Source organism: Melospiza georgiana, chromosome 1 (genome assembly GCF_028018845.1).
Source record: "Melospiza georgiana isolate bMelGeo1 chromosome 1, bMelGeo1.pri, whole genome shotgun sequence".
In the NCBI taxonomy this organism is placed as follows: Eukaryota; Metazoa; Chordata; class Aves; order Passeriformes; family Passerellidae; genus Melospiza; species Melospiza georgiana.
The window spans coordinates 152,794,408-152,938,293 of NC_080430.1; the positions used below are offsets into that span (position 1 = coordinate 152,794,408).

The window sequence follows — 143,886 nt, forward strand, 5'->3', positions numbered from 1 at the left end:
AATTTTTCCCTGTGAGGGTGGTGAGGCCCTGGCACAGGTTGTCCAGAGAAACTGTGGCTGCCCCTGGATCCCTGGAAGTGTCCAAGGCCAGGCTGGATGTGGTTTTCAGCAGCCTGGACTAGTGGAAGATGCCCCATGGCAGAAAGGTTGGAGCAAGATGGTCTCCAAGGTCCCTTCCAGCTCTGTGATTCCATGAAAACCTCTGGAACTTCCAGGCAGTAGCACAGCAAATGGGTGGGTGGCCCCTTCCCTTCCCAGGCATGGGATGTATCACTGGCCTGGGGTCTATGTACAAATCACAAACGGGATGGGACTGCAGTGGAACGTGCCTTGAGCTGTTTTATTTTCCAGCATCAGTCTCATTACATGGTTATGACAATGGGAATATGCCATTAGCTCACATCCCAGGCAGCAGACAAAGAACTTAATGTTACAACTTACTTTATAAGTTTTTTGACAAATCACATGAAGCAAAAGCACATTGACAGTAATTCTATCCAACCACTATAAGTGCACGTACCTTTGGTTAAAACAATGCTTGCCTATTTCAAATACAATACCTGTTTGTAAACTTTAAAACACAGTGCACAGAGCTCCATTATTAAGCTTCAAACTTCCTAATATCTTGCTAGATAAACTTTTCTGTAGCTTAGGGATTTATTCTAGACAAGCATTAATACACAGACCATTGTTCTATTTGTTCTTGCTTTTCTACTTTTGAAATAATTTTTCTGCTGACCTATCTCATGGCTGCTGCTTAGCTCCATTCACAGTTCTGCTGTCTCTGAGGCCTGCCTTTTGCAGCTTTCCCAAAACCCTCTGATTTTGTGGATTCCCACAGGATGAGCCACAGGGAAATCTTCACAGCTGGGGACAGGTTGTGTGTGGTATTTAAGGACCAAGGAGCAGCAGGATTCAGAGCTGACACCATTCCCAGTTCCTCCTGCAGGGACATTTATTAAACCCCTACCCCAGGTGTGGCAGCAGCTCCTGTTAGTTTTTGGCAGGGATTTAATGACTCTGTGAGGAGCAGGGCCAAGATCCTCGTGGTTTGTCACCTCCACTGTCACTGCGTGGTCTTCACAGCCACGTCATGGTGCTTTTCATATCCACCCAGCCTGTGAAGTCTGGCCCTTGACCCTTCACTCTGTCCCCTCTTGGCACCCCCCAGTTCTGCCCTCCACATATTCACTGCATGGGAGCTTTTTAATTTGAAGATCTCTCTCTGATCTTCCAACCGTGTGCCCAGCCAAGCTCCATTTCAAACCCCAGGCTCCTCCATGGCAGGCACAGAACAACTCCTGAACTTTTCTTCAGCGGTGAACTCACCCCTTCAGCTCCTCAGATGTTGAATAACTCAACAATTTCTCTTTTTTGCCTCACTCAAGAGCTGGAAACTGAGCAACAAAAGAGAAAGGGAAACCACCCACCCACGGAGCAGCTCTGAGGGCTTTGTTTCCTGGCTTGGCTTCTGGCAAGAAAAGGAACTGTGAGCAGGATGCTCATCTGGGATGCTCAGGATGAGATGCTGGAGGAAGAGATCAGCTGCCTAACAGGGAAATTTGGGGCTGTGTTTTCAAGAAGTCAGGGCTGAATGAAGTCAGGATCTGATGCTCTTTGAATTGAAAAACTCCTTTTTCATGTTCTCCCACAGAGTTGCAGTGGGGTCCCTGTCTACTCCCCAAAAAACCCCTCTGCTTGCACCTCCCTGTTCAAATCCATGAGGCTGCAATTCCCAATTAGATCCTGATATCCTCTGTGGAACGGATTCATTGGATTGGATTCATTTTTCACCTACATTAGTAATTTAATTTTTTCTAATGTGGCAGAAATAACTAAATAAGTTAAACCAAAGGATTTATTGACTGAGGCTGGCAGGGGGAGAAGGAGAGAGAACAATGTCAGAATCTGCAGTCCAAGGAAGACAAAACCTTTTTTATCTTTTCCAGAACTACAGTGGCAATAAAATCTCCAGCAAATGTAAACTGTGAGAATGGGAATCTATGCAGAAAACCTTTCCATAGGCACCGTCACCTCCTTCTGGTTTCCATAGAGATTTGGGTTCCTGCTTCCAGCAGAGAAAATCCTGATTGACACCTTGTACTTTCTGAGAGGTAAAGCCTCAGCAGCACAGGAACAAGCTCTGAATGTTTATTAAAGTCCTTTACGGCAGGGTCTGAGCATTTCAGGGCTTCCTTATTTTATTTATTTTGAAAATTATTCGTTATTGCTTTTTATTTTTTCCCCCAAGCTTTTCTCACGCCATGGCAAAGGTGCTGGATTGGCAGCTTTGGACTCTGTGATCACACCCAGATTTCAGCAAACAAAAAGTAAAGCTGCAGACAAATGGCTAAGCAGGGAAGGAAAACAAAATTCCTTGATTTCTCCTGATAGTCAGAATTGCAAGGAAATCCACATTAAGCGATGACTTCATGAGCTGTAGGGAGAATCTTTCATAAAAGCAGAAAAAAGTGGATGCCTAAATCCACATCAGTGTAAAAAGGGGCAGAAAATTTGATTTTTCTACTGTTCCCTGAACGCATTTGAAAGTTTGGGATGACTTGGGTCCAATGAGTGGCAAACAGAGCTGATGTCCAGGTTTGTGACAGCCCTGGGATGCTGATTTTGGAAAACAGGCACTAAATATGTCCAGTTCCTGGAGAGGCAGCTCTGCCTGAATTCACTGGGTCAAAGGAATTAAAAATAACCTCACCAGGCAGACATCCCCCTGTTTGCTTTCCTTTCTCCCATCTCTTCTGTGTCACTCTGCAGATTTTGGCCAGCACAGCTCCATTCTTTTGCTAGAGGGGATGCCAGGCAGTGATTTCTGTGGACACAGGTGACAAATATCCCAGATTTCCTGAGGTGGTTCCATGAGAAATCAGCTGATATTCCCCTGTTTGTCATCCTCTTGGTGCCTCAGTCTAGGAGGCAACATCAGGGATGTTGAAAGGGTTCAGCCTTTTTATCTAACCTGATTTAAGGTAAAATAAATTTAAAAATCCTGTGAAAATTGTGAAGAAATATGTAGATTTTGCATGATCTTGCTTGATTCTGTGTGACATAAAAAAAAGAAAAAAAAAGAAAAAAAAAAAGACATTTAGCAGCTGTTCCAAACTCATGTAGGGAAGGTGTAGAGGAAGAAACATTCCCTGGATTTTCATGGCATTTCTCTGCCATTCCAGTTGCTGAGGTTGTTCAGTCATTGTGCAAAGCTGCATCAGTCTGTGCTGAAGTGAGGTTTAACTTGAATTTCATTTGGAATGACTGTGATGGAGGCAATATCCTGGTGCTCAGCAAAATCTGGGAATATTTGAGAGGTCTTGTCCTGGAAAGGCACTCAAGGATCAGAGTGCCTGATCAGAGTGGGAAAAAGAAAGACAAGATGCCTGCTCTCTCAAGATCACAGAATCATGGAATAATTTGGGTTGGGAGGGACCTTCAAAATGATCTCATTCCAAACCCTGCCATGGTCAGGGACGCCTCCACTATCCTAGATCTCTCCACGCCACATCCAACCGTCCTGTGGTTCCCAGGAAAGTGTCCATGGTGGCACAGAGCAGAATTTGCTGGTGACAGATTTTACCAAAAAATATTATCCCAGCCTGGATGTTCTTCCAGCAGTTTCTGTGAAGATTTCCAACCTTTCCTCATCCCTCAGAACTGACTTTTAGGGTGGAAGAACTTAGGCTGGCCTAAACGCCTGGGTGTCCAAATTTAATGAGGATCAAAGGTGGCATTAATTCAGCCAAGCTTAATTCATTCCCAGACACACCTTTCTGATCAAGCCACAGGGAAGTGAACCATGCTGGATTCAGGTCACCTTAATTCTGAAATAAATTGAAGACACAGGTCTGAAATTCTTCCAAGTAATTTCCGACATGGCTGTGCCTTGGTTCGGTTTGGATTTGTTTTTCTGGAACTCTCTGTGTAGGGGAGTCCTCAGGGACAAAGATCTTTGGGAAATACTGAATTGGAGTCTCCTTTACTTGATTGCAAGGAGATTTGGGAACCTTAACTGAACATGAAGGGAAAAAAAAGGTGATTTTTGAGGAAACTGAGTAGGGGAAGCACAGAGCAGTGATGGGGCTGCTGTCTGGGAAAGGCTACCCTGTCCTCTGCTTCCAGCTCAGCCTTGTCCCTCGTTTTGCACCCCAGGAAATGGGGATGCTCTGCATGGTGGGTGTGAGCTCTGAAAACAAGATATTGTTGGGGGTCCTACACAGAACAGAGGGGTCTGCATTCACTTTTCCCTCCTGCCTTTACCTTTGGATATTTAGTAAATCCCTCTGTCCAACCTCTGCCTCCTATGGAAAACCAGGGAACACCACCTGGAATGTCCCCAGTGACTCTGGGACTGCAGGGAATGCAGGTTGCACTAAAAAGCTGATGGTTTTTCCATGATTGGAGAATCATGGAACTGTTTAGGTAGGAAAAGACCTCTAGGGTGATTGAATCCAACCTTTAACCCAGAACTGCTGAGGCCACCACCAAGAACACCTCACTGTGGCCTTCCAGGACCTGAAGGGACTCCAAGAGAGATGGAAAGGGACTTTAGGCAAGGGATGGAGGGACAGGACAAGGGGAATGGCTTTAAATTTCCAGAGAATGGATTTAGAAGTGATGTTGGAAAGGAATTCTTCCCTGGGAGGATGGTGAGGCCCTGGCACAGGCTGTCCAGAGAAGCTGTGGCTGCTTCATCCCTGGAAGTGTTCCAGGACAGGTTGGATGGGGTTTGGAGCAACCTGGGATAGTGGAAAGAGTCCATGGCAGAGGGTGGAGTGAGGTGATCTTGGAGATTCTTTCCAACTCAAACCATTCTGGATCTCTGTGATCAGCATAGACTTCCTCAAGCACTGCCCTGACATCACTGCCCAAAGCCAGGATGGATTTTAAGGCTGTTATTTAAGGTAAAAACCTGAATTCTGGCTTTTTCCCTGCTGTCAAAATTGTCAGTGAATTTGGGCCCTCCACTGGATTTGTAATTTTTCAAGTGTGTAACACAGGTTTTGTAATCCTGGTCACAAAGAGGGATTATCCCTTCACCCTGTTGGGAAAATGCGTTCTGGGTGAGGAAGGGTTTCACACCATTCCAGTGACACTCAGAATATTCTAAATCCCTGAAATTCCTACAGCAGAAGAGCACAGAGAGTGGAAATCCTGCAACAAGGGAAATATCTGAGTTTATTTAGTTGAATAATCAAATCAGGTAAGGGCAAAAAAGGGCAAAGTCAGGTCAGATGAGAAATTCTCCTGATATTTCAGTCAATTAAAATGAAGCTGGAAAAAGACATTTCTTCTTGCACCGACTCAGCACAAGCCTCGGAGTCCCAAAACAGTAAATTAAAGTTCTTTTTCCAGCTTTCTAACCTTTTTCTTACTTTTTTCTTTCTTTTGTTTTGTTTTGGTTTTTTTTTTGGTTTTTTTTTTTGAAGCTGAAGTCAGTTTTTAAGTGGCATTTTTCAGAAGGAAGAAGTCAAAAAGCTCATTTTGAAGATGTCAAGATTCTATTCCTTCAGAAAAATACAAAGCACTTTATGCCACTAAGTGGTTCTGTCAGATTCATAAAATCTGATTTTCTGCATTATTTCAGTTTTTTGAACGCAGCAGCATTGTCTGAGCAGATGTAGGAGGGACAGAAAAACTCCTCAACTCCATATAAGAAACATGAAGGTTTTTAGTGAGATTGGGAATCCCTGGTTTTGCAGGATATAAATTCATAGGATCAGAAAATGGTTTGGCTTGGAAGTGACCTGAAAGATCATCTCATTCCAGCCTTTCCCATGGGCAGGGACACCTTCCACTGGACCAGGGTGCTCCAAGCCCTGTCCAAATGGCCTTGGACACTTCCAGGGATGGGGCAGCCACAGCTTCTCTGGGAATTCCATTCCAGGGCCTCTCCACCTTCACATGGAAGAATTTCTTCCCAGTGCCCCATCTAAATCTAAATTCCTTCATCTTAAGGCCATTCCCCTTGTCCTGTTATGCCATGCCCTTATAACATTCCCACTCCAAGCATATGGTCCCTTCCAGGCATATGAATTCAGGAGCTGAAAGTTGATAAACATCCAAGATGAGATGACTGAAGACCACACTGACACCCCACCAGGCTCACTTTAATATAACAGGATCCTAAAAATCCCTAAATAGATCCTAAAAAGTAATGAAAATGGCTGTGTCCTTCATAAAAATCACCACAAACTGTGTCAAGAATCGAGCTGGATGTACACAGCAACCCTCCTTTCAATTCCTAATGATTAAAAATCAGCTGTAAAAGCACAAAAAACTGTCTGCAGCTCATCCTTGGTACAAATGAGTGTTGCAGGAAGAGTTCTGGGACAACCTCCTGCTCCATGATGGGAGCACCCAGCACTCACTGGAGCAGTTTGGATGTGATAATTGGAGCCATTAGAGCCCGTTGTGTCAATAATGGAAATTTCACAGCCTTCCTTAATTACGTGGAAAAAGGAGATCCAAGGGAGCAGTTGGGCTGTGCACATACACAAGGCCTGCCTGGAAAGTCAATAAATATGATTTACGTCACTGAGTGGGGTAAATGCTTTGATTAAAAAAGGAAATAAAAGACAAAAAAAAGGCTAAAAAATGGGAAAAAAAGAAATAAAGCAACGTGGTCTAGTGGAAGGTGGCCCTGCCCATTGCAGGGGGGTGGAACTGGATAATCTTTAAGATCCCTTCCAACCCAAATAATTATATAATTCTATAAAATAATTTGTATGTGCAATAGGCACATCTTGGCTCCTTCTTTAATTTGTCCTGAAAAAGCAAATTAAGGAACCCATCAATCTAGTCACAATAAAGAAAGGAGAAAATAAAAATTATCAAGTAAAAATGATCACGAATTGATGATGCTTTTCTCAGTTCTGTAAGTGCTTGGCCTCATGTGCCTTCTCCACCGTTTATGGTACAATGGAATTATTACAGCTGGAAAAGACCTCTGAGATCATCCAGTCCAACCATCAGCATGGCCAGATCCACCACCAATCCCTGTCCCCAAGTGCCACATCCACGAAGCTTTGGAGCACTTCTAGGGATGGTGATTCCAGAGTGTTCCAATGCCTGACCCCCCTTCCAGTGAGGAATTTTTTCCTTAATATCTACACCTGGTGCAACCTGAGGCTGTTTCCTCTGCAAATACTCCTGCATTTTGGGTCTTGGATAGTTCCCACTCTGATTTTGAAGGGGATTTCAGTAGTTTGAGGCAGTTAATCCATCACTGGGCTGCGTCTATTCCAGGTGACTCCCTACTCTGAGAGCCAGGAGCAGTAATAAGGCATTTTTCTATTAATAATGAGTGTAGGTCCAGTGACTCTCTAGGGATTTTTATCTGGAACTGTCAGAAAGTAAGGGAATAATAATGATTACAGTCAAACCTGGAAGACTCTGGGACAAAATTGGAAACCTTATGAGTTTACCTGGCACAAGCAGGCATCTTCCAGCCTCAGGTTCATTTCCCACCTCCCATCCCCATCCTGTCCATGTTCCTCCAGTGTAGTTTTGGCCATCACTCCTGATCCCTTCTCCACATGACCTCTCTTTTCCCATTCTCTTAGATCTCCCTCACTGAAGCCACCCGTGATGTTGTGTCCTGTGGGAATGGGCCGTGTGGGGATGGATGATGACAAGGACAGATTTTTCCCTCTTTAGTGCTTTTCCTGGTTTTAATTCCCACAGCATACAGTGGAGTTCTGCCCCCCTCTGCTGGAAGAGCTCAGCACCTCCAGCTGAGCTCAGAACCCTCAAAATTCCTGAACTGGAAGGGACCCACAAGGATCAGTGAATCCAGCTCCTGGCCCTGCACAGAACACCCCAAAAATCCCGTCAGGGGCCTGAGAGTGTTGTCCAAATGCTTCTTGAACTCTGGCAGGGCTGGTGCAGCTCTTGCTGGTTTGTTCTGCAAGGATCAGGTTGTTCAGAGCACTTTTGGCCATGTCCATAGACAATGAAAAGTCAAAACCTGCTCGCCTGTAGCTTCTCTACACTGTCACAGGTTGGCATGTAGCATTCCAGCATAGCAACTGGAAGCACTTTTGTCACTGGTTTCTCCCCTCAGTGCTTTTTTCCTCACTTTTTTACTCATTCTGGCAACAAAGGCAGAGTTCAGTTGTGGAACCTTATCTCAAAAATTTCCTTCTCATTCTCGCTAAGAGTTTGTGGTTAAATGAGTTCCAAAGAGCTGGAGGGTCAGCAGCTCTCCTTGAGGGATCTTTGGCCTTCAGATCATCTCTGCCTCTCCAACCTGAGGTCAAAAGGGATCTCTGGGAGGTCCACTGGGCATTTATTCCCTGCTGTAAACAGAATTACTCCTTTTGTTTCTCCAGCTGACCCACCCAAGTGCACTTTACCAGTTGCATCCCGCCCTGGACTATTTTCCTTCATTGGAGAAAGACCAGGGATGGAGCAGGGAATGGGGCTAAATCCATCTGAGTACAAAGATTTTCTGGAAAAGGATCTGCAGAGGCAAAGTCCTTTAGCTGAACATCTTTGTGGCCAATCAATCTATTGCTAAAAATAAACATTTTAGTTTAAAACACTCTGAGCTCCTTTCCCTGCTGTGTTCCCTGACTCCAGCCTGGATAACCCCTGGATGTTTTAGAGGTAATGAACCCAAGGAATTGAGGATGCATCAGATAACAAAGCCCCAGCTCCTGGATCTCTGCTGGGTGCAGGTGCTTATCACTCCCAAAGGCTCTTTGGTTGTCAAATGGAGCTGATTGAAGTTTAATTTCTTTACTTAGTCCTATCTTGCCTCAGTTCTGCTGTGAATTTCTCAAACACAAGTAGGAATGTGATTGTCCTAATTTCAAAGATTCTTCTCTCAGCTGTACCCAACCAGAGCCCTGCAGGATCCACAGTCCCACAAAGGGCAGCTTCCCCCAACCTCATGGGCTACATCTGACTCAGTTTTAAGGTCTGAACAACTCAGGGCATTTCATTTTTTATGTCAACCACATGCTTTTGCTGAGAAAAAATATTCCATAAGCCAGGTAACCCAAATAACGCCAAATTTTCAGAGGGCAGTAGGTACTTGAGTCACCCATGAACCAAGGAAGAAAGAGCAGAAAATGAGGCAGGAAGCAATTGAAGCAGATATTTCAAAGTTTTATTGTATAAATCTACAAAAGGCTTTGCTACAATAGCAAATTGAGTGTAGCACTATTCTACTGGCAGGCTCTAGTGGCTTGGTGTGATCTTGTAACTCCAACATGACACATGAGGAATAAACTGCCTGATCCAGTCAGATCCAGGGCAGGTGATGTCGGCTTACAAAGACCTTTTGGCTTCAACCCCTACAACCTGCAGCAATTCGACGCATTTGCCTTTTGCACAAGGTTGCTTGAATTAATAATATCTCTAGTAAAAATAAAACCTCTAAAGTAGTTTCATCAGTAAATGCAAAAATCGCCTAGGGAGGAAAAAAAAATGCAGTGGTTGAAATCTGCTAAAGTTCCAGAGGTACAACACATCCACACACTTCTCATTCACGTGACTCTGCCCCAGGAAAATAAACTACCAGTCCTTCCTGGAGAGGCTGGTAATAAAAACCAGGGTGCTACAAGTAAAGCTCCGGTTTGCTGGGAGCGACAACTGAAATCAAATCAGTCCAGGAAATTCAGTTCTGCACGCTCCAAAAAGCCAGCTGAAAATGTAAAATAACTCAGGACCAAATGACCAAGTAGCACAGACAGGCTAATTCCCTAAAAAAAGCAGGAAAAATAAAATGCCTATTGAGGCAGTCTAGTCCCTTGGAAGAGACTGTGAAAATAAGCACCTCAAAATCAAATATAATTTAGACCTTAAGATGATGCCCGGGAATCTGCCTTTACATGGTTTTATGGAATTTTCCAGTCCTGGACATTTTTGCTGAGCCTTGTTGGAATGTGCCTTAGGTCCCTCTGGCTTGATTCAAATGCAACAAAACACCACAGAATTTAAGTAATGTGGATTTTTTGCTCAAAACACACACACACACACACACACATCCCCCACACACCCACACCCACACACAGGACAGTTGGCTCTGGAAGAGAGAGGAACCAACTGGACCTCTTCGGCTGAGAGATGAACCAAAACTGTCTTGTCCAGCTCAACTCGAGCTCTTTTTGGGCTCCCTGGGTCTGGATGGAAACAGTCACTCCAAAGCCAGCACAAGAACCCCAGTTCTTGCAGTAACTCTGGCCCATGCAGACCCAGAGAGCGCCTGCTGTCTCACAAGGCTCCTTGCTGGCAAGACAGCTGGCCCAGATGTGCAGGCTCCAACAGTTCAGACAAGCATCTGGACCGAGGGATGCTTCTCCAAACTCCGGGAGCCCTTTGAGGTTTGGAACTGATACCCGCATGAAAGGACTCAGGAGAGGTGAGTTACAGCATGGCCAGCGCGGAGGGTTCGTAGCCAAGGCAGGATCAGCCCCCTGGCAAAGTTAATCAGGAAAGTTTTTGGTTTTTTTTTTTCAGTGAGGATCATTTTCTAGTGAAGATTTCTTTAGGTGAGTCCCAGCGGCCCCAGACTGCAGAGATGTGCATAATCCTCTCTTCACAGACAGTCAGCATCCCTGCTGTCCCCAAAGCCTGGACTTGGTTCTTCTGTTCTGGCCTCTTTTCATTCTCAGCACTTTGAGTACCTGGACCAGCTCACGCTTTTCTTTGTCCAGCTACAAGCAGCTTCCCAGTTTCATTCTGGCTCTCAGCACCTTGAATGTTTGCATTGCACTGCATGGGAGGCTCTTTGGTGCATGGTTTGCCCTCTGTCTGCTTGCAGCACTTTCTTCTCCCCTGGGAGAGCTATTGGACACAGAGAAGGAATCTCAGCAACAGCAGCAGGGATTGCTGGAAAAGAAAAAAAAATAAAATGCAACAACTCCTATTAGATTTTTGAAGTGGGGAGAAAGGGGAAATTCTCAGGAGCTGGGATTAAATTTTGCTGTGCCTGCAGCCTGGAGGACCCACCAGGTGTTGGGGTTTAAGGATCTGCCCATGGTCCAGCCAAGGGAAAGCCACAATGTGCAGTGGCTGGAGCATCAATTACTGGGGCTGGCGCTTGGGTTCTGACACCAAGGAGCTGAAATCCCACCTCTCACGTGGTGCCAGGCTTGCCAGGCTGCTGCAGCCCCTGGGACTGAGTTTCAAGACCAGCACAGCTGTTTGCACTTGGGCTGTTCAATATATTGGGGCACTGGGGGGATTAAGGCAGACCCACAAGGCAATATGAGATGCAATTACCTGTGCCAGTCTTTCCTCCAGGTGGTGGATCTGGCTGTTGGTGGCTGAGGGTCCTGAGAGCAGGTCTGATGTTGAGGCCTTTGTTTTGCAGCTTTTTCTGTGGCTTTCCTCCCAAATGCTGCATGCTGCGAAGTGATTCCTTCTCAGAGGAGGATCTGAGTGAGTCACTGGAAGCAAGAGCAGACAAAGCTTGTAATACACGGCCAGCTCATCCTCAGCAGTGACTCCCACTCCCCCCATCACTCAGCCTGGGTCATTAGTGAGAAATGCTCCTTTTCTCTGCACACTGAGCTGTTGACAAACTGGGAAAGAGTGAGAGGAGAGCTCCCACCATTCCTGAGAAACAGCTCCCAGCAAGGATGCAGAGCAGACCTGCAGCTTCTCTGGGCTGTGCATGGACCTGGGATGTGCTGCCTCAGGTTGGGACTCGGGCCCAGAGGTTCTCCATGAAGGACAAGGCAGATTCTGGGGCCGGGCTAATTAAGGAGCTTCCCATTCTTTTCCCATATTAATTAGAAAATGCAGGATACTGCCCTCTTTGGAAACTTTTCCCATTCCTGTATTTCCCTTTGGCTGGCTCTCCCTTCCCCTTTCTCCCAACCCCAATGCTTCATATCCTTTTTCTGCTGAGTTTTTATCCCAGTTTCTAGTGGACATTAGCTCTGAGGAGAGAATGCCAGAGAGCTTCCTTACCTTCAGCCTCTTGGAAGAAGTCACAGCAAAGGCCTTCTGAGCCACCAGTGCCACGTGCCACCGCTGTGGCAGTGCCAGAACCATCCCAGGGTCACTCCTGCTGCTGCATCCCCGCTGTTTATTTGGTCTGGAGGTGGATGCAGATGATGCCCAAGATGTGTCCAGCCTCGGGAAGCTTTGGAGAGCCAAACTTCAGGAATGCCTTGCTTCTCTCAGTCCTGTCATCAAGCACTGGCCAAAGGTGAGTGCTGAGCGTTTCCTGTCTCAACATGGAAGAAGTCACAAAGTCCAAGTCCGTCTCCATCTGTTGCGAGATGTTGCAGGAATTCCTCTGTGAGCAGACAACACTGTGTCCTCAGGTGCTCCAGGGGTGCCCGGCGTTTCCAGGAGCATTTGGAGTCTCTGTGTGAGCAGAAACTCCCTGCAGCAATGCACAGGCTAAAACTGTGCTGGGGCACACAGATCCTCTCTCTTCACTTCTTTTGGCTTTTACATGGCAAAAGCTCCTGTTGTCTCCACACATCAGCATGGAGTCAATTTGCTGCTCTGGGGATATTTTGCTCTGAATTTAGGTTGTGTTTGTTTGTTTCATTCAAAGAATAAGGGGATTTTTTCCTTTCCCTCCCCCCCAGTCTCTCTCAAAAGAGCTCTGGTGTCTCTTCTCTCTACCTTAAACACCTTCTTTTCGCTGAAAGGAAGGAGACTGCTCCTTCAATAAATGAGCTCAGAATTTAATTAGAAAATCTGTTTCCTGCTGAATGCACAGGATAATGTGCAGAGAAAGGATGAAATCTGCCTCTGCACTGCAGTGGCCTTGAACTAGAGTGAGCAGAAACTAAGACAAGAAGTAAACCAGTAAGAGCCTCTTGAGAGGAAACACATTAAAGCAGGTATTAGGTGCAGTGAAATGAAAACCACAGAAAATAATCCAGATTCTTAAAGCTTTCCATTCCTGAAATAATAGGATTTTTTTTCTCTTCTTGAGCCAAAAAATAATCAAAAAAATTACTTTAATCCTTTGGAGCAAGTAAGAGCAGGAGATTGCCAAGTGAACAGAAACCCAGAGGTTAATTAAAAACAGGCAAGGGTCAAAAAGAAAGCTGTCTCCTTAGGACAGGAGGGAGGAGAGAAGGAAGAAGAGAGATCCAGATGGGTAGGAACCCTCCACCAACTGCTGCACTCCTGTGAAGTCCTTGAGAGCTGCCAGCGCCGAGCGGCCGCTTCACAAGTTGGGGATTGTCTCTAGTTTTCTTGTCAGGGAATTCTCATAAAATTGGCTGTTCCCCGCAGTGGTGCCAGCAGGGTCCCCAGCACCACAGCATGGCACGGCCTGGGTGAGGGGGGCAGCTCCATCCTGGGGTGCCTCTCCCCCACCACCTCCCTCCCCCCAGGAGCAAAGCCAATCCCTCTGCTCTGGGCTGTTGGACTGAGCACTCCTCAGGTCTCAGCCAGAACTTCCCTCCAAGGAGAAGCTTCCTAAATAAGCCCCCTTTCTCCCTTCCACTGGACCCAGACCCCCCTGAGGGGAGCTCATATGACAGTGGCTGGGGGGCTGGGGGGCTCTGGTTGAGTCCCGTTGCTCGGCACGGGACTGGCGGTGGTTGAGGGGGGCACGGTCTCCACGGAGTCTCCTGGCTGAACCTCAGGGGTCCTCTGTGGGCTGGGCTCCTCAGAGTGCTCCATGTTGCCTTGGACCTCCTTCCCCCTCTGGATCAGCTGCTCTAAGGTCTTGGGCAGGGGGTAGCTCAGGAAACGCTTCAGTTTGGGCTGGAGGGTGCCTACCACGTACTGGATGATCTCCTCCTCATCTGCATCCACGTAGAGGGTCTGGTACAGGTCTCTCTTGCGCCAGAGGAACTGATCCAGGGGCTCCCCCTCTTTCTGGGGCAAATCCAGCTCCCTTTTGATGGCATCCCTAGTCAGAGTTCCCTCGCTGTACTGCAGGAACTCCTTCTTGAACTCAACCCAGTTTTTGACGGAGTCCTGCTTGTACTCCCACCACTTTTTAGCTGGGCCGTTCATGTGGTTTTGGATCTGAGACAGCCAATACTCCTCCGTTCCACCCACCTGCTTTAAGTATTCCTCCAAGTGGCTCAAGAACTCCCGGGGATCCTCAAACACCTGGGTCTCCACCGGGGAGGCTGGAGCATCCTCGGACACGGAGACCCACTGGTAGGAATCGTGGCCCTGGGGGATGCTGGGCACCTCTCCAGGAGGAGGGGTCAGGGCATACATCTGGCTCATGTCCAGGGCATAATCATAAATCTCCCCCTCACTCGGCCTTATCTCCGGGCCTCCCACCCCGACGGACACCGTCTGCTTGCCCTGCTCCCCAGGGCAGTATTTGCCTCCCATGGACTCCAGGCGGTCAGCCCACTTTTCCAGGCGGAAAAAGACCTCCTTCCAAACATTCATCTCCCTCTTGACCCACCTCTCCAGGTGGGCAATGGTCTCCTGGCATCTAATCAGGCAGGCCTTGATGGACTTCTTCCATCTCTGGTTTTCAGTTGGGACATGGTCCTCTAAGTTGTTCTCCAACTTCCCCACGGATTTCTGCAACCCCTTCAGTTCTCGCTCCACCTGCTTGGAGACCTCTGTCAGGAGGTGCCGGTGGGTCCTCCGGACATGCTCCAGCATTTCTGCCCTGCACTTCCCTATCTGCAGGATCACATTGGGCTTGTTGGCAACTCCACGGTGCCCCTGGAAGGAGTGGACGCCCGCGCTGGTGACATTGTCCAGCTGCATGGCTCCGACCGTGCGAGTGGCAAACACAGAAAAACTGGCTAATAAGCCCCTGGCACTAAAGCTGGATTCCAAAAAACCCCACCACAACACTTCCTGAGAGACACACAGAGACTTCTAAACCCCCCTCCAAGGACTTTTGGACACAAACACAACCCAATCAGATATCACCGCAGAGCGAGCTGGTCGGTCCACGTGGATCCCAGAGAGAGTTGTAGGCAAATTTCTCCCGGTGCCAAGCTGGAAACGCCGGTCTCACGTGTTCAGGGGAGTCCCAGAGAGAACCAGGATCCTCCAGGAACAGAGAGAGAGAGGAGTTGGATAGGATGTCCAATCCCGCTGGGAATCTGGAACGCCGCAAAGTCCCCGCCGGAGGAAAAATCACAAGAGATGCACAAGCTGGAAGCTGCAGCAAAAAATCCGGGTGATTTCTCCTCGGGCAAACTAGGTGAGTCGAAAACCGCTTTCACTGGAGATGCTAAGAGCTGCTTCTCCTCCCTGTCTGAACTGCCACTAGTCCAGGCTCCTCCATCTACTTATACTCCACGCAGCTCAACATGTGGGTGGTGCCCAGCCTCCTCCGGCACTCTCAGCGCAGCGTTCATTGGAGGAAAAGCGAGGCCGGTGTCTGTGGCAACCCAGATTTTGGCAGCCTCCCCTCGCTTGCCACCCCCTCGCTCACGCCCCCAGACTCGACGCGAGAGAAGCGCTTGAAAGGTGCTGGAGAGACAGTTGGAGAGATGGATGAGTAATCGCACCTTCCGCCTCTAGGAGCGCAGGAAAAACACTTATTCCTTCCACAACTCTTTACTCAGCAAGGTCATCATTAACATGCGTCCCCTGGCAGGGCTCGGGGAGGGCGGGACGAGGAGGAATGCGGTGTGTCAGACGCCCCCGCACACCCCCTGAGCTCACCACACACACACAGGGTGAGCTCACTCCTCATGCAAATGCCTGGGAATGGTGGGAAATCAGCAGCAGGAAAAAAATAAAAAAAAATAAAAAAAAAGGGGAGAGAAGAGAAAGGAAAAGCAAAGGGGGGGGGGGGGGATGCAGAGGGGGAAACATTCAAAGGAGCCACTTCAGCACAAATTGGAGCACTCTGGACTTTCTCAGGCTTTGGTGGGTGGGAGTCATCCCCGCGGCTTAATTGCACCAGACCAACCACTATCTTGGGAATTTTGGGTGAGGGAGGGGGACGACATCCTGGACTTTTTTACACCGAATTAAATCCGCCCATCAAAAGCCTGTTCTGTACTTAGCTTTGAATCAGATGCTTAATCAGTGAGCCAGCCCACCAGCGCAGATGAAGCTACATTTGTTCTTCGCTTCTTGACAAGGCAGGAAAAGCCAACCATAAAAGGAATCTCCGGGTCTTACATAAGGCAGAGATAAAGGATTCCCTAATCCGAGAGAGTTTCCCCGCTGCCGGAACACCCTCGGGGAGGTGCTGAGGACATCTGGGGCCTTCTCGTCCTTTCCCAGTGCCAGTGGCCGGAGGCAGTGGGATGCTGATCCATCGGGATAATCCCAAAAGGGGGTTTGAGCCTGTTGGCAGCTGGGGGGTGCCCTGCCTATCCTCAGGATGGTGGGCAGTGTGCCAAGGAGGCTTAAGGTGGGTCCTCACTCCCAAAGCTCCTGGCTCGGTGGTTCCTGGTGGGAATTCAGCCATCCCAGAGGAGCAAAAAGAGGAGGAGGAGGCAGAGGGTGTTTCAGTGAAGTCCTGCTGAAAGGAGGTCCCGGTGAGTTCAGGTTAAAGCAGAATCACAAACTGGTGGTGGTTAATTTGAAGGGTGTGAGGGGCAAGGGTCAGGATTTCCTTTCTTGCCCTCAAATCTGTGTGGTGCAGGAGGGTCCATGTCTGTCCCCTAGCAGGTGATGGCTCTCAGGGGACAAGGGGGTTACTTAGGGCAGCAGCAGCTGACCTAGGAGGGCTGCATGGTTTGGTTGAAGGGAGGGGAGGGAAAGAATAGCACAGTGAGTGGGGAAGGGGACGAAACCCTGAGGGTGTAACACAGAATTCCTAATCCAGCAGCCCCTCCCAGTGCCACTTCTTCTGACTGCCCTCTGCCTCGCTTACTTCTTCAATTTCACCCAGTTTTCTTCAGCACAAGATTTTAGGGCAGCTGTGGTTGTGTTCAGGGAAAGTCAAACATCAATCACTCGAGGGGTTGGGAGAGATCTGGAGCCTTTTATGCTGCGGTCTCAGTGCCCCAGAATCTGCCTCAAACCTGCTCTGGCAGGAAGAGATTACACGAACTGGGAGAGACTCTGCAACCTTTGTACCTCTGGATTGGTGCAAAGATATTCCCTGGAGAGCTTTTCACCCAGGAACCCCAGAAATGATCCCTAGGATCAGTACAATATAAAGTGGCATTAACTCTGTGAAATGACCTGGATTCAGCCTCTCCTTGTCCCATCAAATGCCAGAGTCTGGGATGGAATGGCTCCTAAACCTGCTCCAATAAATGTGACCCTTTCCAGGCCCTGCTGCCTCTCTTTGCCCCTCCTTTGCTTTTCAGCTGGGGAGGAATCCTGGATCTGACTGGCCTTGTTTGACACTCAGTGCAGGATCTCAGGATTATTAAGGATGAAGGGGACTCAGGAGGTTTCTACCTCAACCTCCTACTCTGAGCTGAGTCAGCTGCTGGGTCAGCTGAGATGGTTTCACACACTGAAAACTTCAGGGATGGCGATTGCTCGGAGGGAAAACATTTCTCCTTGTACCCAAACTGAGTGTCCTGTTGGAATTTGGAGCTGCTGCCCCTTGTCCTCTCACCAGCCACCAAAAAGATCCTGATTTTATCTCCTTAATAACCTCCCCCCAGGGACAGGGCACTGCTGTTAGGTCCCCCAAATCCATCACTTCTCCAGTGTCTAATCCCACATCAGGCACCAGCTCTGACCATCCCAATGGCCTGAACTCATTCCCTGTGATCAGTGTCATGTGTTAAGCGGCCCAAACCTGATTGCAGCAGCTAAATATGATCCAAAATTCTCTGACTGGAGGGGGATAATCACTTCCATGATCTCCTGGCTGTATTTATTTTCCCATCATCCAGGATCATTATTTTGCTACCAGGACACACTGCTGTATCATTCTCAGCCTGCTGAGCACTCCCAGGTCCAGTTTTCCCAGTCTGCTGCTGCCCAGGGACTCTTTTTTTCCCCCCAGAAATCCCAGAATTAGCCCTTGCTGAACATCACCACATTTCTCTTGGCTCTTCCCTCCAGCTTTTCCAGGTCTCTGGGTTAATCTCATTCAGCCTGCTTTCACAGAGCTCTCCCCCTAATCACTCTCCTCCTAATTCTGTGGAGGTGGTGGGGGAGGTGGGAGAAGCGAGGACGAATGGGGGTTTTCCTTCTGGACCTGCTGGGGAACGGAGTTGCTGATTAAGACGTGTGTGATAAGCATTTTCTTTGTATTTTCTAATTAAAGCGAGGTGCGTGGGAAGAGGAGGAGGAGAGAGGGGAGCCGGAAGCCAAGGGAGGAGGGAGATGTGGAGCGAGGTGATGGAGAGAGGCAATTTGAGGCAGACAGGCAGATTCCAGGCACAGAGAGGCAGACAGGCATGGAAGGACAGGATCCACATAATGGGACAGGATAGGGAGGAGGCAGAATTCTTCTGGGTGGCCACAGGGTGTCCAAGGTAAAGAGAGGGGCAAGAAGAGCAGGAAGGAAAGTGGGAAGTGAGGATGAGGGCGAGCAGTTTGCTCCAAAAGAGCTCTGCTGAAGCAAGGGAAGGAGAGAAAATAGCAAAAAAGCCACATCTCAGAGCTCAGCAGGGATGGTGTCAACGTGGGTTGTCTCCCTAGAGCTTCCTGGAGAGTTTTAAAGCACCGGAGGTTAGGATCAGATCCAAAAAAAAAAAAAAATGAGGAGAGAGAAAGGGGAAAGCCAACAGACCAAATAAAGGCAGCAAAAAGGAGCATGTGGCAGTGAGCAGCTACTGAGTCTTCCCCTGAGGGGAGTGGGACCAGAATAAAGGGACACTGAGTCACTGGCACCTTCCCTGGTGCTGTCACTGTCTGCTGAGGACACCAGAGCCTGGTGGCACTCACCCCTTGGCATCACTTCAGGCTGTGGGCTCTCTCTGCCTTAGAACAAATGTGTTTGGTTTAGGGTTTTTTTGGGGGGGGCTTGACAGGCCTTTGCCACCTCATCTGGATGAGTGTTCTGCTCAGAGGCTCCTTATGGCAGGAGATGTCACTCCTTGGAGAGCTGTGAGCCAGATGAACCTGGTGGGTGGGCGAGAAGGGAGAGATCCCGAGGGAAACTTGGGGAAGTTTCTGGTGCAGCTGATTTTGTGCTGCACACGCTCTGAGGAGCTCTGGTGGATGCTGAAGTGCCCTCCTGTGCTGCCAGGGTCCCTCCCCGGTTGTGCACTGAGATGTTCATTGTGTTCCTCCTCGGAATCGCTGTCTGGAGGAGCCTTTCTTTCACCCAGGACTCTTTGAAGCACCTGAAATTGGAAGCATAAAGCCATGTGGGCAATTCATCCCATATTCTTGCAGGAACTAATATCTTCTAGTGGTGAACAAGGGATTTGCTGCATTATCCTATATTCCCCGTGCTAGAATTTTCCCTTTCCCTTCCATAATTGCTTCCTCTTTCTAGAAGAAAAAAAGAAGAAAATAAGAAACCACATTTTACCCCCATCTGCCTCCGCATCCTTTCAATCCCTAATAATTCTCCTGCAGCTCACCAGACAATGCTGCCCAGTCATTTGTTTGGTAGCAAAACCCTCGGAAGGAAATAAAATTAAGAAGAAACCAAGGTGTTGGGCTTTTAAATTCGTGAGGAAACGAAAGAGGGAAAAGAATAGCACATTTAATTTGCACCATACGTTTCTATTCATCCATGCCCAACCCTGGAACACTTTATTGCACTGGAGCTGGCACTCACAACGCAGAGTTTTGCTTTTAAAACATGGCTCACACGTCAGTAGGTCCTTTGTTCTCGGCCACCCATTGTCCCCCAGGCCCACGTCACTTACTGGGAGGCTGTGGAAGCAATTGGGAATCTGAGGGCATCCTGCTATCAATATTACCCCATAATGGTGATTGTTATTAGTGCCACTCCTTCTGGTGCAGAATTCTCTCTGCAATTCCTTTTCATCTGGAAAGCCCTACTTTGAGAGGACGATAAAGTGCTTTGTTTTCCAACTAAAAATATCTCCCGCGTTTTGTAATTCTCCCCTCTTCTTATTTAATGAGGTGTTTGTTATTTTGGTTTCCTTGCTGGGCAGAGGAAATCTTAATGAGTCTCTTCTTGTGCTGCTTTTTTGCCTCCTCAAGCCTGCCTGAGGCTAAAAGCAAGGAAGTCAAAGGAGGTATCAGCATTTTTCACACTCTGGCATTAGCTGTTATGACCCTCCCGAGGTCAACACAAATAGAAAGACATCTCCAAATGAACTTCATTTTCCTCCCCTGCACAGCCCTGATGAGCTGGAAAAACACATTTGTCGCCCTGTCAGGAGGGCCTGGTTCACAACTGGTTTGTGACATTTCTTCTGCCACGTTTTACAGCTGAGTTTGGCCCACTTTGGGCCTCACACTTGACTCCTCGCCCACCTGCCCCCTTTCAGGGTGTCCCTCTAAGTGCTCCAGTAAAAGTTTCTGATTTTAATGCTTTTTTTTTTTACTCCTCCTCAGCAGCAAACACTGCAAATCACAGGTCTGCTAAAAAAAGGGAGAGCACTGGGGTGGCTGTGAGGAGCAGACCTGGTTGCTCTGCTGGTGTGGCCTTGCTGACAGAGTCCCACCAGGCCAGGAGAGCTCTGCTCCCTCTGCTCCTCATCCTCTGCCATCATCCCATGGAGATCTACAGATAATTTGTGGCCCATGGAGCCATTCCCCTCCTCTCCTACATCCCATTTCAATCTGGGCTTCACACTGACACCCCCAAGGCCCTGTGAGAGGAGTGGTGGTGGTGGTGGTGGTGGTGGTGGAGCACTGGGATTTCACAGCCATACAAGGAAAATGGGTCATGGTCCTTGCTGGTGGCATCAAATCCTACCCTTGATGATGATGATTCCTGTGGTGACCAAGGGAAGCTGTGCAGACAGAGATTTTGGCTGTACCAGCTGCTCAGGTGATGAGGAGTGAGGGGCTCAGGCTGCTCCAGACCTTTCCTCTGCTGGTGTGGCCTTGCTGACAGAGTCCCACCAAGCCAGGAGAGCTCTGCTCCTCATCCTCTGCCATCATCCCAAGGAGATTTACAGATAATTTGTGGCCCAGGGAGCCATTTCCCTCCTCCCCTGCACCTCATTTCATTCTGGGCTTCACATTGACACCCCCAAGGCCCTGTGAGAGGAGGGGTGGTAGTGATGGTGGAGCACTGGGATATATATCACAGCCACATGGGGAAAATGGGTCATGGTCCTTGCTGGTGGCATCAAATCCTACCCTTGATGATGATGATGATTCTTGTGGTGGCCAAGGGAAGCTGTTCAGCCACAGGATTTTGGATGTACCAGCTGCTCAGGTGATGAGGAGTGAGGGGCTCAGGCTGCTCCAGACCTTTCCTGCTCCTGCTCATCCTGCTGCTCCCATGTTAAGCATCTCTTTCACTTTTCTCAGCACTTATATGGATTCTTTTCTCCTGCCCTAGAGCACATGGGAAGGACTTTAGGGGTGCTGGGGGCCTCGTTTACCATCACTGAAGCTGGCTCATGGAAAGATTTCCATCTTCAGACTCGCTGCTATGGGCTGTGGGGAGGATGGAGAAATGGGATTGTCCTGTGGCCGTAAGAGAAAATCCTGCCTTGTGGTGGTGAGCAGCCAGAGCTGATTCCATGGAGAATCCACCACAGCCCCTCTTCCACATCCAAATTACAGATTCCTGCCTCTTCTGTGAGTGGCAGCACCTCTGTTTCCGAGGAAATACACCTGGGGAAGCTAAGGAATGCTCAGGAAAGAACACCTCAGGTACTGCAGGTGTTCTCCAAGGTATCATCCAGACATTTTCCTCCCTGCCTGAACCACTGATCAGTTACTGCCTTGCTCAATGGATGGATGGTTTTTCTCTCTCCAGGAACACCTAAGTCCTCACCGTCTAAATGTTTTATTTTCCCTCATTCAGGCTGAAATCCCAGAGCATTTCCAAACCTGTCCAGGATGTGGCCACAGAGGTGTCTTTGGACAACACCTCAGACAGGTTTAAAGCCACATTCTGCCAAATTTTGCACCAGGGTTTCAACCCAAGTGTCCTCAGTGATGGGACATTCCTTAAAATGAAGGGAAAACCTCAATGGTTTATTACAACTCACTTTGTGGCCATGGTTTGTACCTATCTCTGAACAGGGATGTGTGTCTGTCTGTCTGTCTGCATTTGACTCCATCGGGACATTCCAAGGGACACTAGGGGGACATGGAGCCTTTCCACGATCACATCAGGACACCAGGCTAATGTTCCCAACCTAACCTGTGTCCCCAGGGCTCTGTCAGCTCCCTGCTCTCACAGCCATCACCACCACGAAGACACAAACTAGGCCACTGCTCTCCTCTTTTTAGCAGTTCTGTCACCAAGTTGTGACTCAATTTACCTTTTTTTCCACCTTTCCATCTTGCTTCTCCTTCTTCTAAGCTGTTTCCCCTATTTTTGTCCCCACCAAGCATCTCTGTTAACAAAAGATTTCCTCTAAGCATCCTCGCTAATCTTGCTTAGCCACAGGGAGCCACAGCTGGAGTCAGTGCAGAAATTGTCCCCTTGTCCCAAGGAAACAACAGAGCACCTGCAAAGAGGCTCCTGCATCGCTGGGAACAGCAGGGGTGATGCCAGGACATTTCTGGAATAAAGGGAGCCTCATTCAGCACATCCTCATCCCAGCCCAATTCTACCAGCGTTCCCATTTCCTTTATTTAAGTACCTGTAAATGAGAGATGGGTAATTAGGGCCAGCAGGGAAGCTTGAGGGAAACAGAATAACGTGAGAAGCAAGCAGCAGACTGTGCTAATTTCTTCCTTCCAAATCTAGGAGGCCCCAGACGTCACTAAAAGCTTTATTAAAACAGGGGTGGGAGGAGCTGGGGAGTGAGTTGCTGTGGAAAGTTTTTTCAGGAGTTCCTTGCTCCAAAAACCCCTCACGACTCCTCAGCACATCACTTCCCCAACTCTGAACACAACTCCTTGGTGATCTCAGGCTGGAGGTCACAGAATCCTAGAAAAGTTTGAGTTGGAAGGGAATTTTGAAGGGCATCAAGCTCCCACCCCTTTTCCATGGGCACATTCCATTAGTCCAGGTTGCTCCAAGCCCCATCCAGCCTGGCCTTGAACACTTCCAGGGATGGGATATCCACAGGATTAGAAGCATAAACTTGGGACAGGGGTGATCTTGACACCAATCGGTTCCTCGTCCTCACAAAATCATTGGAATATTATTCCATCTCCCTTCTCCTCAGGTTGTCTTTCAAGAGGGCTGGTCATATCTAGAAAAAAAAAAAAAAAAGCTGCTGATGGAAATTTTTGTCCACATAGATCTGTTGGATCTTAGCAAGACCAAAAAGGGGAAAGAATAATAATGAAAACAAGGGGGGAAGGGAGGAAAGAAAATGAAGAGAGAGAGAGAAAAAAGGGGAATAAAAAAAAAGAAAGAAAATAGGGGAAAAAAGGAAAAAAAAATCTAACAGTATAGTGACAGTCAGAGTTACTTGAGCCTGATTTTAGTGACAGATCTCTAAGGATTGCAGAATTTTTTGTTCGTGTCCCTCAGACAGGAACAAAAATGGGATGATCCCGCTGTAGGACAGTCGGGATGGGATGGGATGGGATGGGATGGGATGGGATGGGATGGGATGGGATGGGATGGGATGGGATGGGATGGGATGGGATGGGCAGCACTCCCCTGTGCTGTGCTCCTGCTCCCAGCCTGGCGGATGCTGGGGAGGCGCTGGCAGCTCGCTCCCAGCACAATGGGATCGAGCTCTCCATGGATCCCCGCAGGAATGCTGCGACAGAGAAAGGGAATTTGGGGGGGGGGATTCAGGGTAATTCCTCCAGCCCTGCCAACCCTGCCCTGCCCTCTCTCCCCTCTCACACAGAGCGCTGACCTTCCCCGAGGAACCTCAGCCCCCGCTGCGGGGGGAGGATGCGCTATCCTGGATTTCCCACCCTGCTCCCCCCTTTTTCCTTTTTTTGTTTTCTTTTTTTTTTGTTTTCGAGCAGGGGAGGGAGGGGAGGGCGAGGCGAAGCGGCAGCTCGGCGGCGTTAATGGGTTCCTTGAGGAGAAGCCGAGGGTAGAGCATCCATCCATCCATCCCTGCAGGTACCTGGAGAGCCATGAGCCATTCCCGGGATGAGGCATCGGCGGTGGGTGGGAATGCGGGGGGAAACGGGGGAGTGGGAGAGGGGCAGACAAAAGGGAGGGATGAGTAGTGTGTGTATGTGTGTTTGTGTGCAGGGGGATCTGCCGCACGCTCCTGCCTTTCTTCCACCTGCCTGCCAACACCCAGATGCCGGGTGAGCTTTCCAGGGGGGTGAAAATGAGCCACGGCAGCAGCCCCAAGGCGTTGCTAAAATAAGGATGCTGTGGGCACGGTTCCCCCCCAGGTGTGGTGCCTACTCTGGGGTGGGTTAGAGCCAGGTTTTCTCCTCTTTTAGAGATGCATCAGGGAGGGGGAGAGAGCCCCTGCAGTGCTGCTTTGCTCAGAGCTAGGAAGGCTCTCTGAAGGGATCATACAATCCTAGAATCCTAGGTGCAATCCTAGGATTGGGGTTGGATTGGGATGTAAAAATAAATAATAATAAATAATATAAAAATAATCCCATTCCAACCCCCTGCCATGGGCAGCGATACCTTTCTCTAGACCAGGCTGGTCAGAACAATGTTTTGGGAATTTGTGAGAGAAGGGGAAACCCTGAGATTTGGTGTTTTGTGGCCTCCACAATACACACAGGAAGATCCTTCCTTCCCATCCACTGCTGGTTCTCCAAAATCCTTCAACTCCCTCCCCAAGTTCTGTGAGGGTGACACAATCTTGCCTTGCCAGGGTACTCCCAGGTTTCTGTCAGTGGTCGTGCAGGAATTGTAGTGAACATGAAATCTCTACCCAAAGCTTGAGTTTAAGTGGGAATGAGGAGGTGGAGGTTGTATTAAAATCATGTTTGTCACTTACATAGAATCATGGAATTGTTACTGTTGGAAAATCCCTGTATCACTGGCACAGGTTGCCCAGAGAAGCAGTGGTTGCTCTATCCCTGGAAGTGTCCAAGGCCAGGTTGGATGGGGCTTGGAGCAACCTGGGATAGTGGAAGGTCCATGGCAGGGAGTGGAAGTGGATGATCTTTGAGGTCCCTTCCAATCCAAACCATCCCATGATCATCAGTGATCAAATTCAACGATCAACAAGTCCAGCTATGAACCCAGCACCACCACTGTGTTCACCACTAAAATATGTCCTCAAATCATTAAAAATTAGTCTGGTTTTGTCCAAAACAGACATAGGATAGGGTTCCCTTCCCAGGAATTTTGGGAAACCATATTCAGAGCACGTCTATGTTAACTGGGACACGAATTGTGGTTTCTTCACAGCTGAAGAGTTCTGACCCCCACATCAGCAACTACCCAACCTCTGCAAGAGCTTTGCCTTTTGGATAACAATAAACATCCATCAGGCCAGACCAAGGTATCAACCTGACTGTCTTAAATCTCAGAATACACACCCCAGGCAATGCATCCCAGCAGGAAAGCCAACACCAGAGAATTGTTTACGTGGGACAACACCTCTAAGATCATGAAGCCCAACCAATAAACCAGCCCTGCCAATGTCCCCAAGTGCCACATCTGCACATCTGTTAAATCTCTCCAGGGGGTGGGGACTCCATGACTGCCACATCCATCTCCCTGACTGTGCACATTTGGTCACACAGAACACACAGAGATGCCACCAGGAGTGACCAAGCCTTGCTCTGACCCATAAGTGTTCACCTAAGGCACAGAAGTCCAGACCAAGAAAGGACCTGAACTGACCACACCCAGGCTGAGCACCCCTAAGAGCACCTTATTTCCTTTCTCAGCCCCAAAAACAGAGGGTTTCCCCTCAGGCTGTTGGGTCTGGATGAATTTGTGGTTTGCACTGAAGTCTTGTGGGTTTAGGGGAGACCCCTGAGGCTCAAAAAGCAATTACCCCAGAGCTTCCAGGTACAGTCCTGCCTGATTTCTGAAAGGACACCCCCCTCTCCTTAATTTGGGCCCTGAATGACCAGAACTTTCTTGCTCCTCTTCTCTCCCTAAGTACTTGTACAAGATTGCCTGTGACATTTAGAGGAGCTAAAATTATTTCAATTAAATATCTCCACTGGTTTCCCTTTGTTCTCTTTTCCTTTCTAGTTCTTTCCTTCCAGACAGCTGGAACATATTCTTTAGACAATCTTTAAAGACAAAAGGGAAAAAATAAAAACCCTCCCTACCTCAAAAACCCAACAACTAAATCTCATGTACCTTGAGCCCAGCTTTATTTAGAAACACAGTTGAAATAAGTGTTGAGAATATTTTATGTTGCTCCAGGATTCATCCATTACAGACTAGAGAGTGCCCAATAAAGTAATTCCTTTGTGGATTGCAGGTCTGGTGGAGGTGTGGGAGAAAGGGATAAAGTGTTGTGCACTGATTTTTGGGGGATACTTAGTACCATGAGACAAAACACGGCCTTGTTGGCCTCTGTGATGTTCCCCCTCTTGCCCACATGTTCATCTTGGCAACACCTGGTCCTGTTGACTGACCTTTAATCTTCACAAATTCCCTGCCAATCTGTTCTGGGAGTGAAAATTCCTTCCCAGCATGAAATTTGGCAGCTGCCTCATCCCTGTGCCTGAAGCATGAATCACCAGAGTTAAGTAACAAACCCGTTTATACATCAAGACACAATCACTGTCCAAGCAATCATTCTGTGCTTTTCAATGTGAAGCCCATTATTTGTACATTCTGTTTATATTAATCTTCCCCCCCCCCTCCCCTTTTCTTCCACTATTTTTTTTGTCCTGTACCTTCTGGATGTTTTGCAAAACAATGAAAAAACTTCAGAAGGAGGCTGGGTTGTTAACCAGAGGCAGAAAATATCTCCTAGCCCCCAAGAATGGTTGTTTACTATTAATTTTAGGAGTTTCTGGGAAATCTCTCAGGGAACCTCACCAAAGAATGTTTGGCAAGAACAATTGGTTCCCTAATGAGGTTCAGGGCCACCTGGTTTGTGTATTAATATCTTATAAATATATTAACACACCCCTACACACTTTAAAACACCTGTTATTTTTTACAAATATTTCCTTGGTGCTGCTCTTCTGTCTTTTTAGCACCTTATTCATTCCTCTGGTCTATTAGTCATTAAATAAGTGATTCCCAAATGTGTTTGGTTTATTCTGCTGAAAATGAAGTTTTGCTGGGTTGACATGGCAGTGGGTGATCCATATTGGAAGGAAGATGTGGGGAAGGCAGAGGCACTGAGAGTTTGTGGGGGCAGAGCAGGATCTGCCAGTGTTATTAAGGCTGGGGAAAGCAGCAGGGCTTGTGCTGAACTGCAGCATTGCAATATTCAGGAGCTGGCACAAAACAAATTTAGGACAAGGCTTGTGTCTCCCAGTGCTTGCTCCAAGATTTTCAGACAAGGTTTCTCCTGCTGCCTGGTCAGCTGTGTCCATGCAGGACACAACCATGGACATGGACATTGCCCTCTCTTTTCCACACAGAGCTCAGGTACCCTCATCCAGCTCAGAAAGTTCTGCCTTAAATGTGTTCCTTTGTCTGAAACTATGATTTGGTGAGCACAGACCTCTGCTTTCCCAAATTTTCTCTTCCAGTCCGAGTGAAATGCATCCAAGATGCTGCCCAGAGAAGCTGTGGCTGCCCATCCCTGGAAGTGTTCAAGGCCAGGTTGGGCAGGGCTTGAAGCAAGCTGGGATAGTGGAAGATCCATGGCAGGGAGATGGGAATGAGATGATTTTTAAGGTCCCTTGCAACCCAAACCATTGGAGGGTTCTAAGAGCTCTCAGGTCTCTTGTCGCAGACAACTTTTATGAAAAATCCTTTCCTTAGGATTTTTCCTCCTGAGAAGCTGGGAGGCCTCAGGAACAAAATGTAAACAATGATTATCTGCTGCTGTGGAATGCAATAGGTGGATCTGTGATTGGTCTCATGTGGTTGTTTGCAATTAATGGCCAATCACAGCCCAGCTGGCTTGGACACAGAGCCTGAGCCACAAACTTTTGTTATCATTCCTTTCTTTTCTATTCTTAGCTAGCCTTCTGATGAAACCTTTTCTTCTATTCTTTTAGTATAGTTTAATGTAATATATATATCATAAAATAATAAATCAAGCCTTCTGAAGCATAGAGTCAGATGCTCGTCTCTTCCCTCATCCAAGAACCCCTGTGAACACCTTCACAGTCTCTCACTTTGAGAACTACAAAACACTAAAACATGGTTTTTCTCAGAAAAAAAAGGGGGTTAAATTTGGTGGCAACTTAAATTCCAGGTCTGGGTTTTGTTCTCACTGGGCCTCCCTAGCAGTGAGTTTGTGGTTATTTCACGACAGGGCAGATTGCAAATACTTACCCAGGCCCAGATTATTTCTGCATTCCTCCATCCAAGCTCTGTGTTTACAGCACAGGGATACTGCACCTCAGGAGATCAGAGCTGTTATTCATAGCCTGAATTCCTAACTTAAAAAAAAATAAAAATTAAAGAACCCCTAATGCTACTCCCCCTGAATGATGGACTGACAATCTCAGCATCTTTTAGACATCAGACTTCAGGAGGGAGAGGAAATGGCTGTGTGACAGGCAGAGTTTGGCAGCTGGGCTTCATTAACTCTGTTTTTCAAAGCTGCATTTGTGTCTCCAGCATAACAATGATGTTATCACAGGCCTCATCTTCCATCCCCTCACAGCCATTGTGGTGGGAAGCACCCCAGTGCCCTTTGGGCCATTATCTCTTTCTTTCCCTAACATATTAAACTGCCATCAAAGAAGAGTTTTGCAAATATGGTTTGTTGCTTATCACAGCCTTACATTTCAGAGGTGCTGCTGCTGTTGCGTGTTTTGTACAGTTTTATTTTCAAGCAGTCCATTTTTCCCCTAATGGGCTCACTTGGGGGTCTGTTCAACCAGAGGAGAAAATGGAGCTGAGCAAACTTCCTGCTGAGAGACCTTTACAAACCTCAAGAAACCTTTCTCAGAAACAGGAGTTCCATGTTTCCTAATGAGATCATTTTCATAAAAGTCTGGGGAGAGAGAGAGCAGAAAGAGAAAATAGTGACAGCAAAATAGAGATAATCACTAAAAATGATTTTCAAGTAAACCAAGAGCCCTCTTGGTGTAATGAGACAGAAAAATTTCAAGAAGCCTGAAGGAAGAACATGTGTTTTTTATGACACATCAGAGCCAAGTCAGGGAGTGAAAAGCAATCACATCCCAACCCTGCAGCTGGATGTCACTCCCCTGGTACAGAGTTGAGGAAAGAGCGAGGAAATGCAACAAAAATCCATCGAGGCAGAACTTGGTGCCAGGATGTCTGCAGGAAAAACTAACATGGGTGACAAATTTGATGTGCTGGGTTGGGTGAAAAAGGTCACCTCTCTGTGCCTCCTTCTGGGTGATGCCCTTGCCCAAGCTAAAAAAGAGTGAATTGCACAAGAGGTGGTGAATCCAGACTGGAACACAAAGGCCAGCATGGCTCTGGACAGGGAGGGATAGGAAGGTTGGGATAATTTGGTGGTAACTCTCAGCAAATCATGGAATCACAGAATGGCTCGGAAATGAGTTGGAAAGGACTTAAGGATCATCTACTTCCATTCTCCTGCCTGGGCAGGGACACCTTCCACTATCCCAGGTTGCTCCAAGCCCCATCCAACCTGGCCTGGAACACTTCCAGGGATGGAGCAGCCACAGCTTCTCTGAGCAAACTGTGCCAGGGCCTCACCACCCTCACAGGAAGAATTTCTTCCTAATCTCTAATCTAAATTTACTCTTCCTCATCTTAGTCCCATTCTCTATTTTCCTGCCACTCCATCCCTTGTAAATTGTCTCTCTCCATCTTTTTTTTGGGCTCCTGTCAGGTACTGGAAGGCCACAATCAGGTCACCCCAAAGTCTCCTCTTCTCCAGGCTGAACATTCCCAATTCTGTCATTTTTCTCCTCACAGCAGAGCTGCTCCATCCCTCTCATCACCTTGGTGCCTCTTCTGGACTCCTCCAACATCTCCATGTCCTTTATGTGCTGGATGCAACATTCCAGGTGGGTTCTCTCCAGGCTGGAACAGAGGGACAAAATCCTCTTCCTCACTTGCTGCCTGCAGTTCTTTGGATGCAGCCCAGGACATTTGGCTTTCCCACTGGAAATGTAATTATGGATGTAATTCCACAACCTTTGAAAGCTTCTTCTGCCTGATGGCAGATGGATATTTGAGAAAGCACAGGCAGATCAGACTGGAGTGGTAGGAAAACTGGGAAAAAAGGGAGGAGGGGAAGCAGGGGCAGAGGGATGGCCTGTCATCTGTTTGTCATGGCCAGAGCCTGAGCCACCCGCGTGGGAGCGGTGATTAAACACTTGGCTGGTGGCATGAAATGACACCTCCAGCACGGCTCTGCACAAGGTGCCAGCAGGGTTTCACAGGCTGACACCATCCTGGTGCCTCCAGAAGCCGGAGCATGAGGACAAGGAGGTGCCAGAGGAGATGTACAGAAGAACATCCAGCTCCAAACCCAGCCTGCAACATTTTCCATGAGTTAGTGCCTAAAAAAGGAAAACCAGCAGGGTGTTATATCACCAGATGCTCTGCTGATCTCCAGAGATTTGTGGCTCAGGCCCTGCATGAACCAAAGTGGGAAGTTCCATATTTTTATGCTCTTTGCAGAGGTTTTTTTTTCCCCTCCATAAATCTTCCTGGTCATCTTTTAAATATTTTTACAGTTTGGGGATCTATAATAGCAGGGATTTGCACAGATAACCAGACACTGTGTGAGGAAATGTCTTCTTTTTCTTTGTTGCAAGCTTGGAACTTGCTCTTTTCCAATGATAACCTTCAGTTCCTGCATCAGAAGAATCAATAAGCCACCAACCCATAATGATTTCTCTCTAGATTCTAAAATGCCATTTCTTTCTTTAGGTCCTGTAATATCCTTCCCTTTACTCTTTTTTTTTTTTTGTTGTTGTTGATTGGATAAATAGGGTTTACACAGCAATTCCCTGTGCAGAAGGTACTTTATTAAGGGCTTTTTTTCACATTTTTCATGGGATGAAGGCACCAATATAACACACCAAAGAGTAATCAAGAAGTGAATGACACAAAAGTTTGCTTTTTTTTTTCAGGGGGAATGGCACAGTGGAGAGAGGACAACAGGAGATATCCCAGTATTTCACTCCTTCCACTTCATTCTCTCCCTACAGAGCTCCAGCCCTGAGGTCTGAATTGAGCTGGAACAACAGCTTTAATTTCTTCCTCTTCAATACAGAAAAGTGTGATCTTCCATGTGACTTGTCAAACTGGCTCCACAAGTCTGACTTCTGATGACTTTGCCCACAGACTTCCAGTTCTGGTGTTCCACCAGCTGAAAAACCCAAGTTCCCAGTGAGTCAGCTCCTCAAACTTCTAATTTAACTGCAATGTAGCACTTCTATCAAGGCCTGTTCTTTATCAGATCCTTCACTTCTTCCTTTCCACCAACACTGCTGAGCATTTGCAAAGTGGCAGCGCAGCTCAGCTTTCCGCAGGAATTCTGTGCCCAGCTGAAGCTTCTGTATTTCCAGTGAGGAAGAGTGGGCTGTCAAATACCACACAGTTTCCATGTTGGGATCGTTTCTTCCTGTCTGAGGAAAGCTGGTGGGAAGCCACTTTCCTTGACAAGGAAAAAGCTGCTGAAGCAAAAGTGGGACAGCTGGAAAGGCCAAGTGCAAGTGAGACAGGCATCCACATCTTCCCTTTCCTAGGGAGAACCTGCAGATGGATCCTTGTCACCCACTGGGAGCCATCAGGACAGGGATGATGGCAGCTCTGTGGAGTGAGAGATTAGCTCAGCCTCTGAGAAAACTCTGGAGCCTCCAACTTCAAAAGGATGTGGAGTGAATTCAAAGGAGGCCATTGAGTTCCAAATGCTGGAGCTCCTCTGCTCTGGAGCCAGGCTGGGAGAGCTGGAAAAGTCCAGCCTGGAGAAAGGAAGGCTCCAGGGAGACCTCAGGGCCCCTTCCAGTGCCTAAAGTGGCTCCAGGAGAGCTGGAGAGGGACTTGGGACGGAGGGATGGAGGGACAGGAAAAGGGAGAATTGTCACTGTGATATTTTATGAAAAATCCCTTCGCTGGGTTTTCTTTTCTTGGGAGGCTGGGAGGCTTCAGCTTCTTCCTTGTTGCTTTGGAATGTGATTTGGAGAATTGTTTATTCAGCATGTGAATTGTTTTAATTAAATGACCAATCCCAATCCAGCTGTGTCAGGACTCTGGTCAGTCACAGGTTTTTATTATTCATTCTTGTTTTAGCCTTCTGATGCATACTTTCTACTTTCTCTTTCTTTAGTATAGTTTAGTATATAATTTTCTTTTAATATAATATCATAAAATATTAAATCAGCCTTCTGAGAACTTGGAGTAAAATTCTCATCTCTCACCTCATCCTGGGGTTCAAAACACCACAACAAGGAATGGCTTTAAATTGACACAGGGTAGGGTTGGACTGAATATTAGGAAGAAATTCTTCCCTGTGAGGGTGGTGAGGCCCTGGCACGGGTTTCCCAGAGAAGCTGTGGCTGCCCCATCCCTGGAAGTGTCCAAGGCCAGGCTGGATGGGGTTTGGAGCACCCTGGAATAGTGGAAGGTATCCAATCCTGTGGCAGGAGGTAGAACTGGTCCTTTCAAATCCTCTCTATCCCAAACCATTCCATGTGTCCATGAAAATCGGTTTGGGTGCTTTATGCAGATATGGCTGTAAGAATAATTCCAGTCTTGGGTGTTTATCCAATCCAGCCATTCTGATTTGAAGACCTTTGATAATTGTTGATCTTTCTGGGGTCTGAAAGTTGATGTTTAGGCCAGGTGTTTATATATCAAAAATAGTCAAGTGTCCACTGAGCCAGCTTGAGTGGTAGAAGTCTGAAATCCCATCATGTTCAAATAAGTTTTGGGACACTTTGACCCCCTAGCAGGGCTGAAGTAGCTCAGCTGGGAGAGCGTTAGACTGAAGATCTAATGGTCCCTGGTTCAATCCCGGGCTTCAGCAGACTTTTCCTGCACTTTTGGGTGCCCAGGCCTGGGCTCTGCACTGCAGGAGACACCTGCACACCCAGGACAGAGCCCAGCCCAGGGCCAGCAGCACTGGGAGCCACTGGAGGGCACAGGAGCATCTCAGCTGTGGGGAAAGGAGGAGAAACTGGGCCCAGCGGCCTTGAGAGAGTGTGGAGCTCCCCTTCTCTGGCATATTCCCAAGTGGGAATATGGGGACCTGGAAATGGTCCTGGGCAAGGGGCTGCTGTAGGTTCTGCTTGAGCAGGGCTTTGGAGCAGGTATCTCATGGAGGAATTTTGGGAATATTTTGGATCAGGAATTCCGGGATTTGGGGAATTTTTGGGATATTTTGGATGGGAAATTCTGGGATTTGGTGATTCCCAGGAATATTTGGGATCGTAATTTCTGGGATTGGGGAATTTTGAGAATATTTGGGATGTGGAATTCTGGGATTTAGGAATTCTGGGAATTTTTGGGCTGGGGAATTCTGGGATTGGGGAATTTTGGGAATCAGAAATTCTGGGATTGGGGAATTTTGGGATTTTGGGGAATTTTGGGACTATTTAGGATGGAAAGTTCTGGGATTTGAGAATTCTGGGAATATTTTGGGAATTTTGGGATTGAGGAATTCCAGGTTTGAGAATTTTGGGATTGGAATATTCTGGGATGTGGGAATTCTGGGATTTGGGAATATTTGGACCTCAACCAGTCTGAGCCTGTGGAAGAGGGACAGGGTTTTACAATTCAAGTATTTTACCAAAAATTGTGGTGTAAAGGGATTTTTGTTCCTTCCACTGCCTGTTCCCAGTCCTGTGGCATGGACTGCCCTGAGAAGAAGCAGAAAGGTTGACCCACCTTTGGTGTATGGCCAAGCAGGAAATCAAAACTGGGTTTGGGGAAATAGGAAAAACCCCTTATCCTTGAAAGTGACTTTTAGCATCAATCACAACTGACTTTGAAGCAACCCCTCTCCCTAAAATTTGTATTTTCTGAGCGGAAGGTCTCCAGTGTGTTTACCTGTTGTTTACAGGGAAAAATATTGTTGTTATCAGGGCTGAAGTAGCTCAGCTGGGAGAGCGTTAGACTGAAGATCTAAAGGTCCCTGGTTCAATCCCGGGCTTCAGCAGACTTTTCCTGCCCTTTTGGGTGCCCAGGCCTGGGCTCTGCACTGCAGGAGAGACCTGGACCCCCAGGACAGAGCCCAGCCCAGGGCCAGCAGCACTGGGAGCCACTGGAGGGCACAGGAGCATCTCAGCTGTGGGGAAAGGAGGAGAAACTGGGCCCAGCGGCCTTGAGAGAGTGTGGAGCTCCCCTTCTCTGACATATTCCCATCTGGAGGTGGTGCTGGGCAAGGGGCTGCTGTAGGTCCTGCTTGAGCAGGGCTTTGGAGCAGGGACTTCATGGAGGAAGTTTGAGAATATTTTGGATCAGGACTTCCAGAATTGGGGAATTCTTGGTTTGGGGAATTTTGGGAATATTTTGGATGGGACATTCTGTGATTTTGGAATTACTGGGAATATTTGAGATCAGGAATTCTGGGATTGGGGAATTTTGGGGAATTCTGGGATTGGGGAATTCCAGGATTTGGGAATTTTAGGAATATTTGGGATGGGGAATTCTGGGCTTTGGGGAATTTTGGAATTCAGAAATTCTGAGATTTGGGAACTTTGGGAATATTTGGGATCAGGAATTCCAGAATTTGGGAATTCCAGGATTTGGGAATATTTGGACCTCAACCAGTCTGAGCCTGTGAAAGAGGGACAGGGTTTTACAATTCAAGTATTTTACCAAAAAATTGTGATGTAAAGGGATTTTTGTTCCTTCCACTGCCTGTTCCCAGTCCTGTGGCATGGACTGCCCTGAGAAGAAGCAGAAAGGTTGACCCACCTTTGGTGTATGGCCAAGCAGGAAATCAAAACTGGGTTTGGGGAAATAAGAAAAACCCCTTATCCTTGAAAGTGCTTTTTAGCATCAATCACAACTGACTTTGAAGCAACCCCTCTCCCTAAAATTTGTATTTTCTGAGCGGAAGGTCTCCAGTGTGTTTACCTGTTGTTTACAGGGAAAAATATTGTTGTTATCAGGGCTGAAGTAGCTCAGCTGGGAGAGCGTTAGACTGAAGATCTAAAGGTCCCTGGTTCAATCCCGGGCTTCAGCAGACTTTTCCTGCCCTTTTGGGTGCCCAGGCCTGGGCTCTGCACTGCAGGAGAGACCTGGACCCCCAGGACAGAGCCCAGCCCAGGGCCAGCAGCACTGGGAGCCACTGGAGGGCACAGGAGCATCTCAGCTGTGGGGAAAGGAGGAGAAACTGGGCCCAGCGGCCTTGAGAGAGTGTGGAGCTCCCCTTCTCTGACATATTCCCATCTGGAGGTGGTGCTGGGCAAGGGGCTGCTGTAGGTCCTGCTTGAGCAGGGCTTTGGAGCAGGGACTTCATGGAGGAAGTTTGAGAATATTTTGGATCAGGACTTCCAGAATTTGGGAATTCTTGGTTTGGGGAATTTTGGGAATATTTTGGATGGGACATTCTGTGATTTTGGAATTCCTGGGAATATTTGAGATCAGGAATTCTGGGATTGGGGAATTTGGGGGAATTCTGGGATTGGGGAATTCCAGGATTTGGGAATTTTTGGGAATATTTGGGATGGGGAATTCTGGGATTTGGGGAATTTTGGAATTCAGAAATTCTGAGATTTGGGAACTTTGGGAATATTTGGGATCAGGAATTTCCAGAATTTGGGAATTCCAGGATTTGGGAATATTTGGACCTCAACCAGTCTGAGCCCATGAAAGAGGGACAGGGTTTTACAATTCAAGTATTTTACCAAAAATTGTGGTGTAAAGGGATTTTTGTTCCTTCCACTGCCTGTTCCCAGTCCTGTGGCATGGACTGCCCTGAGAAGAAGCAGAAAGGTTGACCCACCTTTGGTGTATGGCCAAGCAGGAAATCAAAACTGGGTTTGGGGAAATAAGAAAAACCCCTTATCCTTGAAAGTGCTTTTTAGCATCAGTCACAACTGACTTTGAAGCAACCCCTCTCCCTAAAATTTGTATTTTCTGAGCGGAAGGGCTCCAGTGTGTTTACCTGTTGTTTATAGGGAAAAATATTGTTGTTATCAGGGCTGAAGTAGCTCAGCTGGGAGAGTGTTAGACTGAAGATCTAAAGGTCCCTGGTTCAATCCTGGGCTTCAGCAGGGTTTTAGCAGTTGGAATCAATGGTCCTGGACAATGACTGGACATGGCAATCAGGCATCTTGCTTAGTTGATGAGTCCAAGCTTGGACTCTATCTTGGAAATCTTCTGCAATCTTAATGGTTCTCTGGTTTTATCCTTGTGGGTCGTTCCAGCACAGGGTACTGTATGATTCTCTGATTAAGTTTTCTACTTTTTCCTGACCATTTCATGTTTTTATCCTGACTCTTGTCAAATGATGGTGTTCAATGTGCAGACACCCCACCAAACTGAGTAACTCTGCTTTGTGTTTGCTCCTTTTGTCCCTTTCTTATTCCTGTTCCGTGGGAGAATGGACCAGAGACCAACACCAGAGACAGGACATGAAATGCCAGTTGTTCAAAAAGACAAGTGAGAAGCAGCAAACCCTTGATCTTCTCAAGATCAACCCCAATGCTCATCCAATCCCTTCTTCATAGACATAGGCAAAAGACAGGAACTTTTCTCCCCCCTTTTCCTTCTGGTGGTGCTCTAAAAGTCAGGGACATCAGGCTGCCTGTTATTCCAAAAATACCTCCATAAATTCCAAAAATACTTCCCTGACCAGGATGTGTTTAAAATAACTTTGGTGTATAACCCAAAAACATCATCACTTGCTTAAGCCTTGAAGAGATACCAGGGGTTCTGCTGGGCAAATATCTCTGCCGAGAGCCACCACTCAAATACACCTTAAATGCAACACCACAAATACAACACCACAAATGCAACACCCCAAACACAACACACCACAAATGCAAGACCACAAACACACCACCTCAAACGCAACACCACAAACACAAAACCACAAATGCTACAGCACAAACGCAACACCACAAATGCAACATCACAAACACAACACCACAAACGCAACACCACAAACGCAACACCACAAATGCAACATCACAAACACAACACCAGAAATGCAACACCACAAATGCAACATCACAAACACAACAACACAAACGCAACACCACAAATGCAACATCACAAACGCAACACCACAAATGCAACACCACAAATGCAGCAGCTGCTCACCCAGGCCGGACCTTTTCAGACCTGATGCCCTCAGGCAGGATCATCTGGCTCAGAGATGCACCAGCTGGAAATTAGCCTTTACTCCACCTGTCTTTGCCTGGATCTAAATTAGGCCAGGAGCCTCCCGGTCCCCAAATTGGATCAAAGTGGGTCAGAACTCCCTGCAAGGTCCACGTGTAGGATTAAATTATATCAAATTTTGTGTGTGTCTTGGGCTTCGTTTTGTTATGAAAGCAGAGCTCAGGTGTTATGAACATCCCAAATGTTGCCCTGAGGTTTAAGAACAGTTCACACACCATGGTTGTGCTGAGGGGCTCCGACCTCATTAACCCCCTGGAGAAAGGCAGCCCTGAGCCCCAAGGAGAGAGGCAAATCCCTTAAGGAGAGAGGCAAATCCCATACCAGAGACACCAACCTGATGGTGACCAGAATGGCTTAAATGTGACAATCTGTGTGCTCCCAGACTATGCCCAGACACAGTTCCCTGCATAGCAGGAGTCAGGAACAATTCCCAGGAAGTGGTTTGGATTTAATAGGTCTCTTTTTGAAGAAATGCTGCGAGATGAGAGAGATAATAATAAGAGATTATTCAGACTGGAGAATAAAAGGTTTGGAGATCTTAGAGGCCCTTCCAGAGCCTAAAGGGGCTCCAGGAGAGATGGAGAGAGACTTGGGATAAGGGATGGAGGGACAGGACACAGGAAATGGCTTCCCACTGCCAGCAGGGAGGGTTAGATGGGATATTGGGAAGAAATTTTTCCATGTGGTGGTGGTGGTGGTAAAATTCTGGGACCTATTTCCCAGAGAATCTATGGCTGCCCCATCCCTGGAAATAATTGGCCAAGCTGGATGAGCAACTTGAACAACTTGATCTAGGGGAAGGTGTTGATGGAGATGGTTGGAACCACAGGATTTTAAGGTCCCTCCCAACCCAAACCATTCCATGAATCTGGGATTCTCTGACTTCTGCTGGGGCAGAGAGAGGAAGAGGTTTTAGCCCTGCCAGATGGGTTTAGTCTCAACAAACAGGGCAGAGCAGTTCCATTTCCTTTGGCCACTCTAACACCCAGTGCAGGGGACCTGTTCCCCCTCCTGACCTGGTCTCTGCTCCCAGCCAGCACCAGGGGATGCCCAGCCAGAGCTGGCACCTTTGTGCCTGTGGAAATGACAGTGATATCTGGGCTTGTTGGCCTCAAACACGAGTGTCGCAGACATCTTTTTCTGAAAATCTTTTCATTAGGATTTTTTCCTGCTGAGAAGCTGAGAGGCTTCAGCAACAAAATATAAACAATGGTTATCTGCTGCTGTGGAATGCAACAGGTGCATCTGTGATTGGCCCATCTTGGATGTTTACAATTAATGGCCAACCACAGCCCAGTTAGCTTGGACTCTGTCTGAGACACAAACCTTTATTATTCATTCCTTTCTATTCTTAGCTTAGCTAGCCTTCTGAGATGAAACTTTTCCTTCTATTCTTTTTAGTATAGTTTCAATGTAATATATATATCATAAAATAATAAATCAAGCCTTCTGAATATGGAGTCAACATTCTTGTCTCTTCCCTCACCTGAAAACCCCTGTGAACACTGTCACACACGAGCTCAACCGAGCTCAACACACATGGGTAACTCCAATGAAATCGGTTTCAAGCCTGACCCACAGCTGTGGGAAGGCAAAGGAAAGATCCCCACTGGTGTGTCAGCGTTCAGAAAATCCAGAAATCCCAGAGACCACAATGTAGCTCTGAGAGGAGATGAGAGAAGTTTTATTTCCCCTCCTCCTTCTCCTGACAACTCAGTCCCCTCCTGGATGAAACAGCTTTGACTCAAACCTGAGCACCAGAAGTTGCCAAGTTTCCCTGGATTTGGCTGAGAGAAGGGTTAAAACCTGCCCGTGCTCCCGGGGATGCTGCGAGGGAAGGAGCAGGATGAATAACCGCGGTGGGCGGCAGGAGCGGGGGCGGCTGCCCTGCCAGCACCTCCTGCAGCCCCCTCGCACTCAGCTCCCTCCTCTCACCCCCGCTCAGACCCCTCCAGGGCCCCCACACCGATCAATCAGAGCGCGGCAGATCCCAACATCCATCTTTCCCCGGGTACCTGCTGCAACCCGCAGCTCTCTCCCCCACAAACAGCTCTGCCCTTCAGCTCTGATTCTCTGCCTCTTATTCTGGTGATTTCTGCTTCTTTCTCTCAATGCTTTCAGTCCCGGTTTGCTTTCCCCCAGTCCTCGGGAACTTCCCTCTCCAGCTTTGCTGCCAAGAGCTCGGGCAGGGATCGATCCTCACAAACCCACCCCGACCTCACGGTTCCAGAGCTGATGAGGAGCGTGAATAGAAAGACCAGGGAGATAAATACATAGGAAACACTCAGCAGGGGGTTAAAATCTTTTACTGCAGAAAGGAAGAAAAAGAGAGAGAGAGAAAGAGAGAGAGAGAAAGAGAGAAAGAAAGAGAGAAAGAGAGAGAGAAAGAGAGAGAGAGAGAGAGAGAGAGAGAGAAAGAGAGAAAGAAAGAAAGAAAGAAAGAAAGAAAGAAAGAAAGAAAGAAAGAAAGAAAGAAAGAAAGAAAGAAAGAAAGATAGATAGAAAGAAAGAAAGAAAGAAAGAAAGAAAGAAAGAAAGAAAGAAAGAAAGAAAGAAAGAAAGAAAGAAAGAAAGAAAGAAAGAAAGAAAGAAAGAAAGAAAGAAAGAAAGCCAAATAAAACCCAGGAAATTTGGATTTTTCTGATTGTTTTTGTGACAGTTCTCATTCCCACAGAGGGATTTTGCTTTTGCTTTCTTTTTCATTGAATCATAGAATGGTTTGGGTTGGAAGGGACTGGAAATGTCACATAATTCCACAGTCAGGAGCACCTTCCACTCGACCAGGCTGCTCAGAGCTACTTTAATATATGGGTTAATTGCATGTCTGCTTTGTCTCTTGTTCTGCCAATGGCTGGCACGAGGAAAAGGCAATTCCCTTCCCCATGTCTCAGTTTCACCCTTGGATTTGGCAATTCCCTTCCCCATGTCTCAGTTTCACCCCTCAGAAAACTGGGCAAAGTTCTCCAGAATCCTTGGGAAAGCACTCTGGGATGTGCCAGAGGGATCTCACCGTGGCAGAGACAGCACATGCAGACAAAAAAAGGCACTGCAGATTAATTTCCTAAATTACACGGCAGCTACAAGGTGAAGGAAAAGAGAGGATTATTATTTGCATGCCTTGGGAGCAGTAATCCTGAGATTACTGCTGCAGGCACAAAGATATTAAGGGAGCTCTTGGAGCTGTGCTGGTAACACGGAAGAAAATTCCCACTTTTGTGGGATGCAGCCCACCCCTGCTCACATCAGGAGAAGGATCCAGCAGTGGGAGGCAAGAGCTGCCATCCTGACCCTCTGACAGCAGCTTAATCTCGGATTTGCCCTCTCTCATGCCCTCTGAGCAGCTCAGGTTGGTCCCCAACATTTTGGTGGCTGAAGGTCGAGTCGAGGTCTGAGGCACCAAATATTCTGAATTACTCCATAAGGATCCTGGGAATACCAAGGGTTTTACTGCTAAGGAGAAGTTTTACCTCAGAGAGCCTCAAGAAGAATTCCATGGCCTAGGAGCTGACCCTGTACATCCAGAGGGGAGTCCAGCTGCTCCTAAGGGCTCAGCTTTTCCAAAATCTGAGCTTAGAGCTGGAAATCCATCCCTGCCTGCTTTTAGCAGTGGGAGTTGCCAGGATTTCTGGGAAAGCACAGGGTCTGAATTCAGCTGTGAAGATGATGTTGAAGGTGACTTATACAGAGTGAATGTGACCTCGAGCCAGGCTGGGAGAGCTGGGAATGTCCAGCCTGGAGACGAGAAGGCTCCAGGGAGAGCTCAGAGCCTTTTCCAGTGCCTGAAGGGGATTCAGGAGAGCTGGAGAGGGACTTGGGACAAGGGATGGAGGGACAGGACAAGGGGGAATGGCTTTAAATTGACAGAGGGCCAGGCTGGATTGGATATTGGGAAGAAATTCTTCTCTGTGGTGGTGGTGAGGCCCTGGCACAGGATTCCCAGAGAAGCTGTGGCTGCTCCATCCCTGGAAATTCCAAGGCCAGATTGGATGGAGCTTGGAGCAACCTGGGATAGTGGAAGGTGTCCCTGCCCATGGCAGGGAGGTGGAACTGGATGATCTTTGAGGTCCCTTCCGACCCAAACGTTCCCAGGATTCTGTGATTTATTCCATGTGGGCATCAGAATGGTTCTTTCACTCAGCTCATCCAACAAAACCCCAGAAAAAATTGAGTTAAGATTTCTGTCACTGTCTAAACTCTCTCTTAAATGGGGTGTGGACATGTGCCATGCAAAAAAACCCACCCCCAAAATTAAAAACAAAACCAAAAACAAACAAACAAACAAAAGACCAAAAAACCAACCAAACAAAAAACCCCAACCAAACAAAAAAATAGAAAAAAAAACCATAAAAGATGAATATTCAAACGCAGCAACTGTCCAGGACTTGTTCTGAACATCAAACACTAAAACTGGAGAATAAAACAATACTTTTTGGACCCAGCTCAATTCCCCACAGGTACTAATGTAAACAGTCAAAATACCTTTGAAGGGCCTTGGCTTTACTATGTGTGGCTGATTAATTAAATACAACTGAGGTCATTAATGGGGCTGTCAGCTTTTGGGGTTTTGGATTCTCCTTTCTCTTAGTTTTGAATACAAACCCTAATTTTATTTGTGACTGTAGGCTGCAAGTGGAGGAAAAGGAGAGAACGTGAAGCACTGTTCATTCCAAGGGGAAGTAGCCTATTTAAATATGCAAATTGTGCTCAGAAAAGCAGAGAGAAACAGGATTGTTGAGCTTCCTGCTGTCATTTATTAGATATCGAGATTTTTTAAAATTGTCCTGCCCAGGGTAGGATTCAGGCTGGGACAGGAGTAAAAACTCTTCTGGCAGCTTCTGGGAGCATCCAGGAGGTGACAGCTTGGGGAGAGTTTGAAATTCCATACAGAAAGGTGGGTGGATTTCAGTTTGGTTCCTAGCAAGTATCTACAGCACTGAAAACATCCTTGGCAAAACTCGACAAATTTGGGAAAAGTATTTAATGTAAAAAAGATGAGGATCCAGTAGAGAAGTGATTTTAATTACTCTACAGCATGTAAGGCTTTAAACTACACTTAGATCAGATTTTTAACCTCCTTGAGTTGTCCACATGAGTTGAAAACTTCTCTTTTGCTTTGGAAATTCAATTTTGCCTCCTCATCCCTCATTCCAAGCAATTGGAAATGTTAGGAGAAAGCTTGACCTGCTGCATTGGTTGGGGTTTTTTCTTCATGGGGAAAAAAAAATAGATTTGGGTACAGTTCAAGTCCCAGACAAGCAGCAAAAGGATAAAATTATGAATTAAAAGACAGCAGGAGTAAATTAAAAAATGAGATATATCCCTGTCCATGGTCAGAATATGCTGGGCAGATGTCCCATCACCCAGGAATTTTGGTGGAGTTGATTCCATTTTCCCATTTCTTTCACCCTGGCACGGGGAAACTCCTCAAGTCATTTCTCATCAGAGCCTCTGCCTCCGGTATTTTCATGCCAGCCTGGTTCCGTGGGTGATGCTCTGCTCCAGTTTTCAAGCAGAAGTTCTCACAAATTGATGGAGGAGGCTTTGGCACCTCAGAGAAGGAGAATTTTAAGGAGGAGGAGGAGGAGAAGTGAAACGGGCTTTGGGAAACCATCAAATCTGCATAGAAAACGGCAGCAGCTTTTTTTGTTCCTGGGACTGATCTTCACCAGCTGCTGGTTTTGAAGTCATCAAAGATCCTGAAGGGTGGCCATGGATGTGCTGAGGGGAGCTGGGTTTGCAGCCACCTGAAAGCTTCCAAAAGTGGAGTTCACACTTTGCCTCAGCTCCAGATTTAACCTGCAAGCTCCATATTCTTGCAGCCAATCCTTTAAATAAAAACCAAGAGCAGATGTACGTAAAATCAGGAGTAGAAAGCTTGAAAAATCCACTGAGGGCACTTTTTTTTTTCGGCTCAAGGTCTCAGATCATCACCTCTAACTTGAAACTTAGAACTGAAGTTTCTAAGTTGAGCTGCTTTTCTTTTTCTTTTTTTTTTTTCCCTTTTTTTCCTTTCCAGCCTCTCAATATAGACAGTAGATGAAAAACTCAGTACCTTTGCAATTTTAGTTCTCCACTGGGAAAAAAAACAAACTGTTGCTCAGGGTTTGGAATGTGGGGTCAGAATTCCATGAAAAATAGCATTACACCTCTCAGCTGCCTGATAATTTTGGGGTAAAGGTGAGGGGCCTGCACAGAACCTCAGCCCAAGTTTATGGATGGCCTGTGGTCATCCATCAAAATGTGTGGATAGCTCTGGATATTTCACAAAATCACAGAATATTTTGAGTTGGAAGGGACTCACAACGATCAAGTCCTACCCTTCAGTGAACGGCCTGTACAGGGATTGTTGTCTCAAGTCTTCTTAGTGTCTGGCTTAGAAAGGAGCAATATAAAAAATAGAAATAATGTAGAAAATAGAAATAATACAGAAAATATTTTTCCTGTAAATGTTCCTACTTTGGAAACACAGTGACACAATAAGATGATTTTTCAGAGGAGCAGAACCTGACAGCAAGAGAAAATATGTCCAGAAATATGATTTATCAGCCTGTGCACATGCTGATGGAGAATCCAAGTGACTTGATGGGGCTCTGAGTGACCTGGTCAAGTGGAAGTTGCCCCTGCCCATGGAGTGTTGGAACTGGATGATCTTTAAGGTGTTTTCTAGCCCAAACTCTGATTCTGTGATTGTATGAATCAGGGGCCAGAGTGACCTTTGAGAGCCTCAGCTCAGCTGAGGGAAGTGAGCCATGACTTCCCACATGGGTCAAAGGAGGAGGAGATGGAACATAAACTATTAAAAAAAAAACTATAAAAAAAAAAAAAGAGAAATTAGATAGAAGATGTCAGGAGAAGGAGCCAAATCCCCACAAACACCTGCAAATGTGCCTACAGCCATCTGCAGCACAGATAAATCTGCATCAATCCTCCAGCAGCGCTGAGGAATTTGTCCCATTCCAGGGCTGGCAGCTGTCAAGATAAATTGTTAAAAGTCAGTCTCACACACTGCAGCAAATTAAACAGTGTTTGAAAATGTGAGAGAGAGACTTCCAGAGGAGTATGCAAGAGATTCCTTAATCCAAACAAGCCAGACTTTGTGGACTGAATTGATAAAAATGTTAGGACACCTCTTTGAGCCCTTTGTCCCTCTCACCTGCCCACCTTTCATGCCCCTAGATCAGGTTCAACCCAGAAAGCACCTGAGAATGAAACTGTGGCATTTCACAGGATCCTCCTCTCTCACCTCCTCCAGGAGCTGCTTGTTTTCCCTTCCAGGTGAACTTTTCCCTCCCCACTCCCCCTGGCAGGTGGGCGGGAGGCACAGACAGAGCACGGCAGGGCTCTGGAATGTGTTACGAGTTATTCCCACTCCTTGTTTGAAGGGTTTTGCTGGCTTTGAAGGGTTCTGCTGGCTTTGAAGGGTTCTGCTGTCACTCCCAGGAAACATCAGATCCCTCCTATGCCAGTCTTTCCTGGAATTTTATTGCTGTAAGGAATAGCAGAACAGCTGAGATAGGCTGAAAATGAGATTAATGATCTTTTTCCCTCTATGCCATGGCTTTTTATAAAATTGGGTGCTTTGAATCGTGGAGTTATTTAGGTTGGAAAAGCCCTCTAGGATCACTGAGTCCAACCATCACTGCAGCACTGCCAAGGTCACCACTAAACCATGTCTCCAAGTGCCACATCCTCATGACTTTTAACTAATTTCAAGGATGGGGACTCCACCACTGTCCTGGGCAGCCTGTGCCAGCACTTGACAACCCTTACAGAGAAATTTTTCCTAATATCCAACCTAATTCTTCCCCTGATGCAACTTGAGGCTGTTGTCCCTTATCCCATTCCTCCTTTCTTAGGAGAAGAGACCAATCCCCACCTGCCTCCATCCTCCTATCACAGGGATTGTGGAGAGAAGGTCCCTCCTGAGCCTCCTTTTCTCCAGGATGAGCCCCTTTCCCAGCTCCCTCAGCTGCTCCTGGTGCTCCACACCCTTCCCCAGCTTCATTCCCACCTCTGGACACTTTCCAGCCCCTCAATGTCCTTCTTATCATGCGGGACCCAGAACTGAACCCAGGATTTGAGGTGCTGGGTACAGGGGGGTGATCACTGCCCTTGTCCTGCTGGCCACACTATTCCTGATATAATGATTTAATATGATATAAGCTTTCTAATGATGAAACTTTCCAGTGAGCCCGATTATAACTGGGATTTGAGGGAATGGGGGTCTCCATGTGAATACAGGAATGGAATAAAGAGGGCTTTAAATCAATTCAAATTGCTGGACATTGATTTAGGAGTATTTTTTTCTTCTCCTTGCTTCTGTGTGATGGCCGCTTCTCTTGCCAAAATGTGCCACAACCAGAAGCAGAGTCCATTAAACAAAAGTTATCAAAATGATCAAGAAAGTGTTTTAACACTTTTAGACTAAATCTTCACAACCAGGATTACTGATTTAATAACCAGGGATATTAAACATGGCAGCACCAAGGCAGCAGATGTCTGCTTGTTGCCAAAACCTCTTGTTTTGGCAGCTGGGAGAACCAAAATAAACATTGAACCATGGCTGCCCATGTCAGAGTTTGGGGCTACCACCTCAAAATCAAAGGGTAATACAATTTCAAAAGTAGGTTAAACCCCTGAATTTTGTGGCTCAGCTTTTGACTAAAAAAAAAAAAAAGAAGAAAATAAACCAAAAAATTAACACTTAAAAACTAATAGTGGAAGGAGAATGCGGAAAAGAAGGATTTGATTCATCACACCTTCTTCATCCACTTTGTTGTGTCTTATGAGACCTGAGCATCCTCAGAGGGATCAGCCACAGTGGCAACAAAGGGGGTTGTGCAGCAAAACGAACATTAGGGATGGGAAGGGAGTTCCCAGCAACCACATGGCAAAACTCTTTTCCTAGAAGTCCCTACAAGCCTCTTCTGGCATTTGTAGGTCTTTCTGGAGGACAGGAAAGAGCTCATTGGGAGCTGCCCTGTATTGACTGATATGAGCCTTGGAATTTTCACTTCCTTAACCAGTTTAAACCCCTTTCTTACAGTGCTGACCTCTGGCTTGACCACAAATTCCTCATCCTTACAACCTCCAGATCCACATCAAGATCAACACTCAACCTGGTTAACCTTTGCCATGATAGGCAAAATATTCCAAGTTTTTCTCATCTCCAGTACCCTCTCCCTTTCCAGAAAAATCCCAAAGTCTTTCCTGGCTATTTGAAAAGTTGTGTATCAAAAGTGACCCAGGATTTGAATCATCTGTTTTCCCACATGGTTTCCTAATTATTTACCTCATCTTGCAGTGTTCTGAGACAATTTGTCCTCTCCTCTCTAATCACTCCCTCCTCCCCATTTCCGCCCCACTTGGAGGTGAATCCACCTGAAAGTCCCAGGAGTTTCTCAGGAACAGCCTGCCAAGCACAGCTCTGTGACGCCGGTGCTGGCATTGTGAGGGCTGTGTTTTCCTGGATAGCATGACTGTTCCTAATTCTTGCAAATAAAAGGAATTAGAGAGGCAGAGGACTCGAGAGGTGTATGAGTAATCCAGCATCATCCCTGGGGACACGTGCTGGGATAACACAAGAAAACAAGCTGGGAACACAGAGTACTTTCACCTGCAAGCTGGCTCTTCCCAGGAGAAAGGAAGGGAAGTGTCAGTGCTGCAGAGAGGGAAACTGAGGCACGGGATTGGCAGAGATTCAGCTGGTTTGGTGGGGAGCCTAAGGCAAGGCTCTTCATGATACGTTTGGGTTGCATCTGCCTGAATTACGCATTAAAGTTCAATTTATTTGCATAAGAGGAAGACAAAATTGTGAACTCCATCCTGGGGAAGCTGTGTGAGGAGCAGCTGAGGGCACTTGCTTTGTTCAGCTGGAGAAGAGGAGAATGAGGGGAGACCCCACCACAGTCTAAAACTTCCTCCTGAGAGGAAGAGGAGGGGTGGACACTGATCTCTGCTCTGTGGTGACAGTGACAGGACCCGAGGGAATGGCCTGAAGTTGTGTCTGTGGAGGTTTAAGTTGGATTTCAGGGAAAAGTTCTTCCCCCAGAGGGTGGTTGGGTATTGGAACAGCTCCCCTGGTTTCTTGTGGTCACAGAACTAGCCTGACAGAGCTCTGGGACTGCTTGGACAAGACTCTTGGGCACATGGTGGGATTGTTGGGGTGTCCTTTGCAGGGCCAGGAGTTGGATTGGATGATCCTTAGGGGTCCAACTCAGGTTATTCTCTAGTTCTGTAGTTCTGTGATTCTGTGGTTCTGTGACTCTGTGACCCAGAGCAGTTCCATGTTCCAGTGCATTTGGACCCCTCCACGATTATCCCCAACTTGGCTCTTCCTCACCTCACCACTCCCACCCTCATCAACACCCAACACCCCCGTAAAGCCTCTCCCATTTCCTGCAACCAGATGACCAAATGTTATCTTCACCTCTTCTTTGGGTTGCCCTGGAGCCTGGTTTGAGGCCATCTGACCAAGGACAAGCACCAAAATCATCCCAGCACCCAAGGACAGCCAGCGCAGCGCGCGGAGCTGGGATCCGTTCCACCCGCCGACTTCCCCACCTCCGAAGTCTGCAGCTCAGGCAAGGGGAAAGGAACATTCCATAGAAGGCAAGCAATCTCTGCCAGGCACTGCAGAAATGGGACACAGATGGTGCCTGAAATGAGAGCGGAAGTTTATTTGGGGGCTCTGGGTGTGACGTCACACTGCAGATCCTGCAGCAGATGACAGGCACCGGGATTTCAGAGCGGGTGAGGAGTTCAATTTGAAGGAGTCTCTTTGTGCTTTTAGAGTTATTATTTTGACTCAAAAAAAAAAAAAAAAAAAAAAGGGAAAAAAATAAAAAGAGGAGAACTTTACCTTGATAATATTTTAAGGATAGGAGTGTTTAAATTTGGTTTTATTCATTTGTAGGTCTGTTTTTCTGACACCCTAATCTTGGTCCCAGCTCTTTGTTGGCTGGTTGGTCAGCCAGGATGATGGTGCAGATTGGCCAGGTGGACACTGCTGATGGGAAAACCTGAGGATGACATTGGCCTGGCTTTTTCCTGCCCTACACATAAAATTTTGTCTTTGTCCTCTACTTGCTGAAGAGTTGGAGGAGATTTCTGGACATCTTCTAGTGCAACTCTCTGCTCCAGCAGGGCCACACAGAGCCAGTAACCCAGGGAAATGCCACAGCTAGGTGGCATTTTAAAATTTCTCAGAATGGAAACTCCACAACTTCTCAGGGCAACCAATCCCTCTGATCCTCTACTGATAAGAAAGAGGCTCCAGTCTTTTCATTATGTTCAGCTGGGGCTGTTCAGCCTTGAGAGGAGACACAGCTGAGAGGGGACCTCATCCCTATCTGTCCCTGTCCACAGGAAGGTGGTCACAGAATCATGGAACAGGCTCTGCTCTGGGGGGCCCAGCAATGGCACAAGAGGAACAGGCAGGAACTGATCCCAGGAACTGATCCCACCTGGACATGAGGCAGAACTTATTCCCTGTGCAATGACCAAGCCTTGAACAGAGATCAGAGGAGGTGGGAGTCTCCCTCTTTGGAGATATTCCAGAACTTCTGGACACAATCCTGTGTCCGTGCTCTGGGATGACACTGTTTGAGCAAGGAGGTGGCACCAGATGATTCAGCTGTGGTCCCTTCCAGCCTGACCCATTCCATGATTCTGTGACCACCTTCCTGGCCCTGGGCTGGATCTCTCCTGGATGTGCAGGCCTCTCCTGTAGTGCAGAGCCCAGGCCTGGGCACAGAAAAGTGCAGGAAAAGTTTGCTGAAGCCTGTGATTGAACCAGGGACCTTTAGATCTTCAGTCTAACACTCTCTCAGCTGAGCTACTTCAGCTCTGCCAGAGCTCAGATTTTCCCAAAACCTGTTGGAATATGATAACTTTTCAAGCTTTTCAGGCAGCCTTTGGTTGACTTTTTCTTGAGAATCCAATAATTGCTTCAGGGAACAGGATAGAGACAGACTGAGATCAGAATTAATGGCTCAAGACACATGGAAGTTTTCAAGGCCAGGTTGGATGGGGCTTGGAGAAATCTGGGACAGTGAAAAGTGTCCCTGCCCATGCCAAGGGATTGGAAAGACATGATTTTTAAGGCCCTTCCCAACCTGAAACATTCTGGCATTCTGTGATAAAACATGGCTAAATCTGGAATTAAACAGCAGCCCTGATTTGGGAACCAGCCAGGAGCAGTAGCATTGAACAGAATTTCCTGACACCTTTTCACAGATCCCACGGAAGGATCTGGAATTATCCATGGAGCCTGGCTAATCTTTTCACATCAATCTGTCTCTCTCCACTTAAGGAATGGGAGCCAGGCATCTTCATGCAGTGATATGGGAGATGTTTGCCCATCCCACCGGCTTATCCTGCAAATTATTTGCTCCCAGGACAATCTCCCATCTTTCACCAGCTTCAAATTCACATATGTATTCCCAAAATACATATGTGGAACGCACAGCAAGCTTTCCATGTCTGTTAAAAATCTGGTAGTGAAAGGTGTCAGAAATATATTTAATCTGGGTTTGAATGTTCAGCTTGACAGCAGCTGATATTTCCTCACTGACATTTATTAGATAACAGTTCCTGATATCTCGGGCTCCTAAACTAGGCTACAGAATCTTTTGAAATATCCAGGCAGCAGGATCATTCCCAAAGTGGGTTTTCTTTCTCCAAAAACCCTTCCAGCACTGGATCCCAGTGGTGATCCCCACCCGTGGTCACTGAGGAGCTGGTCATGGATGGCTGAGGGTCTCAGCATCTTTGTGCTTGACAAGTGGACAATTTTTGGAGACATGAGCTACAGAATTTCTGCTTCTTGACTTACACATTGTCTCCTCTATGTGACCTAAAACATTCCAGATCCAGCTTTTGAAAGCTCTGTAGTGCTGGGAAAAAAAAAAAAAAAACCAGTGCAAAAATAACATAACAAATCCAGGACCAACAAAGACCACAGCCAACAGACAACATAACCCCAGAAAAATTCCCAAAACCAATTCCATTTTGTGTCTGGTAGAGCTGCTGACATGAGAGGGATCTACAGTGTTGTCCAGGAATTAATTGGAGCCACAGGAGGGTAATTGGGCCTCAGCCCTGAAGTGGGAATGAGCCATCCTTGTTGTGTCTCTCTCATCTCCATCAGGACTCCAGAATCCATAAGAAGAAGGAAGCTCAGCATTGACCCCAGTAAGTTTTTCCTATTGTCCATGCAACAGGATGAGGATAAAGTCTTGCGCTGCATCCTCTGCAAGGTCATCCCCAAACTGTGTGCTCAGAGCAGGTTATTTTTATCTGCAGAAGGTTTTTAAAGGAGCAATTTCTTGAGCTCGGTGACTGTAGATCTTACAAGTACATCTTGGACCAGATTTGAGGAACACAACACTCTTCTTGGTATTTTTTTCCACACTTGGATGATGAAGGAAAGTGAGAATTGCGCAGCCAGATGATTTCTTAGCTGATTATTTTGGAGTCTATCCTAAGTGTTTACTCACATGTAAAGGTTTGCTTTGAAGAGTTTTTAATGTCTGGAGTGTGGACTTGCTCCAGGCTTAATTTTTCTTCAAAGATTCTGTCTTTGAAAGCAAATCAAAACAGACCAATGCCTATTTTGAAACATCAGAGCCTCTAATTCTCTGAAATAGTTATGTTTTGTTCTTCCCTGAGCAGCTGTGAGCTGTTTGGCATTACCAGCAGTGATGATTTCCAAATTCCTGGAAGGCCAGGTGGGCACATCCCTGTGACAGGGAGTGAAGACCACAAGAGAAGATGTGGCATGACATTTTTTTCTGTAAAACACAGCAATTTTGAAAAGGTTCCTGGGGTGGGATTCATCTCACCTACACTTCTCTGAGTCCAAAAAGGCAAATGTCTACAATTGACCCAGTCACGGAATTTTTGGGGGGTTGGAAAGGACCTTCAGGATCATTTAATTAATGCCAAGAGCAGCCAGATTTTGTCTCTCTATGGTGTTTTCCAGAATCTCTATTAAAGATAGGCTGGGCCCTATGAAAAGTTTTTCTCCAAATCAATTACAACAAATAACCCACAGCACTTTTAGCTCTTCACAAATCAGATCCATCTTCAGCTGTTTCTGAATTTTTGGGAAGGAGAGATCAATGCATTTGGATCTCCAGCACTTTTAGGTCTTCACAAATCTGTTCCATTTTCATCTGTTTCTGAATTTTTGGGAGGGAGAGATCAGTACATTTGGATCTAGGTGTATCTGGCTGGATGGAGGCAGAGCAGATGAAAGCCTTCCCAAGGCCAGTGGTGCCACCTAATGGGAAAATTCCCAGGGAATCCATGTCTCGGAAGTTCAGTCCTTAACTGGACTGTTGCTAGGTGACGTAGAAATGGAAATGAGGAGCTCTGACGTCAGTCCCTCTTTTCTGCTGCCTTACGACCATTCCTCCGTCAATCCATTCCCTCTTCCCAGGCATCCGGGCCACAAGCAGGAGATTGCCCTGGGAAATTTGTTCTATTTCCTGCTTAAATCCAATCTCAGCAATCCCTGGAGCTCCTGAAGCGTTTTTGTCCTTCTTGGCGCTCAGTCTGTCTGGAGAGGAAATGATCCCAGATTTTGGGGTGATGGAGAGCCAAGCAGGAAATGAGATGGAATGAGGGGCTGCCACAGGAGGGACCAGGACTCTGGGGGTTTTTCTAGCTGCAGATTTTGCAAATGAAGGACGAGACAAGTTCTCTGCATTGCAGCACCCACACTCAGATCCATCTGGATCCACACTGTGGCTCTGCAAAAGAAGGGATAATACTTCAAGTATCTCACAAGTTCCCACCTGGCAGCCCCCTGCAGCCACTCCAAATCATGGATAACCGTGAGAGTGGGCAGGAATGAGCTGCCAAGCCTCTCCTGGTCTCCAGGGATTGCTGTATTCCCTGACTGTGTTGTCTGCCCAGCACTCACACCTATTTTTCCGTGGCTGTATCACTCACCACTGCATCCCTGCCACCTTTATTTTTCAGAGATGTGTTACAGGGTGTAGAGCAGGTCTTTCTCAGGTCTCATCTCAGCTCTACCCTTGATGAATCATGTGTTTTAAGCTGTCTCAGCCAGGCTTTCTCCTTTTCCTTTTCTCTGAAGTTCAAATGTTATTTCTTTAATTATTTTTTTTTCTGCGATAAAGGTGTTTCCAAGGGCTCGTAAGAAGAAAATTATGTAGTGTGATATCAAAGCATTCTTTCTGCTTTTCTGGGGAGAGGGCAACACTGAAGGGAGGAGGATCCAGTCCCTCTTTCAGTGTTCAGTGCCTCACTGACCCAAAATACAAAGAAATGAGCTCACAGAGCCCCAGTGCAATTCCATGGCTGGAGAAGGGATTAACATTTAGGGCAAAGGGGAGAAACCTTTAATTAAGCAGACTCAAATCATTAATTCCAGCAAGGATTTGAGCTCTGCTGGCAATGATGACTCTGCAGCTGTGTCTGGTGTTGCTCAAAGTCTGGAAAGGTGCCTGGCACAGGTGGTTGGGCACCAGTGATTGTCCTCAAAGGATCATAAAATCATGGAATGGTTTGGGTTGGAAGGGGCCTTCAAGATCATTGAGTTCCAACACTCCTACCATGGGGCAGGGACACCTTCCAATATCACAGGGTGCTCCAAGCCCTGTCCAACCCGGCCTTGGAAACTTTTAAGGATGGAGCAGCCACAGCTTCTCTGGGAAACCTGTACCAGGGCCTCCCCAGCTTCACAGGGAAGAATTTCTTCCCAATATCCCATCTAATGCTGCCCTCTGTCAGTTTTGAGCCACTCTCCCTTGTCCTGTCCCTCCATCCCTTCTCCCAAATCCCTCTCCAGCTCTCCTGGAGCCCCTTTAGGCGCTGGGAGGGGCTCTGAGGTCTCCCTGGAGCCTTCTCTTCTCCAGGCTGAACAAACGCAGCCTTTCCTCATAAGAGAGGAGCTCTATCTCTCTAATAATCTTTGTGGTTTCCTCTGGACTCACTCCAGACTAAGCAGCCTCCCACATCGGTGGCTCAACATTACCCCCAGTTTCCAGGGCAGTCCATGCCACAGGACTGGGAACAGGCAGTGGAAGGAACAAAAATCTCTTTACATCACAATTTTTGGTAAAATACTTGAATTGTAAAACCCTGTCCCTCTTCCACAGGCTCAGACTGGTTGAGGTCCAAATATTCCCAAATCCCAGAATTCCCAAATCCCAGAATTCCCAAATCCCAGAAATCCGTATCCCAAAGATTCACGGGAATTCCCAAATCCCAAAATTTTCCAATCCCAAAATTCCCAAATAGAATTTCCCATCCCAAATATTCCCCAAAATTCCAAAATCCTGGAATTCCCAAATTCTGGAATTGCTGATCCCAAATATTCCCAAAATTCCCCAATCCTGGAATTTCTGAATCCCAAAATTCCCCAATCCCGGAATTCCCCAGCCCAAAAATTCCCAAAATTCCCAAATCCTGGAATTCCCCAATCCCAAAAAATTAGGATCCCAAATATTCCCAGGAGTCCCCAAATCCCAGAATTCCCCATCCAAAATATCCCAAAAATTCCCAAATTCTGGAAGTCCTGATCCGAAATATTCCCAAAATTCCTCCATGAGGTCCCTGCTCCAAAGCCCTGCTCAAGCAGGACCTACAGCAGCCCCTTGTCCAGCACCACCTCCAGATGGGATCATGCCAGAGAAGGGCAGCTCCACACTCTCTCAAGGCCGCAGGGCCCAGTTTCTCCTCCTTTCCCCACAGCTAAGATGCTCCTGTGCCCTCCAGTGGCTCCCAGTGCTGCTGGCCCTGGGCTGGGCTCTGTCCTGGGTGTGCAGGTCTCTCCTGCAGTGCAGAGCCCAGGCCTGGGCACCCAAAAGCGCAGGAAAAGTCTGCTGAAGCCCGGGATTGAACCAGGGACCTTTAGATCTTCAGTCTAACGCTCTCCCAGCTGAGCTACTTCAGCCCTGCTAGGGCTCAGATATTCCAAGACCTGTTGGAACACAATCAGATTTCAAACTTTTACCCTTCAAACCAGTTTGCCCAACACTTGTTAGGACTCAGGACACCCCTCTGGCTGTCCTGAGCAGCCAAGACCCCTGCCAGGGGTCTTAGAGACCCTGACACAGAGCCCAAAAATGCCTGTGTTTTGATTATGACCCATGGAGCAAGTTACCCACCTCAGATGATCTGCAAGCCATGACATATTAAGCAGAATGATAGTGAATTTATCACAAGTTGAAAAAGTAGATTTTGGGGTTTTTAGAATAAAGATTCAGGAGGGCACGATGGAGGGATCTGGGCATGTCCAGCCTTTCTCCTTCTTCTTCTTGGCCTTCATCTTCTGCTGTGGTGTTGGCACTTTTAGATTGGTTTAGAGTAGAAGCTCACTGTCTAACATAGGTGATAGGTATTGGAAAGTAATTGTAAACATTGTGTATGTAGTTTTTGGTATAAAGACATAACACCACCCCAGGGGCAGGCAGAATGCTTCTGACTGTCTTGCTGAGCGGACCTCGGCAGGACAGGAGAAAGAATTTTATAGATAAGATACAATAAACAACCTTGAGACTGAGAAATGAAGAGCCCTGACTCCTTTTTCAAGCGCCGAGCTGACAAAAGAGAATTTCTAACATTTCTCAGGGTCACTCTCACAAGCTAAAGATCCCGACAAACACTCCTTCAAGAAGAGCCCTGGAATGGTTTGGGTTGGAAGGGACCTTAAAGATCACCTCATTTCACTCCCTCAGTCAGGGGCACTGTCCCAGGTTGATCCAAACCCCATCCAACCTGGCCTTGGACATTTCCAGGGATGGGGCAGCCACAGCTTCTCTGGGCAGCACATTCCAGTGTTGGAATGGTGTGACTCAGCACACAACAAAGCAAGAGAGAACAAATCTCAGGAAAACGTGGCCAGGAGCAGCATCTCCCCACAAATAAGAATTTTCCCTGTGGAGCATCTGCTGGGAAGCTGACATGGAAAACAGACTTGAAAACCTTTCAGGTCTCCTGGACTATTATGTCAGACATTGCACCAAAATGTGCAATTGTTTAACTACACTTAAATCACTCTAAACTACATAAATTACCTCAAATCATCCCTCTTCTTTCCAAATGCTGGCACTTTTTTGTTTCGGAACACTGCAATTCTGCTATCTTCTATATAATTATGTAACATATGCAGTTCATTGCTGCCTCTCCAATAAATAAGGCTTGTGCTCCCCAGTATGCATCCAATAACACCTAATTTTCCCTGTCTTAAATTGCCTTAAAAAGAAATCCATTTAGAAATGATTGGTGGGTAAATTCGTGCTTAAATGTAAATTATTTGAGATCAAAAAATAAGAGAAATTTTCCCATCTAAATGTTCTGAATGTTGTTGTTTAACAACTTGACTTATAATCCAAGTCCCCAAAACTGCAAAGAACAAAGAGTGTGGTTTTTGGTTGTGCTGCCTCTTGAGAATCCAGCTCCATTTCTTGAGCATTCCCAAGCATTCCTTGTGCCAGTGGTTTCAGAGGGAACCTGGTGAGGGTCCTCATCCAAAGCACTCCAAAATCTGTGTGCAGAGTCAGGATAAATCTGGCAATGTAGGCAAAGGACACCTACAAGAGGTGGCACCCCCTGGTTTCCCTCAGCTCAGAAGGAAAGCAGAGAAACCACAAAGTTTTTCTAAGTTTACGCCAGGATCCTGCAAGGCTCCAGAGCATGTGGAGATGGAGGAAAAATCTGGAGCATCTTTAGCTCCCTCCAGAGCAACCTCCTGCAGTTGAAGGTCATCAGTTCACCCACATGCTTCATTCCAATGCAAGAAGCATCAAACATCAGAAACAAACATGGAATGGTTTGGGTTGGAAAGGACCTTAATGATCATCTCGTTCCCAGCCCCCTGCCTGGGCAGGGACACCTTCCACTATCCCAGGTTGATCCAAGCCCTGTCCAACCTGGCCCTGGACACTTCCAGGGATGGAGCAGCCACAGCTTCCCTGGGCAATCTGTGCCAGGGCCTCTCCACCCTTACAGGGAAGAATTTCTTCCTAATATCCAATCCAACCCTACTCTCAGTTGGAAGCCTTGCCAGCTTCTTCAGGTACTGGAAGGCCACAATTAAGTCACCCTAAGCCTTTTTTTCCAGGCCAAACAATCACAATTCCCCCAGCCTTCCCTCACAGCAGAGCTGCTCCATCCCTCTGATCATCCTGGTGCCTCTTCTGGACTTCCTCCAGCAGCTCCACATCCTTCCTGTGCTGGAACCCAGAGCTGGATGCAGCACTCAAGAATCTCTTCTCCCATTAGATGTGGCTGCTTCAAGAATGGGATCCAAATCTTTACACAGTCTTAAGCCTGGGTGAATGATTCAGCTTCATTAATTGTCTGTAAAAAAACAGGTTTTCTCTAACAGGGAGAAAAACCTGGGTGTGAGAGATGGAAAAGGATTATGGCAGTGAAATATGTGGAGGATGGGAGGTTCTGTTTTCATGGAAATCACAGCTCTGACCCAATCCTGGTGTGCAGCTCTGTCTCAGCACTGGGAATTGCTTTTCCAACCTCGGGGAACTCCTCCAGGTACTCAACCCTTTCAGATATAGGGTTTGTGCTGCAGCTTCCCATGGTTTCTCCTCCAAAATTCCACTACTGCACTATGGCTAAGCATGAATTGTGAATTTGGCTGCTCCAGCTGTGAATTTGGCAGCTCCAGCCATGCACAATGAGCTTTCCTGGGTAGACAGACATTCCCTGCCAAGATCTGAGACTGTGAGTGCCAGCTGGAGGTGCTCCATAGGACTCGTTGGGAAAGGGGAAGCATGAGCCTCCAAATCTCTTTGGAAGTCAGGCAGGTCACACCAGGCTGTTGGGAGGTCTCCATTTAGGATGCAGGCCTGATAATCTCTCTTGGCTAGTTTAGAAGTCAGGCAGGTCACACCAGGCTGTTGGGAGGTCTCCATTTGGGATCCAGGCCTGAAAATCTCTCCTGGCTAAGCCAACCTACTCCTATAAAATTTGCTGCTGGAGACATGTGAGGATATAAATTGGATCTTGCTCTTGGAATTAGACAAGAGATGAGGTTCAAGTCCTCAGCCTGTCTGAGAAGAACATTCAGAATTTGCTGACCAGATATCCTGAAGACTCTACTGCGGCCTTCCAGTCCTTAAAAGGGGATACAGGAAAGCTGGAAAGGGAGTCAGGCAGGTCACACCAGGCTGTTGGGAGGTCTCCATTTAGGATCGAGGCCTGATAATCTCTCTTGGCTAGTTTGGAAGTCAGGCAGGTCACACCAGGCTGTTGGGAGGTCTCCATTTAGGATCGAGGCCTGAAAATCTCTCTTGGCTAGTTTGGAAGTCAGGCAGGTCACACCAGGCCGTTGGGAGTCAGGCAGGTCACACCAGGCTGTTGGGAGGTCTCCATTTAGGATCGAGGCCTGAAAATCTCTCCTGGCTAAGCCAATCTACTCCTATACAATTTGCTGCTGGAGACATGTGAGGATATAAATTGGATCTTGCTCTTGAAATTAGACAAGAGATGAGGTTCAAGTCCTCAGCCTGTCTGAGAAGACCTTTCAGAATTTGCTCACCAGTTATCCTGGAGACTCTACTGTGGCCTTCCAGTGCCTAAAAGGGGATACAGGAAAGCTGGAAAGGAGCTTTTTCCAATGGCAAACAATGACAGGACAAGGTGGGGGGGGGCTTTAAGATGCGAGAGAGTAGATTTAGATGGGATTTTACAAAGAAATTCTTGCCTATGAAGGTGGTGATGCCGTGGCACAGGCTGCTGCTGTGGCTGCTCCATCCCTGGAAGTGTCCAAGGCCAGGTTGGACAGAGCTTGGAGCAACCTGGGATAGTGGAAGGTGTCCCTGCCCATGGCAGGAGAGTTAAAACAGGCTAATCATTAAGGTCCCTTCCAAGCAAAACCATTTTATACCATTCTCAGAGAGCACAGAACAGGATCAACCCCTGTAAACAACACAAGCCTGGTGGGGCAAAAACCCTGAGTGGATCCATCTCCATATTGAATCTGAAATATGGGAATAATTGGACTTTTCTTTGATTTGGGTGTTAGAAGGGCACTGCTTTAAATCCAGAAACATCCACAAGCCATAAACAAGATAATGGCATCAATAACCCAGCCCCAAGCCGTGCAATTGATTCTCCACGGATAATGCATCCAGCGGAAAATGGACCCGAGTGACACCGAGATTGATGGGAAGATTGACAGCTCTGAGGCATAGAAATATTGACCTAAAGGGACTTTTGGTAGCTTATCTGGGTCCTGTGTGGCAGGAATGACATTGGAACAAAAATCCAGCCAGGATTTGGGGGTAGGGAAGGCTCATTTTCCCCCTTCCCCACATATTTCTCAAGTTAACAGGCACCAATAAACCCTCTGATAGTCTGGTTGTAAAATAACAGTGATATCCCCTCCCTGCCCAAAATGAGATTTTCCTTCCACTTCTCCATTTTCCAGGTTCTCCCTCCAGCACCAAACTTTCACCCTCCATCGTGAGAAGAGAAAAAAAATATAATGTTCCAGCCACAAAATGCTGCACTCTGGGCTTTCAAACTCATTGTCCCCAGGTGGGAAATGACAGCCAGCAGAAGCGGTAAACAGAAAATAGCAGAGCAACTCCCACTCTGCGGAGCTGCTGCCTCTCCCTCCCTCCAAAGGCAGCCCAGGGATGAGTCAGAGCTAAAAGCATCTCTCTCCCCGTGGGGCTGGGGCTCTGCCTGGCCCACCTGCCTGCCCCCGCCGAGGAGGGGGCTGATGCAGCCCCCCGGGCACTGCCTGTGAGTCAGGAGACCCTGCCGAGTCACAGATGTCCCCAGGGAGGGAGGTAAAGCCACCTGCCAGCTCCTGCTCATCTGACATTTAAAGGGTATTTCACCCCAGCATGGTTTTGGAGGGGTGAAGCCTCCATCGGTCTCCTTGCTCTGGGAATTCTGTGATGCCGAATCTTTTTTGGGGAACTGAGATTTTTGGGAGGGTGGTCAGACCTCCTCCTGCCATATCAGCAGCTTTTCCCTGTGAAAAAACTCCTTCAGGATCAATGAACAACCCAAGAGCTGTGTGATTCCAGGGATTTAGCCACAGACCTGTGTCCCTGAGAATGATTAAATGATTATGCAAATGGGAATAATTAAATCTTTGAATAATCTTTGTCCAGGTAAAGCTCCTGCTCATCTGACATTTAAAGGGTATTTTATCCCAGCACGGTTTAGGAGGGGTGAAATTGGGAGTGAAGCCTCCATCAGTCTCCTTGCGGCTCTGGGAATTCTGTGGTGCCGAATCTTTTTTGGGGATGGGTGAAAATCGGAGCTGAGTTTTTTGGGAGGGTGGTCAGACCTCCTCCTGCCACATCAGCAGCTTTTCCCTGTGAAAAAATTCCTTCAGGATCAATGAACAACGCAAGAGCTGCGTGATTCCAGGGATTTAGCCACAGACCTGTGTCCCTGAGGATGATTATGCAAATGGGAATAATTAAATCTGGAATAATTAAATCTGTGAATAATGTTTGTCCATCACAATTGCTGCCTGGATTGTTTTATGCTTTCTTTAATCCCTCTGTCTCTGGCTGAGAGCTACTCCCATTGAAATGTCCTACAGCTGATGGAAAAGGGTGGGGTTCTGTATTTCTTAGCATTTCAAAGCTTCAGCCCTTCCCTAAAAAAATGGAAAATTATTGAACTGAGAGTTCCCACTTAAAGGAAGAAAAATCTAAATACAAAGTTATGAAGCAAAGGGCTTCTTTTTTAGTTAATATATGGGAAATTGTGGTGGAAAAAATGTTTGACCTTCAGTGAATTTTTAAATTATTTCAGCACCAAATCCTATATTTCTCTTAGTAAAGGACTTTAATGTAATTGGATAATCATCAAATGGTTTAGTTTGGAAGGGATCTAGAAGATCATCCAGTTCCAACACCTCTGGCATGGGCAGAGGCCTTCCACTATCCCAGGTTGCTCCAAGCTCCATCCAGCCTGGCCTGGAACACTCCCAGGGGATGGGGCAGCCACAGCTTCTCTGGGAATTCCATACCAGGGCCTCCCTAATATTTAATCCAATCTAATTTACCCTCCTTTAGCATTTTTTTTGCCCCAAATTAAGGGTGAAGTTCAGTGATAATCCAAATAAAGCTTCTCCTGATGGTTGACAAGGGAAAAACTCCCAACAGCTGATAAACTGTGCATTTACCAGGCTTTAGATTTATTCCAAACATATAACTATGATCATCAAGCAACAGCCAGAGGGAAAAGGGGAAAAAAAAGGAAAAAAAAGATGTTTTTGGAAAGTTTTGAAGACAACAAACTCTGTGTTTGCTGAGTCTTCCCCCATCTGCTGCATTTCACTCTGTTCTCACAGCCTTGAGTAACAGACCCCAACTAATTGCAGAGTTCTGCCTGTAAATCTACAGCATGACTATTTTTAACCAACCTTTCTTCTTTTTTTCCCGGAATCTCTCCAGGATGCAGAAAGGCCATAATTTTCCCACCTTCCTAATGCAAGCAGAAGTGGGTGGCAGGGAGTTGTGTCTATTAGGACAAGGAATGTGGACTGTTGGCATCTCCCATGGATGGTGAAGCCTAAAAGTGAAACCTGAACCATTTTTTGGGGGGAGGTCCAGGCCGCACCCTGACCATGGTGGTGTTTCTGGAGTTCTGGGTATGACCCACCACACCTAGGGAGGATATTGTGGATTCTGGGATATTGTTCTTTCCTTCTGGGTCATGTGGGCAGTGAGAATCCGCTCACTTGGTTCCAGCAAAACAAAAAAACAGCAAAGGGCTCAGAATGGTTTGGAAGGGAAAAGACTTGAAAGATCCTCTCATTCCAATCCTCTTTCCAAGGGCAGGGACATCTTCCACCAAACCAGCTTGCTCCAAACCCTGTTCCAGCCTGGCCTTGAGAACTTCCAGGCATGTGGAATCCAATCTCCTGATGATTAAAACTCTGAGAAGGGGCCTGGAGTTTCATCTTTAGTCCCTAAGATGGAAGGGTACAGGCTGGTAACTGATAACACATAGGGATTAAAAAAATCTTCTGTCAATTAAATGGCTGACTTTGAGAAATGCCAGCCAAGTATTGTATGTAGAGAGGGCTATAGATACCCAGGCTTAGAGGCAGATATACGTTCTTAAAATAAAATTATTCTTTCCACGAAACAGCACAAATATCTGTAAAACTGTGGCCAGCCTTGCCAATAAATTATATTTTCTCCAGCAGCAGTGGGAGTCTCTGTTGCTGGCAGGATTCTGTCACGCAGGACACACCAGGATGTCTCCTTCTCTCACTGACAGCGTGAAAACAAATGGGGATAAAACCCCCACGCAGCTCCTGGGCTTCCCCCAGGAGGAGACACAGCCCACACGTGGGGTGGGTGGGTGTTGGCAATTGTAGGTCATGGCAAAAAGCTTTGTTTTTTGAGGGCCACCTTCCTGCTGGGCGAGTGACAAATGTGTCCCTCTGCAGCCCCAGCAAGTCTGGCAGACACCGCCGCTGCCACTACCTGATGGCACCCAGGATTTCAGGACAAGAAAGAAGAGTTGAGCCTGTAAAACTCAGAGTTGGGTGAGAATTTAGAGCAAGGTGAGCAGTTCACACCTAAATGTTTTTTTGGGTTTTTTTTTTTCCCAGCTCGTTCTGGGGCAAGAACATTGCAGGGTCAGGATGTGGAGGAGTCACAATCCCAGGAGGTGTTCAAGAAGATCCTGGATGTGGCACCATGTGCTGGGTGACAGGGTGGGGGTCAGTCAGAGTTTGGGCTCGAGGATCTTCAAGGTCTTTTCCAACCTGATAGATCCTGTGATTCCCAGCATGCAAACACCCTGAACCTTTCCCATATGTGCATCGGAAAAGGTTCTAATGCTGGAGGAATTCTAAAAGTTTCACTCATCTGATTCCTTCAGAGGGAGGGAGCATTGCTCCTGCGAGGAAAATCTGAAAGAGTTGGGGTTATTTATCATGGAAAATAGAAGGATCCAGGAAAAATCTTATGAAAGCATTTCAATACTTAAAGGGAGTCTATAAGAAATATGGAAACAGAGTTTTTCATAGGGTGTGTAGGGACAGGACAAGGGGTGATGGTTTTAAACTGAAATAGGGGAGATTCAGACTGGCTTTAAGGAGGAAATATTTTGTGGTGGGAGTGGTTAAAGACCAGATGAGGTTATCCAGAGAAATTTCTATCCCAGGAAACTTTCAAGGTCAGGTTGGATGGGGCTCTGAGCAACATGATCTGGTTGAAGAGGTCCCTGCTCATTGCAGGAGGTTGGACTAGAAGACCAAAAGTTCATTTAAAGTTCATTTCCAACCCAAACCGTTCCATGATTTTGTTATAAGGGAGTCTGAATGTGACCAGCTGGGATGGAGTTCTCTGAAATGAGATGAGGTAGATCCCAAGCGAAATTCCTCCACACATTCCATCCTGAATTGCATTAGATTGCTAAGAAATCAGCCTAGTCAAGGTCCTGCCTAAAGATAGAAAAGTGCCCCCAGTCCCCATTTCTTTCACAGGACCAGACATTTTTGCTGTTAACATTTTTTGGTTGCTGCAAACTGAGGGGGGGTTAAACCTTGCCTGGCCTAAAAAACTTCCAGATGGATGTCACAAACTCCCACAGGTCCAAACTGCTTAAAACTCCTGCGCAGAAGGTAAAGTCTGCAACGTCCCATCATTCTGATGGGTTTGATAGTAAAATTAAGGATGTGAAATTCCTGATGTGGTCCTTTGCCCACGAACATCTTCATTTCTCTTATCTACCACAATCCAGCCCAGACACTGTATTGGAAACACAGCTCCAAAACAAAATAATAGATAATAAAATCCCCGAAAATGAGTTCATTATTGAATAAGAAACTTTCTGAATTTATGGATCATAATATAACTAATAGAAACAACAACAACAATAAAAACAATTATAATAATAAATGATATTATTAATAAAAATCAACAAAATATAAAAATATAAAATTAATAAATAATAAAATAATAATAAGAATAATAAGATATCTTTGTTGTTGGTACCTTGAATCACATTTCTGCTTTTGTTCTTAGATCTTTACGATCTGTCTACACAACCCAGGTCCTGACTTCTCCTAGTTGTTTTTTTTTCCTTATGGAACTCCCTGTTCCATCCCAAGGACCACCCAAGTATGGAGTCGGTGGGAATCCTCAGGCACAAGGAGATGTGGCATGCCTTAGCCCATGCACAATGGATAAATTCTTATCAATGATTTGGGTGCCCAACTCCATATTTTTCTAGAAATAACAGAAAGACACCTTCACCCCACTATATCAGGGGGCTCAGCTCCATCCAGGCAGGTGCCACCAAACCAGAAGAGGAGAGATTTAAATCAGATTTTAGGTGGAAGTTCTGTACTCAGAGGGTGCTGAGGCCCTGGCACAGGTTGCTCAGTGAAACTTTGATTTCCCTTTTCCCTGGAAGCATCCAAGGCCAATTTGGATGGGGCTTGGAGCAACCTGGTTGGAATGAGATGGCCTTGAAGGTGCCTTCCAACCGAAACCATTCCCTGATTCTATTCTATGATAAATAACTGCCTTCCTTCCCTATAAACACACCTGGAAAATTCCAGGCACATCTCATGACACCAAAATCATGGAGAAATGTTCCTCTGAACACACATGGAGAAATGTGTCTCTGGAGAAGTCCCCTTGTCCAGAGGACACAGTACAAACAAAATAGCAATTACCAGAAATAGAAGAAAAAGCCAGCAAATAGCAATTATTTCTCTAAGGGGCAGATTCCAGGGGTTTAAAAAGGAAGAATTCCAAGGATTTCAAAGCCAACTTGAAGACTGTTTTTTGTAGGGCTGGTTTGGGAAAGGGGTGGTGGATTTGAGTCCGTTCTGTTTAATTCAATCAGCCACTAATTTGGATTACAGGATCATTATTAAAGCTGGAATTGGGGATAATTTGCATTTAGAAGCAACTCCAAATGCTCCTTTTTTGTGGCTTCATCTCATTTGACACAGAGAGAGAAGGCCACATTCAATCAGAGTTCTTGTGTAGAAATCAGAGACCTTCTGGAATTTACTAAAAACAGAGCTTTGATTGAAGATTTTCATCTCTCATTACAATTTGACATGGTAAGAAATTTAACTAAGTCATATTTAAATGGTAATTAAGAGTGTTATGGGTTTTTAAATTGATGCTATAGTAGCTCTGAAATTCCCAACATTATGTGCCAGACAGATTAATGTGAGGTCACAGCTCTGAGGAACATTTGGTTAGCCCTGAGTCACTCTTGCCACTAGAAGTTTCCATTAAACCTAAAATTCTCATGTTAAAAACAGATGAAAAATGCCTGTTTTGTAAATTCAAAATTATTCCAGAGTTTGTCTTAGTTTCACAAATTAGTCGTTCTCAGACAGACAAACAAAAAACAGCAGGAAGCAGAAAATGTGTAGGAGATGCAGCCTCTCATTTAAAAAATATTTTGATTTTCTGATTGGAAATGACATTTATTCCATCAGAAGTACTTTTGAACATAAATCAAAATCTGGGCACTGAAGTGAAACATTCCCTTCTAGTGAAAGCATTATCAACTTTCCAGTCTACCAGAGGAAAACAATGTTTGATCAGACTTTATGCAAAATAGGCTACTGGGCGTTCTTTCTGCTGCAGACCACAAGGAAAATAATAAATCCATTTTCCACAAGGTCTCCTATTAAGGGGGGATCATTTCTGGGTTGGAAAATGTGTTTATTAGAAATAAAGATGCAGGCTCTGAAGGGACTTCATGATACTTTTATAAATGCCCTGATAAAGTTTCCCACTTCCAGAAAGTATTTGGAAGCCTATTTCTCCGTGGAACATCAATATTCAGAGTGGTTAGAAATTCATTTCAGTATTCCACACACAATCCTTTATAAATTGGTTAGCCAGTGTTAAAGCTGCAGAAAAATATCATAGCAAGTCAACAAGTTATGAAGACATCATTTTTAAATAACACTGGGTTGCCCCACTTTTCCAGCAAAGTTCCTAAATATGTGCATAATTTCCAAAGTTGTGCCCTGCCGAGACAAAATTCCCACTTGGGATTTATGGAGTGGACTTGGAGGTGCTGGAGGAACTGGGATTTTCTGCCTTCTAAAAGGGGATTTACAGGCGTGTGCAGACCTCTATTTCTGCCTCCCTGCTATGTAGAGCACGAGCCATCCCTGCACCACACCAGGGGGAAAACACATCCACGGCTCACAGGAAAGTGGGGAATGTCAGAGTCTCGGCTGAGGCGATGAGAAAGGTGCTGTTTTCATATAAAAACTCATGTGAAAGTAGCTAGGAATAGGTACCCACTGCAGAAATGGAAAGCAGATTCCTGAGGGCTGCCCAGATTGGTCTTCATGAGCCTGAGAGCAGAGTTTGGGGGGAAGAATATTTTTTTTCTTTCCTTTCCCTAACTTGGGTAAGAGGATTTTGTAGCCAAAAAGGGAAACTTCTGCTCTGTGCTGCAGATCAAGAAATCAAATTTGTGAACTACGAAACAATGGAAAAATAATCTTTTTGTACTCAGTGGTGCCTGGAACTTTTAACTTCACCTTGAGGGTTTTATTTGATACTGATCTGGTCTCTTAGTTCAGCCTTAATAAATAACAAGTGAGATGTGACTATTTTCCAAAGCAATTCACGTCTGAATGGAGCCTAAATGTGCGGGCCTAAATTTATGGAGGTACTTGTCTCTTCTGTCTTGTTTACATGGCTTTCCTCATTCCTGGAAAAATCAGTCTAAGATTATTTTAAGAATTCTATTCAAAGAGGCTGAAATTCCTGGGAAATCTGTATCACTATTTGACTCATCTCAGCATTAGGAAATTTCTTCACAACTTCTGGAGAGAACTCTTGCAGCTTCTTGTGGTACCTTCCACAGTCACAGAGTCATGGAATTGTTTGGACTGGAAGGGGCCTGTAGGATCATAGAATTTCAACTCCCTGCCATGGGCAGGGACATCTTCCACTGTCCCAGTTTGCTCCAAGTCCTGTCCAACCTGGTCTTGGACACTTCCAGGGATGAAGCAGCCACAGCTTCTCTGGGCAACCTGGGACAGGGCCTCACCACCCTCACAGCCAAGAATTTCTTCCCAATATCCCATCTAACCCCACCTTCTGTGAATTTAAGACCATTCCCCTTGTCCTGTCCCTCTATCCCTTGTTCCAAGTCCCTCTCCAGCTCTCCTGGAGCCCTTTTAGGCACTGGAAGGGGCTCTGAGGTCTCCCTGGAGCCTTCTCCTCTCCAGGCTGGACATTCCCAGCTCTCCCAGCCTGGCTTCAGAGCAGAGGGGCTCCATCCCTTGGAGCATCTCCATGGCCTCTTCTGGACTCACTCCAGCAGCTCCACATCCTTCTTATGTCAGGATCCTCAGAGAGGGAGACTGTTCCAGATGGGGTCCCTCAACCTTCTGGTCACACATTATAGATGTGGAAAAAAACCCATCTCTTCCATTTTTCCCATTCTGAGGTTCAGTAATTCTCATTCAGTGAAGAGAACCTTGGTTCCATGAATGCCACGGTCCCTCTACATCCAAATTCAGGTTGCAAAACTTGTTCCAAACTTGAGCAAGGGTTCTCTTGCACAGGCAAACTCTCTGGTGTTAAGGATTAGAGCATAACGGATTGGAGCACACTGAGCTCTGTGCTCCTCAGAGAGCCAAGATAAAAGTTCACCCCTTGGCCAAATCCTGAAGGGAGCTGAGAGGACAGCATTTAAAATCTTTAGATGAAATCTGATTTATGTCTCTGTCTGTATTTGCCAGCAAACTTGGGAGGAACTTTTGGTGAAGACTGGAAATTTGGAAAAATGGCTGTGTAGGGAAAGATATTAAAACAGGGTTCAAGCTAGAATCAGAGAATAAAAGATTCAGAGAATGGTTTGGTTTGGAAAAGACCTGAAAGATCATCCAGTTCCAACCCCTGCCATGGGCAAGGACATTTTCTACTATCCCAGGCTGCTCCAAGCCACATCCAATCCCTTGAACACTTTCAGGGATGGAGCCACAGATACTCCTGCAACCTGTAGGAGTGGCTTTCCAGGAATTAGGAAAGCCATGTAAACAAGACAGAAGAGACAAGCATCTTCATAAATTTAAGCTCTCAGATTTAGGCTCCATTCAATCTTTTCAAAGCTTGGAATAAATCCACATTTTCTTGTGTGCAAACAGTGGGATGGTCACCACAAGTTAAGCTGAGCTTCCTAGGCCACAAACCTACCAGCAACAACATTCTGGACATTTATTCCGGCCAGTATCCTCAGTATAGTCAGAACAGAGACCATCCAAAGCTAAAAAAACCCAAAGAAAAGAAAAATACGAGCTGTCTAGCAGCAAAATCACTGTCAATGCACCATGCCCAATGCACAATTCAATTTTGAGGACTGCACTAAAATGCCAAAAGCTGCTGCCTGCAATACTCAAAGAGATGCTGTTTTAACTTTCCGCTTGCGTCAGTGTCTGGCACCTTTTAAGATGACAGCTTATTTGTAACTTACTCAACCTGATGCCTCCTGAGCAATGAAATGTGCCCCTGGGACGTTCTTTTTTTCTCTTTTCCTCTCCGGTTCACATTTTACATACCTCATACATTTCCACAAGTTCATAATAACTTTGCTTTGCCTCACTACTCTGATTGCTCCCATCTCCGGGTTATTTACCGAGCGGAGGTGCTGCCGCAGAAAGGACAAACAGATTAAGGAATTCAGCACTTTGCTGTGCCGGTAAGAAAATTGCATCTCTCTCTGCACATGGAGATGAAACAGGGCTGGAAGTGGCACAGCAGTCAACCTTCACTCTTGCCTTGTGGATGGTGAGGACAAGGAAGCAGAAAATAACCCCTTTTCTCCTGAATTTTCAGAGAACATTGCGGTGTTCTGGCTGCAGAGAGCATATCACTGAAATAACGGTGTATTTTTGTGTTTTAAATTTTATTGGGCATGATGGGGGAGCCACTGTTTGAGAACACTGCCTAAACACACATTTGGGCTGACAAAATGGAGCTGTAAATTCGTTTATGTAGAAGGAGAAGGGCTGTAACACATGGAGGCACCAAAATTCTCCCATCATTTGTGAATCCCAGGTTTATAGTGAAAATCCATTGGCTGAGCGTTGCAATATTCCCAGTGCACCTGGATTAGTGAATGCCATTATGGCAGTAAATATCCAATAGGTTTAACCTATAAACATTTATAGAAACATGGAAGGGTTTGAGTTGTTCAAGATCATCTCATTCCAACCTTCTGCCATGGGCAAGGACCGTTCCTAGACCAGGTTAATCCACTTAAATTTTTACCAACTGAGGCCACAGGTGTTGCAATGAAATACTGGAGAATTTCAGCATCATGAAAGTTGATATTCCAACTCCTTAGAAAAATTTAAAGAGTTTTAGAAGCTGTTTTGGGATTTAATTCCTCTCAACACATTTTCAAAAACTGGAGACCTTCCAAAGGATGAGGGCCTGTGGACATTTCATCAAGTCCTTGAGGGCTCCTTCCAACTCGGTTTATTCTGTGATTCCATGTGCTAAATGCTGGGCTGTAAAGTCTGATCCTCAACAAGCAAAATCCCTGTTAGCTCAGAAGGTCTCCAAAAAAGAAAATTCAAAGTTAAAAATATCTCTCCAGCGCCAGATGACTTTGTTCCTTGGAAAGTAGGGCTCGTCAAAGAAATCTGTTATCTGTTCAAGGAGATTTCATGTCTGGGTGATAAAGAAAGTCATGATGATCAAACATACTTTGGTTCCACTGGATTATAACCAGGTGCTTTCAGGATTGAAGCTGCTGCCAAATAAAGGTACAAAAAGACACATCTTACATCAATTAAAACCCATCTCAGTCCAGCAAATTCTAATTTTAATGGGGAGGGAAGGATTTGCAGTGATTTTTATCTTCGTTGCAATCACCATAAAGAGAAGATTCTGAGCAAATATTGATCAATATTTTTATCACAAGGGAAAATGTGTTGAAAGAGAGTAGGTTTAGATGGGATTTGGGGAAGAAATTCCTTACTCTGAGGTGGTGAGGCCCTGGCAAAGGTTTCCCAGAGAAGCTGTGGCTGCCCCATCCCTGGAAGTGTCCAAAGCCGGATTAAACAGGGCTTGGAGCAACCTGGGATAGTGGAAGGCGTCCCTGCCCATGGCAGGGGTTTGGAACTCAATGATATAAGGACCCTTCCAACCCAAAAATCTCCATGATTCCATGATCCTGTACTAAGGTGCACAGTCACATCAGTTCATTCAAGTGGATAAGGAGCAGTTTTCTTGTGAAGTTTTCCAGCGCTTAACATAATATCTGAGATAGCAAGGAGGGAAAACTTCATAATTTTGAGTTATGCAAGAGGAAGTTGCATGAAGCAAAGTGTTGAAATTGAATTTAGTTGAATTTAGCCTTCAAATAAGACAGTATTTCCAAGAAGTGGAAATAATTACATTCACTTGGAGTTTAAAAGTGGACAGAGTGGACTGAGTATTCCCTAGAATCTCTGAGACAGAAATAGACAGCAGAGTTTGCTGGAAATCAGAATTTACCATTTGTTGGTCCTTTTGAAAGACATCTTTTAAATGAGGAAGAAAAGCAAAAATCATCCACATTTCCATGAAACTGGAAGCTCTCAGATCCCAGAAGTTGCTCAGTAAAGCTGACACTCCTGTACACTTCATTACTAGCTGGCAATTAGCAAGCCCATTAGATGCTGGTTAATGAGAATGCTAATTGCACTGAGCAGCTGCAGGTGGCTCCCAGCACTCCCAGTTCTGGGGCAGATCCTCCATCTCCCTGCCCAAGGCTGGGAAATATCCATCTTCCCAAATCCCCAGCTCTGGAACAGCCCTATCAGAGCCATCTGCTCCAGAGCTGGAGAGGGCACAGCACATAAAACACCCAGCTCTGGATAAATCCAGCAAAGGACCATCATGATGTGAGGAAAGTTGTTCTTGGCTTTGAGAAACACAGCTCTGGACTTGATTACAGGTCATGGAATGAAATGGGAAGTGGTGAGGCACCTCCAACCGGGAGTCATTTTGGGGCTCTCATGATAAAAAGGACATTGAGGGGCTGGAGAGTGTTCAGAGAAGGGAATGGAGCTGGGAAAGGGTCTGGAGCACCAGGAGCAGCTTCGAAAAGGGCTCAGCCTGCAGAAAAGGAGGCTCAGGGGGGACCTTCTGCATCTCTACAATTCCCTGAAAAGATATTGTGGTGTGGTGAGGGTCAACCTCTTCTCCTGGGCAACGAGAGATGGGAAAAGGGGGAACAGCCTCAAGTTGCACCAGGTGAGGCTCAGGTTGGATATTTGGAAAAATTTCTCCACTGAAAGAGGGGCTAAACACTGGAACGGGCTGCCCAGGGAAAGGTTGGAGTCACCATCCTGGAAAGTGTTCAAAAAAACAGGCAGACCTGGCATTTTGTGGTGTGGTTTAGTGGATGTGGTGGAAATTCAGCTGGAGGTTGGACTTGATGATGTTGGAGGTCTTTTCCAAAATCAGTGATTCTGTGAACCTGAAGAAAATTTTAAATAAAATCTTTCATTCAACGGTCCTGTCATTTTCATGAGTTTTTGTGGCAAAAGGAGCACAATGGGAGCAGCAAGGCTGATTCTGGAATTATAATCCTGTGGAGTTCCTTTGAGAGGGCAACTCAGCCATGGAGGGGCTGGATTGCAAAGCCAGTCAGACTTTCAGGGGTTTTCCTTCCAAAACTTTCACGCCTGTGGCTTGCAGCAAAGAAAGATCATCCTGATTCTCCCTGTGTGACAAATTCACTGTGACTGAGGCAGCATTGGGAGCCCAAAGTAGAGATAGAGAGATAAACCAGCTTTTGATGTCAATTCCAACAGAACCTTCTAGCACTGAAAGTTCAGCATCATTAATAATACAAAAACCTTTGAGTGCAGCACTCCACCCCCAGCCCTGCACTCCACACAATTCAGCTTACTTTACTTTTATTTCATCTAATTACAAAGCATTACTCACGAGAATGACGGATTTTATTACTCACTATTATACAATTTCTGTGTTCTCCGGTCCTAACAAAAAGAAAGTATGGAAAAAGAAGTTATTTGAGAAAAAAATAAGACTCCCCATAATAACAAATGACTTAATTTTTATAAAGAATTTTGATGCCAAGACACAACTTTTGCTGAATTTGCCAGTTTGATTCAAACTTTTCCCGTGTTTGACATCTAATAAATGCCACATGAAGTAATTCTGTAGTGAGCTTCAAATTTGTCACTCTCGTGACTAATTCCTTTTAATTAGACTTAACAACATATAAGAAAAAAAAATGTCATCATTTAAAGTGAAGTCAGTGATGTATTGATTGGATAAGGACTTAACAGCATAAGTAGTTTGTTAGAAAATTATTCAAGTGAGCATATTTTTAATTTCAGGCCATTTCTTTTCTCTCTCCTGGGTCCCATTGTAACAGCAATATCCTTCCTGACTTTTCCCTACATCCCATGCTCAAGGTACACAATGCTTTATGGAATTCTGCTCATAAACACGGTCATTTCAAGCATATGAATTAAAATGATTAAGTATTCTGATAAAATAAAGCATTTTGAAAACATTCAGAGGAGAAACAGCCCCCTTATCCCAATTATTTTGACTACACTTGATACATGGCTGTAACAGCAAAGGTAAAAACAATGGAAATTTATCCCCAGACATTTGAGGAAATAAAATGTGAGCAGGCAGATTGTTGGCATCACCTTTCAGCCATAAATCCACGACATCACTTGGGATCATCCTTTGCCACTTCACAAACTTTGAACAAGTTTGCAAGATTTCTTTTTGCTTGGGTGGAAATGTCTGAAAAACTCCTCTTTGGGAGGAGTGCAGAATTCCAGTCCTTTCCAGTTCAGAATTCCACTCTTCATTTGTGAGGGTTGCCTTCAGTATAAATGAATAGCCAAAAATTGTGTCATCTTAACCCAGATCTTTTAAAATCCTCACTGGAGTTTATTCCTTAGCATCACTGTGGTCATGGAATTATCTACAGTGACAAAGAGTTAATATTGTACTTTTATCCATGTTTGCTTTCTCTGGAATATCCTCCTCTTGTTCTACTTTTTATACAGAATGAAATGAAATTTTTACTGAATTATCATTTAAGATGGCCTGAGGAAAACACCAGATCCTGAAAAATCTGTGCAGATTTAAGCCATCCTTCAACTCCTACAGTGCAGAGGTCCCTCCCAGGCAGAGCAGCCTTGAGGGATGGCTGCCGGGTCTCGGATTGTTCAAATAATTCCCAATATTTGTTTGCAAGCAGTTACTCCACCCTCAGCAGTTTGGATTTTCAGAGAACTCTTTTGGGAAGAGGGGTAGGAAATTAAACTAGGCTGGGAATTCAGTCTTAGATTTTTTTCTTCTCCTTTCTTTACTTCAAAAGTGCTGCAAAACAATTAACTTAGTCCTAGTCATTAGTTTTATGCTAATGAACATCATCATCAATGTCTGAGTGACCTCCTGAATTCCTCAGGAAAGCAGTGCTCTTACCCTTCTGTCCTTTGACAAGGGTTGGTTTATTGTAATTAAATAGTTGATTTATAGTAATTAAATATTTGATTGGTAGAAAGAAATGGTTGATCTACAGTAATTCATGGAGAATCCAGGAGAGCAGGGATAGACCTGGGGCAGGACAGAAGTTGGAGACTGGAGTTCCTTTTGGGCTGAAACCTGGAATTTCTCAGAGGCAGTTCCACAATGTGACAGCTCAAAATGCTCAAATAATGAGGAATTATTAAACCTGTACGATTTATTATGGAACAAATATCAGGAAAGCTTAGGAATATCATAAATACTGAGACCACCAAAGCAGAAGGATGTGCTGAGTACCAGTGTCTGAACAGGAGAAGGAAGACCAGCTAACTTTAGCTGATTATTTTCTTGTGTTTTCCTGTGTTTTTCAGGAAGCAAGGGGAAGTATTATTAAGATTTTCCAGTGTCAACCACCCATTTTATTGCACCCAGCCCATTCTTTTTTTCCTTTTCTTTTGTCATACAGTGTCAGTATGGAAACTCCACTATGGAAACACTTGGTAAGGATGCTGTAGGAAGATAAAAGCATTGACTGTTTGTTTAGGCTTTGGAATAATCTTAAGGATTTGTGTATTTAATTCTGAAGTATCTTGTTCCCATCTTGTCCCCCATGGGGCAAAATCTGACTGTGACACTCAGGACTTTTTTAAAAGACTTCAGTGCCTTCTGTAGAAACTCCTTTGGAGCAGAGTTGCCAATGTATTTTGGATATCCCATACAGGATTCTCTATGAGAAATACAAGGTTATGTGAACTGATTAATCCATAAAGCTGATCAGAGGATTTCTTGCCATTTCACACAGAATTTCTAGTGATAATTACCATCTTCATGGTTCTTTCATTGACAAAGGTGAAGAAAGAAAAAAGTAAGGGTTTTTTCACCAAAAAAACCCCAAACCAAAATCCAAAACTTGTTGGTTTATTTCTAAGTTGACTTGCAGAGTTAACTCATCTGTTGCCTCCAAAAAAAGCAGAATTTTACTCATGTGGTTGAGTAAAGACAACATAATATTCCAAAGCAAATTGGGAGGTTGGCTCAAGTCAAGCCCTGCTCAGGCCCAGTGCCAGCAGACCACTCCAACTCATTGGAGCTGTAAAAATGTGCCTGATCAATGGATTGGGATTGTATGGTGAGCCCTGAATTAATAAATATTGATTCTGACTTCACAAACTTCTTCTGGCAAGAAATTGAGTTTGGCTGGTTTAAAGCTCCAGCTGCTGTCTGAGACACTGGACAAATCTTTTTCACATTAATCCATCCTTTTCTCTCTCTTCTCTTTGCTTCCCAAGGATAAGAACACTGATTAGATCTGGGAGTTTCTTGCACTGGGGAGCAAAAGGTGATGGCTCTGCTGATGTTGCTTTCAAGAAGCCTTGCTTGCACATATTAATGTGCACAAAAAGTCTGCATATTAATGCACACCTTTGAGTTGCAAAGCATCTTTGGGTTCCCTAAAAGTGGCTGAATTGGGCTGATTTTTATTCCTGTGCAGTTCCCCTGCCCAGGAAGGATCAGGAACCTTTTGTCTGTCAGACAAAGGATGGTAAAAGTGTGTTCTGGAGAGATCCTAAAGCCAGCACAAGTAAACAGGTAAAAAAATCTTCTGGATTTAGGTCCAAACAGCCAACAAGTCTTCTTTTAACTTTTACACAACCATTTGTTCCCTCAGTACAAAAGAATTTCCAGGTATAATCTCATACTCCGCCTCTACAGCCCCAGGAAAAGTACAATGGGTCCCACTCCTCAACAACAGGCCTTGATTCCTCCTTTGTTCCCTCCAAGAGCCCCTTTATGAACAAATCCACTCCTGGGAATTCTCAAATATGAACAGAAGCACCATGGGAAAGGTAGGGAGAGGTTGTTCTTAGCACAGATGTCAACTTAACCATCTGAGAGTTCCTTCTCCTGGAGAATCCATGTGAGGCAAGTGTCCTTTGGTGAGCTCCAGGAGAATTTAAAGCTCATTGTAAACACATGAGGGATGAGAGAAGGTGAAGTGAGACAGAGACAGGAAAATATCATCCTCTGAAGCAACTGGAATTTGTGCTGAGGGGTGACAAAGCCCCATCAGCAAGGAGACTCTGTCCTCACAGTAGTCTGTGACAGATTTCTGTGGAGACTCTGGCATTAAATCCATCCTATGTCTCAACCTCCTCTTTTTCCTCAGAGGAAAATAGCTGAGAGATATCCAACACTATCAAATGATGGTTCTTATTATCAGCATCCCATATTTGTTTCAAGTAGCAGCAAAGTTTTCCTTGACATCAATTTACAACTCATCTGTTCTGACAGTAAAACAAAACCTTGGCAAAAGAACCCCAAACCCTCATGAATTAATTAATTTATTGCATCCCTCCATCCTTGTCCTCTTTTTCTCTGTGGTGAATGGATCCAGATTTCTGATCCGAAGGTTAAAAGACACTGGAAATAGTTCTTAAATAATGAATTGCCTCATAAAGACAGTGTTCTGCTGAAGGCCAGTGGTCAGAGCATGAATATCCAGTCTGAGGAACCTGGTCTAGTGGGGGGATCCTTGCCCATGGTGGGGGTGTTGGAACTGGATCATCTTTAAGGTCCCTTTCAGCCAAGCCTTTCCATGATTCTGTGATCTGTGCTCCTTCTAATTAATTGTGTCCTCTTTGTTTCCATAGCATCAGAGGATGGTTTGGGTTGGATGGGACTTTAAAGCTCATCTTGTTCCACCCTTTTGGCATGGACAGGGACACCTCCCACTATCCCAGGCTGATCCAAGCCCCATCCAGACTGGCCTGGAGCATTTCCAGGGATTGGGGCAGCCACAGCTTCTCTGGGCAACCAGTGCTAGGGCTTCACCACCTTCGCAGTAAAGAAATTCTGTCTAATATCCAACCTAACCCTACTCTCTTTCACTTTCAAGTCACTCCAGGCCTTTGCAAAACATTTCTCTCCTTTCTTGCAGGCTCCCTTCAGGCACTGGAAGGCCACAATTAGGTCATCCCAAAACCTTTTCCAGGCAGAACGATCCCAATTCTCTCAGCCTTTCCTCATGACAGAGCTGCTTCATCCTCTGATCATCCTGGTGCCTCTTCTGGGCTCGCTCCAGCAGCTCCAGGTCCTTCTGTGCTGGGGACCCTTCCTTGCTGCCCTTTTCAGCATCCCCTGAAGGTCAGTGTTCCCTCACACCCCCAAAGAAGAGTTGACAGGAAGAGATTCTCCTCACTGGAGCCTTCTGAGAGTTCAGACTCATCCCCAAGTTGTTGCTGAATTCCAATGACAAAAGCCAAGAGGAATTAAGGTGTGATATCTGTGTGTAAGTAGAGATTTGGAATATTTAATGAATTTACATTAAATTCACACTTTTACTTTAGGATGAGGAAAAAAGAGGAATTTTCTTCATCACCAGCTCCAATTCAGCTGCATCCTGAACCAGGTCCTGTTTTGTGAGCAGATGAAACTCACAAATATAAATTTTAAACCCAGCTCAGGTCATTTTCCACCACTTATCCTTATCCTGAGGACAGTGTGACAAAACTCTCCTGAGGACAACATCACTCCTTTTAAAAACAGGGAACAACCTTATCTCCTGGAGAACAGGCTCAAGGTTTTTGACTCATTTGTGTTTTACTAGAAGGTTTTTTTTTTGTTGTTTTGTTACTGTGGGCAACCAGCTGCTTCCCAGGGTGCTCTGAGGAAAAATGCCATGACAGGAACTTTCATTCCTTGTTGTTTACCACTGTTCTGAGGTGTTCTGAAGATGCCTGGCAAAGCTCTGGCACTGGATTGGGATGAAGAAAAACAACACTGAGGGGAAAAACAACCCTTCAGCAATGGCAGCCTTGAGAAAGGGTCCCTCTGCCTGCAGATTTGCATGGATCACATCAGTCTGGGGGTTATGTCAGTGACAGGGCAACAAATGCACAAGTCCTTTTGAAAACAAGTAAGTTTGACTTAAAATGCTGGGCTGGGATCATTGGGGACTGAGTTTCTCCTCACTTGAGATGTGGAGGAACAGCAAAACTTCCCATCCAGAATTAATTCCTCATCTATTCACTGCTCCCTTTTTTTGCTGGCTCAGTCATTCCTCAGAGGAAGATCACACTGAGATTTTTGTGGCCCATTGATGCTCTGATTTCTGTGAGGCACAGGGAAAGGGAAAGACATGGTTGTAAATAATAACAGTGGTGATTTGTTCCCCTAAACTCACGGACCAGTGGCCATTCCACAGTAAAAGTGGGATTTTGTTCCCAACAATTACTTCTCCTTGTCAACCATCTCCTCTTTTCACTCTCATGCAATGGGATTTTTCACACTTGTAGGATTTATTTCATAAAATACCAGAATGGTTTGGATTGGAAGGGAAATGGAAGATCATTGAGTTCTACCCCTTTCCATGGGTAGGGACAATTTTCCACCATCGCAGGTGGCTCCAAGCCCTGTCCAGCCTGTCCTTGGACACTTTCAGGGATGGGGCAGACACAGCTTCTCTGGGCAACCTGTGCCAGTGCCTCCCCATTCTCTCAGGGAAGAATTTCTTCCCAATATCCAATAGAAATGTCCAAATTGTCTGGACATCCAAGGGTTTCCTTAGTCACAGGGTGACATTTCTGCTTTCTCCCAACCGAGGTTGCAGTTGTACTTGAATTTCTTGTTCTCAGTTGTAGCTATGTAGTTATGTTTATTCATGTCAATTCTGATTTTTTTTCCCTCTATTTTCCTATTTTCTATCTCCCAATGCTTGGTTTCTTAAGCAATATAAGTGAAAAATATCTCATGAGAGAGTGAGTTTGTTGATGGCAGACATTAAATCCACCTGAGAAGGAAATGCCACAACCCGAATAACAGCCCAAAAAATAAAAAAAATAACCAAACACAGAATCACATCCAAAAATCTGGAAAATAATTATTTAAAAGGATACATCCAACAAAATCTTCAAACAAACAACCCCTACCATCCAACAAACAAGAGCAATTATCCAAACTGCAATTCATAAGCAGAGAGAAGAGAAAATATTCGGAAGTTTCATTCCTGGCATCAGGAGGCTGGGCAGGATGTAACCCCGGCCAAGAGAAATATGAGATTTTATGTGAAAAAGACAGCAGGAGATGAGGAAGCAGCTCCTCTGATGGATTTCCTGATTGCCCAGAACTCCTCAGAATGTAAAGATTGGTATTTTTACTGTTTTAATGGTTCTTGTTTACAGAGCTGATGGGATATTTCACATCCAGCCCAGGTTTCTTTGGATTCATTCTGTTTTTTCTTTTAACTTTAGCTTATCTCTAATCCACATCATCAATACCAATATATACAAGACCACTTTCTACAACCTGGTCAATGACAAAAAAATGCCCAATAATGAACTTTAGTCAGCATTAAGGAAACTCAATGATTCTCCAGTGAAATTCCTGATATCTCAAGATCAGTGACTGAAGGCTAAATGACACCTCAAGAGATGCTTTTCCAACCTGATTTCCTCAGAAAATTAAATTTTTTGCCCATGTGAGCAAAGATAGGAATTTCTGTTTGCTCAGTTGTCACCTGCATATATCATGGAGGCAAAATTTCCAAATTATATTGATTTCCACCACTTTAAAAGTTGTTTTCAAGTGAGTACCACCCTTATTAGAGATTGGTGACCATGACAATTCTTTGTGACTTTTCAAAACTGAACTAGAAATCACTGCAATGGTGCTTATTGTAATAAAATAAAAAAACAGCTGGAACACTGCAAGGAAAATAAAAAATTATTATTATTGTCCATTTATTTATATATATTTAATCAATCATCAGCATGTCCAAGCATTTACAAATGAGGAAAAGAAGTCAGAAAAGGCATATGGAAAAAGGAAGGGTTTTATCCTTATTTTAATGATAGACAGCAATGATGCAGAACTGTTCTGGTATTTTTTCCCAGGTTATGCACTGACAGTCAATGGAGGAAGCAGAAACTCTCCTGAAATTTCCTAACAACCAATATAAAGCAGGAGAATTTTTTTTCACTTCTGGATCTCATTTTCCATTGCAAATGGATTTATGTAAATGAATTACAGCTCCAGCCAACATGTTCCCATAAAGCACCAAAATGTGGTTAGATACTTGGAAGAAATAGGTATACCTTTAGCAACTTCTGAAACCGCAGAGAGAAGGCAAAAAAAAAAAACAAAAAAAAAAACAAACCCTTTCCCTTCCCCTCATTTCCATTTCTGTGGAGGTCTGAGCTGAAGACTCCAGGAACTTCATGCTAAGAAAAAAAGATCTTGGAGGTCTTTCCTAACCTAATAAACTCCATGAATCTGTGATTCTCTACCCCAGCAGATCTCTTAGCTCAGCTGCCCAGTTTATCCCTGTTAATCCCGGTTTATCCTATTTCTTACAGTTGATAATTTGCAGCATGGATAGTCCATGTCTCTAGCAAATATTCACCCAAAAAGCTCTGTCAGATAAACTCTTATAAAAATAAAATGCCATTTATGTATTTTTCAGCATCAGCATTGCAGTGGCAATACTGGAGCAGGTCAGGAAGATGAAGTTTCCTCAGAGGGGAAGAAAGAAAAAACAAAATTATGCTGCTTTGCTTTCCAACCTTTAGAACTGGAGCAGAGAACTGATGGTGGAGACCTCAAGAATCAGGGGGGGGAAGGCAGCACCTCCAGATTGTGTTTGGGATCACCTCCAAACTCTTGTGAGGGATTCCTTGTGTGTCAGGTGACTCAAACCAGCTTTAAAAATATGTATAATCCTAAAATGGTTGGAAGAAACCTTAAAGATCATCCAGTTCCAAACCCCTGCCACGGGCACCTTCCACTATCCCAGGTTGCTCCAAGCCCTGTCCAACCTGGCCTTGGACACCTCCATGGATGGGGCAGCCACAGCTTCTCTGGGAAACCCGTGCCAGAGCCTCAGGATCCTTTCAGGGAGGATTTTATTCCCAATATCCAATCTAAACCTTCTCTCAGTGGAAAACCATTCCCCCTTTTCCTGTCACTCTCGACCCTTGGGGTGATTTCAGAGTCTCACAGCTGTTTCTCAGGCACTCAATTCGCATCATGGGGACGTGTTACAAAAAATGTAGAACACAAAACTAAATTATTATGATGCATTTAATGCTAAAATCTCTCCTCAGCTTAATTAACTTCCCTGCTAAATGCCCCTCTCTGGATAATGTTGAAATTCCCAGAATCACAGAGTCATTGAGGTTGGAGAAGACCTCCAAGATCATCGAGTCCAAGCTGTGCCTGATCCCCACCTTATCACCAGCATGGAATTTTCAGTCACTCCTTGGAAACCTCCAGGGATGGGGGCTCCACCACCTCCCTGAGCATCCCATTCCAGTCCCTGACCACCCTTTCCATGCAGAAATTCCTCCTAATGAAGAAATTCCTCCTAATGAAGAAATTCCTCCTGATTTCCAGTCACTGCAATGCTGTCAGATGGAGCTTGGGTGTGTAACATGAATTTTATTTCTCTCGTCACTCCATCTTCATTTCTATCTCAGCAACAAAATGAAAAGGATAAATAATAAAAAAAATTGAAAATAAAGTTTTTACACTCTTCTTTACTTTGGCCTCTTTGATAACCTTTGCTTAACTCCAGGTTCAAGTATTTGGTATTACACAGCTTTGAGGTGACATAACCCTGCTGACAGACTTGTTTTTCCTCAGCATCTTCTGAGTGAAATATCTATTTTTTTGTCTAACACATGTCTGGTTTTGGCTGTTTTTCTCCCTTCCAATTTCCTGTAGGGAAAAAAAATAGAAAAGGTAATTTTTTTATGCCATTTTATCTTCTTCCAGATTTATAACAAGTCTTATTTTGTCAGCAAAGTATGAGAAGCAACCACATTCTGCAGATGGTGTAAATTGAGGAATGCCTCATAATTCCCCCTTCAATGTGTAAAATCTTCTTCAGAGCAGACTGTTCCACTCCCACTCCTGGATTTCAGGAGAGTTTAGTCTTTAGTATTACACTTGCTAATGGAAAACCACAGAATGAATTTTTTTTACCATTAAAAAAAAACAAAAAAAAAGCAAATTCCATTAAAATGTAAACATTCAGATAAATCACACCAGTTTCAATGGCATTTTCAATGTTGTTATGAAAAACATTCCAACCAGCAACTTAATGAAGAGTTTTGCAGCTTGTTTTGACTTTTAAAGAGATGAACATTTTCACTTCTCTTTGAGAGGTTGGATTTCTCACTTTTTAACTTCACACTTCCCATCTTCTTACTGTGGAAACATGAGAAAAAAGAAGTGGAATGAAAGTGATTTTCATGACGTTTTGCCAATGCTACTTCTTTCGGTTCCATTCATTTTTCAAGGGAAATAACAAGGGCTAATTTAAAAATTAAGACAAAATTAATGGTCTAACTTCAAACTAAATCCCTCTGAAAAAGCTAAACTACCAGGCACTTCAAAGAAAATCTTTCTCTGTTTGCTTTTTCTCTATGAAATCCAAACGAAACTAAACTTAAACTATTCATTATCACCGGAAGTGGTTTTACTGCCTCATATTCCATGTGTTCTTCCTTCCTTTTCCTGTGTTCCTCCTTAATAAATTATACAGCCAACAAATAATTTCAATATCATTTGTCAGGAGGAAGATTTGTTAAAAAACTCCTAGTTTCAGTGAGACCTGTGGCTTGAAAGGAGAACAGAAAGAGTTGTGAGGTGGATCATTCCTTCACCCTGATTTGCCATCAGAGGATCCACATTGATCCTGAGCTCCAGGGATATTTTTTTTTTTTCAGGAAACCAACAGTGGGTTAGTCTGGTGCTGTCCAGGGAAAGAAATGAAATTTGATGATCCTCATGGGTCCCTCCCCAGCTCAGGCTATTCCATAATTTGGAGACTTTGTGTTTCTACAGTTCAGGATGATGAATGTGGTTCCAGCTGGGAAATATCACTGGAGGTTCCTTGCTCCACCTCTGGAGAGCAAGGCAATGGGATTGTTGGAGTTGGGGATGTGATCTCTGCTCTGCACCTGCACAAGGTGAGACAAACGACACCTCTGGAGGTTCTTCATTTCCACAGAATGGTTTGGATTGAAAGGAACCTTAAAGATCACCCAGTTCCAACCCCTCTGCCATGGGCAGGGACAATTCCTACTATCGCAAGTTGCTCCAAGCCCTGTCCAAGCTGACCTTGAGCACTTCCAGGGATGGGGCAGCCACAGCTTCTCTGGGAAACCCGTGCTGGTCTCCAGTTTGCTGTAATAGGGAAGGATTTATCCTTAATATCCCATCTATCCCTGCCCTCTGGCAGTGGGAGGCCATGCCCAGTGCCCTGGCATTCCAGATCTTTGTCCAAGCCCCTCTCCAGCTCCCTTGGAGCCCCTTTAGGCATTGGAAGTATGGGGATTTCTGAAGGAATTTTGAATGAGTTAGAGACAGGACCTCTGAATTGTTTTTGATGATGCAATTTATTTTTATTTTCTTCTACATAGGCAGCAAGGGTGAGATTGACTCACATCTTTACTGCATGGTTCAGAAGGTCACAAGACCCCTAGTTACAAGACCTGTTAGGAATTTATTGACTAATAAAACACTGCCAACAAGGATATTTATGTTTTTGACCTAATCCTTAAATATTTCATCTTATGGACTCATGCTACAATGTAGGCTTTCTTAGCCAATCATGTTATGATACACAAATCTACAGTACTGCATTCTAAACTTTTTTTTACCTTTGTAACTATTATTTCTTCTATATCTTAAACTCTAAAACTCTAAACTTTCTTCCACTTAACATGTCTCTTCTTTAAACTATAAATCCAGATTTTTGCTTCAAGCACCTAAGTTTGGAAGCCTTTTCCAAGGTCTCAAATCAAATCCTGTGTTTAATTCTAAGCCTTGGTTTGCAGGCCCAAAGTTCTGAGAATTCTCTGCATTTCAGACTCCAACAGGAAGGAGCTCTTAGCTCTCTCTGGAGCCTTCTCTTCTCCAGGCTGAACAAACAAACTCTCTCTAATCATTAAAATAAAGGAAATCAGTGTGGGGAGATGAGATCTGAAAGCAGGTGACAGAAACCCGGCTCTGAGCTCGTTTTCCTGCCTTTCCAACATTTCCGTAGCTTTCCTTTTGAGGAAATCGCAGGAAGTTTATTCCATCAGGGATTACTGGAGGTTTGTACTTCCAAAGCTTGCGCTTTCTAGCAAAACATCCAAACAAAACCACCTCTCCCTGACAGCACACTCCTGTAATTACACCTTTCAGCAATTCCTCTTGTTGTTTCATCCCTTCCCTGGAGGCAACGAGAAGAAAATCACCGTCTTTTCTCCCAGCCCTTCCTGCTCTCTGACTCACCATCAAAGAGAAGGTTTGGAATCAGGGCTTGGAAACAGCGTTTGGAATCAGGGTCCATCCCCCCAGGAATGGATCTGGCCCAGATGCAGGATGCCTTCGGAAGTGAGGTGGGAGTGGGAGGCGTGTGATTGTTAATACACAATTAAGGAGAATTATAGGCACCCCATTCTGCCCGGAGCTGACGGGAGCAGAGGAGCAGGAAGCGGTTCGGAGGGATGATGTAACAGGAGCTGCTGTCACTACCTGTGCGCCTCAACAGGTAATTAATCTGCTAATTAACGATCGTCAGATGAATGATTCAGAAAGGGGAAATTAAGAGGGTGATCTGCCTTCACAATGGGAGCTACGTCAGCTCCCAGCAGTGCACCTGCTCTGAGAGAGGTCCAAAAATGGGTGTAGGTGAGAAGGGAAGATTCTGGCAGCTCCTCCAACCCTGCTAATTGTTGTATAGCAGCCTGGAGCCACTAATTAGGTAATTTTGGGTATAATTCTCCTCTTGGAGAAGAGAAAGGATTACATTAAGCAGTGTTAGGGCACCTCAGGAGATGAAACCCTGGCACAGGGAGCCCAGAGAAGCTGTGGCTGCCCCATCCCTGGAAGTGTCCAAGGCCAGGTTGAACAGGGCTTGGAACAACCTGGGAATATTGATTATTTGATTATTTGATTATTATTGATTATTTATTCCCCATCCCTGGAAATGTCCAAGGCCAGGTTGAACAGAGCTTGGAACAACCTAGGACATTTATTATGTATTGTTTATTGTTTATTGTTTATTGTTTATTGTTTATTGTTTACTATTGATTCCTCACCCCTGGAAGTGTCCAAGGCCAGGTTGAACAGGGCTTGGAACAACCTGGGATATTGATTATTTGATTATTTGATTATTATTGATTATTTATTCCCCATCCCTGGAAATGTCCAAGGCCAGGTTGAGCAGAGCTTGGAACAACCTGGGACATTTATTATTTATTATTTATTGTTTATTATTTATTATTTATTATTTATTATTTATTATTTATTATTTATTATTTATTATTTATTATTTATTATTTATTGTTTATTCCTCACCCCTGGAAGTGTCCAAGGCCAGGTTGAACAGGGCTTGGAACAACCTGGGATATTGATTATTTGATTATTTGATTATTATTGATTATTTATTCCCCATCCCTGGAAATGTCCAAGGCCTGGTTGAACAGAGCTTGGAACAACCTGGGACATTTATTATTTATTATTTATTATTTTATTATTTATTATTTATTATTTATTATTTAGTATTTAGTATTTATTATTTATTATTTACTATTTTCTATTTGCTATTTGCTATTTGCTATTTACTATTTATTCCTCACCCCTGGAAGTGTCCAAGGCCATGTTGGACAGGTCTTGGAGCAACCTGGGATAGTGGGAAGTGTCCCTACCCAATGCAGGACGTTGGAACTGGATGATTTTTAGGTTCCTTCCAACCCAAGCTATGCTGGGATTCTGTGATCATTACATTACATGAGTTTTCCAGAGGGATTTCTCTCAAATTCTTCTTCCTGGATATTGGAGATAGGACAGAGCAATTCATGCAGTTGAAAACTGAAACAAAAACCAGCATGGGAAAAAAAAATCCCCTCCATTACTTCTCCTCCCTTCCAATGGGGGGAAAAAAGGTAAAACAGCACCTGAGATAGAGCTAAATTCTTTCTTTTGACTCAGAAGTGCTTCTTCAAGTTAGTCCATCTACAAAAAATCAACCATTTATTTTATACTGAAGTCAATTTTTCAAAATTAAAAACTGCTATTTTTAAATTAAGGATGAAAAGGTCTAACTTAGAAAAATGTCAAAACAAAGGGATTTGGCATTTCCAAAGTGAAACTTTTCATTTAGAAAATATATAGGGGAAACACCCTGACATTTAAACATATTCCCACATTAATAGTTTGCAGTTTTGGGTGAAAATACCTCTAAATTCAGCCTAAATTGGTAAAGATTTTCATGCCTGTAAGAATTTATTTTTATTTGGAACTGTTGGGTGCTGAAATGAAAAATAGAAATACCCATGTTTGCTCTAAATGAATTTATAACCAGTTTTATGATTGTCTGCCAAAGATTTGAGGCACTGATAATCCAGTTTAAGAACAGAGGGTCCTGCTGCATTTGAGCTTACTGAAGAAGATACTGAAAAAATCACAGAATCATGGAGTATTCTGAATATTCTGAGTTGGAAGGGACTCACAGGGATGAGTCCAACTCCTGGCCCTGCCCAGGACATCCCAACAATCCCACCCTGTGTCTGACAGCGTTGTCCAAATTATCCTGGAGCTCTGGTTTGGGACTGTGACCATTCCCTGGGATCCTGTTCCAGACCCCCACCACCCTCTGGATGAAAAACCTTTTCCTAACATCCAACCCAAACTTCCTCTTGAATAACTTCTTGCCTTCGTACCAAAAATATCTGTATCAATCTCACTTTCTCAACTGTTAATTCCTGATATCCACAAATTCAAGAAATCAGTTCAATGCCAAAGCATCCCATGGACTGGAATCTTGAAGGAACTCACATATGAAATTTTGGCTGAGATATAAAACCTCGCATTACCAATGGCCACAGCTCAGAGACTGAAACAACTGATCTAATTCCCATCTACAAAATATGGGATAATTAGCATTACACTCTTTATATCTTGAAAATTCCTGCCCGGTTCCCTGGAAAATTAGGATTCTGTAGGAAAGAAAGAGTTTATGGCAAATATGGATTGCTGGGAAAGAGCCAGTGTGGCTCTGTAAAGGCAGATGAGCAGCAGTTCAGGGAGAGAAAGAGTCTGCTGGAAATCCAGTTTGGGCTTTCAAAAAGCCAAAATCCCTTCCAAAAATTCCTTCAAAAAGGAACATTTAAAAATATAATATGCTACAGGATTGGGGAAGAGGTTCCAATCCTTTGAGACAGAGTTGAAAAGGAAAAGTAGGACAGAAATTCTTCTTCTCAGGATACAGAAGAGTGGGATGAAATTCCAAGTGGAGCTCCAGAAGAACCTCCCAGGGATTTGAATTAAACAAATAGGAAAATGTCTGTTGAGCCCAGGTTGGATGGATCCCCAAATAACCTGGTCCAAATGACTGCAAATAAATATTTTTTGTGTCCATGGAAATGCAGTCTAAACCATGCCTGCACTCTGCTGTGCTCCAAAGTGTCTGTGAAAACTCAGGAAAGACATCCTGTGGTTGTCACTGGGAGACCACCCTGAAATCCCTGGCTTCCTGTGCTACAACAGCCAAAAATGCTGGCAAAAAAAGCTGGAAATCACCAAGGAGGTTTTCGGAAACCAGACAGAGGAAGGGATTTTGCTGTTACACTGAATTTTTAGGCCCTCTCACATTAAGTTGTCTGTGCAGTTCCATCATCTGTCTCTAAAAACAGACCCAGTTGAGACAAGAGAAAGTCCAGATAAAGTAAAATAATCAGGAATATGGAGTATCTGCTTTTGGAGGAGAGATTGACGAGGTTGCAGAGATTTTAGTCTGGAAAAAAGAAATCTGGGGAAGTGGAGGATGAGGCTGAGGATTAAAAAATCATGAAGAGGGTGGGATAACCAAATGGGGACTGGTTTTCAACAAAATTAAGAACAGATAAAAGGCCAGATAATTAACAAAATTAAGAACAGATAAAAGGCTTCTTAATCCAACCGACAGAACATGGGACTCTCTGCTGTCCATGGTACTGCAGTCACACAACAAATTTAAGGGCAAAAGATATTCAAAACAGACGTAAAGTGGAATTGGCTGAACTGTTCCCTCTAATAGAAGAGCTGTGGTGCATGGGAAAAAAATTGCAAAAAGGGGATGAGGTTTTTCACTCCCCTAATTCCAAATTTCCACGCTGGACAGAGAATCCTGTGCCAGAAGAACAGAATTCTGATCCAAAAATTAATTTCTTACATCCTTATCCAGGTACTGGGTAACAGCATGACACATAGGCTGTTTATTAATTTGTTAAAATGCACTTATTGCTGAGGTTTGATGTCATGATTTCCCTTTTACCCATTTGAATATAGCTTATTTTTAAAACCTGATTTCATCTGAGCACTGGAGTGACCCAATTACAACAATGGGAGGGTTGCGAACACATGAGTAACAAGGGTATTCAATTATTCTCCCTGGTTATGAGAACTTGAATTAATTCAGGAACCACTGGTGAAATATGTATCAAACAATCTATTAATCATTATTACTGCTAGGTAAAATTTGAATAAACACCAGGATAAATGACCTAGATTTCAGTGTCTCTACATGGATTTTATACTTTGGGTGCTTAAATGTGGGAAACGATGGATTAATTAGCTCATTGGAGTCCAGACCTTGGGAATACCTTCCTTAGGCTGCACACTCTGTCTTTCAATTAAGGCCCAGCTCAGATCTTAGGTCTGGACCTATGACTATTTTATTGTTTTTGTGACCACCAGCTCATTTTCATAAGTTTAGCGAGTTCAACTCAAGCCTTCTCAGTTCAAACTGAGAGAGAATCAAAATACATCTGGTCAGAATTCCCTCTGGATAAGGAGATCTCCATTTGCTTGCTTAATGTGTTTCTAAACTTCCAAGTCACGCTTCCATGTGAGTTCAGTGCCTGATGGTGTCTCCTAAACAAGTTCTTACACAGAATTACATCTGAAACCCACAAAGCACTGAAGAAGAATTAAAACACAGTAGCTGACTAGAGGAGAAAATTAATTTTTTAAATTTTATTGTGCCTGGGAAGTGCATGGAGTCTGGATGTGGGTTTGGATGGAGCACAATCAACTTTGCAGCCTCCTAACCCTGCAAACTTTGCACAGCCCAGATGGGGCCTCACATCCTCATGCAGCTTTTCCAAGGCTATAAATTGGCATCATTGAGGTCTGAATTCCATAAGGCACTGAAAAAAAAATTAAAACACAGTGGTTGAGTAGAGTAGAAAATTTATTTTTTTATTTTATTGTGCCTGGGAATCTGGATGTGGTTTTGGATGGGGGACAATCAGCTGTGCAGCCTCCTAACCCTGCAAACCTTGCACAGCCCGGATGGGGCCTCACATCCTCATGCAGCCTTTCCAAGGCTATAAATTGGCATCATTGAGGTCACTTCTTCACTCCCACCAGGAATTCAGCCTCCCACTGCTGCCCTGCACTCAGAGCTCCCTGAAGAGATTGAAAACATGATAAAAAAATCATCTCCAAAAAATCCCAGGGATCAGCAAAGCCAGCACTTGCTTGGACAAGTGAGGATTGAAAGAAAAGGACTGAAAGTAAAGGTCAAACAAAAAACCCACTGGAAAACAGATGGCAATTCCTCAAAGAAGGCATTTTGTGGTTCGTCTCCTTCTGCAAAAGCAGTACTCAGAGTTTGCAGTGCACATCCTGGCTCTCCACCAAGATTTTTTCCCACAGAATTTTGCTCTTCTCACATTAAAATCATCTCCAGGGGTTCTGTTTCAACATCAGCAGCACCAGATAATTCCACAGGGCAGTCCAGCCTCACTTGCAGTTGTGCACACCAGGACATCCTGACGGTATATCCATCATTTCCCTGCCTAAGGAAAGCAGGGTATGGATATTAAGAAGGGGATGTATTCCCCTTGTGTTCTTTCAGACAGCATCAGGATGTGGTCAAAGTGCCCAGTTTGGGCCAGGACTGCAATAGAGACTTAGAAAAAACAATCCACAGGTTAAAAAAAACCCCAAAACAACACATCCTGAACCCAAAAGATTCTTGTTGTCAGCTCTGCTCCATGAGTTATTCAGCACAAGAAAATTTAAAGGTCTGGAGCTCTTCTCTGGCCTGAACTCCAACTGGGATGACAAAGCCTGACTCCATGCTCCCAACCCTTCCCCATACAGCAGAGTGGATTAATCCCAACTTCTTTCACAGAAGGTTTACAGCTGGTTTTAACTCCTAAACTACACCTGGTTTTGTTGATTTTTTTTTCCAATCCCATGCCATGGTCCTGTTTACTTGGATGTGTCAATACAGGCATTTAATCCAGTTACATCCCATTTATCCCAGAGGGTTCAGAGGTTTTTAAACCCAGCTGTTCAGAGGGTTTTAAACCCAGCTGTTCAGAGGGTTTTACCAAGCCTGGATTTTAAGGGTAAAAATTAACAATTTACAATTTTAAAGGTAAATTAAAGGTAAAAACTAACAATTTACCCTGCAATTAACACCAGCTGAGGTGACACCCATCAATCCCTGTATGCCTCAACACCATCCTGACAGAGCAGTTTGGAAACATCCCATTTCTCCCTCTTACAACAGGACCAGTCCAACCCTTTGGATGGAGGGTGAAAACATCACAATTTCTGCTTGATAATAAATAAATTAACTATGAATTTGTACATATTTGGTTTAAGACAGGATGCTCAGGATGGCTGTAATTAAGTGAGTAATTATGCCTGCATGGATCAATGGTTTCCTCCACAAAGCAATGTAAGAAAATGCAGGTGGGTGAAAGTTAGAGCAATGGATAAAGTGTTCCAGTGTTTCAATGAATTCTAATGAATGCTGAAAAAATTCGTTTGGATCCTTTCAATGTGTTTTAGTACATTTCGATTTCTGATTTCTATACTGATCCTTTAAATGTTACTGTGAAGAAAAAGGTGGAGAGGTTAAACAGAGGGCGTAAAAAGCCCTCATTGAAGCACAGCAATAATTTGGGGATGAAATAAATTCCTTTAGACTGACACCAATCTTTTTTTCCCCTCATTTGGTCAAGGTTGCTCTGCTCGGTTTTGGTTTGCTTCCACCTGTACCCATTGCTCACCACCTTTCTCTCACCTCCACAAAAACCCTTTCCTTCTTTTGGTCTGCTCAATTTTGCTCTGCAAATCCTTTTGCCCGCAGCTGTTTTCTTTCCTTCACTGCTGTTTTTAATTCTTTAGTATTTTCCTATTTTCTCACTGCAAATCCTTGTTGCTCTTTTTCTTGTTCTTGTTGTTGTTGTTGTTGTTCTTCTTCTTCTTCTTTTGTCCTTATTGTCCTTCTCCTTCTCCTCTCTCTCCTCTTTCTCCCCTTTCTCCTTTCTCCTTTTCTCCTCCTTCTCCTTCTCCTTCTCCTTCTCCATCTCCTTCTCCTCCTTCTCCATCCCACCAACCTCATTATCTCCCCACTCTTTTCCAAATTCCATTTCCAAACCAATCCTGATCATGCCAAGGGTTTCAGATGTCTTTTCCAACCAGGGATGAATGAGATGAGCAAATTTCACGTCCTTGGGCTGTGATTCCAACCCCATGGCCCTGGTAGAGACACCTGAGGGCTGAGCATTGGATAACAGGGACGTGGAGGAGGCATCCAAAACACCATTAACATCCTGGCCTGTGACAGCAAAACTGTGGCCAGCAGGACCAGGGCAAGGATTGTCCCCCTGTACTGACACTTCTGAGGCCACACTTCAAATTCTGGGATCAGTTCTGGGTTTCTTAAGAAAAGGAAAATATTGAGGGGCTGGAGCATGTCCAGAGAAGGGAATGGAGCTGGGTAAGGGTCTGGAGCACCAGGAGGGGCTGAGAGAGCTGGGAGGGCTCAGCCTGGAGGAAAGAAGACTCAGGAGGGACCTTCTGGCTCTGCACTGACAGGAGGGCACAGCCAGTTGGGGATCAGGCTCTTTTCCCAAGTAACAAGCATTTGGACAAGAGGAAATGGCCTCAAGTTGCACCAGGGGAAGTTTAGGTCAAATACTAGGAAAAAATTCTTGACCTGAAATGGCTTTTAAGCCCTGGCACAGAGTCCTCAGGGCACTGGTGGAGTCACAGCCTCTGGAGGTGTTTAAAAACTTGGCACTTAGGGCTGCAGCTTTGTGCTGGACTTAGCAATGCTGGGCTAACAGCAGAGCTTAATGATCCTAAAGATCCTTTCCAACCTAAATAATTCCATGATTCTAAGAGCTGTGAACAGCTTGATCCCTGGGATTGTCCCACACAGGTGGCAGATCCATCAACTCCCCTGTTCACTGCAGCCTGATGGAAATCAGCTCCTGATTGATTTCCTGGCTCAGGCGCTGGGATAAAAGCCTTCAGCCTCTTTTAGGCAAATGAGCCTGGTGCTGCTATTTCTCTGAGCAGTTATTCCAGCAGGGAGGATCCCAGTGCCAGGCTGCCTGACAGCAGCTTTTAAAGGACCCTATTAAAATCAGGGTTTGTCACTTCCAGTTAATGGCTGGGCTGAGGGGAAGTGCTTTGTACAGAGTATCTCCAACAAGTTTAGGAATAAAATCCAGATCTCCCGATTCTTTATCTGTTGTAACAGTCATTCCAAACCATCACAAATGGGTAAAACTGAACTTTGTTCAGTTCAGCTGAAATCTGTTGACCCCCTAAAACTAGCAAGCTCTCCATTTTTCCATTCTTTTTTCTGAAGTCAAGGTCTGCTGTTCACCTCTGAGGTGCTTTCTCAGCTTTTGTTCAGAGTGGAACCTCAGCCAAGCTGGGCTTTTGCCAGCCCTTAGTTCGAAATTTAATGAGATTCAGCTTATTCTGTAAACACCCAGAATCATGGGATATGAAAGCAAAATGAAAGCTGTTATTTTGTTAACAGTATGCAAGACTCATAAATAAGTATTTTTCCAACTGCAGCATAGTGCCTGTGGTATCCCAGAATGATTTTGATGAGCTGTATGAATTCTCTATGCGTTAAAGCTTCCCCCAGGCCCACAGAAAAAAAAACGTGACAGAAATTTTGGGGTGTTAAAAGAATGAGGAAGAACAAAATTCTGTTTTCACTTTCTAATTTCTAGTGGCATCAAGCTCTTTGCAGGTTGTTCAGGGAATTTGTGTCCTGGGGAGCTCAGCAATGGCAGTGTCACCAACCAAGATTAGAGGGATGGAGCATCTTTCCTATGAGGAAAAATTGGGAGTGTTGGGGATGTTCAGCCTGGAAAAGAGAAACTTTGGGATGATCTAATTGCTGCCTTCCATTACCTGAAGGAAGCAGCAGGAAAGATGGACAGAAATTATTTACGAGGATCTGGAGAAAAAGGACAAAGAGAAGTGGGTTCAAACTGGATGAAAGTAGATGTAGAGGGGATAATGGGGAGAAATTCTTCCCTTTGAGGTTGCTGGGGCTCGGCAAGAGGTTGCCCAGAGAAGCTGTGGCTGCCCCATCCCTGGAAGTGTCCAAGGCCAGGTTGGATGTTCCTTGGAGCAGCCTGGGATAGTGGAAGATGTCCCAAGGCAGGGTGGATGGAGTTAGATAATTTTTAGCATCCTTCCCAACCCAAACCAATCCATTATTCCATTATTTTCTGGCCACCTTCATGTCCAACAGCCACATGGAGATGTAAGGAATGGAATTCAAAATCAATTTTCTCCACTCACCTTCCACCCAGCCTTTCAAACATCTGTTTGCAACTGGAAACCACAGCTAGTGCAGACCCCTCTTCTGTTGGATGGGCTTCCAAGAGCTCTGTAAATGGGCACACACACATCAGTCTCAGGAATTTCATTCCTGCAGTTTTTTTATCAAATCACACTCTGCATTAACTCAATTTCACTGGAAGTTACCCATCGCAATCAAAGACCTTGCACACCAAGAAATGGTACAAGATGGGCTCAAGTTCCACCAGGGGGGAGGTTCAGGTTGGATTTTAGGAAAAATTTATTCACTGAAAGGATGGTCAAGCATTGGAATAGGCTGTCCAGGGGAAATGATGGAATCACAATCCCTGGAAGTGTTGAAAAATGAGTGGATGTGGCACTTTATGATGAGCATGGTGGGATTTGGTCGAGGGCTGGACTTGACGATTTTGGAGGTCTTTTCCAATATAAATTATTCCATTAAAAGTTTCCCAGTGTTGCTTCCATCTGGACTGGTACCAGCCTGGGAGATGTTTTTGGGCTTCTTATCACACAACCTTTTGAAGAGCAAACTTGGAAAATGCAAGGAGTCTTTTGGGTCAGGATAAAGCCTCGCCCAGGCACACTAATGAGTGTTAACTGGCTGAATCAGCTGTTCTATCAGCTTGGCTTAGCAGTGCCCTCTCTAAAAGCATTTGGGCAGAACGGGGTCATTCTCCCCTCCTGTGGCACGACTGTGGCACAGGTGTGAAATGTGTCAAAGTGGATCCTGTTAAATAGATGGGTTAGAAATGCCCTGCTGATTCACTGGTGAGGGAACATTCTGTGGATTTTGATTAAGTATCTCTTGGGAAACTAAAAAAAAAAAAAAAAACAAAACCCGAGCAAAATGTTCCAATCAAGCAGAAACTGCCTCTCTGACCTTTCCAGCACATAACATTTTCATTCATTTCCAAATTACTTTTATTCTTAGTTTTTCCCTCCCACTGACTGTATATTCTGTTAAGTCATAAAGAGTGAAATTAAAAAGTAAAAATCAAAGGAGCCCATTTCTGCTTTGGTTAAATGAAATGTTTTGATTTAACTGAAGCTTTTGGCCTCCAAAGATCATGTGATACCTTGCCACTACCTGGTTCTCTTCCAGGCAGCTTCAAAATGAACTGAAAAAAAGAATTCTAGACAAACAGAAAATCTATTGTCTGTCCTGTTCTGACAGATGGGAAAAAATAGTCACAGAATATGATTTATATTCTCAGGGAGGACAAGTTCTGTGTGGCAGGAGATCTATTTTAATGTGGTCTGTGTTGACCCAAGGCAGTAGCTGGGCCAACAAAGGCATGAAGCCACCGCATCCTCCCAAATTTCTTCCCATTGTTGCCTCTGTCAGGACTTAAAGAATTCAGTTAACTCATCCCAAAGCACTGCCAAAGAAGGAAATTCCCACAAGAAAAGCCACCATAAGAGGAACTTAAGGTAGGCCTGGAGGTCAAAGGGGAGGGTGTTAATGCCAGACCTAAACAGAGGTGAGGATCTGGGCTTTGCCCACCAGATGAAATTCCACAGTGCAGATACAACAATGGGAAGATTCCAGGCCTGGTGAGGCAGATCTGGGTGAGTGACCCAGACAAAAATTCCCACCAAACTGTGGGAAAAGGAAGCAACTGCCTACATATAGCCCATCCCAAGTTGTGGGAATGGAGTGGATGCCTCTGGATACCCGGGACTTGAGCTGTGTAAAAGTGGTACCTCCAGAAGAACATTTGGGGATGTCCACACTGAGAAGAGCAGAAGAGGAAGGGCCAGAGGCACACCACAGGGACCCATGTGGGGATGACTCTTTTTATTTAATCTGTCTCTCTTTTTCTTTCTCTTCCACCCTTTACCTCACACTTGCTGTTAAATAAAAGCTGTACTCTTGATTTTTATGGTCTCCTTTGCACCTTAATTCAGGCAGAGGCATCTTTTAACAATAACATTATTTCAGTTATCATAACATTATTTTGGTGTCAGCAGTGAGATCATGGCAGCCTGACCCACTAGCTCCCTTGTCTCATCCTTATTTCAGCTCTACCTCCACCTCTGTGTATCTGTGTCCCCATTTTAGAGGTGACAAAGCACTTTCAACACAAATCTTTTCCCAGAGAAGCTCAGAGAGATCCAGCTGGCTCTAAAACCCCCCCTTAATGCACCATGGGGTGCTTCATCCCCAAAGTACAAATTCCTGAACTCAAACTGTCCCCTGCACATCTTGCAGTGCTCACACCGTGACAAAACCATCAGCAGCTTTTTATGGAGCAGATAATTGTGAAGCTGTGAAAAACCAAACTCCTGTAGCTGGCTGCTCCCATCACTCAGGGAATGCATTTCCACACTGGGAGTCACAGCAGCCTCAGCACTTGGGATGTTCCCTCCTGGTTTTGAGGCCGGTTTTGTCACTGCTGAACTTACACCAAAAAGTCAAAGGGAAATAAATACAGATTCAGTAAGGCACATCTGGGTGCTGTGTCCAGTGCTGGGCTCCTCAGGGCAGGAGGGACATGGAGCTCCTGGAGCAGGTCCAGAGGTCTCGGGTTGCTGTTGATAATTGCTGCCCCGAGATGTGCAGGATGTCTCTGCTTCGGCCTGCACAACTGAAGAATGAGTCTGGACTCTTCACTTTTCTGCCTTGAAAGTGGTTTATTAATTCTTATCTATTAAATTTTCTTTCTGCCCAGTGGAGGTCTGCTCTGCTTGGCAGCCACAGGCACTCTGACTGCCCCCGAGGCGTTGTCCTTGTATACTACAAACTATGTATATCATATTTACACTTAATTCCCTTAATTCCCTCATATTTACACTTAATACACTTAATTATTCATATTCACACTTCTACTCTAAACCAATCCCAAAGTGCCAACATCACAGCAGAAAATGGAAAAAAAGAAAGGCTAGACATGCCCAAGTTCCTCCATCTTGTCCCCATAACCTCCATACCAAAAATCCTGACATCTACATTTTCACCCTGTGATCATTTTGTTATTACACTATTCAAACCAGTGTGCCTTTCAGGTCCTCATACAAAGTTGGCAACTTGCTCCAGGAGTCAAAATCAAATCCCCAGGTGTTCTGGGCTGCCTGACAAGGTCTCTGAGCCCCTTGGTGGGGTCCTTGGCAGCTCTGGACACCCAGAGGGATGCTCTGAGTTCTGACACAGAGGAGGGTTATGAAGATGATGAAGGGGCTGAAGCACCCTGATAAGGAAAGGCTGAGGGAGCTGGGGCTGTTCAGCCTCGAGAGGAGACACAGCTGAGAGGGGACCTCATCCCTGTCTGTCCCTGTCTGCTGGGAGGGCTCTGAGAGGGCCCAGGCTCTGCTCTGGGGTCCCAGCAAGGGCACAAGAGGAACAGGCAGGGACTGATCCCAGGAAATTCCACCTGGACACGAGGCAGAACTTCTTCCCTGTGCAGTGACTAAGCACTGAAGAGAGATCAGGAGGGTGTGGAGACATTCCAGAACCTCTGGACACAATCCGGTTCCTGTGCTCTGGGATGGTCCTTTCTGTGCAGGGAGGTGGGACCAGATGACCTCACTGTGGTCCCATCTGACCTGACCCATTCTGTGACTCTGCAAATCACCAAATCCTAGAATTACAGAATGGTTTGGGTTGGAAGGGATCTTCAAATCATCTCATCCCAACCGCCTGCCATGGGCAGGGACATTTTCCACCAGACCAGGTTGCTCATCCATGGCTGATGGTTCAGTTACACAATTTCTGTGCAGATGATCTGGACATCAGTGGAGATCTCAGCACAAAAACAAATCCCACAAATCCCACCTGAGGGTACCTGAGACTAGAAATGTGAATGTGGATGGGTCCTGGACCTCTGATCACAAGTTCCTGAGATCCCTCACCTTTTTTGAGCCACTTAACTCTGTCACAGAATAACTTTAAAGACTATTTAAATAAGGAAAAACAGCAAATTAATGATCAAAGTCACCTCCAGAGATGCTTTCCTGCTTCCCTTCACCTGCAAACAGCCTGGGTAACTGAATCCTAATTTATCCAATCACTAATTTCTAACTGTTAATTTAAACACCTAAGCAGGGGTGAGCCTAGGCCCAAAGCACAAACTCATTTTCTAATTCCAACTCACTAAAGCCTCAGTTTCTAAGTCAAGAGTTCCTTCAAATCCCATATGCTGAAGACAAAAGCAATAAATTTAAATATTCTCTCCCCTTTTCACAGAGACAGTGAAATTCTGCCTCATTTACCCATGGTTATGCCCTTGGCAAAGACAACAATAAAACCCAGCTCTCTCTTGCTTGGAGAAAAGATCCAAGACCTCCTCCAGGTTTCCACTCAACTTCCCTCAAGGTACTAAGGAAAACAAAAGAAGTCATTTCCCAGCTCCAGACTTTTGAGCTTTGTGACAGATCCAGGGGTAATAATATTAATTAAAACACTATGCCAGTGCTTAGCGGGAATTATTTGGCTGATATAATTAGGAAAGACAACATGTCATTATGCCAACTCCGTGATGTACAAACAGTAACAACATCTCCTGTAAACTATTACAGCAACAGCAATTAGCTGTAGTTCTAATCTAACTTATTGTAATGAGCCATGAAAGGAAACCCAGGGCTCACATGAGGCAGCAGCTGCTGAATCTCAGGTAGATCCCATCCATGGATTTAGTGCAATGTGGCACCAGAGGCTGAAGGTTTCTGGGGTGGCAGAATTGACATGGGAATTTGAACACAGATGTGCATCAGGACTCAGGAGGATGAATGGGACAGATTTTCAGGATATAAAATTATTACATTTGGCTGCTTTCAGCTTCTGTTGTCAGCTTGTTTTCAACACACCTGGAGGCTGAGCTCAATTCCCTTTTTGTGCAAAGTCCCTCTGCCCTCCTATGCTGGGATCATTTTGTGGAGTTACCCTCACCTATCTTGAGCAGAAACCAAAATTTTTGTTGATTAAACAGTGTTAATTATTCGGGTTTTTAAGATGTTAACTTTCCAGGAATGTGAAACGGGCTTGTCCTGGCCACTGTGGCTTTCTCCTGCCACAGTGATTTGGTGCAATGTGTCACCAGAGGCTGAAGGTTTCTGGGGTGGCAGAATTGACATAGGAATTTAAACGCAGATGTGGATCAGGACTCATGAAGAGCATTTCCTGGGACACATTTCCAGGATATAAAATTATTGGATTTGGCTGCTTTCAGCTTCTGTTGTCAGTTTGTTTTCAACACACCTGGAGGTTGAGTTCAATTCCCTTTTTGTGCAAAGTCCCTCTGCCCTCCTATGCTGGGATCATCCTGTGGGGTTACCCTCACCTATCTTGAGCAGAAACCAAAATTTTTGTTGATTAAACAGTGTTAATTATTCAGGTTTTTAAGACGTTAACTTTCCAGGAACGTGAAACAGGCTTGTCCTGGCCACTGTGTCTTCTGCTCAGAGAAAGAACAGCTCTAGATGAAGGCAGTGGTGCTGCAGGTGCTCTTTTCATCCCTTCTCCACCTGGGAGGCTGTTCCTGCTCCCAAATGCTCCTGTTGGTCTCCTCTTCTCCTGTGGGATCTCAACACCTCAGGATGAGGGTGCAGAGCGACCAAGACCACCCTTGGGGGGCTCGGGAGTCCTGGAATGTTGCCAGAAGTGTCTGGTGGCTGGACTTTGATCCTACACAGGAGATAACATCTGTATGAGGACTGGGAGGATTTCACTGGGGTGAATGGTGAAGGGATAAGTTAGTTAGAGTATAATACACAGGGTCTAGGATTTCTGTACAGGGGGGTCTAGAGAAGTAAGATGGAGGAATTGGGGCGTGTCCCGTCCTTCTTCTTCTTCTTCTTGGCCTCCATCTTCTGTGGTGATGGTGGCACTTTGGGATTGGTCTTTACTAAAAGCGCACTGGTTAATAAGAATAGAAGGTATTGGGGAAAAATCATAAATATTGTACACGTAACTTCGGGTATAAAGATAAGTGACCGCCCCAGGGGCTCGCAGTGTGCCCATGGCTGACTTGCTGTGCAGACCTCTGTTGGGCTGAAAGAAAATCTTTTAGATAAACAATTAATAAACACTGAGACCGAAACAAGATCAGAAGTCTCTCCTCGTCCTTTGAAGCGCCGGGCTGCCCAAGGTCACTCTGGGCCTTTCCAGGCCACCTAAACAGCCGAGAAACCGACATTCTCCCACTCCAATTTCCCAAATCCACCAGTTTTCTTCCTGTGCCTGCCCTGGAGCCAAGCCATGCTCTCTCAGTGCCCTTTGCAGGCGGATTCTGAGTTCCTGGGAGGACAAACACCCTCTTGACTTCTCCAGAGAGATCCCTGTCCTGTCCTCTGGTGAAGATGGCATCAGGATATGTGGGTGTAGAGGCTACAACTCCCTAAAATTCCCTTTCCTCTCCTGCTTGGGAACTGTAGAATAAATCAGATTTTGGTTCTTGCCCAATTTTCACCAAGCTCAGGTAGGTCACTTCCCACTGGTGTCATTGTGTGCTGTGTCTCAGGCTTGGCCTGATGGATTTGTTTGTGAAACACAAAGACAGAGGCACTGAAAGAGAGGCTGTGTAAAGCAAATTCCAGAGAATTCCGGAATCATTCCAGTTGGAAAAAACCTCTAAGGTCATCAAGTTCCAAGGCCACCATTAAACCATGTCCGCAAGTGACACACCTGCACATCCTTTAAGTCCATTCAGGGATGGTGACTCCACCGCTGCCCTGGACAGCCCATTCCAGGGATTGATAACCCTTTCAGTGAATAAATTCCTCCTAAAATCCAGCCTGAACTTTCCCTGGCACAGCTTGAGGTGGTTTCCTGTTGCTTTTTTTCCTGGGGGAAGAGACCAATGCCCACCTCAACACAATCTCGTGTCAGGGAGATGTGGAGAGTGAGAAGGCACCTGAGCCTCCTTTTCTCCAGGCTGAGACCCCCCAGCTCCACCAGTTTCTCCTCCAGACCCTTTCCCAGTTCCTTTCTCTTCTCTGGACATGTTTGGCATCATCTCTCCAGTCCTACATGGATCTGAGTGTAGGACTTCCCTTGGCTGGGACCAACAGCAGGGCTTTGGGAGGGGATTCCTCTATTCCCATATCCTCCAAGTGCTTGGAGGTGGTGCAAGGAAATAATTCCAGCTTTGTGAGGCTGCCTGGAACGTTTCTTGGCAAACCAGGAGCAGCTCTCCTCTGCAGTTCCTTTCTCCTGCCTTTCTTATTCCGCTCACAATAAATTGCAGAGCAATTACTGCTGGCTGCTGGATCAGTGGGAAATGAAATGTGTCTCTCTTTGCCAGGGCAAGGAGAGAGGGGGAAAAAAGGAGCCAAATTTACAGTTGACTCCTTTTAACTTATTTTCATAGGTATCAGAATTAATCTCACTAATTTAATCCAGTTTTAAGCACTGGAGTGTTTTATAGATATGTATTTTACAGCTGAAATTATTGATACTGAAAGATCTATATTGAGCTTTTGCACGGAAAAGAGAGCCACATCCATCACATTGACTTTTTATTGCCAAATTGAAATTGCCACGGAAAGAAAAGTTGATTTAAGGATCCTTATATAAATCTGCATATATGTTCAATAATGTTTATGAATATATATTCGAGAAGAAGTTGATATATAGTGATATCTATAAAGATAGACACAAGCTGTGTATTCCTGTGGTGATGGAGCGTGCTGGAAGAACTGATGAAATACTCACAGAGAAATCTGTATTATTATCTGGAGGGGATGTTTCCAGATTGAAATCCCTGATGATTTCATTTGTTCTCTGGGACTGGGGAGAAGGGGAGGAATGAGATGGTAATAGAGCAAATTCTTGGCTTCCTGCTGGGGATGAGCTCTTTGGTCAACAGGGCTTTGCATCAGGAAATTATCCCAAATAAATACATCAAATAAAGATATCAGAGGGTTTTGAAGAAATGTCCAATGTAAATGCTGTAAAAAAAAAAAATGCATTTAGCTCTTAAAAGGCAGCAAAAACTTGGCCAAATCCACCCAAGTCCTTATTTTTGCATTTATCAGGGAATCATGGAATGGTTTGGGTTGGAAGGGACCTTTTAGATCATCCAGCTCCAACCCCCTTCCAGCTCCAACATCTTCCCTTTCCCAGGTTGTTCCAAGCTCCATTCAACCTGGCCTTGGACACTTCCAGAGGTGGGAAATAAATAAAAAATAATAAATAGTAAGTAATAAATAGTAAATAATAAATAGTAAATAATAAATAAGTGTTCTCTCTGTATGAAGAAGTGATGCAGGGAAAGACAACTCTGCTACCCATGTAAGTTGTGGGAATTACTCCTGGAATTCACACAGGAAAAATCCAGCACCCACGATTAGAGGTCCTTAACACTAAGTTGCAGTTGAGTTTACCAAGGACTTTTCAAACTGTGTGAAGTGGTGCAATTTGAAGGTAATTTCCCTTCCAAAATTAAGAGAATACATGTTGGACAGAAAGAAGTAGAAGAAATAAAAAAAAAAAAAAAAAAACCAAACAAAACAACAAAAACAAAGTTAAAAATTAAGCAAACAGAAAAAACATGTCTGAGTAGAAATTATTTCTTTCTGCATTTTAGCTCTTAAAAATAACCTTTTTTTTTTTTTTTTCTTGGAGGGAAAAAAAAGTGATCCCAAAATCCAATTGCACCAAAAGCTCAGAAAAAAGTTGTTGACAGTATTTTCAAAATCCTGTATTGCAGGGAGGAGGAGGAGTGGTTCTGAACACATTTCAGTAAAACTGACACGTTTGGGTGAGTTCTGACAGGATTAAAAAAAAAAAAAAAAATCCAAAATCAAAAGTTTTCCTGAGCAGAACAGGAACATCTGTGGGAAGCAAAGGGGCTGGTGGATTATATCACAGAATTATCAGGGAATTATGGAGTGGTTTGGGTTGGAAGGGAGCTTCAAGAACATCCAGTTCCAACCCGCCTTGCACAGGCAGGGAATCTGCCACTAGAAGGTCCTGTACATCACTGGGGAGAAGTTCAAGCAAATCCTTTTCTTCCCAGAACATTCCCAGGCTTTCAGCAGCTTTCCTTTTGGGACTAATCCCTGCTGCTCTTTCCCCAACAGGTGCTCCCTCTGTCCCCTCTCTTCCTTTTCCCACATTCCCCTGTCAGTCCCCTCCTCACCTTTCCCTAGGTTTCATCCCGTGCTCTGCTTGGAGCCAAGCAGAGGCTCTGGGTGCTCCTTGGAGCTTCAGTCTGAGTTTCTGGAAGTTCAGACACCCTCCCGGTTTCCCCACAGGGATAAAACCGCAGCTTCCACCGCTTTTGGGAGCTCATTTCCTGCCCGACACAGCCATCAGCTGGCTGGATTTGAAATGACAGCGAGACTCATCATTCCCAAACACCCTGAACTCTCCAGAAATCCCCCCCGGGATTTCTCTCTGGAGCAGGAGCAGGATATCACCTGAAGGAGTTCTATCCTCACACATTCATTCTCTGTCCAGCAAAGGTGAAGCTTCCCATTCCATCCCATTCCAGGGATGTTGTGGGAGTAATTCCTGGAGATTTTAAACACTGAGGATTAATAGACTTGAATGGGAAAGCTCTTTGTTAATTGTGCTGTTTGTTCCCACTCCAGCACCGGAAAACCTGGAAAAACAAACCTTTACCTGCTGAAGAAATGGAATATCTGCTATTCCTCATGTTTTACCTCCTCAAGGGGATTTGCCAAGCAAAACTTTCCCAGTGTATTGTTCCTGTTGGAGTGGGACACAGCAGCTTCTACCACAGGAACCAAAACTTTGGATTAACTAAATCAGTCCTGCTTCAGGAAGGACTCACAGCTGAAAATTGTGCACAACACATAAAATTCTTTCTCAGCTTCCTAATTTATCTGCCTTAGATTTTTCCCCTCTTTTTACATCCCCAGTACCCAGATTCCCCAGGGAAGTGGTGGAGCCAGCATCCTTGGAATTGTTCAAGGAAAAAGTTCATTTGGCTCTTCATGATGTGCTTTAGTGGGGATGGAGGTGTTTGGTCAAAAACTGGACTTGATGATCTTGGGGGTCTTTTCCAACATTAATGATTCTATGATTCCATGATTCATAGGAAATGAAAGAATGCCAAACATCTCCAGTTCCAGGGACATTGCCACGATCTTTAGCTGCTTCATGACGGAGGTGGTGTTTAATCCTCAAAAGTTTTGCAAATAATTAAAGCTTCAAAATCTCCAACTGAAGGGATGCCATCGCTGCTTGTGCTCTTTGGCCTCTGCTGATTTCATCTCAGACCCCACTATGGAATTTTCTCTCTTTCCCTTCCTTCCCAGCACTTTTTCCTCATTTCTTTAAGCAGGCTCAGCACCTGTTCAGAGCCCAGATTTTCCACAGTGTTCATGCCTATCACGTTATTCAGAAGTTTTTCTTTACTTCCTATTTTTTTTCCCCCTCTTCCCTATTCAGTCCTCCACATTCAGCTCACTGGAGGTTTCTGACCTCTCAAGGTGCTATTGAGCTACTTGGTTTTCTCTCCAGACACTTCTCTTCCTCACCACTTGAAATTCAAGCCCATTATTATGCAAGAAGAAAAAGATCTTTGATCCTCATGGTCAAGGTGAGCTCCAGGATAAAAACATCCACACCCCCAAGGAAGTTACACCTGAGTGTGTGATTCCTCTGTATTATTCCTTCCAATTTTGTATGAAGCAGTTTTTATTGTTTAATGGGGCAAATACCTACATAAAGCAAAAGACTTTATATTTATTATCAATATACATTTATGCAGAGCCAAGTATTGGCCTAAATTAAATGACAATACTTCCCATTCGAAATTCATCCAGCCTAGACAAACAAAATACCAATATATGAAGAAAAAACCTTGTAAGATTGATAAAGACAGAAGAATGATGACTTTAAAGTGGATTTTCCTACTTTAAATGCATAGGTTACATTTTCTTTATGCAGTCTTTAAATAATTCATTAGTCCCCAAGACAGTTTTATTAAGTCTGGGAGTATTCCTCTGGAATCCCAAGTAGCTCTAACTTCTCTGAAGCTTATGGGACCAGGCAGTTGGAATGCTAAAACATACTTGGAATGAAATACTCAGACATTGGTGCTGGGAGACTGCATTTTGTCAGACTGGAGCTGCTTTTTATTCTCTGAGATCCCAGATCTGGGATCAGGAGGAATCTATGGAGCTGACCAGCAGGGATCCACCAAAATCCAGGAGTTTTCAGCTTCTTTTCTACCCAGCTGAGCAGCAGGTGTCACTCATAAGGACCTCAGGGGTTGGTTTGAGCAACCATCAAGCTTTTGATTTTTGGATTTTATTTATTTTTAAATGGCTCCTAGAATGGTTTGGGTTTGAAGAGACCTTAAAGGTCATCCAGTTCCACCCCACTGCCATGGTCGAGGACATCTTCCACTATCCCAGGCTGATCCAAGACACATCCAACCTGGCCTTGGAAACTTCCAGGGATGGGGCAGCCACAGCTTCTCTGGGAAATTTGTTCCAGTGCCTTATCATTGGGATTTCTTCCTAATATCCAGTCTAAACCTGCCCTCTGCCAGTTTGAGGACATTTCTCCTTGTTCTTATCCAAAGTCCTCCTCTGGCCTTCAGATCCCCTTTAGGCACTGGAAGGTGCCAAAAACCTGTCCCAAAAGCCTCCCGTTTGGGGTCCTGAGCAACCTGGACCAATGGAATTGGTTGGAACTGGATGATTTTGAAGATCTCCCCCAACCCAAGCCATTCTGTGGTTCCATGATCCTTAAAAAGCTGGAAACTGAATCCATTCTGTATTTACAGGACACTCAATACCTCTAACACAGACTGTTCTCCAAAGTTCAACAATTCAAAAAATTATGTGTCACCTGATTAACAAAACACTGCTCTCTCTTCACTCCCTGTTGCTGCATCCTAAGTGGAAATTATACAAAAAATTTTAATTGTTTGATATTAAAAGAGAGGAAACCAAAGCATTAATATTTGTATTTATAAAGCAACATTTGTAGGGCAAGGACAACTTCCCACAGTGCAGCTCCCTGGATTATCCCTGTATCCTGGCAGAGGAGCATCTCAGCAAACTCCATTTGTTATTGCACTCAGGTGCACCACTCCCACAACCTTATCACGTTCCACACCACTTATCTTCCCTGACTGACACTATCAGGCAGAGGAGTAAGTGACTTAAACTCTACGAAAATCAGGAAAATAATGGGAAGTTGTGCACAAAGCATTTATTAACCCCTGCCCGAGCAGAGGGGAGCTTTCCCTGGGCTAGGGGCGCTCAGCACTTCCCCATAAATTTTACATTCCCTTTCCCAGTGGAAACAGATAAAAAGAGAATTCCAAACTGGACGAAATATTGGAGGTTTGTACCACTTTAGATGCCTGTCACATCACTCCTTGGCTCTTTCACAGTTAACAAAAATCAGGCAGTTTTCTAGTATAGTTCATTTGGTCTACTGTAAAATCTCTGTTAGGAACAGACAATTTCTGTTCTAAAGGCTCTTGACCCTTTAATCTGCTCCTGCCACAATATCCAATTAAACCGATCCCCTCATTTTCCATGGAAAACCTGTGTTTTGTTTAATAATTCCTTGCTGTGGAAAATAATACTCCAACATGAAAAAGTCTGACAGACACAGCCAGCGCAGGCAGGTTATATCTCAAGAGAAAATTACAATAATAGTAATACTTTTAAAATTATGGTATTTTTTAAATTATTGCTAGAAGCATCCCAGGCCCACTGAGAGGCTGTGCATCCCTGGGGGAATTCTGGAACAAGGTGTCTGCGAAGAGGGTAAAAGTAGAATAAAAAGTGTAATTGCAGAACATTCAGCTGTGTCATTTATCAGTTTGTTCCATTGGCAGGTTAAAAGTTGTGGTACATGGATTTGAAAGTATGAGTCAGATGAGGAAGTGGTTAATACCCATTTTAATGTTTTATTAGAGCCTTGAGGTAGAAATCAGCAGGAGGTTAAGGAGTAGATTAATTGATATGAGAAATCTTAACTCCCACTCCTGTCACTGGTGAGTAACCTCAGTGGCATTCAGAGAATCATGGAATTGTTAAGTTTGGAGCAGATCTCCAAAACCATCTAGTCCAGCCTTTGACTGATTATGACCATTCCCACTAAACCACATCACCAGGTGCCAAATCTGCTCATTTTGAACATTCCAAGGATGGTGACTCCACTGGTTCCCTGGGGATCCTGTTCCAATGCTTGACCACTCTTCCAGGGAAGAATTTTATCCAAATATCCAACCTGAACTTTTCCTAGTGTAACCTGAGATCATTTCCTCCCCTTCTGTCCCTTGTTCCCTGGGAGCAGAGCCCAATTCCCACCTGGCTCTCCCTTCCTTTCAGGGAATTTTGGAGAGCCAGAACGTTCCCCCCGAGCCTCTTTTTCTCCAGGTTGAGCCCCCCTGCTCCCTCATCTGCTCCTCATCAGATGTGCTCAATCCCCTCTATTGAATCTATAAAACTGTAATCTATAAAACTGTAAAATTCAAGGCGTCAAATCCTGCTGTCTCCATTGGCTTCATCAGGAAAGTATTCACTAAAATAAGTTTTTATACCCATTGTTGGCTCATATCACCCCTGTGAGTTGCTCCACTGATCCATTTCCCTCATATCTTCATTCAGCTCTATTCTGATGTGGAACAAAAATCTTAAAAGCTTTGCCAATAGCTTTGTTTCCTTTTTACCCATTTACGTAGATAATTTTCATTTTCGTGGCATGTCTTAGTTAAGATAAAAGTGGTGATTTTGGTTAGCAGCCTTCCTTTGGGACACTGACAATCTGAAGGGAGGAAATAACACTCTGGGATACTGAAAAGCAAAACCAAACTCATGCTGGAGTTCTAAAATTCTTAATTGTGCCAGGATAGGTTATTCCAAAGCCCTGAAGTCATGCCATGAACCTTATCTCCTTCTGTACTCACAGCTATTATTGGTAAATCATTGATGATCTTTATTTCTTCTTAGCTGGAACACTGCTACAATATAAATATGAACTCCTTATCTGATCCTGTTCATCTGGAAATATATTTACTCTTTTTTTACAGATGGTTTGGTAACCATTTTGAATCCCAATGTGCAGCCTGTTGCTGCATTTTCCAGTGGTTTGCTTGGTTGAGTTGGGTTGTCAGGCACAGCGAGGTGAAAATCAAGTGTAAAAATACCTAAAGCAACTCTGAAAGCCTCGGTGTTCCTGCGCTGCTCCACCAACCAGCCAGGCCAAGATGAAATGAAAATCCTTCTCACTGCACCTGAGTTAATTTGCCCACGCCTGGCTTCATTACCTCGGACACAAACCAAACCACTGCAACCCAGCTCTTTGCTGTTGAGGCTTTGTGCGCTTGGCACCCACAGCAGGACAGGAAACAACTGGATGTGAGTGAGAAAATCAGAAAATCACAGAATGGTTACATTTCAAAAGAGCCTCTAAGAGCAAATCCAGCCTTCAACAGAGCACCACCACCATGCTCACCATCAAACCACGTCCTCAAATGCCACATCCACATGGTTTTTGAACACTTCCAGGGGTGGTGATTCCACCACCTGCCCGGGCAGCCTGTTCCAAACCTTTACAACCCTTTCCATGTTAAATTTTTTCCTAGCACCCAATCCCTTGGCACAACTTGGGGTCATTTCCTCTTGTCTTCTCAGAGCCTGACACCCATCCAGCTCCACCCTCCTATCAGGGAGTTTTGGTCTCCTCTGAGCCTCCTTTTCTCCAGGCTGAGCCCCTTTCCCAGCTCCCTCAGCTGCTCCTGGTGCTCCAAACCCCTTCCCAACTCCATCCCCTTCCCTGAAGCATTCCAACCCTTCCATATTTTTTTCATGGATGAGGAACTCAAAACTGGGCACAAGAACCGAGCTCTATTTAAGTTATTCCTTCAACTGATATTCCTTCAACACTTCTGCCAAGATAAAGTAGCATCACCCTACCTTTGGATATAGGTATATTAAAGCTGCATTTATTAATATTTATTTTCTCCTAAAATTTTCTTGTCAAAATAATTTTTTTTTTAAACAGAGAAAGAATTATTTCTCTTTTCCCCTTGAAAACAAATAGGAAGCAAAATGAATAATTTTCCCCCCAATCACCTGCTAATTACTTCTTGAGTTTGTTCAATTTTCTGTTACTCTTGAAGTAACAAGATTTAGATTTTTTTTAAAAAGAGCTTATTTCTCATCTTGCTTTATTCCTTTCCCTGAAAATACAATATATTTCCTGATGTCCTATCCCATCTACAAATCAGGGTTTTAAATAGTGCTGCAGCAGTCTTGACATGAGATATTGATAATCCTGAATTATAAGACAAAAACTTAATTGCCTCTATAGAGATGGACACTTCCTCAGGATATATGGATTTTTGCCTGGCTGGGAGGCAGCACCATTGGTATTTAACCCATCTCCACCTTTTTTTCCATTTTTCCTGGGAAAAGCAGGCAAGAAGCCTTTTGTGGTGATTAAGATATGATTTTTTTTCCATGCTGTGAGCATCAAAAAAAAAAAAATTATGTCCTTAACTACTCTGATTATCTTCATTTTTCTCTGACAATTTCATTTTTCTCTGACATCATTCCCTTGGATCCACACTGTTCTCCAAAATTTCTCACTTATCCCTGGCAAACGGTTGTGGGATCAATGGATGATTCATATTCCAGGATGTAATTTCCTGTTGATTTTTAGTGACTCATTTGCATGCTAACTCAGCACCACCTCAAACGGGGCTGAAATGGGCTTATATCTGCTCAATATTGGGCTGCACTTAGTTTTCCATAAAACCTGAAGAGGATAAATCATGCTGTTAGCATTGAATTAATGGGATTTTTTGGAAGAGATCAGGAAAGGTGTAGTGGGTGTTTGCCCTATACTGTTAAGAATTCCCTTGTCCCCACCCTGTTCCCTGTGAAGCCAAAAATTCCTATTCTGCAGCAGTTATTTAACAGGAAAAAAAGAGAGAAAATGGGAACATTATGGGTTTTTAGTTTTACAAAGATGTAAAAAAGCAGCAATTCACTGAAATTGAATCAAGATAGAACTTGTTAAAAATAAAAGCAAAAGGTCAAAGCATAAAATTTGAGTTTATTTATGGCATTCATTGATTCTCTATCTTTGGGAATCACAGAATTATAGAATGGTGTGGGTTGGAAGGGACCCTGAAGATCACCCACTTCCAACCCTTTCCAACGCCTTCCACCATCCCAGGTGACTCCAAGCCCTGTCCAAACTGACCCTGAACACTTCCAGGGATGGGGAGTCCATGAGATCTCTCTGGACAGAATAATTTACTCAAATCTAAATATTTTACTGGATGTTAAATTGTAGTTCAGAACTGGAAAGAAGGCACTCAATAATTGTGGTTTTTTATAAGGAAAACTGTCATTGGAGTTGGCCAATAACAATAAACATGATCAAACAATCCTCACATCCATGAATAAAGTGAGAAAGGGCAGATCTACTTTTACATTGTAAAATATCTCTATTTCTTCATTATATTTGAGTTTTTCTCATCTGTGAGATTTCCAAACACATTCTCTAGCTCTTGAAAACTAAGATGTATTTTATTAATGGTCACATCCACCAATTATTTTCCCCTCCAAATGGATCTTTCGGGTGCCAAATAAACCATTTGGCTCCTTGCCTCAGTTTGCTTAATATAACATTTAAGGACATTGTAATATAACAAAACAGGACTTTTCCATCTCATTTTGGATCATTAGCATTCCACAAGCACATGAGCATCCCTCGGTGTTAGGTTCTTGGTGGTTTCCATCTCGCACTAGAATCCCTTTTGGGTTCATCATTGCTGCTCCTCTGTGTGTTGATGCTCTGTAGATGTGCTGTCCTTTCAAGAAGCCTCATTAATAACATTTTTGTCCCATCCATCAGCTGAATGGAGCAGAGCTGCTGGTTTTAACTCCCATATCAATATTTTCCATCTATTAAGTTGGAGAAATGACCAAAACCATTTCTACCTCATGAGGTGATCTACAGGGGGAGGCTGTTATTAATTAACACTGCAATTAACACAGTTGATCTGCCCATTACTAATTCTCACCCAGTGACAGCAGAAAAGGAGAAAAAGTTGCATAATTTGTGCCATTATCATCACATTTAACCTAAATAGGGCCGTTCACCACCATGTCCAGCCCTGGCTGCTGCAGACCCAGGAATTCTAGAACTCTGCAATTTCCCAGGAATTCTAGAACTCCCCAATTTCCCTCCTCCAGTTTTGCCTCCTTCAAATGTTTTTGCATCTTCTTTAGCACTCAGGCTTTGTTGCTGTGCTGATCCAAGCAGCTCCCACCCACTTCCCTAGAGCTGAATCCAATCCTCCAGGGCCCCCAGAGAAAAGGATTCTACACCACCGAGGATTTACGTCAATGAGATGTGTCCCTGTAAATGAGGGCAGAATTAAAAATTAGGCTTAGCTTGGCTTTGCACACAATTTATGGAATATTTTCTGAAGGATAAAGTGTATAAAGACCAGCTCCTCTTTGTGTTTCTCTCTCTCTTTTTATTTTTTTTTTTTTCTTTTGTAAGCAGATGAGAAAAAAAAAGATGCAAGAGCAGCAAAACAAAACACTTCATTAACTTCTGGACAGCTTTCCCCCCCTTTCCTACCCCTTCTGTTTTTCAAAACAGGGATTAATAAATAGAAAAGAAAATAAAACACCAATGTAACAACCAAAAGTGCAAGGCAAAGGTTCAGTCTGTTTATTTTGCTCTGTGAATTCCTGGGCTTTGAGTAAATCAATTTGTTGTTCCCTTGGTACTTTAGTACATAGTAGAGTAGATTTAAAAAGAATATATATATAAAATACATAAAAACTGCTCCCTTAGATCTGGGGGTTTATGTCAGCAAAAGGGCTTGAGAGCTTGAGAAATGAAGACAGTGAATCACAGAATCACGGAATTATTAAGGTTGGATAAGTCCTCCAAGAACATCAAGTCCAACCTTCAACCACGTGCCACCATTCCCACTAAACCATACGGTGAAATGCCAGGTCTACTCAATTTTGAGACACTTCCAAGGATGGTGACTCCACCATTCCCTGGGAAGGCTGTTCCATGCTTAACCACTCTTTCACTGAATGAAATTTTCCTAATATTTAACCCGAACCTGGAGATCGCCACCCAAATGTGCCAAAGGTTGCAATGACCAAGGCAGCAAAGAGGAGAGAAAAGCACAACCTCCATGGCTGGGTTGTGTCTCATCATTTATTTGGTTGAACAATGGAGAAATTATTCCCCGTTGACCAGGAATGACCTCCTTGCCTCCCTGAATTTCACAGGGAAAGGATAACCCTTATTTTTTCCCCTTTTTGTTGGCATTTGATGTACGTGGGCTCCTCTCTGTATCCCTCCAAAAAATCCCAATGCATTCTCACCCAGCCTCCTGCACTTTATCCCTCTCGCTTCTTTCCCATGGGAAAACTGTCACTATTTGAACTGTGCTGTTTTATTTCCCATGGGAAATCTGCCCATTCAGCAGCCCAGAAAATCCATTGCAGGATGGAAATAGCCATTCCCTGGGTTATTTCCTTCTTCCATCCATGTTGGATGGAAATCAAAGCCTCCTTAAGGGTTAACACTCCTCCTTCTTCTTCCTTTTTGTTGGAGCTGGCTCATTCCACGAGGTTTCTGCTTTAATGAGCCCTCTGTAACTCTGCACTGAAACTGGGGATCTCAGGTCTCATTAGTCTGGCTAATTAACCATTCTCCTCTCTCTGTCTGAGGTTCATCTCAGTACAGAGAACCTTGAGAAAATCACAATTGCATTATCATGCAAACTCTTTGGAAAAAAAAGGGGAGCCAAGGCCCTGATGGAAAATAGGAGAAGCTTTTAAGTGTGTAGGCAGGAGTGAATTCCATGATGATTCAGGAATTGCAAAAGCCGCCCCTCTCCTCTTCCTAAAACTGGAGCTTTAAAAAAAGGATAAATCCCAGCGTGCTTGGAACTTGCATCAGCCTGGAGCTGGTGGGGAGAGCTGATCCTGATGGGAGGTTAAAAAAAAAAAAAAGAAAGCAGGAAAGTAAAACTTCCTTCATAGTCCAAGACAGTGCTCAGTTAATCCCTGGATTTTCCTTGGGTGATAAGAACATTTTCACCTAACCAGCCACTCCAGAACTCCTTCATGGTCTTGAGGAACAACACAATGGAGGCAAAGCAGAACTTCAAAAACAATTGGAGCATCACACCTGGCACGGGGAGGTCTCATCACACTCCAGAGCTCCCTAGAATGAGGCTGTGGTGAGGTGGGATCAGTCTCTTCTTCCAGGGAACAAGGGATGGGAGAAGTGAAAATGGGCTCAAGTTGCACCAGGAAAGGTTTGGACTGGATATCAGGAATTTTTTTCACTGAAAGGTTTGTAAATCATTGGAACAGGCCACCCAGGGCAGGGGTGGAATCACCTGGAACCTGGAATCGTTCAAAAACCTGTGGATGTGGCAATTGAGGACATGGGTTAGTGGTGGTGACAGTCAAAGGTTGGACTCGATCTTGAAGGTCTTTTCCAACCATAACAATTCCATGATGCTCCTCTATGATTCCATGATCAATCAATCCTCACATCCTAAAACCCCACAACTTTCATGTTCAGCTGAAAAAAATGGGGATAGAGTTTAATTTAAGGCTTTGGGGTGACCTTATTGTGACTTTTTGGTACCTGAGGGAACTCCGGGAGAGCTGGTGAGAGACTTTGGACATGGCGAATGGCTTCCCACTTCCAGAGGGCAGAGTTAGATGGGATATTGGGAAGGAATTCTTGGCTGTGAGGGTGGGGAAGCCCTGGCCCAGGTTTCCCAAAGAAGCTGTGGATGCCCCATCCCTGGAAGTGCCCAAGGCCAGGTTGGATGTGGCTTGGAATAATAAACATTTGACTTTTCCTTTTTTTTCCCCAGGCTTCTTTACATTTGAGGGCCCTTTAAGAAAGCTGCCTTTAGAAATGCAAAAATGTGTCTGAATCCTTGTGGCCTCCCATGTGAAGGATGCTATTTACATAATTCCAAGATTTTTGAAGGAAATTTCATATAGGTTTTTGTCCACAGGGCCTCCTTTTGCTGCATTATGTCCCATGGTTGTACAGAATAGGGGTTAAATGATCTTCTCAAGCTCTCCCATGTCCCTTTTTGATGCAGATTCTTCATAAAAAAGGTGAATTAACAGGATATTACCCATTGTTCCAGGATGGGGTTGATTTTAAAGGAAAGGAGAGGATAATAATATGGAAAAGAGCAAGTGAACCAGGCAAAAGCATAATTCCAACCCTGAGATCCCTCTCTTGCCTCTTCCTTAGAGTTGGTGCCTGTTGGGACCTGCTGGTGACTTCTCCCAGTTGCCCCAACAGCTTCCATTCCTTGGCTGAAGATCTCAATGCCAAAATCAAGAAAAGAAGTTTCTCCGTCAAAAAAATCCTGGAATCTGCCTGTATGCCCACTGTGATCCCAGCATGGTGGTTAATCCCTGAAAACCAAACTTGTCCAAGGGAGATGAACTGGGAAACCAACGCTGTCCTGGAGCCCTTGCCCTGTAGCCAGTGAGACTCTCCTGCAGCTTCGGGAAGCACAGGATCAGTCTTGGTGGCTGAACATCAGCATTTCCCATTTCCGCTGAGCTGTCCCAAATTGATGCTCTGCCCTGAGAGTCCTATCCCTGCAGGATGCAGCTGTCCCCAGCCACTCAGAGCCCCTAATTCTGACTTATCAGAAGGAAAACGGAACCTTCTACACCACAATAAAATCTCCCAAGGGTTCTAGTGGGAGTTTCACTGCCTGGCACGTTTGTGCCAGGATTTGCTCTAAAGGAAACAAAATTCCCAAGTATTTTCTGGAGGATGTAAAAGAAAATCTGAGGTTTGCAGTCCTCCAGGTGTGACTCAGCACTGCTCTTGGGTGAACGTGAGGGCATTGTTCACCTCCAAAGCTGCCCCAGGGCAGTTTAATATTTCCCAGTTTACAGCCCTCAAATATTTTGCAGCTGGTGTTTGCAGTCAAGGTCACTGTCCTGGAGCTTTTCTTTCTGCTTCAGAAAAATAGATGGGCAGACAGGCTAAAAATCACTGCTGTAAGTGCCAAAGAAAGAGACAGGTTCATAGAGACATTTAATTATCAGAGAAGTATCAGAGAATTGAATTATTCAGATTGAAAAGGACCTTTAAAACCGTCAAGGTCAAGCTGTGACCAATCCCCACCTTGTCACCAGCCCAGAACTCTGAGTGCCATGTCCAGGCCTTCCTTGGACACCTCCAGGAATGAGGATTCCAAACCTCCTTGGGCAGCCCCTTCCAATGCTTGACAGCACTTTCCATGAAGAACTTTCTCCTGATGTCCAACCTAATGCAATTTGAGGCCATTTCCTCTCATCCTGTCCCTTGTTCCCTGCAAGCAGAGCCTGACCCCAAGCTGGCTGCACCATCCTGTCAGGGAGTTGGGGACAGTGAGAAGGCCCCCCCTGAACCTCCTTTTTTCCAGGTTGAGCCCCCCGAGGTCCCTCAGCCACTCCTGGTGCTCCAGACCCTTCCTCAGCTCCATTCCCTTCTCTGGACATGCTCCAGCCCCTCAATGTCCTTCTTGTCATGAGGGGCCAGAACTGGACACTTCAGCACAGAGAGACAATCCCTGCCCTGATCCCCTGGAATTCCCTTTTACTGATTCCTTATGGTTCCCTTAATTTTCACTACACCAGGAACCAGGTAGTCTCTGCAGCTTCACTGAATTCTATTTTTAAAAAAACCGAAACTTTTAAAAATTATTATTTTCCCAAAAGAGACCTGCAAGACAAATTTTTAGAAACACAGCAGAAGCCAGGCATGATGCCATATCCTGAATTCTCCTCTCTTTTCCACACACGTTTTCAGGGATTGCAGCTTTCCCTGCGCGGCGTAATGCCGTCCCACGATTGCGTCACTGTGATCACATTTTGAGCTAAGAACCCCTCGAGCTGGGATTCACTCCTCCAGGTTTTGCATCAGAATTGCTCCCTCCCAGCTACGGAAATTATCGACACCTCTGTCATTCCTCGGGAGGGTGGATTTGTGCTTCATTTGTACACATTTCACTCTGTGCTGACAGATGTCTTTGGCTCCTTGGAGAATGTCTTTATGAAAAATGTCAGCGATATGAAAATAAGCCACAGGGATTTATTCACATGTTATCACTAGAAAAGATATTCCTCCTCTGTCTTTTATTCCCTGCCTCACAGTAGCAATCATTTTCATATTCGTTTCCACTTCAACATTGATTTTTTTGGTGACTGGGCTGTGCAGCTGCACAGGACATGAAGAGCAGATGAAAACCTTCAGGTCTGGTGAGAACGTCTCAGGTGATCTCTCTGTTAATAATAAAATGGTCAAACCTACTGAGGGTGGAGTCATGGAATGGTTTGGGTTAGAAAGGGACCTTAAAGCCCATTTTATTCTTCCCCCTGCCATGGGCAGGGACATCTCCCACTATCCCAGGTTGCTCCAAGCCCTGTCCAACCTGCCCGTGAACATTCCCAGGAATGGGGCATCAGCAGCTTCTCTGGGCAGCCAGCTCCAGTGTTTCACAACCCTCTTAGTCAAGAATTTCCTTCCTAATGGTTCAGATTTAAAAAAAAAATTGTCATAATCTGGACACAGCAAAAGCCAGGGGCTCTTCCCAGCAGGTGCAAGGAGCAGTGTTCCCTCCTTCAAGGGGATGAGGGGTCACATCCCTGGATGTGATCCATGCTGCTTCAGGGGGTTTTGGAGCAAAAAAACCCCTCAAATATATTTTATTTATTCATCCCAAGGTAGTGTGTGCATTTTTTTTAGGGCTGGATTTGCTGCTGTCTCAAATCAGGACAAAGTCTCCTCTTTGTTAGTCAAGTTTTAATTTCTGTTCACAATGCTCAAGGCCATGGTGCCCATTCATTCAAAAATGCAACCCAAAATCATCGAAGTGATGCCTTCCCTCTCTTGCAGCAAGGTTTCTCCTTGAAAAAAGAGGGAGGCTCTTTACAGGAGCCTGGAGTGACAGGATAAGGGGGAATGGCTTTAAACTGACAGAAAAAAGGTTTAAATTGGGTATTGGGAAAAAATTCTGCCCTCTGAGGGTGATGAGGCCCTGGCATATGTTGCTCAGAGAAGCTGTGGCTGCCCCATCTCTTGAAATGTCCAAAGCCAGGTTGGAAGAGGTTTGGAGCAACCTGGGACAATGGAAAGTGTCCCAGAAAGTCTCTGCCCATGGCAGGGGGTGGAACTTGATGATTCTTGAGGTCCCTTCAACCCAAACCATTCCAGGATTCTCTGAAATGTGCCAGAATCATCCCACTTCAGAATTCTAGAGGGACAAGAAAAAAGAAAAGAAAAACAACCTTTAAAGCTTCTTTGAGCAGAAAAATTCTTATTCTGTAATAACAGTGATGGTATTGCACCAAATTCCATAAATAATATCTTTCAAGGTTTATTGCTCAGACACCTAAAAGGAGAAGATAAAACTGAAATGATCACATTGCAGATGTTGCACAAAGAATGACTTTTCCTGTCTAACGTTAATAGGCAAATAAGATATATTTATTTTCATACATCACCGGTTTTGAACAGAATATATTATTATTCTAAAAATGCCATAAAGATAGCACAGCACACTTGGACTAGCAGTCATCTGTACCAAACGAACATCCTAGAGCTTGGTTCTTAAACACAAAATCTACAAGACTGTGAGAAATGGGAAAGGGTCAGAGTTAAAGTGACTGCACCTGGGTTAATTCCACAATTTTAATGCAACATCTGGCTTCCAAGACTCCCTGTTTATCTCAGTTTTTCACCCTTCAGAAATTATAATCTCTAAGATGATCTTGAGGAGATGACTCAGTCTGCTGGAAGCTGAAATCAGCGGGTAAAATCCTGCATCCTCTGAAAATAAATGGCAAAACACACATTGCCCTTAAGAAAAGGCAAAGTTTCTGCCTTAAAGTGTTTTAAACTTATTGAAGACACAGTCTGAACTTGTCTCCTATGGAAATTGTGATGGAAGGCAGTTTCCTGAAAGGTCTGGAAACAATTAAGAATTGTAGTAGCAGAGATTGGATTGTGTTGGAAGGGACTTTAAAGATAATTTAGTTCAAATCCCATTTTTTCATTTGCTCCTGTCTAGAGATGAATGATCCAGCCTGGATCTCAGGGACTGCAGATGTTAAATCTGTTTAAAGTCCTGTGCACGGGCAGGAAGGACTATCCAGTGTCCAATGTCCTTCCCATGACCCCGCAAAGCAGGGCAGGGAGTCAGGGGATGAATCTTACAGCAAAGTCAAATCCTGAAGCATGGACCAAAATGGATAAGGGGTCAGCCAGCTCCCCCAGGTGGGCCAACATCAAAAGTCTAATCCCCTTCTGGACCTTGCAGGAAAACGGGAGATAAGAAGAGGATTTGTTTAAAGGAAAAGCTCTCAGAGTTCAGCTGAGGCTCCCTCGGAATCTGGACCTTGCTGCCCTCCCTCGCTTTCCAAAGGGCTCCAATTCCACTCCAGTGGTGCAAACTTTGTGAAGGCTGACCTAGAACAGAGACTGGACAGAGCTAGAGAATAAAATAGGGATTTATTAAGAGGCCTTTATTAAGAGGTAAGTGGATACACCTTGGACAGCACAACCCAAAATTGTCACAGAATGCATGACCAGTCTCAGGGTCTCTCATTTTTGTAAGTTTAGGTCCATTTGCATATTGGAGTTAATTGTCCAGTTGCAGCTTTAGCTTATGAAGTCCTATCCTTCTTGTTTTTCTCTCTTCAGTCCACATTGTTTATGCTCTTGTGCCTAAGATCTGGATAATTTGTCCTTGGTCCCCATCTAGAGCAGGAATTGTTTTGCCTCCCTACTCTGAGAAGAGAGCTCACCATCCCCTAATATGAAGCCCAGACCCACACTCTAAAGCAGAACAAAATCTGAAAACCAAAATCTGAAAAATATAAAGGCTAAAACCTGAAGCATCACTCTTGTAGCTGAAATTCTGTGAGGGCATCCAGAGGAGAAATTCCCTCCTGTGCTGCGGGCGCCTGAGGAGGAGCAGAGGCACAGATCCAGCAAAGCCACTGGGTGCTGTTTGCAAGCACAGCCGTGTCCTGGGCTTCCCGAGACTCCGGGCACATCTGGGAGGCCCTGGCGTGACAAGAGCTGTCACCAGGCACTCTGCTGCAAGCCTGCTGTCCCAGGAAATGGAGCAAAACCTGGATTAACCAAGGCTCATAACAAATAACAGATAACAAAAAGGAAACAAATAACAGAAACCTGGAGGCTCTCACCCGGGTGTCACTCCTTGTTTGAGAACAACGTGGTGATTTTGGGCCAAGGAAGGTGTTAATTAAGCACACACTGACTCCTGCTAAAGCCTCAGCAAGGTACAGGGAGGTGACAGCCTGTTCAAGGGCATTTGCTTCTCTCATTATTTACGCAATTCATAGATTTTAAAGTTGCTTTTTTTGGCTCTTTTTTTTTTTTTTTTTTGTCATTTTGTTTTTGTTTTCAAATTATTTCTGTCAAAAAGATAATTTATGGAATGAATCTTATAAGAGAAAGCCACGTGTCCTGCTGAGAAACCTTTTCTGAGGTCGGCTGTAGACAGAAATAAATCTCTGGGATAGCAGTTTGGACAGAGAAGAAAATGCTGGTTTGCATTGATACGGGGGGAACTGGGAGAAAATTTCTAATTTTCTGCTCTTGAGCTGCTGCAAAAAGAGGGTCCAGAAGCATAAAAGGATTTAAGAGGAATTTATGTCCATTCCCAGTACAAAAAAATGAGAGGAGAGTGGGAAATAGGCTTGCATTAAAAAATTAGTATTTTGTCTCTTGTATCAATATTGATATTGTAAGTGTATTAATATTGTGTTTGTATTAAGTTTTATTAACAAGACCAAGTGTTGGTGCTGCTCCAGGGTCAATCCCAGCATCAATCCAGGCTGGGGATGAGCAGATGGAGCAGCCCTGGGGAAAAGGATTTGGAAGTGCTGGTGGGTGAGAGGCTGGACATGACCCAGCCATGTGGGCTCCAGTCCCAGAAATCCAGAAGTGTCCTGGGTTCATCCCACAGTTTGGGCAGCAGGAGAGGGGAGAATTATTTTCCTCTGCCCCATTCAGGTGAGACCCCACCTGCAGAGTTGCCTCCATCTCTGGATCCCAGCACAGGAAGGACATGAAGATGTTGGAATGAGCCCAGAGGAGGCACCAAGGTGATCAGAGAGATGGAGCAGCTCTGCTGTGAGAGAAGACTGAGAGAATTGGGAATGTTCAGCCCAGAAAAGAGAATCTGTGTGGTGAAGTAATTGTGGCCTTACAGGACCTGGCAGAGATAATAGGGAAGGTGGAGAGGGATTATTTACAAGAGCATGGAGTGCCAGGATAAGGGAGTATGGCTTCAAACTGACAGAAAATATGTTTAGATCAGCTTTTAGGAAAAAATTCTTCCCTGGGAGGATGCTGAGGCCCTGGCACAGGTTTCCCAGAGAAACTGTGGCTGCCCCATCCCTGGAAGTGTTTTAGGCCAGGTTGGACAGGGCTTGGAGCAACCTGGGATAGTGGAAGGTGTTGGACCTGGATAATTTTAAGATCCCTTCCAAGCCAGGCCGTGCTATGATTCTGTCATAGAGATATAGATAGATGTAGCTATAGATACAGATCTATATGGTATAGATAGAGATGCACACAGAGATCTAAATATATGTACTGTGAAAGGGAGGGAGCAGCTCTTAGTCACACCATCCTGGCACTGAGCTGTTCACACCAGGAACTGTGGGACTGAAAATTGCCTTCATGCAAGGAAGGGGATTTTGCCCTGCAGGGAATGGCCCAGCCTGCTGTCACACCACAGAGTAATCAAAATAACCCAGGATTTCCACATTTGTCCCCAAATTCAGCCAAGACTGTCTCAGGATTTCATGCATCTCTGTTGGAGATATCATGTACATTTCATGGAGCAAATCCAGAGGAGGCCACAGAGATACTCCAAGGGCTGGAGCCCTTCTGCTCTGGAGCCAGGCTGGGAGAGCTGGGAATGTCCAGCCTGGAAAAGGGGAAGGCTCCAGGGAGATCTTGGAGTTCCCTCCAGTGCCTAAAGTGGCTCAGAAGAGCTGGAGAGGGACTTTGGACACGGAATGGAGGGACAGGACAAAGGACAACAGCTTTAAACTCACAGAGGATGGGTTTAGATGGGATATTGGGAAGAAATTCTTCTGTGAGAGGGTGGTGAGGCCCTGGTCAAGTTGTCCAGAGAAGCTGCAGCTGCCCCATCCCTGGAAGAGTCCAAGGCCAAATTAGATGGGATTTGGAGCAACCTGGGACAGTGGAAGGTGTCCCTGCCCATGGAATGAGGTGATCTTCCAACCCAAACCATTCCATGCTTCTAGGAAATTTACAGAAGTGAGAAGGGAAGAAGTGGTGCAGAAATATGAAAAAGTTATTGGGCTCCAGCCTGGTTCTGTCTCTGGAGGAGAAAAAGGAAGGGAGGGAGGGAGGGAGAGAGAAAGAGAGAAAGAGAGATAGAAAGAGAGAGAGAGAGAGAGAGAGAGAGAGAAAGAAAGAAAGAAAAGAAAGAAAAGAGAGAAAGAGAGAAAGAGAGAAAGAGAGAAAGAGAGAAAGAGAGAAAGAGAGAAAGAGAGAAAGAGAGAAAGAGAGAAAGAGAGAAAGAGAGAAAGAGAGAAAGAGAGAAAGAGAGAAAGAAAGAAAGAAAGAAAGAAAGAAGAAAGAAAGAAAGAAAGAAAGAAAGAAAGAAAGAAAGAAAGAAAGAAAGAAAGAAAAAGAAAGAAAGAAAGAAAGAAAGAAAGAAAGAAAGAAAGAAAGAAAAAAGAAAGAAAGAAAGAGAGAAAGAACAGCAGCAACTTAACCTGACTTTGCAGTTTGTTACCTGGAATCTACCAAAAATTGGGAAACAGCTAAATTAAGGAGTTTTGTTCATGAGTATTCAGGACTCAAATATGCAGCAGACAGTGCTGAGAGTCAGGAAAGGAATTAAAAGTGATTTTCTTTTTAACTCGTTTAGAAATCTTTGGTTGACTCCCATCATCATTTGGCAGAGCAATTCCTCGCAGATCTTTATTCATCATGATTATTTTGTTCTGTGCTCTGGAGGATTTATTTTTCCCCCTTAATGCAAGGCAAATTTTATGCTTGAAATCAAGAATGACCATTTTCACCTTCCATAAAATGCGAGGTTAATTGTCCACCCAAGGAGAAAGGCTCTAATGACCACTGCCCATTAAAAATGTCAGGAAGATTCTGCTGTGCACTTTTTCTTTTGGAATAAACCCTGTGGAGAAAAGGGAGCCCACAGTGTGTCGTTTTACAGCACAATTCCATCCCATTTTCCATTCATTGCTAGCTAACTCTGCACCAGAGTCAATCAAGTCATGTCTGCATCTTATTCCTCTGGCAAATCACCCAAAAACAAATGGAGACTTCCCCTGCTCCAACTTGGCAGGTGTTGTTTGAAAGTTTTTCTGCCTGGACAGCAGGGAAAGGTGTCCTGCTGCAACAAATGCAGCCAAAGGTGGAGTTTGCCACTTGTCCTCAGATCCAGACAGCTTTAGTCTGGAATTCTGCCTTAAATCTATTGGAGAAGTCAAGGTCTGTGTCCATGGCTTTATACCCCACACACTGCCAATATTGCACAATACTTTAATTTCGAAACTAGAAAAAAAATCCACTTTCAGGCATCTCCTGTTCTGTAAAATAGAAGGGTGTGACAATAATCAAGGAATGTATCTGCCTAAGAGGATCATTGTCTTCATCTTAGATGTGGAAAGTTTAGATGCAAGGAATATTCCTGATCCACAAAATTCTTCGCCATCTATTTGAAGTTTCTTCCCTTCTACTCCACCCTCATGAGACTCCACCTGAAGCACAGAATCCAGCTCTGGGGTCCAACATCAGAGGGATGTGGAGCTGCTGGAGTGAGTCCAGAGGAGGCCTTGGAGATGCTGCAAGGGCTGGAGCCAGGCTGGGAGAGCTGGGAATGTCCAGCCTGGAGAAGGGAAGGCTCCAGGGAGAGCTTCCAGTGCCTGAAGGGTCTCCAAGAGAGCTGGAGAAGGAGTTTGGATAAGGGATGGAGTGACAGGTCACAGGGAATGTCTTTAAACTCGCAGAGGATGGGCTTAGATGGGATATTACAAAGAAATTCTTCCCTGTGAAGGTGATGATGCCCTGGCACGGGCTGCTGCTGTGGCTGCCCCAACCCTGGAAGTGTCCAAGGCCAGGTTGGATGGTGTTTGGAGCAACCTGGGACAGTGGAAGCTGTCCCTGCCCATGGCAGGGGTTGGAACTGGATGATCTTTAAGTTCTCTTTCAGCCCAAACCATTCCATGGTTTCTTAAGTCTCTGTTTATGCTATGAAATAAATCGATGCACCGACTGTTCTCTGTCTCTGAGGTGGATGTACCCAAACTGACCAGGTTCTCATTAAATAATATTTTTCCTTGATTCCCCTGTAGAACTCCTCCAGTTCTGCATGATTTTAACACACAATAATAATCCAATAATAATCCATGTCCCAAGCGTGTGATCCCAAGTGTCTGATTGAAGGAAGGTAAACAAATAACAAATTCTTTCTTTTCCCCCATTTATTATTTAATTCTGAGTCTTATTTATTAATTGGGATGTCAATATTAATAACTCACCCCAGACTGTGGGAAACGCTGAGGAGTCTGAGAGTGCAAGGTGAGAGTTGAGAGCTTCCAGCCTTGATGTTTCCTTATTTATAGGGAATAAATATCTGTGCTCTCTCAGCAGGGATAGCAAAGGCTGGTGGAGAGGAAGCTCACCAGGTTTATTCTTCTCTCTGCCAGCATGACCTGGAGCAGATAATTCCATTGTTTTCTGCAAAGACAGCTCCTTTGTCCAGCCTTTGGAGCAGTGCCAAGGAGAAGCCCTGAAGACATTCTGGTCTTCTGTTCTGCTGCAGGAGAAATTTTTGTGTTTCCACAGTGCTCAGCACAACAGGGCTTTGATCCATGGTTAAGCATCCAGGCTGTGGAATAAATAAGGAATATGCGAGCACTGCTTGTGTTTTATCGCGGATGATCACTGTGACCTAAAATCTTATCCAGACTTATGACACAAAGGTAATTCCTCTGGCACAAAGTGCCCATTTCCTGACACAACACACAGGGAAGTTGTGAAATTCTTCCCACAGGATATTGTGTTCACTAAAAGTGGTTAAAACCAGGATAAATTCCTGGGGGAAGAAGGGAGGAGCTATTAATACTGGAATACACGTGACAAAAATCACGTCTGTGTCCAAAGACTCTGAACCACGATGTCGTGACATAGGACAAGAACTTCAGGAAAATATATCACTACAGTCCCCATCCCTGGAAGTGTTCAAGGCCAGGCTGGTCCAGGGGAAGGTGTCCCTGTCCATGGATGATCTTGAAGGCCCTTCCATCCCAAACCATTTTGGGATTCAATGATACTCACCCTGTGACAGCTTTTCTGATCCACATTCTTTCATTTCCTGTGAATATTTGGTGAAATTTTGCAGGGACTTTATCCTGACCCTGTCCAGATGTTCTTATCTAAATCCCTCTGGTCACTCCTGACTTGCAGAAGACACAGATCAAACCCACAGCCAAGCTTCCCCATCTCTGGTTTTCCAGGGGTTTTGGGGTTATCTCCCCCTCCAAACAATGACTTTCAACTCTTCGTAGCCTGGTAATCAGAATTAAAATTCTGGAGATCAGCTCTGGGTTACGTGGGATCACAACTCACCTTTTTTAACAAATGAAACAAAGAAGCCAAGAAAAATATGTAGGCCCAGGAGGGTTCTTCAAAAACTGTTTCTGTGTCTGTAGGTGCTTTAGTTTCTTTGATATCTCAGTGCTTTGATGTCAAAGAATTGACAAATCCTTTTGCTTTCTGGCCTTGCCCTAATCCTTAGGTCTGCTAAGAGGGTTTCCTTTGGGATGGATCCAGAGAAACAGGTGGAGGGGGTGGGAGATGAAGGTTTTCATACAAAATTTGTGAAATCCCAGCACTGGGAGTTTGAATGGGGTCTTCCCTCTCTCAGATGTGTTGAACACTCAGTCACACAATTTCTACAAAATTAAACCCATCATTAATGTGGATTTTGATGGACAAGTCTGAACAAAAAAGGCCTGAACAAAAAAATCTCACTATTAATTCCATCCTCACCCCAAGTTTTGGGATGACATGGAGTGAGCAGAAATACCAGGAGAAGGAATATTTCTGTAACAGCGCCAGATGTGCTCAGTGAGGCTCTCCCTGAATTTTTTTAAGCTCACACGTGGATCCACAGATCTCCTGGAAGATTGCAGTGACTCAGGGAGAGGCCATGGGCAGAAATAACTGGGGGAAATTAAGGACAATGAAACTTGAAAAAAAAAAAAATTAAGTAATTCACTCTGAAACAGTTTCATTTCCACTTAAAATGGAAATGTTTTATCCTGGATCTACAGAAACCTAAATTCAATCATTTCTATCTGAGAATGTATAAGCCAGGTTTAGCAGTTTTTTCCATTTCTTTTTATTTCAAGATGCCCAAGTAGATATCCTGGCACCCTCAAATCACTGTGACAACCCTTTTGGTGAAGAAATTTTTCCTTACATCCAACTAAACCTCTCCGGGCACAGCTTGAGGCCATTTCCTCTTGTCCTGTTGCTTGTTACCTGGGAGAAGAGACCATAAAACCCCATTTCAGGGACATGTAGAGAGCAATAAGGCCCCCCCTGAGCCTTCTTTTCTCCAGCCTGAGCCCTCCCAGCTCCCTCAGCCATTCCTGGTGCTCCAGGCCCTTCCCCAGATTCCTTCCCTTCTCTGCTCCAGCCTCTCAATTTCTTCCTTTAAAAAAAATTTTATCACTGTCCCCTTATCTTCATATCACTTCCAACCCCAAATCTCTAAAGACGAACCAACCACAACCTCCTGCAGTGACTGCTGATGTTCAAGAGAGCCTTAACTGAGATTCCTTGTGGTGTCCCTCTGGTTTTCCAATTTTTTATTTGTTTGGGACTTTTCTGGGTTTGTTTGGGTTTTTTTTTTCATTGCTACCTCTTCCCTCTCATCTTGCGCCTGCACTGTGGCACTTGGAGAGCTGGAACCTCATCACTCTGTGTTTGCGCCGCCTCCTGGTCCTCTCCTGGAACAAATCAATCCTGTGCCAACAGAAGCTGCTGGGTTTTTGGCGTCTTTTCCTCCCTCTGTTGAGATTGGGATTGAAGGCACTTGAGACAACAGTTTGCATTCAGGCTTAAATGTTTATTTTTTCTTATCCATGGTACAGTCTCACAGCAGTGAGTTCTGCCGTCTTTCACTAACAGGACATAAAATGGCTAATGACTATCTCTTGTTACAAGGTCTTTTAAAGCTAAACTATCCAATTAAGAAATGACACCTCAATTATTTTCACTTTTAACCCAATAACTAATTACTTGAAGTCCACAATGTGGACTTTTTTGTCCAGTTGCAAAATACCACTCAAACCCACAAAGAAGAAGGTGAAGAACAACCAGCCACTGCCCAGAACTTCCATCTTGCCCCACATATATTGCTATATTCCAAAACCTTAAATTCTAAGTCTTGTCTTACTCCACCCAGTGATATTACACACTTCTAATCAAACTACATACCCATAACCCCCGTGCTACCAATCAATTTTGGAAGCCTTCTCCATGGCCTCAGATGAAATACACTATTTTCTTGTGGGTCTGTGCCCTTCAGCATGGAAAGTTTGAAATTCTCAGCATCCAAGATTCCAACAAGAAGCCACCATGCTGCCGGAGCAGCCAAGGCTTGTGGTATTTGTGAGGTACCCAGGATGAAGAAGGAATTGAGAATTTGACTCAAAGTTCTCAGAAGGCTGAGATATTATTATATTATATTATATTATATTATATTATATTATATTATATTATATTATATTATATTATATTATATTATATTATATTATATTATATTATATTATATTATATTATATTATATTATATTATATTATATTATATTATATTATATTATATTATATTATATTATATATTATGCTATACTGAAACTATACTAAAAAAAGAGAAAGGATACAGACAGAAGGCTTAACAAGAATGAACAATAAAAACTCGCGACTCCTCAGAGCCTTGACACAGCTGGCCATGATTGGCCATTAAGTTAAAACAATTCACATGTTGGATAAACAATCTCCAGACCACATTCCAGAGCAGCAAACACAGGAGAAAATCCTGGGCAAAGAGGATTTTTCAGTAAATATGACAGTGACAAAGCCTCTCCTGCAGAACACAGTGATCCCAGCTCCCCATCCACGTGGACCACACAGGTTTGGAGTTCTTCACCAGGAGGTCCCATCTGTTGCTGGCACTGTGAGAAGGAACAGGGCTCTGCTCCTCATCGCAGCCCTTCTCTGGGGTTGCAAAATTATCCTCTCACAGATGCACCAAACTCCGCCAGGAGCCAGGAACACTCCAGGCTACGAACCTAAAAATGACTTTGAAATGGTCTTGTGACTCAAACTCAGTGCTGGGAAAGGAGGAGGAATGCAGAGAGGGTTTTTTTTTTTTTTTCCCTCTATATTTTAACAACCCCAGTTTAGTCAGAGGTTTTATATAAGTTAAATATCACTATTACTAAATGAAGCAAGAGGTCGCAGATTAAATCTGTGTTTTTACTTAAGGGAGATTTTATCATTTGTCTTTTGTGATATTTTTAGTTTGGGCAGGATGGAAAGTAAAAATAAAAGTCAGTTTGACATGGATGACTGAAATTATAAGGGGAAAGTCCTTCCTGATCTGACCAGATCTGGTGCCTGATCCAACAAACCTTTTTCCATAGCCTTGGGAACACCAAGAGCCCATCTTTGATGATCTCATTCTCAACTTCATCTTCCCTTCCATGAAATCTGGCTTTCCCAGGCATCCCTTTTGACATCATTTGGTGTTTGTAGAAGGCAAGATCTAAGCAAATTGTCCCAAAAGTTATTTCCTATTATTATTATTATTATTATTATTATTATTATTATTATTATTATTATTATTATTATTATTATTTTCTCTTTTTCTGTGTGTGTTTAAATTTATGGAAATGCTTAAGGAAAGCTCTGTATAGATTAATGGTATGGTTTATCTTGGAAGGGACCTTCAACACTGTCCCATGCCAACCCCCTCCATTAGACCAGGCTGCTCCAAGCCCAACCGGCCTGGACTTGAAGATTATTTCTCAGGAATAATGAACAACCAATCCAGTCTGGATGTTTCAGACATTTTTGCCTTTAAAAATAATGCAAAGGATTAAAAGAAAATGTATTATGTGATCTAAAGCCTTTATTTGGTTTAAATGATTGCCATTTGTACCTCCTAGCAGTGCAATAGTGTGGAAGCAATTCCTGCTGCATCCCAGGAACAGGCAAACACCTCTTTGCTGTGAGTTATTTTAGGTGGCATTCCATAAACACTCAGCAATCCATCAGCTCCCTGTAACACATTGGTTTCTCAGCACAGGCTTTTTGTGAAAAATAATGAAATAAAGGAGCATTTGGAGTGATTTGAAAAGCCGTGAGTGTTTCCTGGCCATAGAAAAAGGGGAATTAGATATAGTGGAAATTCTTGCTTTGCTTGCTGAGAGCTGTTCTGAGTTAAGACTCTTGGAATGACACTGGAGCCTAAATATGAGTCTAAAGTTACAATTTCAGCAAAGGTGATGGTGTCTCCATCTCTTATTTCCAGGGATTTACCTCAGGAAATGGTGAGGACACACTCAGATGATGTCTATCTTGGTTCTTTCCCTCCTCCCAGCCATGAAAATCTCTTCCATGGTGAGTTGTGGAAGTGTGACAGGGAAAGGACTGTGGATCTCATCCACAGGAGAAGGAGAGCTGCGACCCAACTGCAGCTCCTCTCCTGCCCAGGGTTCCAAAGCTGGATCTACAGAGGAGCTGAACCTCTGGCATTTTGGATCTCAACGTGAGAAAGTGCCCCTGATGCTCTGAGAAACAGCTTGGCTTTGTAGAGCCATAAAATCGTGGAATGGTTTGAGTTGGAAGGGACTTTAAAATCCTCTAATTCCACCCCTCTGCCATGGGCAGGGTCACCTTCTACTAGACTTCTTTAAATCCTGTCCAAGTTGGCCTTGAACACTTCCAGAGGTGGAGCATCCACAATTTCTCTGGACAATCTCCAGCCCAATCTTCCAGCCCAGCCAGCTCAGCTGCTAAAATTGAGAAGAAATGATTCACTATAAACCCCCAGAAATTAAGTGACAGGGGGCAATTCCTGTTCCTGTCAGAATTTTGGGACAAAGTCTTCTTCTGAAGCAGAAATTTCTTCATTCCAAGCGTGCTTTCCCTACTCCTCTGCCACAGATCAGCTTTCTCAGCATCATGGAAATGAGAAGGCCTCGAGTCTCTTTTCCTCTCTTCTTCTAAGGGTTTGGATAAAATCTCTTCAGACAGATTTTGCTTATCTCCTTCTCCAGTAATATGGAAATCTAGGGCCTTGGAGCAGATGGAGATTCCTTAATAGCTGAGGAGAGCATTTGCAATGCTGGAATTATCTAGGCAGGATTTATAGACTCCTCAGCTTTTACCACTGCTTGTGGTTCCATGCAAATTTCAAATCCTAAGCACAGCTCTCCCTTTTTCTGACACTTTCTGAGCAGTATTTTTACAACAGAGGCACCTGGAAACATCAGCTGGGATTGAGATGAGCAGCTGGAATTATTCAGCTTGGAATGATTGCAACCTGAACATGGCTGAGGAGCGTGGGTATTGTCAATTCTTTTGCTTTTCTTCGATCCTCACACAGGGCAACACTAATGTCAAGTCTTTTGCTTCTTTTTTGTTAAGGTCAGGATTAAATCACGAGATTTAATTTCTTGTTCCGACTCAGATGTTTATTAATTCTTATTTAATTACAGTCTTACAACCTGTGAGTTCTACAGTACTTCTCTCTAATAAGGTAAAAATGGAGTTGTGTCTCTCCCTCTCTACAAGGCCTTTTAAGGATAAACTGTTTAATTAAGAAATGACACCTAAATTATTTTTACTTTTAACCTATTAACTATTTGTGTGCCGCAACAAGGGCCTTTTTATCTAATTATACAATATTGCTTAAACTCGTGAAGAAGAAGGTGAAAAAGAAGGTAAAGAAGAAGGACTGACTTCTCCTCTAAAACTTTTCTCTTGTTTTATATCTACTACTATATTTTAAAACTTTAAACAAGTTTTCTGCTATGTGATATTACACACTTTTATTCAAACTCCACACCCAGAATCCCAGTTCTATCATTCAATTTTGAAAGTCTTCTCTACGGCCTCAGTTCAAATGCAGTGTTCTCTGGGGGGGTCAGTGCCTGTCAGCACAGAAAGTCTGAAATTCTCAGCAGCCAGGGTTCCAACAGGGTGTTGTTGTTTTCCAGGCAGGGAGGCCTGTAGATGTCCTGCAGCAGCCCAGAGACAGCCAGAACGGGAATCAGCCCAACTCCAACCGTGCCAGGGGCTGCATTGAAGGATCTGGGACCAGCTGGGTGAGGGAGAAGATTTTCCTGCTCGCTCTGGAGGTGCTCCACATGGAGTACAGCATCCATCCCTGAGGTCTGCAACTGCAGAGGGATGTGGATCTGCTGCAGCAGGTCCAGAGGAGGCCATGGAGATGCTCCAAAGGCTGGAGCCCCTCTGCTCTGGAGCCAGGTTGGGAGAGCTGGGAATGTCCAGCCTGGAGAAGGGAAGGCTCCAGGGAGATCTCAGAGACCCTTCCAGTGCCTGAAGGGGCTCCAGGAGACCTAGAAAGGGATTTTGGACAAGAAATGGAATAGCAGGACAAGGGGAAATTGTTTCCCACTGCCAGAAGGCAGGGATAGATGGGATATTGGGAAGGAATTCTTCCCTGTGAGAGTGGTGAGGCTCTGGCCCAGGTTTCTCAGAGTAGCTGTGGCTGCCCCACCTGTGGAAGTGTTCAAGGCCAGGTTGGATGGAGCTTGGAGCAGCCTGGGATAGTGGAAGGCATCCCTGCCCACAGCAAGATCTCAGAACAAGACAATTTTTTAGATCTCTTCCAACACAAACTGTTGTGTGACTCTGACTTATTGGGAACGTGACGGTCAGCTGGACCTGCTTCCAGCAGTGTGCAATTGTCCCATCAGGAGCTCTGCTTTTTTTCCCCCATGAGGAACCCAGAGGGCTGTTGGAAAGTTGCTCTGTCTTAGTTTTCATCTTTTGCCTTGAAAAAAATTAGGGACTCAAGACCAACTTTAAATCCAGGTCTACCTTCATTTAACCTCAGTAAGCACTGAGTGGCCTTCAGCTGGATTTCATTGTCTAGTGTCAATGGAGATAAGAAATATGAATTTTCATCATTGTGGACTCGGCCCCTGAGTTGAACCATGCACCTGGACTGGTCTGGGGCAGTCCCCGAGGTCCTTGTGATGCCTCAGGTTTTAGCTTTTATATTTTTCAGATTCTGTGCTGCTTTAGTGTGTAGTTCTGAGCTTCATATTAGGGGATGGTGAGCTCTCTTCACAGAGTAGGGAGACAAAACAATTCCTGCTCTAGCTGGGGAGCAAGGACAACTGATCCAAATCTCAGGCCCAAGACGATAAACAATGGGGACTGAAGAAAGAAAAACAAGGAGGATGGGACTTCATAACCTAAAGCTGTAATTGAACAATTAACTCCAATATGCAAATGGAGCAGAAGTTATAAAAGTGAGAGACCCTGTGACTGGTCATGCATTTTGTGACCATTTTGGGTTCATCTTGGGTGTCGCCCTGGCTGGGCTCTTGTGCTGGCCAAGGTGGATCCATTGAGGCCTTCTAATAAATCCCTATTGTATTTTTTAGCTCTGTCCAGTCTCTGTTCTAGGTTAATCTTCACAAGGCATCACTTGGAGCAGCCAGAGCAGCTCAGATCTGAGGTATTCAAGGAATGATCCCGTGTGGGAGGACAGGGTAGGCTGAGCATCCCATTGCCAATGCCACCCTCCCACTGTGGCACCGTTTATGAGCCCCATCTGCTCCTCTGAGAAGTGGTACCCTTTGCTCCTCTCCTTGAACCAGCCCATGCCTTTTTCCATCCATCCATCCATCCATCCATCCATCCATCCATCCATCCATCCATCCATCCATCCATCCATTCATCCATCCCATACCAACACAACTCTCACGTTTTGCCAAAAGCTTTCACTCTCACGTGGATTTTCCCCTGCCTTGTCAGAATTAAGGCTGACTCAGCTCCTGTTCCAGCAGGAGTTTTCTCTGTCTCCCAGCCCTTCCCCTCGGCTTTGCCTCCGAGCAGGAGACAGCGGCGAGCTGTTCCGAGAGAAATCGCGCTGTTGACAAAATGTTTTATTCAGACAGTGACAGACACAGAAAGGCCAGGGGGTGTTGTTGGTTGTCAAGTTAAGCAGCCCTTTCACTGCAGCTCTTAACACCTATTGTGGTTGCCAGGCACTGAGCAAGCTCTCGGATGATTCCACGTCGTGAAGATGGCGAAAAAGTGACTTGACAGCTCCAGGGCGGCTCTGTTACATCTGTTAGAGGAGCTCGGGAAGTTGGTGCAGGTTGCTGAGCCACAGGACTGCTCATCCAGCAAGGAATAAATGCTCCAAAGGCTCTGCATCTCTGGAAAATTTTCCCCGTGGTCATGCTACAGTGCTGGATAAGAACCAGAATTAAAGTTCCTTTAATTCTCGCAGGCTGGGAGAGTCAGAGGTGTTCTGCTTGGAGAGCAGAAGACTTCAAGAAGATCTTAGAGCCCTTTCCAGTGCTTAAAAGGGTTCCTAAAAAACAGGAGAGGGACTCTAGATAAGGACATGCAGTGATAGGAGAAGGGGAATGGCCTTAAGCTGAAGGAGGGTAGGTTTAGATTGGATGTTAGGAGGAAATTCTTCCCTGTGACGGTGTTGAGGCCCTGGCAAAGGTACCCCAGAGAAATTGTGGATGTCCCAGCCCTGGAAGTGTTTTAGGCCAGACTGGATAGGGCTTGGGATAGTGGAAGATTTCCCTGCCTATGGCAGGGGGATGGAACAAGATGCTTTTTAAGGTCCCTTCCAACCCAAAAAATCCTTAAAGAACATCCAGTTCCAGCTCTCTGCTATGGGCAGGGGCACCTTCCATGAGACCAGGGTGCTCCAAACCCTGTCCAGTCTGGCCTTGTACACTTCCAATGCAGGGGAACTCAGAAGAAATCACCCAGGCAAGAAACAACAGCAATTCACTCCATTGTCCAGGAATAAACACATTCCCAGTGATCCCAGATGTATTCCCAAAGTTGTAACTACTCTCAAAGCAAGAGGATTTTGACACTCACAAGCTTTTAGCAGAAAAAAAATGGGAATGAATTCCTTGGGGACTGTGTTGGAACTGTATTAATTAACATGGGAACAATTACACCTCTCTATCCACTGTGAGCTCCTGTTACAAGCAAATATTTTTCTTGTAAAATATTTTTTTGTCTCTGTTGTAATGACAGAAATTTTCTGTCCTGCAGGCGGGTGTATTCAGAAGGATTTATTTCCAGTAGGGATCCTAAAGATCAGCTTCCCAGAAACTTCTTAGTAAGTTCCTCAGCTCTTTATTAAATAGGACTGGTATTTTCCTGAGTTTATACTTTGCTGCCATCATCTGTGCTTTGTTCGTACTGCATCCTGCTTCCCACGGCACAGACCAAATTCCTCTCCAAATTGTTTTCCCTGCTGCTAGAGAGGACATTATTGATTTATCACCTTTCCAGGACAGCACTGTCACTAATTCCACAGGGGACGGGAGCACCAGCATCTGCTTTGGGCAGTGCCCACCCCACTGATTGGCAGGACACAGATGGGATGGGAGCTGGGAGGATCCTTCAGAGCAGCTGCGTAAAATCCCCACAGACCAGATTTACCCACTGCCATCTCAATTATTAACACAGTGTGAATGTTTTTCCAGCACAAAATTTCGTGGAATAGCCCAGAGACACCCAAAGTCAAACTCTCTGCAAGGACAAGTCAGGGCAGGGATTGTGCCTGTAAATTAATTGACTTCTGGCTGTTTCATTCATTAGTTCAGCCAGAGGATGTGCAGTGAGTAAGACTTTGCTCTCTGTAGCACAAAAAGACTTCTCCCACCTCTCTTCTAATGGTTTCCTCAATAAAAGCCAGTGATTCACCCAAGCCCAGAGTGGATTTTATCCATGTTACATCTGGGATGTAACATCAGAGCTAGGAGCAGCTGTCATTCAAGCAGTGACTCCTTGAACCCAAGGAGTGTCCAGCTCTGAGTTTTTAATATCAGACCTGATGCCAAGCAGCACAGAAAAGATCAAATTTCCACAGGGATCAGCCCAAGAGCCTTTTCTAGGGAGAAAAATGAGAGACCTCTTAAAAAAATGAGTACTAAAGTAGCACACACTTAAAGGAGCTGCTGAATTCAGTGCAGCATTTCAGACCTAATCTAAATAAAAGGGAGAACCAGGCACAGGGAGGAAACAGCTGGATTCCCTTTTCCTGCAGCTGTTTCTTCCCAGTAATCAAAACTAAAGTGAAATCAGCCAAGAATTTCGCAACATAAACCACTTTGAAACATCTCATTGGACAGCATGGCCAAGGTACTGAGTCTGTGAGGAACCAGTTTTCATCCTCTCCCAGTTATTGTTGAGGGAAGTTCATGGATGAAGATTATTTCTGGATAAATCTTTTATTTCTAGAGAAAACAAGGGAGAAAAAAACCAATCTGTTGTCAATTGACCTCTACGTTCCTGCTGGGAGAGGAGTCCAAGGAAGGAAGAGGAAGGGAGAGGAAGAAGGAAAGGAAAAAAAGAAAGGAAGAGAAGGAGAAGCAGAAGGAGAAGGAGGAGGGAAGAGAAAAAAGGGGAAGTGGAAAGAGAAGGAGAAAGGGGAATGAAAGAGGGGAGGGGAAAAGGAAGGGGAAGATGAAAGAGGGAAAAGAAAAAAGGGAAAGGACAAGGAAAAAAGGAAAGAAGGAGAAGGAGAAGGAGAAGGAGAAGGAGAAGGAGAAGGAGAAGGAGAAGGAGAAGGAGAAGGAGAAGGAGAAGGAGAAGGAGAAGGAGAAGGAGAAGGAGAAGGAGAAGGAGAAGGAGAAGGAGAAGGAGAAGGAGAAGGAGAAGGAGAAGGAGAAGGAGAAGGAGAAGGAGAAGGAGAAGGAGAAGGAGAAGGGAGGCGAAAGGAGGAGAATGGAGAAGAATGGAAGAGAAAGGAGAAAGAAGGAAAGGAAGAAGAAAGGGGGAAGAGGAAGGGGAAGGGGTAAAGGAGGGGAAAAGGAAAAAGGGAAAGGAGAAGAAAAAAAGAGAACAAGAAGGAGAAAGGAGAAGAATGGAGGAGAATGAAGGAGAAAGGAGGAGAATGGAGGAGAAAGAAGGAGATGGCTTGGCAAAAGTGACAGGGTTTTATTTCTTATTGCAACACATTTTCTTGTGAGAGAAAAATGGCTTGAGTCCTCTTCCCTCTCTCTCTCCCCCATCCACCAAAGTCCTTCCCAACCAGGAATATTCCCCTTTCATTCCAGTCCCTCAGTGCCTGATTCCAAGTCACTGCCAAGGGCAAGTTCTCAGCTCTCCCCTTCCCTCAGCCCCTGGGAGAAGCTGGACTTTGCAGCCACAGCTTTTGCCACCCCACAGAAGTTCCTGATGGGTAGCTCGAGCTCATTGACTTCCAGAAAAGGCTTTTAGAAAAGAAAAATGAAGTGTCACTATCTAGCAGGGAATGGAGAAGCGCTTCCTGACCCTCCTCTTACATTCATTTTCCAAGCTCAAATGCCACCAATACAGCATCTTAAAAGTACCCTCAGGACCCACTAATTTAAGTAATGTGTGTCTGTAGTGTGACCTTGCAAGAAGAGGAGGACTTAATGTCCCACGGTTGTGTTTGGAGGATGGAACTCCCTGGTACCTGCTTTTTTGTTCCAACACTGTTTAAATATGAAGCAATTATTTGTTATGAAAATTTGATAACGTTTTAATGCTCAAAAAAATAAATCCCATCTGTTTGATTCTCCCCAAGAGGAAGAGCAAAAGATTCATTAATAGAAATACATGGCATTTCTGTGGGAAAAAATAACTTTATTTATGTAACTAAGGGTAACCACATGAAATTAAAGATGACAAAAATTCTGCAGGATAACATAAAAACCATCCTAGAATTCTATTTATAATTTGAATTGTGCCAGTGGGAACCCTGGGGTTGGAGCTCTTAGAAAGCTGCAGAGGAGCACCAGACATCATTTATCCCAGGGAGCCAAAGGTACAAGAAAGTGACATTTGAGTGCCCACAAGCTGTGGCAATGGATGGATCAGGAAATCATGGAATCATGGAATAGTTTGATTGGAAGTGATCTAAAAAATTATCTTGTTCCACACCCATGCCATGGGCAGGGACATCTTTCAGTATCCCAGGTTGCTCCAAGCCCTGTCCAGCCTGACTTTGGACACTTCCATGGATGGGGCAGCCACAGCTGCTCTGGTAAGCCTGTGCCAGGGCTTCACCACCCTCACAGAGAAGAATTCCTTCCCAAAATCCCATCTATCCCTGCCCTCTCGCAGTGGGAAACTATTCCCCCTTGTCCTGTCCATCCATCCCTGGTCCCAAATCCCTCTCCAGCTCTCCTGGAGCCTCTTTAGGCACTGGAAGGGGCTCTGAGGTGTCCCTGGAGCCTTCTCTTCTCCAGGATGGATATTCCCAGCTGGACATTCTTTGTTCTCATCCACTCTGGGTTTTTTGTGACCTCCAAACCCTGGAGGTCACACCTGAAATTATCTTCTTTTTTTCCTGAGTTTCCAAGTCAGTGCCTTGCCAAACTTTGGGTTCTGGCTCGCTCACAGTCTGCAGTAATTTTGTCACAAGAAAAGAAGAAAATCTTCAGATTTTCTGTGAGATTAATCAGATGATTATTTGTCTCTGCCACTGGTGCTGAATCTTTAAACTGAGAAGGAAGAAAAGAACCAAATTGAAATCCAAGAATCCTAAATCATTCATGGGATAGAAAGGCAGCGTTACGGGTTTGCAAGTGAAAAATCTCTGAAAATAATCAGCTTCAGCTCTCCTGCCATCAGCAGCCCTGGCAGCCACAACCTTCAGAACCAGGCATGACCTTGTTAAAGAGGACATGGTGACATTCCCCTTTTCCCAAGGGTCAGTGTCTCCCACAGGGAAACTCAGTATTTCTTCTTGGCAAAGAAGGAAAAACCTTTCCACCTATTTTGCACACAGAATAATTATTTTGGTTATTTACTGTCACACATGAACAGAGTATTTCCCTCTCTTTAAAGCAGATTCCTCTCTTGGATCTCATCTCCTCTGATCCCTTGCAAAATAACCTTTCCTGGGTTTTCCTTTTCCCATGCTAGATTTAACCAGCTGGTGTGAACCCATTTGTCAGCCTTTCCTGTCTCCACTGCAATGTCTGAATGCAAATGAATAAATTATTCCAGTTCATTTCTCATGAAAGTAGCAGGTACCTCTCAGAGAACATCGTGTACAAGAGTTAATCAAGAGAGGCCAGAAGAGCCAAAGGAAAAAAAAAATAGGGAATGATTTTTCTTCTTGAGGTCTGGACTCAGGGAAGTGACATGAGATCAAAAGAGAAAAAATTCTGGGTTGGTTTGAGTTGGAAGGGACTTAAAAATAATACAATTTTATCGTTTTATCATGGTCATGGTCAGGGACACCTTCCACTATCCCAGGTTGCTCCAAGCCCCATCCAATTTGGCCTTGGACACTTTCAGGGACGGGGCAGCCACAATTTCTCTAGGACACTTGTGCCAGGGCCCCACCACCCTCACAGGGAGGAATTTCTCCCCAGTTTCTCACCCAACATTTTCCTCTTTCATTTAAAAACCATTCCCCTTGTCCTATCTATGTAAAATGTCACTCTCCCTCTTTTTTTTTAAATAATCCCCCTTTAATTAATCCCAAGGAAAACTTGTTCGGAAGAAATAAACCATGATGTGGATAGGAACAGAACTTGGAAGTGCTTTCCTTAAAAGTGGACCAGACTTTCTGATTACTGGGAAATTCCAGAACTTACTGGGTTTTTCCATTTTGAAATTGAACAGCCCCTGAAATGCTAAAAGCTTCTAACAAAGGCATCAGAACAAAAAACTTTAGCTGAAAGCAAAGGTTTGTTTCAGTGACATCAGAACACAGTGTTTTGCTTTCTGAGGTTTATTTTTGTGTCGGGTTTTTTGTTGGGGTTTTTTTTTTTTTTTTCAGTTCTTAAAATAAATTTTTCAGATAAAAGAACAGGAGAAATTCCAAACAGGCAATTTCAGATGAAGGACTGAAACATTCTGTCCTTTTCAACATTGTAAAGAAATTTTTCAATACCTGACATTTGTTGCTGAAAATGATGCTCATTCTGTTGTTTGACTTTCACTGGAGCAGAATTTCACTTCATCCTGAAGTCTGCTGAAGATTTTCTGCACCACAGTAAAAATGTGATCTCACTCTAACCTCCCACCTCTTTCCTTTGCTTTCTTACACTTGACAGCTCCAAACTTTTGGAAAGTATTTGATGATCCAGGCTGGGGCTCTGAACAACCTGATCTAGTAGAAGTTGTCTCTGCCAATGGCTGGGGTGTGGGATAAGATGATATTTAAGGTCCCTTCATCCTAAACCAGTCTATGATTTTATTATTTGTCCTGAAAAGACATTTTATTCATGGAGCACTGATCTCCACTGGTCTTTATCTGCCACTTCCCATCACATTTGTGTGCATTTAAACACGCCCTGATCTGCATCGTCTGCCTGCTTAAGGCATTGATTGAAAAACCTAAATTAAATTAAACCAGAAAATTCCTTACCAAAGAGGAAAAAAAAAAAAAAAAAAAAAAAAAGTGCAGTGCAGCACTTAAAACCAGGAGCCTTTATGTTATGAAGGTAAAGCATAAAGTCTAAAATTACCTCCTTGTGATGGGGAAAGGATGCAGATTTAAAGAGGTGGTGAATGGAAATGCTGTATTTTCCTTAGGGGATCCACAGATCTTCCTTTGGCATTGGAGAGAGGCTGTAATTTCCAAGCACAGAGCAGAGCTCAGGACATTTGCAAGGAGGCCTTGCCTTGTTCAGGGTCGTGTGTTGAGTTATGGCCCACCCAGCGCCTAATCCCACCCCATGTGCTGACCTTGAGGGCTGCAGAGACTCATGGAGGTCGCCTGGGCCTCAGGAATTTGTGTGGAGAGAGATTTTACACCAACCTGAGCTGTGGCAGCAGATCTGAGCCCAGGTTTAGGCAGCAGGGAATTGTCCCAAGTCCCTGGATGTGTTTTAAAGCCAAGGGGACAATCACCAATCCATCACAAAATGAAGCATTCTGGGCAAACTGCTTGAAAAAGGGGAGGTTTAGATGGGTTATAAGGAAGAAATTCTTCTCTGTGAGTGTGGGGAAACCTTGGGCCAGGTTTTCCAGAGAAGCTGCGGCTGCCTCATCCCTGGAAGTGTCCAAAGCCAGGTTGGACAGGGCTTGGAGCAACCTTGGATAGTGGAAAGTGTCCCTGGCCATGGAAAGGGGTTGGAACTCCGTAGTCCCTTTGAAGGTCCCTTCCAACCCAAACCAATCCAGGACTCTCTGACACGGGAATCTTATTTGGGGTTAGATCCACCCAGCCCTGACCACTTCCGGGCTCCTCTTCACTGACTGTACTCAAAGGAGAACACCCAACTTAGATAACTCTGCTTATCACCCTCTCCCCTGATATCCAAAATGCTCACAGGGGTACAAGGAGCAAAACCTGGCTCCAAACTCCAGAATCAGAGGCTGACAAAATGAGCTGTCCTCACAGGACCTGTGGATCCTCACAGGATCCACAATGCCCATGTGGATCTGGTGAATGATTCAAGGCCTGACATAACTTGTCAGGCCTTGCATCATTCACCAGATCCTCATGGGCATTGAAAGCTCAGATGACTCCTGGTGGCAAATCACAGAATTCCAGAATGATTTGGGTCGCAAGGGACCTTTAAAGATCATCTCATTCCAATCCTTTACCACGGGCCAATTTTCCACTAGACCAGGTCCCTCAGAGCCCTGCGAGTTTTCTTTGCTTTCCTTGTTTTGTTTTCTTTTCCCAGCCTTCCAGTTTCCAAAGGTGTTGCAGACATCTTTTATGAAAAATCCTCTCCTTAGGATTTTTCCTCCTGAGAAGCCAAGAGGCCTCAGGAACAAAATGTAAACATTGATTATCTGCTGCTGTGGATCTCAACAGGTGGATCATTGATTGGCCCATGTTGGATGTTTGTAATTAATGGCCAATCACAGCCCAGCTGGCTCAGACAGAGAGGCGAGCCACAAACCTTTGTTATCATTCTTGGCTATTCTATTCTTAGCTAGCATTCTGATGAAATCCTTTCTTCTATTCTTTTAGTATAGTTTTAATGTAATATATATCAGAAAATAATAAATCAAGCCTTCTGAAACGTAGAGTCAGATCCTCGTCTCTTTCCTCATCCTCAGACCCCTGTGAACACCGTCACACAAAGGGTCTGGTCCAGTGAAGGGAAGGAGAAAAAAATCCCTCAGAGGGCTGGGACACGGTGGTGACAGTGACAACAGCACTGGCACCCGTGTCCTGCATTGAAACACCACATCCAAAGACAATGGAAAAAGGAGAACATGAATCCAGCACTGAATTTGAGCTGGTTTGATGCAGACTTTGTCTCCATGGTGGAATTCCTGAGGTCCCCCATGCAGGGAAGGAATTGGACTTTGATGATCCTTGTGGGTCCCTTCCAGCTCAGGATATTCCACAATTCTCTGATTCCATCAGCTGCTGGGAATGCAAAAAAACCTCTCTGAAGTGATATTGTGCAGTAATTGTTCATCTGGTTTAACCCTGCCAATTTCTCATGACCTGCAGTTAAATATTCCAGCACCTCGAGTTCATTACAGCTTGCCTACTAATTATATCTCCTTGCAGACCTCCTACCAGCTAATTCTCAGGAGCTGGAAGCACTCAAACTTGTAATTTTTTTTTTCCACCCTACCTTTCTTTGGATTTCCTCTGATATTTTCTTTCTGCTTCTGTGCACAAGTCCTTAAAGTCATTCCCACGCTCCAAAGTCCGACTCCCACTTGCTGCCTCAACCCAGACTCAAACTTTTCTCCTGTTGCTTTCTCCAGCAAATTCTAGTTTAACTCAATGCTTAGATCAGTTTGTGACAGGCCTTGACAATTTTGAGGGAGAAGGGAAAGAAAGAGAAAGAAGAAAAGAAGAGGAGGGGAAAGAAAAGAAGTCTTGTAAAGATTAGTTTCTCAAGGGGGAACTAAAAACAAAAAACCCCTCGCTCTGGAGGGAAAGTTTAATTAAAAAGAGCAGAGTTTTTAATTACCAGGGAAATCTACTTGAATGATTCATTTGCATAATCCCGAAGGCAGTGGAAGAACAGGCAGGAACAAGATAAGCTTTTCTTTACAATCCTCCTCTTGCTTTTCCCTATCTCTCCAAAAATGACTCTGATCCCTCGCTGCTCCCCTCTCTCCTTCCCTGCTGCATTGTTCTTACATCTGATGGCACATTTTGGCCTCGGGCTACTCCTGCCTGTTTGGCTCTTGCTTTGTTCTGGGATGATCCATTTTGGTAAAAATCCTGCACCTTTCTACTTTTTGGGGTTGTCCAGGGGTGATGAAGTCGTCCCTGCCTCCTTCTCCTGCAGTATCCAGGCTCTGCTGAATTGGCTGAGCACCAATGAGTGGTGACACTCAAAAGTGAAAACAAAGAAATTTGGCAGCAGAGGAGGTGGCCAGAAGGCCAAATCACCTTGAGCCAGCTCTGGAGGTCAGCAAAGGAAGGACAATTAACCCAGCAGAGCCAAGGCCACCCCAAAACCGCGTCCCCAAATGTCACACCAACACGTATTTTAAATCCCTCAAGGTATTTAATTTATTTATTCATAATTTAATTTATTTAAAATTAATTTAAAAATTATTCCAGTAATAGTAATATTTAAATATAACAATATTTAAATAATAATAATATAATTTAAAAAATATTTTTTGAATTACAACATTATAAAAATTATTTAAAAATTAGTTTAAATTCCTCATTTAATTTATTTATTCAACTACTTCCCTGGGCAGCCTGTTCCAGGGCTTGACAGCCATTTTGGTGAAGAATTTTTTTCCAAATCATAGCAAGATTTAAATTGGAAAAACCTTCTAAGATGATTGAATCCAACTGTTCCCCCAGCACAGCTGATCCCAGCACTCATTCACATCCCCAAGTGTCACATCTCCACATCTTTTAAATCCCTCCAAGTATCGTGATTCAGCCACTTCCCTGGGCAGCCTGGCAACCATTTTGAGAAGAAGTTTTTCCTAATAACCGATCCAAACCTCCCCTGGGGCAACCTGAGGCTGTTTCCTTTTGTCCCATCACTTGTTACCTGGGAGAAGGGACAGACACGTGGACAGTGGTCAGCCCTGCTCTCCCCAATCCTCCTCTGGAAGACAAAGACGAGGCTTGAAATGAGCTTTTATCTCCAAGTGTGATGATTCACATGTTTTTTATCTATGTTATTGAGTTGCTACCCATTGAAAGGCTCATTCCTTTCTGACATGCTGGAATTCAGGGACAAAATCCTCACACTCTGCCCTGCCTCTGATAAAATGCCTCCTTGTTCCTTCGCATACACCTGGCCTGCACTCCTCTGATTTCAGGGAGTTGGGGTCCAGCAAATCAGCAGATGGGAAAAGCCATTTTATATCCCAGGTGAGGAGGGACTGTCCCGTGGATGGAGCAAGGTCTCACTCATCCCCAAGGCAGACAAGGAGCTCTGGTGTGGTGGTGTTCACAGGGGTCCCAGGACGAGGAAAGAAACGAGAATCTTGACTCCATGTTTCAGAAGGCTGATTTATTTATAATAAATAAATTTCATTTATTTATTATATTATATAAATAATATATATATAAATTATTATTATAATATATAATATATAATATATAATATATAATATATAATATATATAATATATAATATATAATATATAATATATAATATATAATATATAATATATAATATATAATATATAATATATAATATATAATATATAATATATTATATATTATATATTATATATTATATATTATATATTATATAGTATATATTATGTAGTATATATTATGTAGTATATATTATATATTATATATTATATATATTATATATTACATAGTATATAGTATATAGTATATTTATTATCTATATTATATATTATATATATTATTTATATAAATTATATAAAATTATATTATATTATATATATATAATATTATTATGTATATATTAAATTTTAATTATATATTTTATTATATATCTTATATTAAAGAAAATTATATACTAAAACTATACTAAAACAATAGAGGAAAGGATTTCATCAGAAGGCTGGCAAGGAAAGGAATGGAATTGGAATGATAATAAAATCTTGTGACTGGCCAGACAGTCTGAGACAGCTGGACTGTGATTGGCCATTAATTAGAAACAACCACATGAGAGCAATCACAGATGCACCTGTTGCACTCCACAGCAGCAGATAATTATTGCTTTTCTTTTCCTCTGAGGCCTCTCAGCTTCTCATGAGAAAAATCCTGGCAAAGGCATTTTTCAGGAAATATCATGGCTACACCCTGGCTCATTTTGCCTGCCCGTAGAGATCCAATTCCACCAAAAGAAGGACACCTGAGCTCTCCCCACCTGGCCATGGTCGCATTCACCACAGCCCAGGGCTTGGGGGAGTTGAGAACCCCACGCTGCCCTCAGAGCTCCTCCAGACAAGCCAGGATTTGAGTGGGAGCACAGAAATCAATATCCAGCCAGGAGAGGCGTTCAGCTCTCCTGGATCACAGCACTTCGCCCCTGGATGACCCCTTTCCTCCCTCAGTGCCTGCTGAGCTGCCCCATCCCTCCCCTGCTCTGGAAGCTTTGCAGGTTTTTTCTTACAGCAGCACTTGAAAAGGTCTTTTGTTTGTGCTGCTTTTGAGCCTCAGATGTGAGAAAATTGATGGGAGCAGCGCGGTTGTCCGACCTTTCCAGACCTCCTGACATCCCTGGCATGGACACGTGTTTGGGATGCTGGGAGCCAGGATGGGTCAGGAGACAACAATCCTGAAATGTGAGAGAGGAAAAAACCAGACAGTGTAAGAAACACAGACAGGAGCAAACATAACTTCCAAAATAAAGGAAATTGTAAAGATTCGGAGAGGAGCAGGGAATATTGTTCAGCTGGATGCAGGGAGACCACGTGTGTCCAAATCAGGATGTCACCACGGAGCAATTTATCCCTCCAGCCCTCCCTGACCCACAGGATGGAGGTGTGGGAAGTGCCAGCTTGATGTCTGTGTCTTTAGGCTGATGGATGGGATGTGGAGCATGGATTTTTTGTGTTTAATTAAGCTGAGGGGGTGACAGGCACCACAGGAAACCTCCAGAAAATTGATTTTTCCTCACATATCCACCCACGCAGGAGCTGTGTTGTGTGCAGATGCCTGGAGAGTGTATATTGGGGGATCTGCCTGTGTTTTCTTTGTCTGCTGAACTTAAAACCAGGCAAGGTTTGTGGGAATACCTAATAGTTCTTCAAAAATTAATGTGGCATCTATATTTAAATTATATTTTGTCTATTTTAGGTTTTCTTAAAATGCTCCATCCCTCAAAGTGTTGTGGGAGCAATGTGATCTAGTGGAAGGCTCCCTGTCCATGATAGGGTGGAACAAAATGAACTTTCAGGTCCCTTCCAACTCAAATCATTCTGGGATTTCTATGGTTTCATAGTAAATTTTATATTAAATATGAATATTCATACTCCCAAACTTCACTCCCTCTTGAGACCACTCCTAATAACCAATCCCAGTTTGACCAGCATGCACATGCTGTAAAAGGCAAAAAATTGGGAAATAAGGGAAATTTCACCTGCCTGGAAAATATCAGCTGCCGGAAATGCATGTTAAATGTGAAGATTCATACTCATCCACAGAAAACAGAGTGCTCAGAGACCTCTATTAGTGCTGTACAAATCCAAAGTGAGTGGATTTAAGGAAAAGTGTGGGTTTTTTGAGGAAATAGGGATGCACCTAGAAAAGTGTCCATCAGATCTTACACCTGAAGGAGATGCTGGAGCATCTTTAGGGACATTAGATCCTACACCCAAAGGAGATGCTGGAATTGAACTGGTGTTAATGACTGTGAAAAATCAGGGATGAGAATCCAGAGGGGACTTGGGCTACTTGTTAATGGTGCAAAGAGGCCACTGCCCATCCTCCCCAAAGCCCCAGAGCTACAGCTCAGCTACCAGAGCTCAGGTTTTCAGTTCTCCAAGGCCATTCCACAATTCCCCCAGTCCAGTATGATCCAAAATTCACCCAAATCTATCTCCCTGTGACTTTTTGTGTCTTGCCAGCTCTTCCTTTCATTCTGTCCTCCCTCCACCTCCATCCCATGGCAGCCTGCTCTGCCTCCCTGCAATGCAGACAAGAGCTCTCCCCTCTCAGGTGTTTCACCAAGCAACTCACACATTAAAGCCTTCAAACTCCTTTTCATAAAATGCCCAAATGGTTTAGGATGGAAAGGACATTAAAAATCATCTAATTCCACCCCTCTGCCATGGGCAGGGACACCTTGCACTAGACCAGGTTGGTCCTGCCCAGCCTGGCCTGGAACACTTCAAGGGATGGCACAGCCACGGTTTCTTTGGCCAAAAAATTCCATTTCCTGT

The 143,886-nt window shown here is 44.6% G+C and overlaps 1 protein-coding gene and 6 non-coding genes across 7 annotated transcripts; 4 read left to right on the forward strand and 3 right to left on the reverse strand.

Moving 5' to 3' along the window:
* Positions 1 to 9,099: 9,099 nt before the first annotated feature.
* On the reverse strand, positions 9,100 to 15,166 carry ARC (activity regulated cytoskeleton associated protein). Its single transcript, XM_058038341.1, has 3 exons — positions 11,932 to 15,166; positions 11,239 to 11,405; positions 9,100 to 10,845 (listed from the first exon to the last, which is right to left on the reverse strand). The coding sequence occupies exon 1, from the start codon at positions 14,674 to 14,676 to the stop codon at positions 13,462 to 13,464; it is 1,215 nt and encodes a 404-aa protein (XP_057894324.1). The 5' UTR covers positions 14,677 to 15,166; the 3' UTR covers positions 9,100 to 10,845; positions 11,239 to 11,405; positions 11,932 to 13,461.
* Positions 15,167 to 32,800: 17,634 nt separating this feature from the next.
* Positions 32,801 to 32,873, forward strand: TRNAF-GAA (transfer RNA phenylalanine (anticodon GAA)). Its single transcript has one exon. It is a non-coding gene; the product is annotated as a tRNA-Phe (tRNA).
* A 1,058-nt stretch (positions 32,874 to 33,931) lies between these two features.
* Positions 33,932 to 34,004, forward strand: TRNAF-GAA (transfer RNA phenylalanine (anticodon GAA)). The gene has a single exon. It is a non-coding gene; the product is annotated as a tRNA-Phe (tRNA).
* A 959-nt stretch (positions 34,005 to 34,963) lies between these two features.
* TRNAF-GAA (transfer RNA phenylalanine (anticodon GAA)) lies at positions 34,964 to 35,036 on the forward strand. Its single transcript has one exon. It is a non-coding gene; the product is annotated as a tRNA-Phe (tRNA).
* A 960-nt stretch (positions 35,037 to 35,996) lies between these two features.
* Positions 35,997 to 36,069, forward strand: TRNAF-GAA (transfer RNA phenylalanine (anticodon GAA)). The gene has a single exon. It is a non-coding gene; the product is annotated as a tRNA-Phe (tRNA).
* A 12,905-nt stretch (positions 36,070 to 48,974) lies between these two features.
* Positions 48,975 to 49,047, reverse strand: TRNAF-GAA (transfer RNA phenylalanine (anticodon GAA)). Its single transcript has one exon. It is a non-coding gene; the product is annotated as a tRNA-Phe (tRNA).
* Positions 49,048 to 54,055: 5,008 nt separating this feature from the next.
* On the reverse strand, positions 54,056 to 54,128 carry TRNAF-GAA (transfer RNA phenylalanine (anticodon GAA)). The gene has a single exon. It is a non-coding gene; the product is annotated as a tRNA-Phe (tRNA).
* Between the last annotated feature and the right edge of the window lie 89,758 nt (positions 54,129 to 143,886).

Excerpts from the sequence above, each read along its gene's own strand:
- ARC (XM_058038341.1), bottom strand. The coding sequence starts at position 14,676 with ATGCAGCTGGACAATGTCACCAGCGCGGGCGTCCACTCCTTCCAGGGG.